We start from the raw sequence: 143,268 nt of genomic DNA on the forward strand, positions 1-143,268 counted from the left end.
ACTGATTTAGAATCAGCTTCCCTGTTTTGTTGCATCGAGCATAATGAAGGTAACTTCAACTGTTTGCCCTTTTGAACTGTAATGATTGCTCATTGGTTGCCACAGCTACTAACATTAGCATTGCTAATTTGCGCTCATCTGCGCTCTCTGAGATGAGTCTGTTGTGGCTCTTGTGGTTTTTTCACCTTATTTTCCAGCTGCACTTTGCCATAGTAATGTTACAATGTTGCAAATTAAAACACACACACATACACACACACACACACACACACACACACACACACACACACAGAGCACAGCATGATCAGCAATGTCTGATCACAGCCCGGTCTTCTCGGATCCATTCTGGTATTACACATAATGCCCAACCCGGACCTGACTGACCGTATACAACATACGGGTCCCAGGTTGGGTGCACTCGTAAAGGCCTGTATCTCACACGCTCTGGTTTTGGCAAGTTCGAGCACATTCTCCACCGGTTGGCGAAAGGAATTCTCGGAAATGCAGGAAATTACAAAGTGGTTCCCAGCCTTTTGTGAACGGTTCAACCGTAGAGTGATTTTTTTCTTAAATCTTTGAACAATTTTAGAGGCCTGCAGAGGTAAACCTGGTGCAGTAATTCCCAAGAAAAAAAAAGATCAGAGAACAGTCAGAGAAAATCAATAGAGAGTTTTGTCGCAAAAATAAGTTTTTTCATGCTTCCTGTCCCGTTAATCATCTCACAACCCCTAAGATTTATCTTTAAACCCCTTTATGGAGTCCTGACCAATGAAATGCCCTATCAAAATAAAACGCTGTCAACAGAAAACTATCCAAAGTTTGAGAGTGAATTTTCCTATTAACAAACTCATTGAACGCGCCTCTTTACACCGAGAATATCGGCTTTAATTTACGCTCAGCTGGTTTGATGGATAAATTGTTCCCCTAAATGTCAACGCTGCACTTACATCTTCTCATTTCCTGTAACAATGGTTTGGAATTTTGATTTACATCAATATGACACAAAGCAAATCTTTTTTTATTCTCTTACCCCCGACTCACAAAGGGAAAGCCTGTTTTCACAAAAGAATACAGAGGGGCAGAGGGAAGGAAGTGATTGCTAAGTGCTGGAACGGGTCCCATATCTCTCTTACAAGCCAATGAGCTCTGATAGAGAAATTCCAACAAACTGACTGATTGGCACCGCAAAGGATGCCATTCAATTAGAAATGAACATGTGAATGGAAAGCTTCTGAGAGGGATCTGGAGTGATGAAAAATACAGGTTTGGCATGATTGAGCTCAAACCTGTTTGGGGATTGCTCATGTGTGTCTTTGTGTATACGTGTGTGTGTGCACTCTCCCTGATAGGGTAGGGGCTTCGTTAGGGTAATTACAGCTTTGCTATGTAAATAAGCCTGTCATAGTGGAGAGAGACACACCCACCTCTTTTTCAGACCCAATTAACCTAACTCCCCTGGAATTTACATACCTAACAATCTACAGCACACACACACACATACACACAGATAAGTACACACACACACAAAATCCATTCCAGCACTATTGCATGCACACTTAAATACACTTTATTAAAGTGCAAATATACTTAATTGGTACATGCAGCAAACTTACTCTTTTCACACAGAGCCAGTCTTAGTCACCAGGCAGTGCTGTGTGTGTGTGTGTGTGTGTGTGTGTGTGTGTGTGTGTGTGTGTGTGTAAACTTGAGTCCCTTTGTGTGTATTGGAGCCTGGTTGAGGCGCTAGACTACAGCTAGCCAGGTGATATCTGAATGCATAAGGCATCACCTCGGGCTAACTGGCTGCTGGAGCTGTGGTGAGCAGCATCTATCATCTCAGCCACTGATGAATGTCTGTCCTGAGTGGCTGTGTGGCGTAGTGAGGGGAGCACGGAGTGTACAGAATGACTCATGGTGGAGGAAGGAGAAAGGAGGAAAAGGGAGGAGGAGGAGCGGAAGGGGCAGGGGGCAAGGTGGAAAGACGAGGAAGAAGGGCACAAGGGAGAGGAAAAGGGAAGGAGGTGGAGGATGAGAGAGAAAGGGGTAGGGGTGATGGAGAATAAGAATGCAGAAGATACAGATGGAGAAAGGTTGAGAGGAGAGAGGAGTGAAGGAATAAATGGAAGGGAGAGATGAGGAGTCAGAAGAAGGAACAGAAGGAGGACTATGAGGGTGGAGAAGCATGAACACAAGCAGAGGGAGAACGGAAATGGATGAAGAAGGGGAAGGGGGAGGAGGGAGGCAGAGAGAGGGAGAGAGAGAGAGAGAGACAGAGATAGAGATGAAGGATGTGGGTGCACGAGGAAGAACAGAGGGAGATAGTGGCGAGAAGGCAAGAAAGTGGGTCAGAGGAGAGGACGATGATGTGGAAGAGAAGGAAGGAGAGAGTGAGGAGGCAAAATGGAGAGAGAGATACCAGAGGGAGAAGCAAGAGAGGGATGGAGAGGGGGATCATAATGGAAGTTTGGAGGGCAGCATTGCCAAAAACCAAATCAGAAACCAAATAAGACTCCAGAGTTCTGGCGTTTCAGGTAAAAAAAAAACAAAAAACAAGACAAAAAACAAAAAACTATTGTAAATTCAGATACAGACTGCAGCGCAACATGAACTTAGTTTGCAAGAATATGAATCTGTGCCCAAGGTCTGTGCTGTGGTTCAGGACTCACTATGCACGTAAGCAAACTGGTTACAGGTACAGGGTTTTTTATTTATTTATTTTTTTACCATAAACCACATGTAACAAAACAACTTGACGCCTAAACCATACTCAAGTTTCAGTTCCACGTGATTTCACTGCGGCCAGGTTTCCATCCACATGAGGTACAAATTTTGAAGAAAATGTGAATTAACGCGTTTCCATCCGCTACCTTTAGACGAATGTTAGGAGTTGGTTCATTGAGATAAACAGCTGGTGCCGCTTCAGTCGAGTGCCATTAAACCACTGCAGAAGAGGAGGGCACGACGAGATGATGCAAGTGAAAGAGCACCAGTCAAACCTCAAGTGAATGAAAACCATGAAGAAAACATGGTGTGTTTGTTTCATGTGCTAATTTGAGGAAGGTTAAAGACTCATCGCTCCACACAGATCTGATGTTTTCATGCGATTTTTCGTGTCTTCAGTGGAGCTTCAGTGGATATTTAAGTCACAGTCTTCACGTACGTCACGCTGTGTTTGCTGAGTCTGTCTCCAGTGCACTTTGTCGCATTTTGCTTTCCGATGCACCAACTCAGCCAAGTGTAAAAACTTTTTTTTTTTTTTTTACAATATTTTATTGCAAAATTTTCAGCATTTCCTCTCAGGAAACTGAATGCGCATGCGGAAACTGAATGTTCTTGTGTGCATTTTCATGCGCAAACTGAAAATGCACACAAGAACAAGTGGATGGAAACACCTAATGGCATGTTGAACCTACTGTATTAATGCACATTGCAGTTTTTAGAATTATCTATTGTACAAAGGGCTCATTTAAAGACAGTTATTACGACACCACCAGCAACTGGAAAGTGGTGTTAGATGAGGAAAGGATGGATAGACGGATGGACAGGAATCAAGCATGTGGACAAACCACTAACGACCTTATCTGCTCATCTGCATTTGATAAAAGAGAGGAAACAGAGAGGACGTACGCAGTGATGCTGCTTGTGTTTGTTCTGTGCAAAGGAGGAAGAGCCAGTGTTCCCGGGGATCATTGGGTTCTTGGATCAATACTGGTGCTATGATGAGACAGTGATAGAGTTTGTGGTCTAGAGCTTAAAAGATACCTACGCCATCAGTTTCTCTCTTTGTCTCTTTCTCTTGCAGAGTACCTGCACACTAAGCCGGCTAAATTTAAAAAAGCATCTGAATCTCGCAGTTTTGGCCCGCTGTGTGCACTATTTTTTTTTTTTTTTTAAAGTGGTCTCCATCCGGCATTTTCGGATTTCTCACATTTCAGAGCGGATGGGGAAACAGGGCTTTTGGAAAATAACGGCATAACCCTCAAACTCCCTCTGTGATCACTCATTATGAATGCACATATTTTGTTAGAAATCACAAAATAGTCGTTTGATCGACAACACAGAGGCAAAAAAGTGACCGTTCTTCTGATTAACAGGTACATCTTATGAGCCGCATTCAATCATTGTTGTATGTTCATTCAGTTTTCTGACACAGAAAAAAGTAAGGATAAATAAATTGTACCATTTTCATGTATTGTTTCGGTATTTCAGTGGAGATAGTTACCTTTTCCAAAACAACCGGAAACAGTCTGACACACATGCAAATGTAAGGGCATTTCCTAAGTGTGTTTTTTTTTAAACTCTCATCTTGCTCTGCATTTGAGTGAGATTGTGAGTTTAAGCATGATTCAGTGTATATATATTGCAAACATATACAGGATATAACATGTGAAATCACATTATTCTATGTCCGCTGGATCCTTCAGTACATCTGTGTTGCTATATTTGACATGCACTAGTTCACCAAGGCAAATTCTTGCTGTTATAATGCTCCTCGCTTCTTTTCCTTCTCTGTCTTCTTTCTCTTTTACTCCTCTCTTCTTTTATATTATGTCTTCTCATCACGAGGTGTTTGTATTCTCATGTTTTAAAAAAAACAAGCCCGACCACACTCATACAGAAATGCATTTTCTCTCTCTCTCTCTCTCTCTCTCTCTCTCTCTCCTCCGCTGTCTTTCTCTTCCTCTCTCTCTCTCTCTGTCACGCACACACAAACACACATATCCACGCACTTGTCTCCACACATACACACACACCGGCGTGCGCACAAACACACATGCACACAGACAGTCAGCTGTGCCCTTCCCACAGCTAGTAGCACGAAAACAGAACACACTGCCTGTCCCAGCCTTACACACATATACACACACACATGTGCACACACAAACTCTGCAACTGCCCTCTACACACTCTTAAAGGGACATGACACAGACTTATACGCGGCTGCTGCGCGCTAACAGCATACCTGGACTCTATGTAGTCCTTTACAGTGGCTGTAGCATCCTGCGTTATAATGTCAAATGTAGTGCGACTGTTGCTTGGGAGTGGCTGACAGATTGAGAATTCAATTATTCTGGTTGTTTTTTAACACTGAGGTAATAAAAAAAGAAGCTATGATGTGCCGTATGAAGTGATGGCAACAAATTCTGCATGATGTTTTCCAGCTGTTACATGTTGTGTTATAACCTCATCATTCTGTTCATCACGGTCAACGTGTGTGTTTGCATTTGGATGAAATGAGTGCCCATGTGCCGCATTTTGAGAGCGGCATGCACGAGATCGGCAGCAAACAACGAAATGCTTACATTTAAATTAGGTAAATGGTGAGACCCCCTTGAAATGAAGCCACGAATGCCGCTTCAGCGAAAGGAGAAACATTGGGAGCCACATAGGAAACTGTAAAAACTGGATGTGGCGGCTTTAACAAAAATTTCAAATGATTACAAGTCAATAAGGTTGAACAGAAACTGAAGAATGTGGACAGAGAAATATTTTGTCCATATTGTTCAGTTTGTCTGACATGTTCCTCACCTCAGACCTCATTCAGATACAGGCAGAGCGAGATCTGTGCTTCAAACAGCTGCCCTCACAATTTCAGCAAGAATTAGACCAAATAAAATGTGTCCTCAATCAGCCGAGGATCCCTTGCACCTCTTTTCGAACCCTTGGTAGTCCCTGGTCTGCAGTCTGGGAAACAATGGCCAATATTGCTTGAAAAAAACAACAACAATAAAATCACTTACGGCCTCCTATTTACAGTTATATAATCAGGTAACTCAATAACCTCAATCAGTGGTGTGCACAGACTAACTGGGGGTCAGGGGTGAGAGTTAATGAGAGGCACCTCTCCTGTGTGTGGAGTAAAGGTTAACATTCATAGTTGTTCTAAGGTCCCGCTACAGGACAAGTACTTGAACTGAACACAGGGGCACACAGGACAACCCAGGTGGGCATTTGGGCCAATCTGGTGTGCCATTAGTACAGAAACGAACATTGAAACACGCTGTGAGGACACAAATCTCCAGCTATTCATGCAGTGGTTAAATAAAAGTTTGACTATACTGACAGCCATTAACATTAGCTATCTGTCAAAGTACATGAACACAAATATAATGTAAGGCCTGAACTTGAAGTCCAGGAAAGAACTTGAACTTGAGCGAAGTCGACAAAAACTGAGACACTGTGGCTTTAAGAAGCCCCCACCGTCTCACAACAGGGGGGGCGTGAGCTGAATCCAGGAACAGCGATTGAAAAAAAAAAAAAAAAAAAAAAAAAAAAAAAAAGCTCCACCAGTGGACTGTTTCAAGTTCCCCCCGGCTGAAACCCTGCCTGATTTGTGGGCAATGTTGGGGACGTAGAAAAAAAAGGAAACCGGAGCGAAGAGAGCGCAAGAGAGAAATAGGGAGACAACACTAACTGGGTAGCTATGGAGATAGTAGGTTTTCCTGGTAGCTTTCTTTGACAGGTGTCGAGTGGGATAAAATAAAGTATCAGAACAGCCTCCAAGATGTACGGCAAGGGTAAAGGAGCTGTGGTCCCCTCCGATAGCCAAGCAAGAGAAAAGTAAGTACATTATTGCACTGTCACAACAGAGATCCAGCCAAGAAGAGTGCGCTAGGTAGCTAAACTTGCTAACTGATGCGAGGCACCTCAGTCACTCCAGCAGGAGCACGCATGTTCGGCGAGCTCGTTTTGTGAACATGCAAACCGCAAAAGTGATGCTCCCACAGTTTATTCGCTGTGTTTGCCACTTCGCGTGTCGTGGTGCCTCCTCCATCCTCCAACTACACAGGCATGGCTGCTAAGTTAGCCCGAGCAGCTAGCTACACTGCCAGTTGCACTCTTGTCTCTCTTGTTTCTCTCCAATGCAAAACACAGAGTGGCACTTTTAGCGACTAGTTTTAGTGGCACTTCTGCACCGCTTTTAAGAGGAGGGAGTGTTGCCGCACGTGTTTCCAGCAGTGATGCAGAAATGTGCACTCACGGCTAAATTGTCTGCGAGGAGCAGCGATGGGGATCCCACTTTCAGCTCCATCTCGCCCCAGCGTGAGGAACAATGCATTTGGAGTGACGCCGTGCATTGTAGCTAGCTGGCTTTTGTGTCGCCCCACTGAAGCAGCAGGTAAAAATAGCATACAGCTGTTTGGGGTTTTGTCACAAAATAGCACGGGGACGTGTTCTAGAACCGTTCCACGTTCCACGGCGACACTGTGTCCGAACGCGCTGGCTTCATTGTATCCATGCGTGCGTTCGGTCAGCGGAGAGCCGCCTGCTTCGGTCTCCGCGCAGCAGCTGCGCCTCACAACTTTTGTGGCCCGTACAGATTTTCTCCAAGCGCCCGAGTTGTGCGAATGAGCGCCGGGGATGAAGTGCTCGTAATCGCCGCCGCCCGCTTGTCGTAAGGAGGCGCAGAAACGGGCTTTTCAGCGGCCGATTTGGCAGGAAGCTTAAGGTGGCGTTAGCTTGGGGAGCCGTAGCCCTCCGATCCCTTTGTCTGCATGCCACCGTCTCGGTGCCTGTTGTTCGCTCAGTCAGGAGATGCATGCCGCACATTTACCGGCGCTGAAATAGTCTGCAGAGGTTTCAGATGGTACTTAAATATGAATTCAACTAACTTCCCTGCATCACTCCTGAAATATAAGCCAGTATGTGCAGGGGACTTCCTTTGCTGATAGTCAACGGTAACAAAGCCAGCCAAGACCCGCTCATGCTTTCATTAAACTTTGTTAGATGTAATTGTTTTAAAGCCCTGTGCTCTGTTAGTGCTTAATGTCACACTACAGCTCGATCACCCAGAGGTAAATAAGAGGTAGGGGCACAGGTGGAATGCTTATGACTGTATTCCTCACAGTGGATGGCTTTGAACACCAGCAAACGCTCACCCTCTGACTGACCGGACCAGTCAGCAGATTGGGGCACTGAAGTGGGACAGAGTTGTCAGACTCCTGCATGTTTGCGTGAAGATCAGCGGGCGCCTCATTACCTGAAGCTCACGCCTCGCTTTGCTGTGTCGTGAACCCTCAGTCTTTATTCTCTCTCCGTGCATCGCTCTCCCCATGTCTTTCTTCATCTGCCTCCCAACTCTCGCTTTGCCATCTTTCGCTGCTCCTCAAAGTCCTCATCCCTCGCTTCGGTGTTGAATTATTGAGACAGACTGAAGCAGCTGCTCTCAGCTTTGAGTTGAGAGAGAAAGAAAGAGACAGAAGAGAGGGAAATGTGGTGGGCAGACTCATCCATGTTTAAAGAGGGGGTTTTGTTGGGGGCCTCAGGCGGGATGTCAGGTGTGCCGGCGGTGCACGTCAGGGACGTTCCTCACTCGATGGGAGTGAGCGTATGCACGCACTGATGTCCCATCTCGGGACGTCATGGGGAATGGCAGGGAGGGAGGTCAGGAGGTCACCTCACACGGCGCAACGGAGGAAGCAAATTTTGTTTCAGTGCGGGAGATGATGTGCATAAATCAGACACGAGTAGAGTATGATTCCAGTGATGCGGTGCAAAACTTTGGTGTCGCCAGGGCATAAAGCCTGAGAAACTGTGGAGGAAGGGGTGCTGGAGGTGTCTTCAGGACTTTTTTTGTCTTACCTTATTAAGAGAATTTCACAGTCTGGCGGTCAAAAACGACCACGACTGTCCCGTTTTCCTCTCCACCACGACTTCACTGCCCCTCTCATCCCCTGTACCACCTGCTGTTTCTTCCTCTACAAAAATGGGACATGCCCCCTCTTACATTCCAGTCAAAACAAATTTCTCTCCTCTCGCTTAACTCCGCCATCCTATAGCTGCTCCTCCTCCTCTTTCTCAAACTTCTCTTCCTTTTCTGCGAGCCAGCTTCTGAGCTTTAATAATGTAGTAGGCCAGGTGCACGCACACGCAGCCCCTTCTGCAACCCACACAATAACACACATACACACACTACACATAAAAATTTCATTGAAGGCCTCTTGGGGGGGGATCTGCAGTGTGATCCTCCTATCCCCAGACATAAGACCAAGTCTAACTATTCCCTTCTAGTCAAACTCCTATAGAAGGCTGCACATGTGTTAAGCAAGCCAGTAAACCCGCAGCATGGTGGAAGATGCAAACGGTATCAATGTTTGAGACACATGCTGTATTCTGAAGCTTCCTGTGAGCTTCCGCCAGGCATTTCAGGACTGTTAGAATCAGCGTAGATGCACCTATAGATGCACATCTATAGGTGTTTAAGTCTGATCAGTGAGTAGGAAAGTGCAGCGATCTGTGTGTGTGTGTGTGTGTGTGTGTGTGTGTGTGTGGCCTAATACAAGACTGACCTGCGTGTGGCAGTGACTTACACTCTACACCAGCGGTCACAGAGAGCTTTGTGACCTACAAATTGGTAGGAGCCTCAGAAAGTGGTCAGATTCCCTTAGCTAAAGTGGTCAAGTAAGTGTGTGTGTTTGTGTGAACTGCAGTCTTTATCCTCTTTAGAGCATCGGTCATTTGTACAACAATCAACCTGTCCCGCTGTCTGTGCTGAGCTAAGCGATGCAGTCAGGATGTGTTCTTGCTCTTCGATGTGTTGTTATCGCGCAGGATGCCGCATGTATGTAGAGCTGAATGATATTAACCAGTGTAAATCACTCCGGGAAGTTTAGAATTCAAGGCCGCCTCTGCTTTGTTTGTTTGTTCACCTGGATGTCTGAAAGTCTGCTTGGCCATGTATGTTTCCTTATTGTGGCGACTGTTTGCGAGGGGAGAACAGTCATAGCTATTTATTACCTTCTGAACAGGCTGCACGGACGGACTGTACTGCACGTTGAAACTATTATCACTTCATACGTGAGGTGTAGGTCTACTGAATGCATTTTCAACCCACGGCTAATCCTTTCACGGTATAGGACTTGTGTCGTGCTTTTATCTGTGGTCAGCATTGTTCAGCGAGACTCGTCTGCAACTGTGGTTCAATGCATGCTCCAGATAAACTACACAACTACGAAGAATTACACCACACATGTATCAAGCATGGTTTCTGTTCTCTCTGGATGCTCTATTTTCTTTCATGCAGAAACTTTGTCGCCTTTGAGAGAAGCGGAGGAGTCGCTTAAATGTCAGTAACTTTAAATGAAATTCCTACCCAAAGCATAAAAGCTGGTTCGTCAAGGCAGTGTCCACCCTGAGCTCAGGAGGGTGGTCATGATGACAGATCAGATGCTACGCTGTGCGGTCGGCTGAAGATCACTCATCAGAGTTTGTAGAAAGTCTTGAAAGTTTGGAAAATGCTAAACGTGATCTGTTTCCAAGGTTCGGAATATGCTTGGATTCGCATGTATTCTTGAGAGATGCTTGATTTGATCCGGTGTTTCATCTGCACAAGCACTCATGTGAACCAAACATCCTTTAATATAACGGATTAAACGATCCCTTCATCATATTTGTTTGTTGTCTCCCGGCATTGAAATTAGCGAGCATTAAACAATCACAATCAAAACGTGCAATCAAAGTCGATATGAAGAGCAGGTGAAACAACGTGACAATGTATGTTGATTGCTGTGAGTGTAAAGATGAATTTTGAATTTTGCTCTTAAAAAGCTGCATGAACCCTGACTCTTATCGACCAACAGGGTGTAGTTTAGATGCTGTGTCAGTGCAGCGTTGTATGGGACCTTGAGGTTTATCTACAGTTGTTTCTGAGTTATTAGCATCGTCCTACTTTTTCATTGTATGTACCAAATTCTGCTTAATATCAGCGTGTGCTCATTAGTGTGTGGAATGCTTTGACGTCCAAGCAGAACTAATCATGTGTCACACTCAAATAAGGACTTTTTTTGCTTTGGGATTTAGACCTTTTGCAATGTTAAAAACACATTTAATCATAAGATTGTTAAGGAGCATCCATTGATATCTGCCAGCTGCTGCCCCCGCCTGCTGTGATGATGTTTAGAAAATACCCCTGACTGCGTTGTCTGTGTGAAGGACAAGGTGTGATCATGTAGCAGCCATTGCCTCCAAACTGCAGTTATTGTCTATTTGCCTATTCATATCCTCTACAGACTACATTTGCATACTAACAATGCATATTTGAAACCTTTGCATAGTATTAGTAGTGAGAACGGGTCAGGCACAGACCGTTTCTCCATCATAACACTCAGCACCAGTTGTTTCTGCCGTTTCTGTTGCTCCCATGTGCTCACCTCATCTGTAGTTTGATTCAAGGCATTTAGCAGCGACTAAATGAATGGATTCTCGCTTTGACCCTCAAACAGAAGTGTGTAGTGGTGTAGTATCCCCCAGGTGGACGTGCACTTACTCGTGCTTATTTTCACAGGGACATACACCTAAGTAGAGACTATTAACTGAATAGACTGATGCCATATATCACAGCGTTTATAGCCTAAGCTCATTTGCAACACTTGTTCACAAATGGTTATTCAGAAAAAACGAATATATAAACTGCAATAAAGATACATACAAACAAACACAATAGAAGAACCATAAAAATAGAGATAATCCTCAGGAAGGATATCTGATCATGGCTGATTCTTTCACAACTTTTTAAATGTTTTAAAATGATCTTAGTTGTGTTGAGGGCTGATGCTAACGTTTATTTTTGTTATTGATTAACCTGCAAATTATTTTCCTGATAAATTATTCAGTCTAAAAAAACATTAGAAAACTGAGAAAACTAGATATCCTGCAGTACGAGAGGACACCATCCAATGTTTTGTCTGAGCTGTTAAAACCCCAAATTGTTGCAGTTTAGAAGCTGGAGTCCTCAAATTCTTTGGCTCTCGTGCCTGAAGAATGAATTAAACGAGTAAGTGATTGCCAAAATAGTTGCAGATAAATTTTCCTTTTGTTGATTAATCAGCCAGTTGTTGCGATCCAGAGTGTCGCTGAGGACCGCGGTGATGCAGAAACAGACAGAGAAATTCTGCATTGGCAAACTGAGTGCAGTTATTAAAACTTGGCCCATTTAATTTCTTTAGAAGACGGAGATAGTGAGCTTATCAGCTTCCTGTCCAATTTTTTTTTTTTTTTTTTTATTGTTGAACCACACATCATCTTAAGAGGCTTAAATGCACTAAATGCGCTTAAATAGACATCACCTTCGTCCCACCGTTCAGCAGCAGTTCAGTGGAAGGCAGCGCTGCGAAGGCAAATTGGCTGTTAGTGGTTAAAAACAAACTGCACAACAGCCTTATTATCTCAAACCCATGTTTCATTGATCAGCTCATTGACTAATGATGGGGACTTTGACACTGAGCTACTGTCCTTCTCATTAGGACCTTATTGGCCTGTCAGAGGACTGTCTGCTCTGGGCACACAGGGCACTGTCATATCCACGCGGCCGGTCGATTGATGGTCCATTAACAGCCTATTAAACATGACTAAGTGAAGGCGTTAGGAGTACAATGTTGGGCCAATGGGGGTTTCCCACTCCACAGCATGGTTCTTGTGTGTGTTAATAGACCCTGGTGGATTGCCGTTATCAAGTGTGTCTGGCCTGTTATAATAGCAGTGATTTAAAAAAGTCATTGGAGAGCTTTTGAAATATTGGTGGAATTAGTGTCGCACGCAGCTATTTCTGTCGGTATCTGGTGTGTGCAGACAGAACACAGTGTTTTTCAGACAGGTCGGCAGATGTTTTTCAGCTTCTGTTGTGGTTTCAGGACTTTGGATGCTTCGGTTTGGTAAGACGAGTGCCGTGCCCGTCCAAAGAGCGCTTGGCCTCCGGTATTGCTGCTTGCAGCTTTCTCAATATCATTGACCGGAGAGCCCCCACAGCTCTAGACCCAGCAGTTCCAGACCCACACTACTCATGCGCCACTGGTTTTTCCTTTTTAAGCTTTATTAACAGCACAGTAAAATTACAGTGCATTCTGACAGTTGATGGAGGTGTTTTCAAAGCATGAACCAAACCAAAATTATTAATAATCATCATCATTGTTGTCATTTCTGCTTCTTTAAGTGAAATTTAATTGGCTGAATGTAGGGCAAAGACTTCACAGAAGAAAAGACAAAAATATTAAAATACACAGTTAACAAAATTGACATAGACTAATGTTATCGGCATTTGTGGGAGAAGCTGAAAGAATAGCCCTGCCAGTGAAACCTAGGAAGTTTTTCATCCTGATCTAACAGTGAAAGAATGAAATTTTTACCACTGTGTTCATGCTAAAGCTGACCAGCTGCCCCAAATTACCATTGGTTACTAAGGATAGGCTGACATTATTCATTGGAGGCAGCTAGCCAACGTTAGCTTGATAACATTAAGTTAACCACTGCGAAGAGTTATCAAAAAGCGACGTTTTCACTGAGCCAAACTACTTCACACTTAACACTGCACTTCCATGGGTGCTCAGCAATACACTCGCCAACTGCCAAGTCAATCGGATGAATGGCTGTCAAGAAAATCAAGGGGCCGACAGAGATTCCTTCCATTTTAGTGCGATGCACATAAGCAGTAGTGGAAAAATATATAGGCCACAGAAGTGCAGCTGGGAAGCAAGGAAATGTCCAGGAACGTTTAGCGGTACTCCGAAGCCTCACCTACATTTCATCACAGGAACCTCGAGCCAATTTTAGTTCTGGGATCATGGTTTATACCCCCCAAACAGTCCCTGCTCCTGAGGTAGTACTTTACAGCCCACCAGGAACTATCAGAGTGAAGGTAACTGCACTGAAAGTTGCTGGCTGGTCAGACGCAAGATGCACGGCCGGTGTACAGCATTCATACTGCAAGTTAACACCAGTTGTTGGTAGTATTGATATCAGGGACTCAGTGTGAGAAGCTCTTTACTGACACTGACAGTTATGCAGATGATTTCTCTATTTGAGAATAAATGGGATAAAGTCAATAAGCAGGAAAACCCAGAGTAACCCTTCCCTCTCTTTGCTAATTGTTTCGATAGGCTATTTACTGAAGAACCAGGTTCTCTCGTCCTGCTTTGCTGGCTTTTCTTCTCTTTTCAGTCCCTCTTGCCACCTCAGCGCGCCTCTTTTCTAGCCTCCATTCACACATCATAGTCACACAACAGTACATTTTAAACCGTGTGACCTTGAAGCCATTTTTTATCCATTGGTGGTCTGTTGATACCTAACCTTTATGTTTTTTCATCAGTGGTAAAAACACAAAACTTTTAGACCCTGAAATAGATCTTGACTTATATTCAACAGGCCTGTAGTTTCTGCCATTGTTTGGGTAAAAATTATCTATAGTATGTCTGCTTTTGACACCAAATGACACCTCCAACCATTTTTTCCTTTGCATTTCAGGTTAGCGTTGTACGTGTACGAGTACCTGCTACATGTGGGAGCACAGAAGTCCGCACAGACCTTCCTGTCTGAGGTAAGATGGCAGCCATGTTTAGAGAGCGCAGTCATTCTTAGATAAAGAATTGAAGAAAAAGGAAATTGTAACACATTGCTGGAGCCTTGTTTTCTTCTCAATGTTGAACAGCTTTCTTCATTAGTAAAACTGTACATACTATAACCAGGCTATGGCAGATGTTTACAACAACTTGTATCATCAGTGCAAACACGCTAAACATGATTACAGAGCGTAAGGTGTTGCATCAATTTTTCAAAAGGAAATCCTCTAAAGTTACAGCAGATCATGCTCGCAGTCTGCTTTGGTGCAGAAACAACCGATGCACTTGTCTGTATGTGGGCACCTTGTTGTTTGTGTGCATTTCCAAGCCTCCTGAAAGCCCTTTTGGATGCAGACCGGCTAATAGTAAATGAATGAGTCTATGATTGAGCTATCCCCTCTATCCAAAACACAATTCACACGATAGAAGAGGGAAACAGGATGAAGACATAAGAGAAAGAGAGTCGGGAAGATGGAGATCGACAGAGCCAGAAAGATGCCCATCTTCACGTCCGAGGGCATTGACAGTTTGAGACTGACTGATTATATGTTCTTAACCCCTGGACCTGCAGACATAATCCTCTCTCTAGTGGCTGCAAGTGACTTTTCTCTCCTCGCCTCTCCTCTCCTCTCCTTTCCTCTCCTCCAGATTCGATGGGAGAAGAATATTACATTAGGGGAGCCCCCCGGATTCCTCCATTCGTGGTGGTGGTGAGTGTCACTGTTTTCCTGTATGAAAAGGCGACTTTTGTCTTGTTTGTTCTGATACAGTAAGCCTGTTCCTTTTATTTCCTTGGGTTTTTAACACCGCCCCTTCACACATACACACTCACTGATGGGGCTCTAGTGTCCATCCTAAGCCTGCATAATTCATTACCGTCATATGCACAAAAGGTAGCTTCATTTGAGCCTTGGTGCTCTGTGGGATCACTCAAATGTGAACATATTAAACTCATACTTTGTCTAAGCATTCAGATATTTATTTGCTTGCAAAATGCCTAATTTTCAAGTTAATTGACTTGTCGTCATTGCTCCTTAAGAGTGACTTCCGTAGGTGGGAGGTTTAGCGGAGTCTCAGCCTCGGGGTTGACCAGACTCACCAAGGGCGTGACCCCCCTCCCTCCCCGTCTTCTCCCCTCCTCCAGTTCTCCATCCCTTCACCCCCATTCCTGAAACAATAGATCCAGATGGTTAGGGAATGGACTCCCCCCTCTGTACTCCCCTCCCCCTCCTCACCCTCTCGTCACCCTTTGTGTGCCCCCCACCTCCCACTTTCCTCCTTTGTTCATGTGGGAGAGGGATTCTTAGCAGATTAACCCATTGCATTCCATCTCCCTTTGTGTCACCTCGCCTTCCGCTGTCTACCTCCTCTTCACCCCCCCTCCTGTCATTTCTGCCCCTGGCTAAGATTTGACCTTTAGGGTCAACACCTTAAGCACCGATCAGCGAATCCACTTGTTTTGTGTGTTGTTGTTTGGGAGAAATCAAGATGAGGCGGGAAATCACGCGACAGGTTTTCAGGTTGACGTACAGCTGGTCTGTAATCAGATTCTAAACAACCAATTTTAAACACAGATGGACCTTTTTGGAGTGTTTTAGTGATTTGTGAATGACCACGCTGAGGGACGTCTTGCAGTGTCAATGTAATGATACTCAGTCCTTTATACCTTTAGCAGAGGGTCCAGTCTGTGTATGACCTGAGGCTTCAGTCAAGCCCCCCAGGACTTCAAACATATCCACAGATAACGAGAGATTGAGCAAAATTAGCAGATAATCTGAAAAGGAAAGGCTACTGAAATGTATGTGTGACTCAGTCACACATAGTTCCTGGTAAATTACAGAGATTTTCAGTGTTCACACATGCAGCTTCATTCAGGAATATTTCCACCTCTCGCCATTTCACGCGTGACATGGCGATGCCGGAAGAGATGGGCCAAGTGACAGTCCAGCAGATGGCAGTAATGCAAAGCTTATGGATGCCAAGTGCCATAAAATAACAGAAGAAGAAGATGTGACGAGGCTGGATGTACGTGTGGTATTTTCAGGAACATGCCGGATGAGGAGCTGGTTTATATTCAACAAGTTTGCAAGATTCAAATACGTCATCAACGGAGTCTTGTGATTGGTTCGCTCATGACTCGCTCGGGTCTGGAGGTGAGACGCTGGTGGTACAGACTTCCCTGAACTGTGACCCCTGCTCTTATTCACACATGACCCCATGCAGGAAATGTTCCTGAACATTTCAGGGTCGGACCGCACGAGTGAACTGGGCTTTATTTAAGATAGCTGCTGTTGTACGCCTGATGTGTGTCAACCGATTTAACAGTCTGTGTTTTCCTTAATGTCAACACTGAAAAGACCCCAACCAACAATGTGTTACCCCTTCTGTCAGTACATCTCAGCTTCCCTGTGCTCTTAAAGTCTTCGCTCATGAGTGTGTACTTTTACTTTTAAAAAAAGGTTAAGTGATTTGACAGCTGGGTGCTGTAGTTCTCAGAAAATGTTACGTAAACAGTGGTTTTGTTGCAGACTATTTTCAGCGGCAGATACGCTGCACTGGTGTGTATTTACAGCAGCGGGACTGTGTATATGGGATCGCCTCAGAATAAACCTCAGCACCCATGTTCATCATAATGAAAAAACATGTCACCCAGTGCAACAGACAACAGTGAAGGTCTGTGGCACAGAGGTACACAGGCAGTATTTGTTAGCAGGATCAATTCATTATTAGTTTTTGGAAGATGTAGAATATCACCAGATGTTTACTTTGAAGTCACGTTAAAAAAATGAACCCACCGCACAAGACTGGAGAGCTGAAGACACCTTACATTAAGAACGTCTGGCAGAACTTGGATAAATAATGTTTTATTGCCTCCACGCTTCACATGGTCCTCACCACTCTTCTCTTAAGCTTTATCGTGGAAAATACCATCGGTGATTGTTTATGATGTTATAATTTATTGATTCTGTCCAAGGTTAAAACTTTTCCCTGGCTGCTTCTTCAGAGAGATCAGAGCACAGCTCCAAAAACTGTGCCACTGGATTCAGAGTATTTTCACTGTGTTGCTGAAGGACGCTGCTGAAATTAGCACTGCACATATTATAAAGTAACAAATATTTAAAAACCTGTGGATGTAGAATTACAGACTTGTAAATATACCCTTAAAGGTTCTTAAAAAGTGCAATCTCTAATGTAACTTTTCACCTCAGGGGGTGTCTCTGCTGAGTCAGAAGAATGAACGTCAGGACTTTAGAGCACCATCAGCAATATGAGACCAAGGACATGTTTTAATAAAAAGAAAATGAAGGAACAGAATAGTAATTTGAAAGCATAGAAGCCGGGGTAAATCTAAAGAATAAGTCAGCTCATTGTTCAGTTCAGGGCTTGAATCTGGATGTACGTTCCTGCTTTGCACGTGGAGGAGATATCAAATACATGCAAGTATAAGTGCCTTTTTTTTTTTCTTTTTGATACAGACTTCATCTTTTAACTGTGGGCAAACCAGTCAGGATTTTCTTCCTCTCTCCTTGTTTAGGCTTGTAGTGACTGGAGGTTTAAGTCCAGTAGCCTTTTTAGTATTTGTTGACGTGTCCTTGAGCAACACGCTGGCAGTCCTTATCGTGTGTGCTCCTCTATAGGTCGACCGTGCCCTCCGTCCTTCTCATGGAAGATATGCTTCAGATCAAAATAGTCCATAAACTTCACTTCATGTGCCCAAACAGCAGCTCAAGATGGGTTTGTGGTTCCATTGTGGGATTGCGCCTCCCAAACACGCCTGCGTGTTATGAAGTGCAGAGGTGTATGAAAAATTCCAGATGTTTGGGAATCAACATGTCTGTGTGCGCCGCAGATTGCCAGGACACGTGAAGTGGCTGCCTGATTAGTCCTCTCGTTAGCCATGTCGCTGTTTCACTCTGTTTATAGCACTTCCACTAAATCAATGCACAAAGGCTGATTCAATTAAGACCTCTCAGACAGGTAGCACACAAGCAGTTAGCGTTGTCCTTAGGTGTCGGAGCCTTTGTGATTTCCCACTCACGGCCTTCAAACAGAAACAGAAGCTTGTAAGGAAACAGTTTATGTATATGTGTGTCAGCTCATGTTCATATTATGAGCAGATTCACTCTGAATGAGTTCGCCTACCAGTCATCATTTGTACAGGAAGGTAGGGACCGAGTTCAGGCTTGAGTCATTGTAAAGCCCCTTTTACACATGCACTCATTACCTGAAATGTTCAAGAACATTTCGTGCATGGGATCATGTGTGCAGGGGTCGATATTTTGGGAATGCTGTACCACCAGTTTCCTGCCTCTACCAAGTAGCATTTCTGGTAAAAATGCAGATACGACTGTGGTGTGAAGCGCAGGACTCTGCTGATGACCTGTTTGAATCCACGGTGCATTAACGCTCTGTTAATGTTCCTTTTAAGGTATCGAACAGATGATGAAAAAAATTACTTGTCTAGCAAACTTGTTGAATATTAAATACATTTCAAGAACACTGGCTCCTCACCCACCACCTTCCTGGAAACGGTAAGAGACGCCTTCGTCCAGCCATTCCCACCCCATCTTCTTCTTCTGCGGAGTTTTATGGCGGTTGGCATCCGTAAGTGTGTCAATACCACCATCTGTTGGACATCTATTCCAGCATTAACATGTCATGTGTGAAAAGGCACAAAGCTGGAAATGTTCCTGAAGTCAGCTGCATGTGTGAACAGTGCAAACCTGCCAGTAATTCACCGGGAACTAACAGGTAAAGTTCAGGGTCAAGAAATGGATGCAGTCATTGAAAGCCCTGTGCAAGTCCTGAAAGTGTGTGTGTGTGTGTGTGTTCTGAGTGAGTGAGAGGTTGATTGAGGGGGTCGACTCTGGCATTGTGTCCCTCTTACAGTGATGCTCAAGTGTATAAGAGGCAGTTTGAGAGCGTCAGGGAGATAGCGAGAGTGCGTGAATGGGTTATGAATAGCTGTTATACATTTGCTTGTATTGCTCTGTTTGGTAACCTTTGACCTCTCCACCACCCCCAACCCCCTCTCCCCCCCCTTTTCAGTGTATTCTGGGATTTGTATTGTGCGGCTCCAGACCGAAGGGAGACGTGCGAACACTCCAGTGAGGCAAAGGCCTTCCATGACTATGTAAGTGACAGACGGGCCCTGCAGCCACTTCCTTTCTTCTTCTACAGAATATCTCCCTTTACTCACTGTGGAATCAGATATTCTCTATATGTCTGCTTGAGACGCACATGCAAACACTGTACATATTTTATTAGCAAGATGAAATGAGAACCTTGAAGAGCAGGTAGAGGATAATATGCACCTCCAGGGACAGGGAATGTACTCATAAGCTGTTTTCTTCATCTATAAATTATTGTTTCGATCAGTAGATTGTTTGATGTATACATTGCTAAGCAAAATATGGCTCAAGTTGAGGTCCTCAAATTTGTTTTTTTTTGTCTGACCAACGCTCAGAAAAACAGTTGAAAACAGCAAATCTGCTTAATTCTGTGGAACATTTGGCATTTTTGCTTGAATAATAACTGAAGAGCTGTAGCAGGGAGAGGTGATGCGTCGAACCAAGTGCTCCTAATTTCTGAAGTTGCATGAGTTAATGACGAGGCAGGGTTACGCCATGTGACAAACTTTGCAAGGAGTTCAGAAAAGAAAACAAATCTGACAGTGAGAGCGGCGGAAGTAAAGTGAAAGTAAAAAACAGAAGAGTCCTGAAGGAAGAGAAAAGTGTCCAACCCTGTCGTTGTTATCAAGGTCACATTTTGTTGTGTGGAAGCTTCGCCAATTCAAAGATCATGATGACACTGAAAAGGACATACTGTGGCTGCTTTGCAAGCAGTTTTTTTTTTCTTGCACTTAACAGTATCATGGCAACTTTATCCAACCGTCATCACATCATCGCAGTGAAATACGATGAAGGCTTAAAGCATCAGGAACCTGCAGAGATTTGCTGCACCTCGTACCATCTATAAGGGGAGCGTTTTGCAGTCCACCAGCATACCTGAGGAGCTCGTACAGATGCGAGGGGATTAATAGAAAGGCAATATTTTTATCTAAAATAGAAAAAGGTAGTCAATGAAGCCATTAACACTATGCTGTTACATTAGGGAGCAAAAAGCAGCATCATATCTACTGAATTCACGCAAAAAATGATCAGGTATATAAATTTAATCTGATTTTTGGCCATTAAAAGACTCATGAAACAGAATTTTGGGGTCCGCGATTGGATGTTTCGTACCAAAATGCATCATGGGAGTTGTAGTTACCTTCTCTCTTGATGTTTTTACGTGCACAGGCTTCTACCTCTTGACTTATTATCACAGAACCAAATATTTCCAAGACGGGTCTGAGATGGTGACTTTTTAGCTTTATAAATAAAATAAATTTGACTTGAGTGAGAAAATCGCAATTGTAATGATTTTTATTCAGAATTCTGCATCTTTACATTCAGTTTTTTATTTTTTTTTCCTCTATGCGTCCTTGAGGAGTTATCCGCTGCCTTTGAGCACTGGAAGGAGAAGTTAGTCTTTCCTCCCTGTCTCGCTCCTCTCTGAGGTCAGAGGTGAGGGTTAGCTATGAAACAGCCTTTCCGGAGTTTGTAGGGATTCTCTGTTTTGCTCAAGGACACTTCAGCGGGGTGGCTGCCCGCTGTCACCGGTCCAGGTCTCTCAGAGAAGGGAGTCCTACTAATAACAGCCCCACAACGCCGCCCGCTCGTACTGTAAATAACTGGCTTTTTTCCTCACTCCCACGACAAACTGTAACTGTATCCACTTGTGTGTAAATGTCATGTGTTGTGATTGACACTGAGCGTCCTCTCTGGCCAAGACACTGTGGCATTGTGTGTGTGTGCGTGCGTGTGTGTGTGCGCGCGTATGTGTGTGTGTGTGCGCCGTATAGTGTGGGGAGATAATGGAATAGAGTTCTAATCCGGTAATCCCAGCACTGGGCCGAGGCTAAGCCAGGGATTTGTGTGTGTGTGCGCGTGTGTGTGGGTGTGAGTGTGCGCGTGTGTTTGCGTATTTTTGGACGGGGGGCATCTTTGGCAACCAGCCCATAGAAGGAGGGTGGAGGGGCTCACACCCTCAGCGCCAGAGTGCCAGTTAACCCTGTGTGTGTTTGTGTGTGTATATATATCTGTGTGTGTGTGTGTGTGTGTGTGTGTTTGGATGTGTGTGTGAGACTATGTAGATGGGTGGTGCTACATGGTTTCTCGCTGTCTGCTCCTAACAGTGATAAAGCGAAGGAGACGGGACCGGTTTAATTTTGGCTCCAGCCCCCTGAGGCTAGTCTCTGAGCACAGGTCCTTTCTACTGGTTTCAAAAGAATGAGCCGGGTAGACGCATCGCAAGAAAAAACAATATTTCACCTTACCTCAAAAGAGTTTCTTAGTCTTTTGAGGATTGCTAGATTGCAAGGCAGCATTTAAGAGGCATTATCACAGCTCTCTCTGCTGGGTGCAGCAAAGGTTTATGGTTACAGCCAAGGCAACTTTTTCCACGAGTCCTGACACCGGTTATTAAAAGTAATGCAGGGGCTGTTAGACTGCTGTCTTGGAGTGACTCGGTAGTTAGTTTATGTCCAGTTTTTGGGTTTATCATCGCATCTGGTTCACCAAAGACGCAGGCTTAGAGGGTTTTAGTGTTTGGAAAGCAGATACAGGCTGTTTCCCCCTCATCTACAGATTACTATCATTATTTGTGATGTGTTAATTGATCTCATCATACAGGCTTTCAGTTCAGGCTTAAAAAGCTTTACATAAAGTATCTTTTTCTAGGCTTGTTTTTGAGGGTTTTATCATTTTGTTGTGATTGTTTGAAACTGATGTTTAGCTGAAGTGAAGGACGACAAAGGAAAAGGCATATTTTATGAATTCTTTAAGCAGAAATAAAGACAGAGAGTTAACTTTGTTTGAGTTGTGTTGCAGAGCTTGCGTGTCGTCTGGTTGGCTCCATTAATTTTAACTGGCATGCTCGCTGTCTCCTGCCGTAATAGACTTGTGTTACATTCTTCAAACATCGCGTCGTACGTCAGTTAATTATCTGCCTTGATCAGCAGCGTAAATCGTCGAATCTGTCTTAAATCACAAAGGGTCTGAAAGTCAAGTTGTGATTGAAAAGCAACACAACCTGCAGCTGAGGCTCCTTCGTTCCTTCATCGCACTCTTCCTCTGTCTTTTTACCTGCGCGCTTCTCTCACACTCCTCCCTCTCCTTTGTGTAACTCCAGCCTGTTCTTCTTCACCACCATCATCATGTTTTCACTGTGACGCCTCCACATCTGCATCTTTCCTCCCGTCCTCCTCCTCTTCCTCCCACCCTCTCGACTGTATCTCTTACTCCCTCCTTCACCCACGCCCCCTCTCATCTCGCTCGCCTTATCGCTCACTCCCTCTCCTCGGCTCTCCTCCCCTTTTCCTCTCCCCCTCTCTCTCTCTCCCTATCTGTTCGCTGACCCCTCCTCCCTCCTTCGCCACCGCCACTACCTCTGTTCCCGAGAGAAGATTGATTGGCTAATCTAGCTGTTTACCCACAATGCCTAGAAGTGCCGAGGAGGAGAGGGCAGCGTAGACAACATGAAGACACAGCCAAGAGACAGTTGAGGTATTTGAGAATGGAGCTGAGTGTGCAAATGTCAAAACGATGGAGGACGGGGAAATGGAAGAAAGGCTTGGTTTTCTTTTAATTTAAATAGAGTAACTGCAGGAGACCTCTGTGTGTGTGTGTGTGTGTGTGTGTGTGTGTGTGAATCCATAACACTAAAGACAGCTAATGTGAAATTAAATGTGGTATTGGGGATGGGCTATTTTAGGAAAATAAAAGAGCTATTATCATAGTTAAATAATAGTTCTTACATATATTCAAAGGTCACATTTCTCTTCTTTACAAGTTTTATTAGGTTTAGACAAATATGAAAATGCCTTATATTAGTTGTCTTGAGTATTTAAAGATCTCATCTGCTTTTCTGAATTCACCAAATGGTACTTAAAGCCCTGGAAGCATGTTTTTAATGTCCATTTTGGTGCTTTTCAGGACCTTCTGATGCGCTGCAGGGTGCCACTGGTGTAATTTCAGTTTTTCCTGTTGCCTTAAATGGTAATGAAATATTTAACCCAGCTGCGTTTGTTACAGTTAACAGCTTTGTGTTGTGCGCCAAGTTTGTTTTAGCCACCAGAAGTCGGTTTTTTTAAACTTATCTCCAAAAATCCATTAAATCGGGCTTGCGCTCACATATTGCTGCCTTCACGAACGTTATCCGTCATTTTTCCCGACATTACTTTAAGGCCAAAATAATCTTCATTGCAGCTGAATCCAAAGAAGCTCTATTTCCCTAAAAGATAGTTGCATGCTTTCTGGCTTCACCTCTCTTTTGTCTCTTCTCTCCCACCAGCAGTATCAGTGCTCGGTAATGGAAAAAGTGCAAAGAGCTCCATTAAGTTTGATAATTAGCTGTGTGATTAAGTTCGGAAAAACTACAATACGCATGTTGAAACAGCCTGATGTGTTGCAGGGGTGAAGGCAGCAGCTCGTGTGGAAGCTGTGACACTGCAGCAGAACAGAGGACAGCAACCGTAACGAATGTGGGAAATACTGTAGAGATGTAAAATAATAATAAAGAACTGCTCATTCAAAATAAATGACAGTGATATGAAAAGTTGGACGGTGCTGACAGATATTACTCTAAAAATCACGATTTTGCTGCTTGACAAACAACGCAGGGACCTAAAAACACAGTTCTGCTTCAGTGTGTTTGACTGGAGCTAACAAAGCTGTCCTGTTAAAACCATTCGTGGAAATATGGATATTTTGTAAAAAGGAAGGATTTAATTGCTCAATCAAGCATGTTGGACCAGCAGGTGGCGTTAAAGTCGACATCAACCTTACGTCAAATACCACAGAAGAACATTCTGAAGGTGCATACTGACCTTATTTTCCTCTCATGCCCTGGAAATACTAATCAAATTAAACTAACCAGTAGTCCGCCATTGTTTTGGTTTGCACGTACACATGGATACACACAAAAAAGCAGTATTCGTGTGGTCAAGGCCCAACATGCTGCAGCGGTAGTTTAAAGTAAAACAGAAGTTGTAGAAAGCGCTGGTCCTTTAAAGCTGAACCTGATGGACGCCGTGCTCTTTCACCCAGTAAATGCAGCATATTACATCCTGTCCTGTAAATGTGTAACGTCGCCAAAACAATCGACATGCGCTATAAAACAGATGGCACTCTTTTTTTTTGTTTATTTTTGCATATCTGGGTCCAAATCAAATCAATTAAGGTCAGGACAAAATGATGGTTTCTTATGTTTTGCTGCACATTTTTTTGGATTTAATTACCATGTTAAAAGACGGTGTCAGGAAACTGTGGCTGTGACCAAAATAAACTCAGATCTGTGCGATGTTTCCTCTTCTTTGGCGCTCATGCTTCCAGTTGGAGTAGTAGACCACCAGTGAGGGGGTTTTTTTGGCCACTTCCACTGCACACTAGGTCATGTGGACATCTTTTACGCTGACTAACCCCCGACATGAGCACAGACAGGAGGTGAGTGGACAGGGTTAGGGTTTAGGGTCCCGATTGACTCCAGGTCACCTGAAAGCTGTCGGGATAAAAGTTTCATATGTGCAAGTTTTCTTACATTAATGTATGAATAATAAGAAATGTAACCTCAGCATCTGCACCCAAGAGTTGATGCCAGAGTGTGGAGCAAACCTCTCATTGTGCTTGAAACTATATTCTGGTCCACAGTTGTTCTCGTTCCCCTCCATATTCTTGTCTTTCGCCCTCTCTGCCTTCCCTCTGGAGTGTTGGCTAAGTGGATGTTGTGTCTGCAGCATGTATTAGTGCTGTCATCCGGTGTGTGTGTGCGCACGTGTGTTTGCGTGTGCACGAGACCGCCTGTCTGGTTCGGCACTGCTACCTTGGCAGCAGCTTTTGGGGAAGTGTGTGTGTGTGTGTGTGTGTGTGTGTGTGTGTGTGTGTGTGTGTGTGTGTGTGTGTGTTGTGCCAGTTTAGAGGACCAGCTGGGCTTTCAGAGATTGTGCGTGTGTGTGCATTGACGGTGAGAGTAGCAGCCGTATCCTGTTGCTCCACGGCGAAACACACTGTTTTGACTGGGCTGATAAATTAGCTAGATCACCACAGTCAGCTATTTCTTTTTTTTTTTTTTTCTCCTCCCTCCCGTCTCCACACTCTCACTCTCTTCCATCCTCACTCCTTCGCCTCCTCCTCCTCCTCCTCCTCCTCCTCCTCCTCCTCCTCCCTCTTTCTCTGCCTCTCTCTGTGCGCTAAGGACAGCAGGTCAAGGAGACAGTGATGAGGTACATATCAGTGTGAACCAGAATGTAGATTAGTACCCTCTCCAGGCAGGGACACACATAAATACAGACACACGCACACACACAGATACATTCGCCGTCTCTTCCTACCTCTCCATCCAGTGTTTATGTCTCTGTCTTTATCCCTGTGAAAGGTATCAGGCGGAGGTCAATAATGTGTTGAGCACTATTGATCTGTCCGGTAGGTCCTATGGGTGAGAGAGAGGGAGAAGGAAATGGAGAGGGAGGGATCAATGCTGTTCTGTATAGGCCATCTACATACCGTATTGTACCAGCCAATCAGATCATTAGTCTTTTGTTCTGATAGATTAATCATCAGCATTGTACGAAATAGGAAGAGAAAGCACAACACGGTGTCCTCACAGGGAGCATCAACTGTGGATAAGATCGCCACAGTTTGGATGTTTTACCGCAAAGACGCCGCCGCCGCGGTGCCACAGAGGGGTGGACGTAGTTTATTACGCTGTCTCAGCTGAGTGAGTGTTTACTGTAGGAGTCAAAGGTTGTTGCTTTATGTCGCATGTCTGCAGCTTTTTTTTTTTTTTTGCCTGAAGCGACATCTAAACCTGCTTCCCACAGACCAAACCAGATAGCTGCGCTCTCAGCTCAGGGTGACGTCTTCAGGTGATGCTGCTCGACCGCCTGCCCCAAACCCAAAGATGTTCAGTTTTACAAGCAGATAAGACAAATGAAAACAGCCATTTTTTAAAATCTAGCAAATTTTGTCCCATTTTTTTTCTCTTAACTTTTCCCAAAATGGTCGCCAATTAATTTTCTTTCATTCCGCTAATGATTGATAAACCATTTTATTCGTGAATTAAAAGAGTCGTAAAGCACTATTTGAAATTAAACTGTAGGGTTAATGATCAGATTACGTCTCACCAAATGTTTTATGTCAGTGTGAAGAACATCATAATTAATGGATATAAAGCCAATTAAATCAGAGCTGTCTGAGCTTCGTATAGTGTTTCTTGGTATCGTGAACCAATCTTATATATAATTTCAACGAGCCTGACAATGTTATACCGTGTTGTAAAAAACGCTGAAGTTAGCAGTTCTCCATCCAAAACCACTGAAGCCACGGTGATAAGTTGCCAGTCGAGATGCTGTATATTGAGAGGCAGGTAGCATAAAAACTTACCTAATATTATTTTTGTGCAGCCGTGGCTCCGGCGCGCTTTGACATCGTGTTTGTGTAGTTCTGCCGAGGAAGGCCATTAAAATATCGTTCACAGTTTAAACAGTGTAAATATTCCCAGACATTTGAAAATGCGTCCCGTGGGTTTTGTTGAACTTTGAGCCAGCTTCAATGAAAGAAACTTATTCTTCTCCTTCCTGCTGCATGTCAGCCATTAAAGCCCTTTTAAGTCGTGCTTCCTTTACACACTGATTCATTTGCAGACTCTCTTTTCTATACATTCAGCCCGAAAATGAATAATTCAGCTCGACTACAAAAAGCCATGTTCATCATATCAACTAATTAGTGCAGCACTAATGTCTGCTGCGGATTGAATTGTCGTCTTGTTTCTTTGCGTGAAGGCGCGCTCTGCCGTACCTGCGAGCTCCCTCTGCATCAGCAGTCATTGTTTACCTGCACCAATGTCAACAAGACAAATTCCCGTAGATTTACGTTCGTGGTGAGTCGAGTTATCCTGATTCAAGGAGGCAGTCTTGAGTTTCCTGACAGTCTGCCACTTCTGAGCGTCGGAGTTGAAATGGAAAGGTAGATATAGGCGGTACTGTGGGCGCCACCACAAAAACTAAAAAAGCACTGTTGGATCCTTCCGTGTTTCCCCAGGCCAGTTGGTTTTAATAAAGACCGTCTGCATACTAAATCTACCTCTGCTGGTGGCAACTGTGCGCTCTCTCTGCCTGCTTTCACCTTACATTCAGTTCCAATCAGCAGATCGTGGCGTGCACAAGCAGATAATAGATCATTAATAGTGGATAACAGTAATGCAACCAGGTGATTGATTGCGAACACAACTCTCCTTTAAACATTTTCTTCTCCCCTTCATCTTTTTTTTTTTTTCCCTCTTCTGCCTCACTCTTGTATCTTCTCACTCTCATGCATCTTCTTATTCTCTCTCTCTCTGCGCTCCTGGAGCGGGGGATGCCAGGGGGACAGAGTGCAGATAGGACCTGTCTCCATAGCAACAGCTTCTGCAAGCTGCTGACACCCTACTGGGGGGGGGGCTGAGGGGGGGTGAGGGGAGGAGAGGTTGTGATGGGGAGGAATAGTACAGGGGTTGGGGCACAGGGAAGCTGTGTGTGTTTGTGTGTGTGTGTGTGTGTGTGTGTGTGTGCGCCGATGCTGGGGAAGTAAGTGAAGGGGGTCACGGAGAGGAGAAAAGATGGAGGGAAAAGTGTGCAGAAGAGGAGAAGTGAGGGAGATGGATGAGAGGGAGGGAGGATGGAGGAGGAGAGAAAGAGGCAGCCGACCCTGCTTCTTCCCCAGGGACTCAGTGGCCTGCTCATGTTCACTAGCAGAATTAGCATAAAGATGGGGGGAGGTGTGTGTGTGTGTGTGTGTGTGTGTGTGTGTGTGTGTGTGTGTGTGTGTGTGATTTATTTTTTTCCAGTTATTATGTGTGTTGGTTTCTGATAGGAGAAGAAGGGCAGCGAGTGTATTTGTGTACATGCGTATAATTGCTAGTATGCGTTGTTGTCCAAGCACACAGTATGTGTCACATGGACGTAGTGTGTTTGTTAGGTGTGCATGCTGGTGGAACGGTAGGTGTGTGTGCGTGCATGTGTGTGTGTGTGTGTGTGTGTGTGTGAGAGTGACTCCCTCCCCTGGGTCTTAAACCCCCTCCCTGTTCTGGTCCTGTAGCCTGCGGTTCCCTCCTGTCTGCCTCTCTGTACTGAAGGGCTGCACTTTATGAGCCTGTGATGCAACTCTGTGTGTGTCTGTTTGCGCGTTCATGTGTTTGCGTGCATGTGTGTGTTTGTTCCGGCGTGCTTATGTAAGCACCCTGAACACGCGTCTCCATCTATGTGTGTTGACAAGAATACAGTTATATCATATTTAACTCCCGGGCTGAATCATCCCCCCCCCTTCTCCTCCAGCCTGGATGCTGGTTTTATTTTTTCATATTGTTTCACTGACGTAAAGGAGACTGGAAACAGTGGTGTTAGCTGTTAGCTGTTGTGGTTAGTCGTAGTTAACCAGTTGCTCTCATTGGGTTGAAGAATTGCAGTTCAGACTTCAGACTTGGGATGTCCCGGTGAAGTTTGATGCTAACATTCACCTGAATGTTGATAAAATATAACAGAGAGCTGCTTCAACATTGTCCTGATTCAAAAGCGTTGATTAAATAAGAAGAGGATTGAAGATTGCGACAAATTTGTGGAAACTCGGCCCACTCGCGGTTGTTCAGTGCGTTGCTTCATTCACCTCATCAGTAATCTTTGGCTGAGTGTAGACACTGACTGCAGACAGAGCACCTAATCCCGTCAATGGCCAGGTTTTATTTTGGCCATCAAGTTACTCACAGATTAACAAAAACTAGCAACAGAGGATACGACCACCAGCAACGTTTGTCTTTTTAACTGCTGAAAGTGACAATCTGCTTTATGCCAGTCGATACAATAAAGTAAAAGATGCAACGGTTTGTCCAGATACAGATTCTTGGGATTGGCTCCCTGCTTCAAAAAGCATCTGCCACTCCTTAATTTTATTTTCTTCTCTTAGATGACGCTGTAATGGAGACAGTAACCGGTCAGCTGAAGTGAAGAAGCATCAGAGTCACTTTCACTTTTCTTTGACATTCCAGCTTTCTTTAAACAGCTTCATACATAAAAACACTACAAACTCTGCTTATTTGCTGATGACGTGTTGCTGTATTTTTAAGTGGTGTTAAATCAGTTGATTATATTTTAAATTATAGTACAAGAATTTAAGATATGAAATTTTTTTTCTGGACAGAAATATAATTTGTGATTGAGAAGAGGAAGATAGGCAAGCGCTTTAAGATTTACAGCGTTCTGTATTTATTAATATTTAATATACAAAATGCAATGATAACCTTTAAAAAGTGAACCTTAGAAACTGGTCAATGCAGTAGAAAAAACAACATTCATACTGAGCTCAGTATTTGTTAATAGCTAAATAATCCAAAGTGAAAATAAAACAGGTTAAATTTTGAAAAGACTGTAAAAAACGGGCTGTTAGTAAGCATGCTTTCGATATGTGAAAATTTTATCTGTATGAAAATGAGACACGGCGCTGTTTGTGAATTTTTTTTTCCTTTTTATAAAACACTGCAGTCACCTGTTTCTACGAGACACCTTTTATTCTTCAGCAGTACAATAGGACGCCACCTGCAGCCTCCAAAATGACCGTGAATTTGAATGTCACTCTGGCACTCCGAGGAACACATGCACTTCAGAAAACTAGGATTTCTGCGTGCCTGTTGTTTTGATTGCAATGGTGGCAGCTCCGGTGTGTGTGATGTGTCAGGATCTCCCAAACATTCAGGTGTACGTTACCACGTGTGTCCACAGTCCAAGCAGCGGTGCCAGCTGTGGTTTTCATATGAGGTGAACCATAATAGGTATTAAGCTTTGAGTCGTGAGCACTCAGCAGTGAGTGTATGATGGTGTAGATCAGGAGTGCTGCAGTCTGCTCTGTGTACAGCTGTGAATCCGCGTCTCTCCCAGAGACCTGACTCTGAGCATAAGTATAACATTTTGGTGGAATTTCTCCTTGAAACTTTTCTCTTCTGTCTTAGTTCAGAGAAAGAGATTAGGCGCCTTCTCTCTCTCTCTCCACCACGGAGACGAGGGAACAGTTTAAAGTTTGTAATAGAGGACACTTTTCTGAATTAACCATTAAACTGTAGATTTGGAGAGGGGGGGCAGGGGTTTGCTGTGATTGCAGGTGCAGACACTGCCCCCTGTAGTAATTTGGTGGGCAGTGCATCAGTGCATAAATACTCCTGTGGAGCAGTCGGAGGCTCACACTGACACTTAGACACAAAACAGCACGTTTAATCACCATGTTTGTGTGTTTCAGAGCGCGGCGGCAGCGCCCAGCCCGGTGATGGGCAACATGCCCCCGAACGACGCCATGCCAGGTGGTCCCATGCCCCCAGGCTTCTTCCAGGTACGACTTACCCCCCCGTCAGTGTCCCGTTCACTCCTCCATCTCTCCATCACCGACAGAAACACCCTGACCTCTGTCTCTCCACCGTTCATCCCTCTCTGACTCCTCAAAAACAAATCAAATACGTTTTAGGTAATATTTTCAAATCCTTTAAATCCCATCCCCAGCACTGAGACGGCCGCTTTCTTTAATTCAGTCATGTTTTACAAGAGTTTCAAAGAAGACCGAGGCATTTAGTTCGCATTTAATTCGCCTGCCCACCGATAACCACTTAACTCCTCCATCAAAACACCAAAATAAGAGTAAGCATTTCTCTTTGTGTTGTAAAAAAAACAGCTCTTTAATTGAAAAGCAGAACATTTTAGACTAATTAATAGAGCCGGACTGATACCAGCAGGCCGGTGTTATTGACCGATATTATTAAAGATGTATCAGTATTGGCCTTAATGTTTGCACGCTGAGCAGAAGCTCTAATAAAAGTTTTATTTGCGGCGTATTTCTGAATATTTGTCTTGAAATTCAATTCAGGTTAATAAGAGCTTTGATTTTTGATTCATATTTATTGTTACTGCTGTTATTACGACACCGGCTATAGTTAAATTTTACATCACATTTGTCCTTTTGCCACCGTCCTGTGAAAAACATGTATTTTCAGAACTTCTCATTAAAAACACAGCTTTGTTTTTACATGCATTTGTCAGCCAATCATCAGCTTAAACGGCTCATTTAGCTTAAGATCGTGCATTTTCTAAACCTTCAGTTTATCTGTAAACATTCAGAGGTTCTTACTAAAATTGGAGATGCCTGATTTTCACAGGACGGCGACCAAAAGTTAATCGTTTAACTGTAAAAGTGTTTTCTACAGTTAGTCAGACGTGTCCTTAGCACAAAGTATGACGTTATTTATGGAAAACAAAAAGACTGTAAATGCTAATGTGTCATTAAATTTTGATCATTGTCGACCTCAGAAGGCCAGAATCCGTCTGGATGCAGTAATTAAGTCCTTCACTCTCAAATCTCAATCAGGTTTGATCAAGTGACGCCACAATTTCAGCTCTCCCACTTATTTTGTCTTTCTTCCCACATTTTCCCCAACATCGTTTATCCCACTCTTGATATTTCCGCCCACCGGAGCCTCTGATGTTGATTCATCCGCGGCTCGCTCTCGCTGGGCTGCCGTTGGACCGATTTGTGATTCAGCCATCCCGTATTCATCCTCTCTCCACTCCTCCATCTCCGTCTCTGTCTCTGACCTGTCCCGGCTCTGTGAAGGGAAAGGTTTTAGTGTGGGAGACGGCTGTCTGAAGAGTGAATAGAACGAGACACACAAACGCACACGGATACATATACAAACACAGCGAAACGCGCACACGATCACAAACAAACGCACACATCCTCCGTGAGGCGGCGGTGTGATGGACAGCGCTGGCATTTGGCAGGAGGCACGATAAGGTGGTGGAGAAGAGTGGGAGAGAAAAGGCGAGTGACACGTTGGATGGAGGGAGGGAAGGATGGAGAGAGATGAAGAGGGGTGAGAGGAAGAAGAGAGGGAAATGTGAAAGATCAGTGCCACCAGGATTTGTGGCCCGGTGTTTGTTTCTGTGGCTACCTACCACTCCATTGTTTGCTTGCTGAGAACGAGGCAATGTGCTGAGAGGGTGGGGGGGTGGGGGGGTGGGGGATTAGTGAGAGTACGACTGTGAATAAGCAAGAGGAAGGGTGGGGGGAGAGAGGGTGAGGAGAGACGCATGGAAGTGCTATTTATAACATTGGTGGGGGAGTGAGATTGGGCGAGGGTTTGTGTGCGTGTGTGTGTGTGTGTGTGTGTGTGTTTGTGTGTGCACGATGCGTTCAAGGGGCCTCATTGTAACGGGAAAGGTTTGGTTGTTTGCTGAAATTGTGGTTGGTGCTCATAGTTGGCGAAGCTTTGAGTTAATCTTTCCAGCACTCGTCCTGTCATCATAATGAGTTTCAGACCTGGTCCCTAAGCAACACCTTTGGTTTCAGATGCATAAACATGTTGTTGGGCGAAACAAGGCCACGTGTTTCAGTGTCGCTGGAGCACAAGCAGCAGCACAACTTGAAATATAGTTGTCTAAAACTGGCTAAAATGAAATTTAAATTGGAGAAGATTAAGCCTGAAACTACAATGATTATTTTCATTATCAATAAATCTACCTGACTTTTGTCTGTAACATTTCAGATAATAATAAATCAGGGCCCACAGTGATGCCTTCAAATGTCTCGTTTTTTCCGACGAACTCCTCAAAAATCCAAAGATATTCAGTTTACTGTCCCCTAAAAAACAGCAGTCACAAATAACAGCAGGAACCAGCAAATAGTTTTCTGTCAATCAGCTAATCAATTAATTGTTTCAGCTCTAATCAAGGCCCCAAACAAATTTGGGACGCTCTGATTCACCAAGTCAGCATCAGGGCAGATGCTGACCTTCCTCTGACACGATTGATCGACACTGAAAACAGTTTCTTTGTTCTGTCATCATGAGGTTTTGCCGTAATCGTTAACAGTATTTAAAACGGCTCTGTTCCTCTCAGTTTGGTGTTCAGCTTTTAAATTTAGGGGAAAAGAGAGCGCTGATATCAGATCAGCGACCAGCAGCAGTGAAACCCCTGAGCTGGAGAGGAACGGTTGGTGCATCGGTGCGATCGGTTAATCTTTATTATGAATCAGACCAGATTAGAGCGGCAACGATTAGCTGATTAATCAGTGAGTCTATCCACCGGTCGCTATTTTGATAATCAATAAATCGTGCTTTTAAAGCAAAAATGGCAAATATGTGACGGTTTCAGCTTCTCAGATTGGAGTCTTTGCTGCTCTTTTAGTCGGCTGAATATCTTTGTGTTTTGATCTCGGGCTCTGGGAAGTTGTGATGGACGTTTTTTTACCTTTTCTAAGGTTTTATGGACCAAACCATCAGTAGGTTATTCAAGAGAATGATCGGCAGATTGATCAGTAATGAAAATAATCATTAGTTGCAGCCGGTTTGTGGTAATAAGCAGTTTTCAGTGCGCTGTGGACACACGTTACCAAACATTCAGTGTCCAGCCGCACTCACACTGCAGTGCCTGTTAGAGATGTGGGTGATTGGACTTTCACGCATTGGTTTGTTCCCCTTCTTGCTTATTTATTGAAGCCTTTTGAGACAAACTGATTCGTTTCTATGCAGCTTCAGATGTAGATGCGTGCTTGTTCTGGCTAACTGAAGGTAAATATACCCCCAAACTCACCCAACAGCCCGTGCCCCCCATCCTGAGGACGGATACATGGAGGAAGATTCTGTTGCATAATGAGTTATTTATTAGGGGTCGTTAACCCCCTTTTCTTGGGGTGAATTGTCAGCAGTAACACAGCAGTGTGTCGGGGAAGCTGGGGGGCTTCTTTGGTTGTGTTCAGGGATTCGCCGTCTTACAATGAGCAGGAAACGCTCCTGATTTTAACTTGTTTTTGTCTGTGTCATCTGTGTGGTTTGAAGTTGCCACTGGTGCCTGTCCTGCTGCTGCTGCCTGTCCTGTTGCAGTGAGCCTTTGGCAACACTGCCCCCATGTGGTAGAGAGGAGATCTACAGGTTGTCCTCTGACCTGAGGGGTCCTGAGGATCATCTGTCAGCGTAGCCACACATGTTGAGGCCGTTCAGCAGAATGATGATGCTTAATAGAGATTTCTGTTGGCTTGTTTTGGACTCGGAGGCAAACTGAAACTGTTTTCCTGGAAAATCTTTGGCTTTTGATTGTGTGTTTTTTTTTTTAAGCAGTACATCCTCTGACTGCAGACCTTAAAGAATCTGCCCAGCTTTATCCATCACCCCCTGCTCCTCTTCTTCCTCCTCAACCTAAAGACTCCCGGCTGACTCCCCCCTTTTCTCGTCCTCCCCTTTCTTATGATTTTGATCCGGGTAATTCCTCCAGGTGTAACCCCCCCTCCCCCTTTTTGGCCCCTCCCCTCTCTGATATCGCTCTTCTTTCTTAAAGGGACCACCCGGCTCTCAGCAGTCCCCCCACGCACAGCCCCCCCCACACAACCCCAGCAACCCCATGATGGGACCCCATGGCCAGGTAAGACGCAAACACTTTCTCTCAAACACCCCTCTCTCTTTCATTCCCTCTAAATCCCTCCCCCACCCCCCCCTCGCCCACACACACACCCTCTTTTTCTTTCCATTCACCACTTGCACACTTTTCTTCTCCTCCTCCTCCTCCTCCTCCTACCCTCGAGCCCCGTTAGCTCTACTTTTGCTCTGGCTAACTCCTCGTAGATGTCATCCCCCTCCAGCCTGCAACTCCTTTTATTAAAGCCGAGAATCCAGATGCAGCGGGGCCCGCTCCTCGCCGAGGCCCAGAGTCGGCTGTCCCCGTGTGGGATGAATAATTCACTCCTTGCCCCACCCCCGGAGCAGCTTGTGGGGGGTTGCACACTTATCTGCTCCTCCACTCTTAACACACACACACATGCACGAGCGCACACTCCCCTCCACTCTGCTAACATGTTCTTGCATCTTATAAATTAAACAGAGGACAGGCACCATGGACACGTCACATATACGTTCAAAACACATGGGTACACATATGTACAGCCGCTCAGCTCACATATAGGATGTTCAGAGTTTTAAGCTACTGGAGCTGCTAGCTAGATGAGAGCGTCCTCAATGTTTCGAGGCTTAAAAAACTTTCATTCTCGCTCAGCGTGTGTTTCAACACTTATCCAGAACAGTAGCTACAGATGACACTGTGGAGGTAAAGCTAGCCTTCGCCCATTAACTGCGGCAGCCCGGCTCTTCATTCTTGTGGTTTCTGGTTTCCGTCTTGTGTGCGAGAGAGTGTGGACAAGCTTCCTCTAAGGTTTTGGACGGTGTTGTTGGCCTGAGGTGTCTCTAACAGCGCCAGGCAGACCACAGGCCGAATCAGCTTACACCACAGCGAGAGCAGGCGGGGTGCGCAGGGAAGCTGTGTGAGCGCCGTCTCTACATGCACATACACACACATTAACCTGCACACACACACACCTGAATCCACGCTTCGAGTGTGCGTGTAAGCAGGTTTTGTTAAAATTCATTAAAGGCAGACTGTGGCTGCAGCGTGTTTTTTTTATGTTTCCAGGCGGATGTGTTGATGAATTCGCAGTCTTTCAGTGTCATCCTCCATCCTCCGACCACACCGTGTCCATCTGTGTGTCCTCGGTGCTTCCCCTCTTTGAGTGCTCTTGGATTTATCAATAATGGAAAATGTCGTTTTTTCCGTGTCCCTCTTTTCCCCACGTTTCCCTCTTTTTCCCCCCCTTCTTTCCTCCATTTCTACTTCACAGCCTTTCATGTCACCACGGTATCCAGGTGGACCGCGCCCCTCACTCCGAATGCCAAATCAGGTACTTGAGCAGCTTTTTGTCATTTCTTACTCACCTTTTTCTTTGTAGGGCTGCACCTGATGGGTCAAAGCTTTATTGCATGTATTTGCTCTGTTTAAAGCCGGGATTTCTGCACAGTTGCAGATAAAGATTAGTCCACGTTGATATTATTAATATTGTGCTGTTTGTAGCGTTAGATTCCAGCGGTGGCTGCGTGGGATTGTTTTCAACTCCTGTGATCCAATTTCCAATAACTCCAGGGCGTTGGAAAGTCCAAAAGTCAAAATTTAGTGGGGAAAAATAAATGTAGTCATTTCCAAAGTTCAGGTAATTAATGCTTCAGATCATGTTTGTCGCCGTTTAGCTTTTCAAAAACAGCATTTTCATCGAGGTCAAAAAACAGTTTGCTTTCCTGCTTACTGCACATGAAGGGAGGCGCGTGTTGGTGATGACAGGGCGGTCTAGCAGGGATCTAACAGCTGCATAAAATACATTAACACAACCACAGTAAGAAAAATCTCAGTATCAAAAGAAGCTAATTGCAAAAAGAAAACAATTGAATATTACGTACCTGCACTCGCTCTACAGTTTGGAAACATTTCAAATCAAACTCACTGAATCCGATTAGTCGCTTTATTCAAATTGATGATTTTATTTGAGGATTTTTTAAAACTTTTTTAGGGTGATGACATTCAAAGCTTCACTGAAAAACCTCAATAGAAGCTCAGAAAGTCCTTCAGTACAGTCTTAGTTTTGCTTCTGTGTTGCCGAGCGTGAGTTTTAATGCGTCTCCTTGTCTGCTCTCCTCTCAGCCTCCGGGAGGAATCCCTGGATCTCAGCCTCTCCTGCCAAACAGTTTGGACCCGACAAGACCGCAAGGTGAGACGGGGACAGCTCTCGACGTCTAGATTCTGAGGTTCCTCCTGATGAGAGTTCAGTTTGTAAAGCAGATGATGTGTCTGTGATAAATGATGACTCCGGGGCTTTAACCAATTACTATTTTCTTTATTGATTAAGTCATTTTTCTACTAAACAATTACTTTTTTAGTCTATAAGATGTCAGAAAATAGCAGGGTGTCAGCAGCACTGATGTCAGAACACATATCCAAGTCCAGGTTCTGTTTTAAGAGTAATTATCACTAATTATTGTTATATACACCTGAAAAGTACTGACAATAATGTGAAATAATAAAATAAGCCTCAATTGGTCCATGCACTTGGTAAATTACTCATGGTCTTATCATGATTTGATGCTTTTCATGCTTTATCCAGTTTGAATGTGAAACAGGAATTAAATTGTTTTCTATGTGGAATTAAAAAATAATTAATTATAATTATTATTAATTGAATCCTGCCGCAACCTTGAATAAGCAAAGAGGCCCGTCACAGGTTCTCAGAGCACAAGAGGTGGCCTTCCAAAGTCTGTGTGAACAAAAAAAATACAAGAGGTTCAACTCATAATGACGAGAGATGAAGAAAAGCTGCAAATCCTCATTTTGGAGAAGCGAGAAAATAGGAATTTGTGAGTTTTGTTTGACGCATTACGTACAATGAATCATTATTTATTCCAAGTCTTTGATGAATTTTCTCTCAGTTGACAAATCAATTAATGACAAAGCATTTTCAGGGAGAAAAATCTGCCCAAAAAACTGGACCGAATCCTCATATGTGTGTGTGTCTGGCTGAGGAAGGGGGTCTGTGGTGATTTTAGCTGCAGATTACAGCTTCAGGGGCCCAGAGGGCCACAGCTAATGAGATTAGGATGAAGGGTCGTCTGTGGCAGGTCTTAACTCCTGACTTTAAGAGACGAGCCATATGTGGATTTACATGAGTCTGACTCTGTGCTCTTACAGGACATCCTAACATGGGTGGACCAATGAGGATGAACCCTCCTCGAGGAATGGCCATGGGCCCACAGGTATGGCGCAGGAACACACACACACACACACACACACACACACACACACACTATAGTCTGCAGCTGTAATGATTGTAGTCGATATGTTTCATTAATGTAACTAAACTTTAATCACACTGAGCACTTTGATATGTTCTTATGAAGTATAAATGACTCTCCATCGAGCTGTTTCTTCGGTAGCCTCACCAGTACTTCAACTTATTCTCATGTTGGCTCGTGCGTGTGCGTGCGTGCGTGTGTGTGTGTTGGCCAGCCTCAGCAAATCATTAAACATTACATTCTGAGTTTCTACGATGACTAAAAGATAAAAGGAAATATTGCTGATGTTCACGACACACATTTATTTAACCATGGAGACAGCCATTTCATTTGCTGGAGTAAACCATAATTGACTGTGTCCACCAGCTTTAGCGCGTGGTGCAATGAAAGCTCCGTCGGGTCGTCGTCCGCCTCGTTTCTCTTAGTGCGCCTCTGGAGCAGAGCCAGCTTTGTTGTAAGGTTCATATAATGTAACTTAAAAGTCGCCGCCAACAGAGAAAAGCAGACAGGTGAGCATCACAAAGTGCCCCGTGGGTAGTGCAGTTTCGGTGGGGAGAGAAGAGTACGGGCAGCCTGTGAGACAAGAAGTAGTCACAGTACACCAAAGAGTTTAGAAGTACTAGTGAATACCAGCCAGCTCACAGCACTGTTTGTTTTTAATGTTTTTGACGCTTTGTCTTCCAGAATTATGGAGGTATGAGACCTCCTCCCAACTCCATGGGCGGCCCCATGCCAGGGATGAACATGTAAGTTCAAATATCTCATCCATCAGAATTTAGTAATGTCCTTTATCCAGTCATGTGTTCACAAAGTGGTGAACCTCTCTCCATCCTCGCTCGTGAACGACTGAGCCTTTCCAGGATGCTCCTTTCATACCCAATCATGACACTGTCACCTGTTACCAATGAACCTGTTTACCTGTGGAATGTTCCAAACAGGTGTTTTTGGAGCATTCCACAGCGATCAAATTCAGAATAAGCAGATATTTACAATGAATTTGATGAGGTAAAACATTAAATACGTTGTCTTTGTGCTGGCTTCATATGTCAGAAAGGATTAGCAAATGATCATGTTCTTGTACAACGATTCTTCATCAGTGTCTCTGTGCAGGTTGAACTCTGCCTTTGCTTTATCTTCTATGAGTTATTTATGTTTCCTTTCTCTTCCCACCATTTTCACCTGTCCCTGCATTTTTTTTTTTTCTCTTCCCTTTATTCTTCTCTTCCTTCTTTCTCTCTTTGCCTCAGGGGTCCCGGAGGAAGAGGGCCTTGGCCAGGACCCAATGCTAACTCTGTGAGTCATAAACCCTTGAACTTTACACATGTGACCAACACGTAGGCGGTGAGCAAGGAAAGAGGAAACAGTGTTCACGCTTTGTGCTAAACACGCACGTCATGATGTTCGGCTTCGTTCGGCGGCTCAGAGGTGCTGATGTAGCTCTGTTGAAACGCTGGGAACTTCGTCGTGTTGTTCCACAGATATCAGCCGCGGTGTCAGTTTTATGGAGGGAAACTTGAGACCCCTGATCAGTTTCCCTGAAGGGATTTTCACATGACAAGAAAACGTACTTGCCCTCGCTGCAGTCTGAACAGTTAGAAGCTGTTTATGGATTTTATTGCATCGTAAAGCGTTCCTCTTATTTTGTCCACCCTGTATAGACTCCATGCAACATCCTCTGACCCTCACATCTGATAATCTGCTTCCTCTCTCCCCCTGCAGATAGCCTACTCCTCCTCATCTCCAGGGAACTACGTGGTGAGTTAAAACCAGCCGTTCTGCTTTTTCATTGTTCTTCTTCATGAGCGGAATGTTAACGTCTCTGTCGTCGATTGTTCTCCAGGGTCCTCCAGGCGGAGGAGGTCCACCTGGAACTCCCATCATGCCCAGCCCAGGTGGTGCGTCACCTAACTATGTCCCCGGCACTAACGCTCGCTTCAGAAATAGATGTGTCTCCCATCTTTCCTCACTAAACAAGCATGAATGTGTCCCCTCGCCAGTCAGACACTATTAGTTTGACTCTTCTCATTGTCATGTTTCAGTATTTAAGTCATTATTTATTCAAATCTTCATTATTAGCGATCCTCTCTAACATTATGTAACTCATGTTCTTCCTCAGACTCGACTAACTCCAGTGAAAACATCTATACAATGATGAATCCGATCGGACCGGGAGGCAACAGACCCAACGTGAGTGTCTCACATGATTTCAGTCCACATCGTTATTCCACTAAAAGCCCCGCGATGTTATTTTAAAGGTTTAACTTTCCGGGCTTGTAGCTGTTTCAGATACTGCAGATTGACTCTGGGTTTAAATTATGGATGTTGTTGTAATGATTAAAATTACACAACCTTTCCCCACAAAGATGAATCCAGCTCAAACAGGGTTTATAACCACATCACTGGGCACCAGTACAACTCAGCATTAGAGAAACATAATGCCGCCACACTGAGCTCAATAAGAAACGACTGGAAATGAACCAGGAAGAACGAATTAAATAACCTCTGCTGCTTCACCCCGAGCTGAAAAGGCCACAGTTGTATCGAGGAGGTCAAACGTGAGAAATAACGTTGTGCAGTCCTGTTAAAGGCTCGCTCTGTATCATTTTTCCAGTTCCCTATGGGACCTGGGCCTGACGGGCCGATGGGAGCGATGGGAGCGATGGAGCCACACCACATGAACGGATCACTAGGTGGGTGTAAACACAGCCAATCAGAATCCGGTTTCTGCCTTGTATGTGGGTGCACAGCAATAAAGATGGTAAACGGTAGAATATGAGGATTATTTAAGTGACGAGGCTGCATAGTTTTGTGCAGGAATGTGCAGAAGTTTGCAGTGTTTAAGAGTCCGAGAGGTGGCTTAAAAATCACTGAGAGACCTCTTGTATTAGAACAGTGCTTTTTTTTTTGGATTAAGCTCACCTTAAAAAGTAATTGAGCTACTTCTCTCCTCTCCCGTCCTCAGGGTCTGGGGATATGGATGGGTTGCCAAAGGTGAGTAAAATCCGATTCTCAATAAACTCCTCTTGTTTTCTGAGTTTTCTTGTAAATAAAACATTTATTTAGAATCTTTATCCTTTTAATGCCAGTCTCACCAGGTGTTGTTGAGGTTGTTTTTTTTTTTTTTTTGCCCTCTCCTCCCGCAGAGCTCCCCGAATAACATGGGGGGCATGAACAACCCTCCAGGAACGCCGAGAGACGACGGCGAAATGGGCGGAAACTTCTTGAACCCATTCCAAAGCGAAAGTGTAAGTAGAGTGAGTGAATCACATCTCACGTCCCTTAACAGTTACCCTTGACGTCCTGACATAAACCAGTGGAAGAATGCAAGCAGAGAGTTGGCCTGACTTTCAGTAGTGATCTTTGTGTCCCTGTTTTAGATTCTTCTATTTTTTTAGCTGTATTGGTTTCTATGACACATCGTTTGAGCTCTTTTAAACCGACACTTACTTCTTCGAGGCCCTGTTTTGTTTATCATGTATCAAATAGACGCTCAGAGACGTGCAGTAGTTTAAAAGGTCTTCACAGATCCAAAATCTTGTGCCCGGTTTGTCACAAACTGGTGGAAAACCAGCAAGGTGAATTTTACCCCGTCTGAGTAGAGTGGTGCAGGAATGAGTCCTAAAACCCTGAAATGAGTTAGCATTGCTCTGGTTCCCTTGTTTAAAAGTCTGATTTTACACAGACAAGCTCAAGAGTTTTCCAGGTTTTGTTCTGGGATAAAATAAGTCAGTAAAAACCCCATTTGTGAATTTTTAAGCTTTTACTTGTCTTAAAGAAGGCGGTCGCCGCTAACAAATGGCTAATGAGACTACAGAGGTCATCAGGGACGGTAAACGTCCTCACGTGGGTTCATCCGTGAACATTATCCTGCTGAACGAACCCACATAGCTTCTTTCCTGCAGTGATCTAAAATCCAATGGAAAAAGTCTGTGAGCTTTTTGTTGAGGGAGTCGGGGCGATGCTGACTTTCGGTTTGGCCTTCAAAAACTCGTCATCCCTGCAGCCCTCTATAGCTCTGTGAATGATCAGGCCCAGTCCAAAATACAGTTCAGACACATAGAGAGACCCACCTGCATCAGCAATTAACCAGCACCCACAAACAAGAAGAGCAGCCATTTTCCCTGCACCTCAATACTCCGACTTATTGCTGTGAAGATTATGGCTGATTGCAGTATTATGCAAACTGGCACCACAGTCAGACCCAAATAGCCCAATTCAACAGCATTTCCAGACCAGGTCTCTGTTAGCAGACGCCGAGCCGAACTGTGAAGACCTCCAGTTTGAAGCGCAGCACTCTTACTTCCAAACATAAAGTCTGTCTACTCTCATTATTTGGGACACAGCGCTATGAATTTGAAATGCCAAACATGCCACGTTGTTCCTGAAGAGCACAACAGCGTGTTCATTATACAAAATCACCATCAGTCATAGAAACAGGGCTGTGGAGAATATCTGATGTTCTGCTTGCATTGAAGCCGCTCACTAATCACTGAGAAATTCATTGTATACCCTCTGTATCAGTGACTGGGAGATAGACGCAAATCCCTCATCTTGTTTATGTGTTGCATTTAAGGGCAGATACGAGAGAAATTGGGGAATTTGAATTTTTCAGCCACGATATCAGTCGAGTTTTCTGTCGCACAACAGGTGGGGGTGGGGGGGTTGTTCCTTGCATTGTGTAACAACTGTGACAGTCTCTCACCCTCGGCCTGGAGAGCCACGGGGGGCACAGGAATTACAGTCAAGCCCTAATACCCCGATTCAGCCAATCAGCAGCAGGGCTAGAAATACGTCAAATATGTTGATGCCAAAACCGAAACACAAGCAGCTGTACAGTCTTTGCCTAATTGGTCTAAATTTAGGATTTAAATGCAAAAAAAAAAAAAAAAAAGCCGGCTTCTTGTGCTTCTCTCAGTTTCTGTGTTGAAGGTGTTGAGCTCGAGCTCGCAGCCTCAGTGATGGCTGCGTTGAGTGCTCGAGTCAGGTGTCGGAGCCGGCCTGGACCCTAAAGTCTGTGCCTCCTCTGGCTTTGCAGGGCTGGGTTTGAGCGCCCTCTGGTGTTTGAATGTTGTCAGTGACATATCCACTCATCTGTGCCCTCCTCCCCCCTTCCCCCTCTCTCTCTTTTCAGTATTCACCCAACATGACGATGAGTGTGTGATTTTATTTTTTTTCCCCCTTTTTTTGTATTTTGTTTATTTTTCCCTCCTATTTTTGTACCCCTGCACCTGATTTTTCTTTTTTTTTTCTTTTTTTTTGTCTTCAATTCGATCCTTACTTCACCTCGGATTGGACCACCTCCCCTCCTCACACACACACACACACCCTCTGCTCCCACCCCCCCCACCACCTCCCCCCCAAATGGGATCCGCTGTCTCCCCCACCCCTTCTATGGCCACACAGCCTTCTGGGACAGCCCTTGAGCATGCTGGGACTCTAATTAAGACGGGCCCTCCTGGAGCATGCAAGATGGCCGCCGGTCTGAATAGGAAGCAGTCACAGAGCAACAGGAAGAGCCTCCTCTCTGACTCCGGCCCCGGCCTCCCTGGCTTCCTGTCAGGTTCTAGACAATGAGCGAGGGAAGGAGGACAAACAGAGAGGAAGCGGGAGAGGACACTGGGTACCACAGCCCTCCCCTGAGGACACACTGTTGGGTCTTTCAGCAGCTGCCTGCAAGCTTCTCAAGCACGACTCCGGACTTTTTTAGTTGTCGTTCCTCCCGACGGATTCAGTTGAGGGTCCCCCCCCCCCCCACCTCCTCCACATTGTTCCCTCTGTGTGTACATTTTTAACAGAGGTGTTGTGATGATCAGTGAATTTTTTTTTTTTTTTTTTTTTTTTTTGTGTGTGTATGTATTGTATCATTGCTATTTTTTATTATTGTATTATTGTTATTAATGCTATTGTTATGATCATTTTAAGATTTAGGTTCTAATTTCTGTTGTTTCTAAGGGCACATTATTATGATGAAGACAGCGTATGTGCACACAGATCACTAAGTATTTGCTGTGTAGCATGTGGCTCCGTGTGAGCGCACTGCCCCCTGCAGGTAAGACTTTATCCATCACGGTACTGATTGGCCCTTTTTTTTTTTTTTTTTTTTTGTTAAATCTTTCTCAAATTTTTAACTTCTCGCTCAATAATCCAACCCGGAAGAAGACGTGGCTCCTGTTGTTAGTCGCTCCCATGCAGTGGAATGCACGGCTCTATTTATTTATGTACTTTAAATTTGTCTTTTGAATCATTGTTACTTTCTTTAAGTGTTATCCCTGTTTTTTTTTTTGTTTTGTTTTGTTTTGTTTTTTTGCTAACTGCAGAACTAGTAGCAACTGTGTAAATATGAAGATCCAGTCAGCAGCGTCTCCTCCTCTCCGTCTGACACCGTCAGACCCTCCACCCGAGCCCCAAAGGTGCTTTAAGGTGTCCGCCGTTTTGACCCCGCTCCTCCTGCTTCCGCTGCTGCTGCCGCCGCCGCTGCCACCCGCCTCGGTCACGGCTCGCTCTCCACATGTTCGCAGGCTGCGTCGCCGTCTCTGCTGACCTGTCGTCAGCGGGGATCGTCCTTGTTTGCTGATGAGTCGTCAACACACTGTGATGTATGTTTGCGCTTTATGGAAATTTGCTTTTGCCCACCGGTCGTTTTAGCTGGCAGACGTTTTTCTGTGTTGTCCCTCTGCGCGCTCGCTTCTGGTCAAAGGACTCCCGTCTCTCTGCCGATCGGATCCCTGGTGTTTTAATGTCGGAGCAAAGCAGCGTTGCTCTGTTGACTGTAGCGAGTGGCCTCCCTCCCTTTGCTCACCCCGAAGAAGAAAACCTCCGTCCTTCTCCCCCTTTTCTCCCCCTTCCAACGGGCCAGCATCGACACACAGTCACTCGCACCGCCCTCCTCCTCCTCCTCCTCCTCCCTAATTTTTTTTGTACAACTCTCCATCTCCTTGATTTTTTTTTTTTTTTTTTTGTAAATACTGTAAAATGCATTTTGATATCATTGACATGTTTTGATATTTTCAGATCACAACAGCAGTTGATCAGAAACATGCTGATTCGGGGCAACTGTGTGTTTGTTCAGAAGGTGTGTCTTTTACTCAGAAATGATTTGAATGATGAGAAACAGAAACTGGAGCTGCTATAGACTATTACGCTGTTTCTTCTCATCACGGACGGACGTGGGGCTTCCCTGTGCATCAGAGCTGCGGCGTCAGGGGGTCTGACAGGACGAGGGAGGGGGGTTTTTAAAGCGTGTTTGAACGCCTTTTAGCTAACTCACTGTCACACACATTTCCTTCAGAAATCTCAAACGTGATTCTCGTCCTCTGCAGCCGTTCTTGGAAAAAATGCAAGCGAGGTGGCCAAAAAGCCGCTTTTGACGGGCAAGAACAGAACAGAGCAGAAACGCGGCCAGTTTTTCAAAATAAAAGTCGCCTCCGACGCGCTGCATCTCAGCTCCCACCCTCTCGACACAGGCCGAAAGCAGGGCACACAGGACACTGTCTCTCAATCCAGCACACCAGGGACCAGAGAACAGACTTTGCTATGAAGGATTTTTTTTTTTTTTTTTTTAATCTATTTAAAATGGGGCGGGAGAAAATGTTTTTGGGAAAGTAAAGAGAAAAAAACCTAGTGGACAGATTTGTTCTTATTGCTGAGAGGAGGTAGAGAGAGTGCGGGAACAGGCGTTTCCTCCCCTGTACTTTGAAATACTGTTGTATAAAATGCAGTCGAACTTCTCTCTATCTTTCTGTCCTGTAAGTAAAGCCGTCACAACGTTGATCATTTCTGTATTTCTATTGTGCTGATGTATAATACTGTAACATTCAGGGGTTAGGGAGGGTTAAGAGGAATTTTTTTTTTTTTGTTGAGGGGAGTAAAGATTTTTCTGTTCAGTTCCTCATTTTTCCTCTTGATGACAAAGCAGTATTGAATATGAGGCAGTCTGTCCTTGGGGAGTTGCTTTGTATCTCATCTTAGGGTAGTTTCAGATCCTAAATGTCTCGTGTAGTAAAATAAGAGGTTCCTTCTTCGTATGTTTCTTTATATTGTAAAGTTTCTTTAGACGAAAAAAATGTTGCTTATTGGAAAAAAAGGTGGGAAAACTGCATTGATAATAAATGTAATTCTTTTTTTCTTTTTTTTTTTTTTTGGTTTTGTTTTAATTTTCATCAAGTTGTCAGTCGTTTTTGCCTGTGTCCCCCTTGTTGTAGATACATATTAAAAACAAATAAAATGACTTCACTCCTTTTGCCATGAACATGCACTTCTTTCACTGATTCCTCATTACGTTACCACATCCTAACTGCTGTCTGTAGCTTTTTGGATGGTAGTTCCTGGAAATGATCCCTTCATTCATGACTGTGTATCCTGAGAATACGAGTGACAGCAGTGTGTCTCAGCCTGGAGGCCACAAGACTAATGTAAGTGATTGAGAAATGGTTAACAAGGAAGAAAAAGCCTTTTTTGTTACTGACAAAAAAAAACCAATTTGTTCTAAAACAACCCTCAAACATTTGACTGACAGCTGAAGAGGCTTCTGCAGGCGTAGTTTGGCCATAAAGGGTCATGATTCAAAAAGGCTGGAACAGCTGGATTAAACGCTGTGATGTTATTTATTGATTTGTTTAAAGCTTTTTTTTTCATGATAAACCTTTATTGTTCTGCTTTTTTTTTCGTTTAGGCTGTTACAAGAAATGTTTTGCTGATTTGTAGAGGAAAAAGTGAGCATAAACTATCTGCTGTGCAAAGTAGTGATTATTTTCCTGACTGGTCCAATATATAAAATCACTTGATGAATTTCAGAATGTCAGAAAAAAAGCAAAATAAATCGCAAGTTTATACAGAATATATTCAACTTGCTATCAAAGATAATGAAGAAAACAACAAATATTCACATTTTAGAGCTCAGAAATTGTAATTTTTTTCCTTTTTTTCCCTGTTTGACCTTCAAAAAGTTACCAATTAGTTCTCTGTTGATCAACTTACCGATTCATCGACTAATCAGTTCAGCTCTTCATGATCTTGATCTCTTGTGTAAAGGAACTCTTGACTATCATAACGTCAGAATACTAGAAGACATCTGCATGTTTTTTCTCGTTTTTTAATTTCAGTTTTAATACTTCACAGGTTTGTTTTGCACTTGTGTTGCAGAACAGGAAACTGTAGTTATGTTGCGATCCTAAAAATAGTTTCCACAGTTGGTTTGTGAGACTTTGTGCTTTCGAACAATGTGCAGTTTGTAAAGGTGAGAGAGGATTCAACTGGATGTTTTCCCTCATTAGTTAACGAATCCAAATTCAGGCTGTTTGCTTGAGGGATGAAGGTGCTCACAGCCCTAAATGGTTCCTCCTCCTCCGATCTGTTCGAGCTGCACTGAGTGGCGACGCCGTGACCTCCTGCTCCTCTCACTGCAGCAGGAGGCAGGAGGAGCAACCAGGGAGGTGACAGAGGAGGCGAGCGGCAGTGGAGGCAGTAATGCCAGTCTCACAGACGCTCTGGATGAGGAGGAGGGTGGAGAGGAGCTGGGCGGGTGTGGCAGAAACACCATGCTCCTGCTTTTGAAAGGTGGAACCTGGAGGTGGGAGTCTGATTGGTTGACTAAGGGAGGGAGGTGAAGCAGAGGAGGAACCACCGTGACAGAGGGGAGGGTGTTCCTGCGGAGGTGGGAGTGAGGAGACAGGCAGGCAGGAAGCTTGTCACTTTTTGGGGTCACTTTGTCCGACGTTGACCCTCCGGGAGTCAAACACCTCCTGGGGACCGGCCGTCTTGGCGTTGCCTGCGACGAGCTCGTCTCAGTGAGGGAGAGGACTGACTGAGACGCCCTCTGAAGAACCTCCCCATGGCAGCTGCTGTAATTCTCTCCTCCATATCTGTTATCCCTCCTTTGAACCCTGCTCTCTGTCCTCTCCTCCATCCGGGACTGATGGAAACAAAGCACCTCGTCCTCTCCCTCCTCATCTTCCGTCCCTCCTCCCTCCTGCCTTGAATCCTCCCTGTCTTCCGCCTCCTGCTGGCTCCTCTCCCTCATGCCCTCCTCGTAAGCCCGGTTCAGACAGGCCAGGTTGTGGATGGCCAGCCACGGCTCAGATAACAGTCTGTGTCTGGGCGGTGGACTGCTGCACTGGCTCAACGGACTCACCTCAAAGGAGGGAAGTCTCCTGCTGCTGCTGCCGCTGCTGCTTCCTCTTTTGCCTGATGGAGGTGAACAAGACAAACAATGAGTGAAACACACACATATGGAAGTGGTGGACAACAACTGTGTGTCTCCTGTTGCATTGAGCATGTCTGGGATTCCTTCTCTATTGGTCCTCCTGAGGTTTCTTCCTCTTTCTTAACCAGTTAGAGGCCTTTTCCTTATCTAGATCAAGGCTCCGATAGAGGCTGTGCAAATAGTAGAGCTCCATGAGGCTAATTTGAGACTCTATAAATACATACTAGTTCAAAGCATGCATCACTCTCCATCAGTTTTGTGGCAATCCATCCATTAGTTTTTTAGATACTTCAGCCTGAATCAAGATATTGGACCATCCAACCTACCGTGGCTGATAACACATTCATATGTTTGTTGTGCTCAGTGTTTAAGTTGATTCATCCTCTTGATTCACACTTGTTAGGGTGTCATAAATACACCCTAATCTAACCTCATTTAACGACACTCATCGTCATTTCTGCTATATGAATTAAGTGGCAGTTCCTGAGCAGCAGAAGAAACGTTGCTTCTTTCATTGCAGTGCACCACGAGAGTTAGCTTCTCCTCGCTCTGGTAACACATTTTCATCTCGTCTCCTCAGGAATGAGCGCTCAGCTAATGATTTCAACCACCAGGAATTTGTTCTCATCTGTCTAGACTTGCCTTTGTTAAACACAGCTCTGCTCTATCCAGGAGGAGCAGAGCTGATCTCAGCATGGAGGTGGCCCAGCCGGGCAGCCTGCATAGTATCATACAGACCTATTGTGAAGACCCAGTATATCACCGCGATGTAAAAATGATGAGATCAATGTTTCTCAAAGTCCAAGAAGACGTCCTCAAATGTCTTGTTTTGTCCACAACCCAAAGATATTCAATTTATCGTGTTAAAGGAGTGAAGAAACCAGAAAATATCCACATTTAAGAAACTGGAATCAGAGAATTTTGAGGGTTTCTTTCTTAATAAAAATCAACCAAACCACTAACAACACTACAGTCCTTAACCTGCAGTTGAAACCTGTCAACATTCGCTCACTCGTTCCTCTGAAGTTGAAGATGTTTTCTCCCTCGGGGGAGTTGGGTGAGCCCGTCTTGAGGACGATGTCAGATGGGGACATGCAGGACACCGGTGAGGTGTCAGGGGATGGAGGAACATTCAGGTAACGTCTGGTCACCGGGCCTCCATTCACACCCATCTCGGTGGCGATGATGATGATGTCACGACCCCCGGCCTGGCAGGCATCCATCAGCACCTGAGGTACAGGGTGCAGGTGAGGTATTGATTGAATTTGATCAGTCTGGGGTTTCTTAGGTGATATTCAGTGTCTGCACTGTAAACTCTTCATTCATGAGGATCATTTAAAGAGATTCAGCGTTTCCTCCACATCTGAAGGAAGGAAAAGCTTTTAAAACGCTGTGAGGAACTAAAACTTTGACACGAAAAGGTTGAAAAATTGGATAATTTTATGCTGCTTTATATTTTATGCTTTTACTCTACAACATTTCTAAGTGAAATATTGCACTTTTTACTCCACTTTTCATTTATTTGACAGTAAAGTTAAGATTTTACATAAAAATCCTAAAATCATATTATAAATTATGTCGCGTTGTGGTAGATTAAAATGCCCAAATGTATATAAATGTGTTAAAATTAGCTTCAGCTTGACGTGCCTCAACATTAAAACACTCCTAACACATCAACAAATGAATCATGATAATTCTTGTATTTGTCAGGAGTTTGACTTGTATTTTTACTCTGTGATGTTTGTTCTTTAACTGAAGAAAAGGATCTGAATACCTCCTCCACCACTGCTAGACGAACACATCTCTACACATCATTATGAAGAGAAATCAAATGTATTGATTGAGACGGCCTTGGATCATTCTTTTCCACTCCGAGCTGACCTTCAGTGTCGGCTGGTGCTGTGCATTGATGGCGTACACCAGCGCCGAGGCTCCGGAGTAGTCCTCCATGCTGGGGTCGGCTCCTGCCGCCAGCAGGGTGGACGCCACCTGGGCTCCTGCTCGCTCCATGCAGGCGTACATCAGAGCAGTGCGTCCCGCCCGGTCCTGAGCGTTTGGATCTGCCTGATCGTACAGAGGAGGACCAATGGAAGACGACCATTCGAGAAATCTGTCATCCCATGAGGCCTTCATGGCCCAGTGAGGTGCCAGTCAGAGAGCTCAGCTCAGTGTTCAGACACAATTTTCCTTCATAATATTACATGTAATTAGTTTATGATCACACTTTCATCTCACATCCCGATGAAATCTTATCTGATCATTTGTGTTCTGGCTCTCGAGCGAGAATACATTTAATGAGACAGTTAGTCTACTGCACATCCCTCCATGTAATCAATATTTTATCTCGCCTCAGAGCACACTGTGTTGTGTTCTACAGCTACAAAACATTCCCAAACACTTTGGTAAGAGGATGGGGAACACAAGCCGAGGCGGAAGCATCAGGAACCTGTTTGCTATGCATTAAAAGTACCGTATACCTCTCTTACTGCAGGTAGCCATTTATTATGCATTAGCAATACATCAAAATCAATACGCTGTTGAACTTTAGTCTGTGAAAACTTGCTGTAGATTACATTTAAGTGCATGAATTTTGAGTTTAAATGGGAAATATTACTCACTACAGTCTGACCTTGTTCTGGAGCAGGTATGTGAGGAGTTTCACGGTCTCGGGCCCAGCAGGCTCCCCTTTCAGGGCCTTACAGGCAGCCAGGAGAGCGGTCTCTCCTCTCGGGTTGCGCCCGTTGATCTGAGCCCCACCTTCCACCAGCAGGCGGACCAGACGAAGCTTATACGAGGACGCTGCACTGATGAGGGGGCTGCAGTCTGACAGGGGGTCCCCCATGACCTGGAAGGTAAAGGAGACTCTGGTTATATTCAATTCAACATGTTAAAATACTCTAATTTCATATATAAAAACACCTTTGTTGCCTGCCCCGGATGTCTTTTGTCTGCTATCTTTGTGGAAGATCTACTCCAATGATAATGATGATGAAGATGATGATGATGCTGATGTTCTCTTTTGACTGTTTGTGGTCATATCCACTTTATTGCTCACAAAGGGGACTTTTTCCTCAAGAGAAGAAAATTCTACCAAATAAAATACATCATATGAAAGCATGACACGCTCAAATGGATGAAAAAATCAATAAAAATAACAAGACACTTAATATATATATCTTTTAAAAAGTGAATAAGACGGAGAATAAAACTCACTTGATGAATAGTAAAATAAGGATGAACATGTGAGAATATATAGAGTTAAAAAAATATAGAAACTAAGTTTAAGTGGTTTTAAAAACTTAAAAAAAAAAAGCTGGTAACATTATTATAGCTACTTTCAAAGAATGGATACGGTCACATCCGCAGCACACACAGCAAACAGTAAACTCACCTTGATGCTCCCTCTTCAGCCCTTATGTACCTTTAACTATCCTACAAACAAAGACAAAGCTTGATCTCATTCAGATGAGATGCAAATAAAAAATCCCGTCCCGTTATTTCACCTCATCTTTTAAAAGGTTTAGCTGGGCTTTTGGATGAAGCGTCCTCATGTTGCTGGCCTGCAGCAAACTGTAGAACATGAAGCAAGAGGACGCTGACTTTCATCTGCTCCCTCCGTGTCCCTCAGTAACTCCTCTGTCGCCTCCGTACCTGCTGGGTTGATGGGAGGTTCGGCCCACAGCGGATGTTAAAAGTTATAAATGGTTTTCTGAGTCCGAAATGTCACCTGTTGCAGACACCGGGCTACAAAGACCCAAAGGCCCTTTGATATGAGTCAGCTTTGAACAGTTCTCATCTGCTTTGTGACCACCATCTGCGTTCAAACACTGGCTGAGACACACACACACACACACACACACACACACACACACACACACACACTATGTTTCAAATGCACAGAAACACACATAAGCACACAGCAGCTCATTTGTTTCATATTCGGGATGCACTTGTTTTGTCTTTTTTGTTTTTGTCTTTTGTTCTCTGTGAAGCGCTGAGCACCTGTTCTGTTAAACAATAAAATCTGACTTGAATTATTTCAAAATGGCCGAGAGGGAGAGAGCCTGGCTCCGAGCCCGTCTGGGACCAGCACTTCAGCAACCCTCAGATGCCAGGTTTAAGGCAAACACCAATAAGTTGGTGCTAATACAATTAGCAGCGAGCACAAGCAGCAGGAAAGCATATTAATCCAAATTTTCCTGCATCATTAACATGCAAACACGCGGTGAATGGACATGAAGGGATGACAATGCCTCCTTATGAAGTCTGTAACTCTGCAGCTTTTTGGAGCACTTGTGCTTTTCAAAGTGTTTTTCAATAGTTGAGTGTGTGTTTACTGATGTGGTGAACTTCACTGCATCTATCTGTGTCCACACTCCTCAGGTAGAGCATCAGAGACTGAGTCATTTGCAAAATATACTCTCACTTGTTGTGTGTGTGTGTGTGTGTGTGTGTATGCGTTATTATGTAATTCTTTCAAATTATAAGTGTTCTTGCATAGAAAAGGAGATAACCAACAATCTGTTCAATAATAGCCTAAATCAGTAACTTCAACTCTAACTACATAATCTACTTTTCCACCACGTTGAATTTTAAAAAACTGATTTTATATCAATGTGGACAAACTCTCGGTGAAGTAGTGCTCTTTTTTCCTCCTCTGTAAGTTATTACTACTGACTTTTCAACAATATTTAACCCAGAGATCACACTTTGAAGAGCTTTTATGGCATCAGTATGTGGATTGCAGACAGAGGTTGAGGGTCAACTCATCATAGCAACGCTGGATAAGATAAACACCCGACTGAGCCTCTCAAGCCAAATTCTGTTTCAATATCAGCCAAATAACAGCACCTACAAATATTCATAATTCATAGATAATGAACATCCACGAGCAGGTGCTGATTTTTTAGAGGCCCATTAGATTTAGTTCCAAACCAAGAACCAAAACAGAGTCAGATCTTTAAGTGCAAAGGCCAATACACCTGACCACAGAGACCGGGCTCAGAGGTGAAGTCAAACTGATTAAATTAGAAAAGCAATGCACAGCAATATGTTTATTTAACAAGGGGATTCAAAGTGCTATACCTAAGACATCATAAGGCAAGATGAGACGCAAGAGAAACACAGTATAAGAGGACTGATGCAGGATGAAAAGGAAAGGCAGAGGCAAACAGACCAGTTTTAAACCTCTGTTTGAAAGAACTGAGAGTTGGAGCAGACTTCAAGTTTTTTGGGGTGAGTTTGTTTAAGCTGCATAAAAACTGAACTCCTCACCACGCTAACTTTTGACCCTGTGGACAGCGAGCATCAAATCTGGTCCAGACACTGTAAGAGGTATCGAGGATCCATTCATACCAGAATGTATTGTATTGTGTATTCGGCCCTTAGTCCATCCATTGATCCATAAACCAACAGGAAGCTGGTGCAGAGATCTGAAAGCTGGAGGGATGCTCCACCGTCTTGGTCTTGGACTCTGAATAAGCTGCAGCTGTCTGATTGACTTTCCTTGAGAGACCTGCACCACTGCAATAGTCAGGCTGACTGCACAGACAGCTTTTCTTCAGCTTAAATAGGACTTTGAGTTCACTTGAATAATTCCATTTTATGCTACTTCATATGCCAAACACTATTTTTCAATTCAAGGCAAGTATTGTACTTTTTACTCCACCAACTTCATTTTAAAGCTGCAGCTACTTGTTACTTTGCAGGTTCAGATTAATAATTTCCATTTAATGTTACTTTATGCTTCTACCCCCCCGTTAACATTTTGGAAGTCAAAGTTGTACTTCTACATCTACATTTGGCGACATTAGTTACTGGTTACTTTGCAGATTCAGATTATCAATACAAAATCAGTACAAAGAGATTAAAATTAGGTCCACCTTCACCGACTGCAATACGTATGCTAATCAATAACCAATCAATATATAATACTAATACTACTTCTAATAATAATGAGAAGAAGAAGAAGAAGAAGAAGAAGAAGAAGAAGAAGAAAAACAAATTCGTACGTTTACTTTTGGTACTTGATATTTTGATGCTTAAACGTTCCCACTTTTACTCATGTAAAATTTTAATGCGAAAAATCTAAATCATTTTTGAAAATGAAAAAGTTTTATTAAAGTCATTAAAGTCTGAAAACAGTGAAACCTAAAGAACCACCAATGACCTGCTCACTCACCGGAGAAATTCCCTTCGTGCGAAACACAGAAAATTAGCATACGGAGAGGGGGGCAGAAAAAGTAGAAGTGGTTACGTAAGCCCTACGTAATGGTTTATTTATGTCTCTGGGCCAATAAAATCTGCTCTGAGTTCTGCCGTCATGACGTAATGCGATCTACTCCAGAATAGCGCGCGGCGGCGGAGCAGCCACACGGAACCGTCGTGAATCTTCTCGCCAGTGTTTGTGTGTTTATGTGGGATTTGTTGGGTCCGGACTAAGCCTGGCAGGGGGGGACTTACGGCGGGATGTCGGCGCTGAAGGAGAGCCAGTGTTACGGACTGTCCAGCGGGAAACTGAGCCGCGGCGGTAACGTCTCTGTTTTCCATGTCAAACTCACTGACAGCGCGGCAAGAGCCATTGGCTCCTTTCAAAACCGCAAGGTGGGTTCTTTTTTAACGTTCACCCCTCGACTAATGAGCTAAACCGGTCGGTAACTGTTGGTTTTGTTGTACCGCTCGGTCAAAGGAACCTCTACTTTAAAACGAAGCGGTAAGAAAAGGCGAGGAAGGCGGGTTCGTGATTTGTATTTCAGCCGAACTTCATCAGTATCTTCCCCGGGTTGTTGTCTCCTACAAGCCTCCTTTCTGCCGTGAAATGGGAATATACGTTGCATAATGCAATGCGGAAACGCTTCCCTGTGTGATGATGCCTGCAACAAGCTGCTGGCCAAGTCGTTACAAGCTGCTGGCAAGTATGATGAATGTTAATGGAGGAGAGGAGAGAGGAAGCAGAGAGGCTGGTGGCAGGAGGGTGTTTTGGTCTGCATGTTGGAGGGAAGGGGAGCTTACATTTTTGGGTAAAGGTGAATAGAGTTGCAGCTAGTTTTTCCATCTACAGAATGGCTTCAGGGAGACAGATGGGCAGGTTCAAAACCAAACATTTGACCCAGTTAATCAGAGATGAATCAGACCCAGCAGGAAGTCTGAGCAGAGAGCAGTCATGTACACTTCCTCAATTCTGTAATTCCTAGTAACACAGCTTGGAAACTCCTCTGTGAAGAAAATGACAGCCACACGTTTTCTGACGAAAGGCGCAAACCACACCGTCATACCTGTAGTTTCACTGTAACGCGCTTATGATGAGCTAGACAGCCAGGAACAAGGGGGAAAACACCTAAAGCAGAGTCTAACATGCACACAATACTGTGCACATATCTGGTTTCTTTATTTAGCCTTTAAGTGCGGCTATTCATAACCCACTTGGCCCGAACGCAGAGACGGGAAAGAAAAACACCTCTGCATGCAGCCGGGAACAAACTGTGTGCAGGCAGCCACCTCACTCCTCGCTCATCAACAGGTGGACTCCCAAATCCTCTCCATGAAAAGGTCAATTAGATTCTAGTCATCACATACTTTCCGTCTGTGCTGCAAACGTGTCACTTTGGACCGTCATTTCTGCACTTTCCGACAGGCTAATTCACCCCTGTGAGAGATGACAGGCTGTTATTTCACTGTATTCTGGTGTGACAGGCTGCTGTATTCAAGCAGCAGGTCACAATGACCCGAGCCGGCTCTCTTTGAAGTCATATTGGGTTTATTTAAAGGGCCCCTCATGCACAGGTGTCAAGATTCACCACGGGTACAAGTGTCCCAGGAGGTGCATGTGCGGTCGTCAGGAGGTACAAGGAGGGAAAGAGGAGTACTCAATTTAAAAACACAAAACAAGACAAGGGGTTTGGTTAAACACCTTTATCAACATGTCTGTGTTTAGGGGAGAAACACATTGGTGTGAGGCTGGTCTTTCATCTTTGTCTTCATTTAGGATGCACTGATCTGATACTGGATCAATATCTGCGTCAATACAGTTATTAAGGATGTCGAGCATCCGTCCGTTGTGACCTGAGCAGTCAACAGCAGATGCGGTTGTCATTTTAAAAGGGTTCTCCACTAATTTAGCGTTGCACAACACTGTCAGACTCTCGTAGAGCAGTTTAAAAAAAAAGATGGCTCAAAAATCTAATTATTCTACGCAGTCTACTTCCCCAAAATCTGGTGCCTACATTACCCACAATGCAACTCGATCACAGACAGTTTGGTCAGAGATTTGGGTGTGTTATGCTAGTAGCTGCTAATGTAGCCTGGAGCTGCTAGCCTGGAGCTGAGGAGCGACCTGCAGAGGAGACTTGTAGTCTTCGACCCCAACCAGCGCTGACTCAAGTGACATCATTTGAGGCAATTTACAGATCTGTATCTTTTTAAACTTTATACTTGCCTTTTGGCTAATCTGGGTGTGTTTTGCTTCTGTTTTACTCACTTTTCTCAGTATATAAATCCTGCACCTCTGTGGAAATGGAACAATCATGGCAGAAGTATGGAGAACTCATAAATGTCTTTTGTGTCGTATAACACAGTTACGATGCCATAAATCACAAAGGAAGAAAAATTTTTATTTGCTCCATAAAGCTCCACATGCCACATATATTGAAATCTGTACATTTTTTACAGTCTCTGAGTGTCTCTGTGGTCCTCTCCTCGTGGCTGCTGGCTCCTGAATTCTGGTCTGTCTTGTCAGTCTTGACTGTTGGCTTCAGTGTAGTCATTGGAGGCTTTCCAGTTGCACTAAGGTGCACAGAATTGAGTATTTTTTACAAGATCTGGTTAGTGCAAATGATTCATTTAAATGAGACACGTAGAATAAAATGAGCTTGATGAAATGTCACTATTTTAAGGTTAGATTTACTTATTTTTCCCAATGGAAGCGTTTGAAGCACATGCTTCGTTCAAGGACCCACGGATATTTGAATATCTGACCATAACTTCTGTTTTTTTTAAAGTGTGTGGCTATGATATGTTGCAATTTTGGCTTTTTGTTTTTCGTTGTTGTTGTTGTTTTTAAGAATACATGCCTTGCAAGGCCGCTGACGGGCTGTGGGGTTCAGGGGGTTAACATAACTCACTCTGACTGTATTTCTTCATAAGGCCGACCTCTGCAGGGGGCTACCTACGTACTACTCAGCTCTAATTCTTGAACAACAGTCAGTCCAAACATCAGCCGTAAATTTGGTTTAAATGATTTTTAAAAGGTCTGAAGAACTTGAGCTGCACAAACTGAAACACTGGGATCCACTGTGAGACTGTGTACACGATGCATGAAGAGCAGCGGCTCGCACACAGAAAAGTAGACATGTTTAGGAATAGCAGTAATGAAACCACAATGGAAGAAGATGTAGCACTCTTACAAACGGTGCAAACCGCAAAACATCCTCTGTGTGTGCTCTACATGCGCATGTGCTGGTGAGTTATCAGCTCTCTGCATGTGTGTGTGTTTATGGCTCTCTGCATGGCACACTCAAACCCAATGATTTGTCTTTTTCTCCAGGGTTGCTCTTCCCATCCCACCATCTGTTTTAATGGGAACCAAGGGGTAAGAGGAACTGGGCGACCTGTTGATGCACACTCATTCAGCAATTTCATCTCACGCATTAACATTTGAAAGACGCTAAATCTGATCTGTTTCTCTGCATCTCTCTCCTTCACGTCACAGAGAATCACCATCCCTTGCTCGGAGAATAGAGATGAAATGAGGATATTCACCTTTGGTGTGACCAACGTCGCCCGTGACAATCCGCATGGGAGCTTTGACTGCGTCCAACAGCTCAGCACTGGGTAAAACACAAGAACGATCACACAAAACGCACAACTGATTTACAGCTTTTGAACATAATAGCAGTTATTAGGTTAAAACTGTAAAATTTAAAGGGGCAATATAGAAGTTGATCAGATGGAAAATCAGATTCATTTGAATCTGAAAGCAGACGGCAAAGCAGTGATGCCTAAAAATAGGGGAGATCACTCAGTTTTTTGTTGCATGCAAGGCTGCAATCACAGTGATTGCATGACTATATGTTTTGCTTTGTATTCTGTGCAGAGCTTCTAAATAAGGTTCAATATTTTAAAATGTCTCCGCTCCCCTCCTGCTGTGTGAAAGTGGCCCTGCTGGTAACATCTCACTGTCAGCCTCTTGTTAAATGCCAGAGGAAGCCCAGGGCTCCTGACTGCACAGGCCTAGGAAGCCTGGAACAGAAGTGAATTTGATCAATGCAAAAAGTTTATTCATCAAATCTGAGTCATTTCCAATCTTCGGAGACACTTTGGGGAAAATAATGTGAAGGTGTGCAGGGATTGGTAGCGAAGTAGTCGAGCTGATGCACACATCCAAGACATGAGCGCCAGTCAAGCAGCTACGCACTCAGTCTTTGAGCTGGAATCGATAATGTGTAGAAGGAGACTCTGTCAGATCGCTGTCTGTACTCGCTGTGCTTCCTCCTCCTCCTCCTCCCAGTGCTGCAGAGGAGCTGTCATGTCTCGGGGTGATTCAGAAGAAGATGACGGTCAACGCCACGGATGACTCGTACGATAAGGCTCGTCAGAGCATGGCCCAAGCTGAGGAGGAGACGCGCAGCCGAGGGGCCATTGTCATCAAACACGGGGGGCGCTACCAGGGTGAGCGGCGCAGCACGCAGCCATGTGCACGCAGTCTGCCTGGTTATACAAGAGACAACTCCAGCTAAAGAGAAAAACTGGCCTGGAGACAAATTTGTACTGTGCTCATGATATCTCATCAAAAAAAACAAAAAAAAAAAACACAGTCAGCCATATTGCATTGGTTGCTATAGCAACATGTGTGGTAAGCAGTGACATAGTAACAGCCTGTCTTGTTTTTGCCTGCAGGTTTTTGCCCTTTTGTTTCACTACAAGTGAACTTTCCATAGAGCACGTACAGTATTGTATATATTACTGCATATACTACCGTGCATACTGCGTATAGTGACAACATACTCACTGAAATATACATACACATGATGAAACCAGTGATTTAGCTCATTTTTTTTGTCACCGCTGTCTTTCTACTTCCAACCACCAAACCACTTCCTTCTAAACACATATTTTAGCCACCGTCATCTTGTTTCAGTGAACGCACACACAGGCTGACACACACACACACACACACACTAGTACTGACAATTTTTGTCAGCTCAGAGGAAGGCAGTACAAAAAAACACTTCCCCACTGCAGGCTTGTGCAAGTGCAACTGTGTGGTTATTTCCTAAATTAGATAGCAGCTTTTGCTCACTGGGACATGTTTGCATCTTTGTAACCCGACTGCGGGTTTGTGAAGAGGTGAAATTAGGCCTTTTCTCTTTTTCAGCCACAGGGCAGGATCCTCTTCCTCTGGTGTCAGCACTCTTTTTAAACAGCGGTTTCGCACTTGGGATGTTCCCAGTAAAACCTAGTCACTTTCTTCAAAGTGCAACATTTTGAGAATCAAAAAGAAAGTACCTCCCTTTTGATGATGAAGCCTCTGCCAGAGTTCTTTGAATTTATGTTTGTCTTTACATGGCAGGCAAGAAGGTGACGGTGCGAGCCCCGGCCCCTGCGCTGGCCAGCCTGACCAAGCCCAGAAACTCGTCCCACGCGCTCCTCAGCAACATAAAGAAGGGGGTCGGCGCCACCAAGCCGAAGAAGGGCGCCTGTGCCTCAAACAGGAAGAGCGTGAACGACGTGCAGGAGAGGCCGCTCCGGGAGAGAGTCACGCACCTGCTGGCTCTGCGGCCCTACAAGAGGCCTGAGCTCATCCTGAGGCTGCAGAAGGATGGACTGACAGCAGGAGACAAAGACATGCTGCACTCTGTACTGATGGAGGTAACGCGGATCTCATTAAAAGTACACACAAAGAAAACGAGAGAGAAAAACACGAGGGCTGCAAAAACAAGTTTAGTCATTTTTCCCTTTAGATACCTCCCACATCTGAAGCATAAAATAAGGTAAATTTGAACTCTGAGCGCTGAAGGTGCATCTTTTCTCACCTGCTTTGTTTTTCTGTGTGTGTGTGTGTATGTAGGTTGGCCAGCTCAACAGCAGAGACAACACATTCGTTCTAAAGGACAGTCTGTATAAGGAGCTGCAGAAGGACTGGCCAGGCTACACCTCAGGAGACCAGCAGCTCCTCAAACGAATCCTTGTCAGGTAACACGAATGAGATCCCTGCCGCCAGGCTCACCCGAGAAAGTGTCAGCAGAAAGAGCTTCTAGTGAAATCAATCCATCTTTCTCTGTGTTCTTTTGATGGCAGCTGGCCTCTAACTCACTTTCAAACTGACTCATTTCACATTTATCAGGCTGTTAAGTCTTCATAAAGAGGAGCTGTTCAGTCAGTCAGCGTGTTTACGTGCGCTTACAGTAAGTCACAGAGTTACAGCTGAGGTTGTGCAGCAGTCTGATTTCTCAAACATCACATAAACAAGAACCTGGGGTAAAAAAATTGATTCCCCTGTGAGATTTCTAGAATGCCTGATTTCATCCTTTAGAAAGTCGACTCTTTGGCTTCGACTAAGTGGACTGTTGGTTGGACAAAGGGAGCCATTTGAAGACGTCACCAGATCAGTTGTGGCACTATTGTGAGCCTGGCTTACACAAGCCAACCTGCATGACCTATAGGAAGTAAAGTACCAACTGCAGCAGTTCAGGCTCGCTGATATAGATAAGAAAGAAACGGCAGGGCAATTTCAACACTTGCCAGCTGCAGGAAACCAGTGACTCAGCTCTTTTCTTCTTTACTGCTGCTGTTCACTTTGTGGGTTCTTTTGAGGTTTTACATTTAACACTTAAAACACCTGTTAACTGCAGCTGTGACACAGATGCAGGTCACCACCCCCTGCACGTCACTGTGGTCAGCATCTCACAGACCAGCATTATCAGCATTTTGTGGGAGATACTGAAGGAGAAGCCGTGCCATTGAGATCGAGCTCTCAGTTTTTCATCCAGACAGAACAGTGAATGAATGAACTCTTTACCACTGTGTCACTACTGACAATAGAATTCATGAATTCATGCTAACGCTAGCCAGCTACCCCAAGGTATAGCTGAATGCGGCTAGCTAACATTAGCTTGATAACATTCAAGTTAAGCACTGCTCAAAACTGGCATTCTTGAGAATCCAAACTGCTTCACACTCAACACTGTGTCGATTTTGTAGAATTGCCAGTTTATTTATCACCTTCTCATTACTGTGCAGGAGACTGTTTCAGCCACAGCAGACCCTCCTCACCGTCCCAGAGGCCCAGGTCAGCCCACTGCGGGACACCCCCAACTCCTCCCCAGCACACCGTCCAAAACCTTCCCTACCGGAGGAATATACCGACCCTCTGGCGAGTAAGAAGCCCAGGATATCCCACCTGTCGAGCAAAGCAGCAGCTGACAAGTCAAGAGTGAGGCCGTCCAAACAAGCGGCTCGTAAAGACACCACAGAGGCGACGGGGAATGATGGGCAGAAGAACTCGATTGATCCTCGGAAGCTTTTCGACTCCTTGTCTGCAGTCTGTCAGCAGGAAGCCGAAGTGGCCAAGAGGCTTGAACCGGCACCCTGTGTGCAGGAGGAGCCCAAGGCCACGGCAGACCTCTCTCAACCCAACGCTGGTCGTTCTCCATCCCCTCTGATGGTGCCTGATCTGAACAGACACACGATCAAAAGGAAGAAGAGCAAACACAAACACGGAGATCAGGTGAGAAAAGCACTTTATTTAGTTTGGGTGGGTTTTTTTTTTCCTATTTCGTGTGAAGCGTCGGTAACCGGGGTTTGTTTTTGCTTGTCCAGGAGGAGAGGTGGAGAGACAGGAAAGAAAGGAGGAAAGACCACAGTTCAGAGGTTCCAAACAAAGTCTCCCTGGACTGCACAGGTGAGTGCTGTTTGCTCGGGCTTGTGTCAGTTCTTCTGTAGTGTTGAATTGTTTGACATCATTTCTTTACTTTTCTTTCAGATTCAAGTGAAATTTTGTTTGAAACTGATGTGCCTCAAGTGGAGAGTGACACAGCAGACTATCTTTTGTAAGTATAGTAAGCTTTTTATTGACACTTTGACACAAAATGCATCCAAGTGTCTGTGCAGAAGGTGCAGACGTTTTCTTGCCTCCGCAGGTTGCTGACACAGTATTCTTTAACTGGTACTTCACTGATCTGATCATAGTGTCCCTTTGTGGTCTCTGCACAGGACGTATACAGGGATTCGCAGTCACGACCAGAGACAGAGCTACAAGCAGGACTTCAACAGGGAGTACAGCGAGTACAGAGACTTACACGCTCGTATCGACAATGTGACGCGGCAGTTCATGGAGCTGGACACGCAGCTCAAACAGCTACACCACGAATCGCATAAGTACAAGGTAAAACAAAGACGTCCAGCACAGAGCAACACTCATCAGCTGCAAGCTTGCAAGTTTTTATTCAGCTTTATTCAGCAAACTTTAAGCAGCTTCCTCAATGTCATCTCTCTGCTGAACACGTTCCAGTCTTCATTTCACAAAAATGTGGATAAATTCACTGATTTCTGTCCATACTGCGTTCCTACTTGACGCTCTGATGTTGAGTCAGAAGAAGCACACAAAGCCATTAATAAACACTGACTAGAACTTACTGAGTAGAGGTGTAAATATACACAACAGCCGCAGTTCAGTGGCCCAGTTCTGAGGTCATGGTTCACCACATTTTGAGGGAAACATATGTATGGACCAATGGACCATGACTGCAATATGTCAGTCGGTGTCGTTTTTACAAGTATTTTGAACCCCGCCTTGTTTACATCTATGATAACTCCCTCGCAGTCTTCGTCCCTGCCTCTGCTGCTGCATTGCTGCGTATCTTGACGAGTCACAGTGTGAGACACACGGCTGCGTGTGCATCCTCACACCCCCAAAAAACAAAAAAAAAACACGGACTCAGTCATAGTCAGCAGCTCCACAGCCAGAAACCCCGCAGGAAACCTTTAATATCTAATTTGCATATCCTCAAATATTAAATAAAAATCATCCACTGTTAATCTTAATTGGCTGTAGGAGGCAGCAGCACACACACAGTCACACACTGAGTTAACGTGGTTGAAATATTTCTATGGATGATATATATATTTTCCATCACTTTAATGCCTTTTATGAATGTTGCTGAAGAATTTCTTTTATACAGATGTCTGTTTTATTTCATTCTTATTTCTGTTTCTCCTTTGCAGACGGTTCATAATCAAATCCTTCAAGAGTATCGCAAAATTAAAAAGGTAAGAACTTTCTTAAACTCAGTATGAATCACAGGATTGCTGCATGGACAGCAACTGTAACTGCTGATAGATAATTAAGTGAATAATCTTTGTTTTTTGGCCCCTTCAGTCCAACCCCAACTACAACCAGGAAAAGAGTCGCTGTGAATATCTACACAACAAACTGGCCCACATAAAGCAGCTCATATCACAGTACGACCAACAACAGCTCAGTGTGGACCAGTGAGCTTAGAGAGTACAGTTACCACCCTGAGGCAGAGGAGGTCCACGCCGCTGAGCTGGAATCTATGGTCTTCGTGGCTGAACGTCGTCTCACGAGACCTGCTGGAAATGTCATTGAGGTTGGGAGTCATGTGAGAGCAGCAGTGGTACGCTGGGAAACGCAGCCCTATAATATGAGATCTTTTCTTGGAAGATGGGAAGTTTTCTTTGAAGAAATGGTTCGAGCAGTGGGCTGCCGCTTCGGTGACGTGATACTGCCAAGGACACGAGGAGCACCGGTTTTTACAGAAGCTCTTCAAGTAAAAACTCTCACTCTGAAAACATGCAAACAGATGATACAGACGAGGTGCTAAGACTGAAAAACAAGTGTAGATTCCCACCCAGTCACACATCTTAGTTTTTTTTGTGATTTCAATCCGTTTGGGTATTTGCGTATGTGTTAAGATCCATGTCAGTGTTCAAGCCGGAAGCATGAGATAACGGCACGCTGTACATACCCAGACAGGTGATGAATGACAGGTCAGTGTCCTGGTGGCAGCTGGGATGCAGATGTGCACAACCAGAGAAGACATCTGTTCTGTGGGTCTCCTGAAAGTGTTGCCAGTGCCTGAAATGGTTCCTCATTCTGGACTGGACTCATAGTATTCCACTGGTGTTGTCCTTCATGTGGCTTTCCTGTTGCACAGACGACTGTTACATGAACGTAAAGCTCAAAGTTGTAATCAGGGAATTTACAGTATGAGCTGCAGTAAAAGTGCTGAAACGTAAAACTGATTTTGATTTTCAGGGTACAGAGAGCTGTTGTTACTGTGGGCTGAGCCTGTGAGGAGAAGTCAGATTTGTTGCATGCTGTGTGATACAGAGTGCATGAGGAGTAAAATCAGAAGTTTTGTCAGTTTTAAATAAATTCATTTGTATTCATTTTGTTTTCCTGATTCAAAATCCTTTTTTCATTCATGAGGCCAGTCAAAAGTCTCATGCAGTGCACTTAGAATAGGCATAAATGAACTGAAACATGTATGTTTTAATTTAGATGCCTTTTTGGTTTTTAAAGTACTTGAAGTTGTGGCTTTTATTTACTCTTTGGTGAGCTGAGCTTTACCTCAAATAACCACCGCAGCAGTATTTTACTTCACAGGCCAAAGATGTTGGAGCACACAAGGAATTTGGCACCATGAGCTCTCAGTGTACACAGTGCCAACAAATGGAGAGGACCATAGATATAAACATTCAGTTAAATTAAGGACAACGAAGCTAAATATAGTTCAAGCTGTTGTACAACCTGTAGAGTGTAACAGCAAAGACCTAAAGCCCTCTGCCAGCGATAGCCCTGTCAGCATGGTTATTATACAGTAGGTCTGTCAGACATATGTTGAACGCTTTCATTAATACAATGATTATTGCAGTACAAGTACAATAATAAAATGTGCAATCTCAAATCTATTATACTCACTCCAAACAAAGTGCCTGTGGAAGCATGAAAACAAACAAGAAATGAGTTCATTTCCAGTCCAGACACCACGTGGGAGGGACAGACGATCCCCTGTGATGAAGAATAAAGTGAGTGTTTTACTGTTTTGTCTCTGAAGGCCTTTAATCTGTTGATTCTACATTGCTTTATTTTCCGCTGCTATCATTGGCTGCACAGTCATGATACAAACCTCCCGCCTATTGGCTCATTCCAAAAAAAGGGCCTCTGATTGGTCTATTCTCATTCTGTGACCTTTCACCCTGTGCGTCACCTTAGCTAGCTAGCTAGTTAGTTAGTTGTAAACACTGAATGTGTGACATGTTTAAGTAACTTCGCTGCCCTTGAACTTTGTGACAGATTTCACAGTGAGATATGACACGAATAAAGACTCACGGACGGAGAGATGCGGGCTGTTAGGTGAACGTATACGGTGAGTAAATTCAGATATCGCTCGCTAACGTTTGTCAAACATTGTGCTAAATTGTGCTAATTGAGCTAAGCTAACTGAAGTGACAGTCTCAATAGGTTAAAGGCATTTATCTCGCAAGAAATTTACAGACGTAGCTTTAGATATACGAGAGGTAATGTTAATGCGAGTTTGCTAGTAATTTGTTAGCATGAATGTTTCGAAAAAGCGGCTTGCTTTTGTCCCTTAACTGCAGTAACAATACAGTGGTGCATTCACAGGACACACAAGTGTGCTGAGACATTTCTGCATGAATCATTTAGAAGCTAATTCACAGTATAACATTGAGGAGTGAAGAGAAGTGGCAGAAGAGGATTGAAATCCCATGTGATAAAGATATACATCTCAAACATTTGGTAGCTTTTCTTTTTTACATTTTCTCAGTGTATTTACTTAGATACAGGTGCAATGTTTGTTTCCACGTCTCTAAGAAAACCTTCAAGGTTGACCTTCATTTTCTGCGTTCCAGCAGCACGCTACTTTGAAACCACAGTACGGCAAACATTAGCCACATAGCTGATAGTAGAGACATGCAGTTAAGTTGTGATTTGCTGAGCTGTTCACAGACTTCATTCCAGCTCCAAACCAGCTAAATAACAATCAGAGCATGTGTTGAACTGAGAGGTTTACCAGCTTCTGTCTTGTGATCTTGTTTCTGCAGCTTGTTTTGTCAACACTACATACCACCTCTCCAGTCATGGCGAGGATTTTCCAAAGAATGCTTAAACTTAGGGCAGCTCTCAGACGTCTGAGCCCCCATAGCACCTTCTCACCTACAGCCACAGCCAGACTTTCACCTGTGGGACTCCGCAGTCCGTTTCTTCCTGCCACGTCAGGGCAGATTGGAGTCTGCTGTCAAAACCTGCACACAGGGGCAGACGGGCCCAGGCCGTCCCCCGCTGCAGCCCCGGACAGGCTGCCTTTCTCCACAATAACTCCGGAGGATTTGGCCTTCTTCAGGAAGATCCTACCAGACAGAGCCATCACTGACCCGGACCTGCTGGAGTCGAGTAATGTGGATTGGCTCAACACAGTGAAAGGTGATGATGACTAGAAATGAATTTAGCTCATTCTACTTGAAGATGTACTTTCTTACATCAGTTCACTGATGGTAATGTTTTCTGTTCACACCTCTGCAGGTTCCAGTGAGGTGCTGCTGAGGCCTCAAACAACAGAGGAAGTTTCTCAAATTCTCAAGTAAAGAACAAATAGTGGGTGGAAGGACAAATACACAGGTGAGGGATGTATAAGGTCAGTAAAGTCATTGCATTTCCCCTCCTGAAGGTATTGTAACAGTCGTAATCTGGCGGTGAACCCTCAAGGAGGAAACACGGGGCTGGTTGGGGGCAGCGTGCCCGTTTATGATGAAGTCATCCTCTCCACCTCTCTCATGAACAACATCCTGACCTTTGATAGTATCTCTGGTAAGTCTTTAAATAATGAGTTTTTTTAAAAAGCCAAGTATTTCCAGTTAATTTGACTGATGTTTAGAGATGACTTTCTCCATCTGTCAGGCATTCTGACCTGTCAGGCAGGTTGTGTCTTAGAGAACTTGTCCCATTACCTGGAGGAGAGAGACTACATCATGCCACTTGATCTGGGGGCAAAAGGCAGTTGCCAGATTGGGGGAAACGTGGCAACTAATGCAGGCGGACTCCGGCTGCTGCGTTACGGCTCCTTGCACGGGACTGTGCTGGGTCTGGAAGTGGTGAGTGCAGTAAATAAATGAGGAACTTTGATATCCTTCAAGTATTTTATTAAAATAACGGAGGAAAAATGAACTTACCTAATGTTTGTGGCATGTACAGGTGCTGGCAGATGGGCGAGTGCTGGACTGCTTGGCAACACTGCGGAAAGATAATACAGGATACGACCTCAAACAGCTCTTCATCGGGTCAGAGGGCACCCTGGGGGTCATCACCGCAGTGTCCATCCTCTGTCCACGCAAACCCAAATCTGTCAATGTGGTTTTTCTGGGTAGGATTTTCTCACTGCTTCTCCTTCAACCTCTCAAACTGTCTTACTGTAATTCTGAAGTCACAGTTCAGCTGAATGTCAAGATGAGTTTGTGTTCAGAGGTTAGCAGATAAATGATTTTATGCTCTTGAATTCTCATTAGGCTGCGAGACCTTTGAGCAGCTGCTGAAGACGTTTCAGCTCTGCAGAGGCATGCTGGGAGAAATTCTGTCAGCCTACGAATTTCTGGACAGTGAATGTATGAGGCTGCTGAATACGCACCTCAAACTGTCCAATCCCATCTCTGGTAAACACACACACACGCACACACTTTGTTTATACCATAATTAAACACACACACACACACACACACACACACACACACACACTCACACATGCCAAAGCCTTCCCTCTGTCTTGCAGATTGTCCATTCTACGTCGTCATTGAAACCTCTGGATCCGACCCACAACACGATGGAGAGAAACTCCACAATTTCTTAGAGGAGGCGATGACGTCCTCGTTGGTCGCTGATGGGACTGTGGCTACTGAAGACTCAAAAATAAAGGTGTTGTTTGTAATCTTTTACACAGGAAGTCTGGTGATGTTTTGTATTTTTAGAACAAACAAATTCCACAAACAATACCAGAAGCAAATTGACTCAAAGTATTTCTCTGCAGCCAAATCGTGACACACGTTTGCATTGGGTGACACGTTCCTTCATTACAATGAACATTAGTTTATTTGTACAGTAATGAAAATACAGATACAAGATAAGAATTGGTGCAGGAGAGGAGAGAAGGCTGAAAGTCTTATTCAGAGTCATTTGAGGAAAATGAAAACAAACCTAGAATAAGCAGACAACAGACTTATCATAAGGTTCAACATGAAATACATATATTTAACTGGGTCCTAAAGGCTGGCTATTTAATGAATTCCATAACTGTAGACCTCTTAATTTGATAAACAATTGATGCCTTGATGTACCATAGTGGGCGGCACGGTGGCGCAGCAGGTAGTGCGCGTGCCTCACAGCAAGGAGGTCGCTGGTTTGATCCCCGGGTTGGGCAAGGCCTTTCTGTGTGAAGTTTGCATGTTCTTCCCGTGCATGCGTGGGTTCTCTCCGGGCACTCCGGCTTCCTCCCACAGACCAAAAACATGCTCATTAGGTTAATTGGTGACTCTAAATTGTCCATAGGTGTGAGTGTGGGTGTGAATGGTTGTATGTCTGTCTATGTTGCCCTGCAATCGGCTGGCGACCGGTTCAGGGTGTACCCCGCCTCTTGCCCATTGCTAGCTGGGATAGGCTCCAGCCCCCCGCAACCCCGAAAGAGATACGCGGGTACAGAAGATGAATGAATGAATGTACCATAGTAAAGCAAATGCAATATGAATGAGTGTCTGATGACTAAATACAAAACTTATGAAAAGTATCTGCATGATCTTTCTTACTGTTCTTGTGTTCAAACATAAACAAACATTAAACTCATGTATAGACAGCAGGAATGTTTTCTAAAAACGGGGAATGAGACTGCTGTTAAAAACATACAACAGCACCAAATCCGCAGCTGAAAATAGTCCCCAACAAACACACTGTGTTCTTTATTAATACTTCTCAAGCTGCACCCACTTGAGCCTCAGCTATGTTTAAAACCCCAGTTCAGATGCAGACGGTGAGGCCGCACTCAACCTTTCCATTTCCACCTTTCCAGGCTCTGTGGTCGATGCGTGAACGTGTCACAGAGGCGCTGACTCACGATGGCTTCACTTACAAGTATGACATCTCACTTCCGGTGGAGCAGATCTACCAGCTGGTGACAGACATGAGGGAGCACCTGGGCGACCGGGCCAAGAGTGTGGTGGGCTACGGACACGTGGGTAAGACGGGAAGAAATCTTGCATGAGTTCTGATATCATTGGTGTGTGTGTGTGTATACCAGACGTCTCCATCTGTACTTTCAGGAGATGGAAACCTCCACCTGAACATCACCTCTCCTGCCAGAGACCCCGCCCTCCTCGCTGCCATCGAGCCCTTCGTCTACGAGTGGACGGCCAGCTGTCACGGCAGCATCAGCGCAGAGCACGGGCTGGGCCTGAAGAAGAGGAACTACATCTACTACAGTAAACCCAGCCAGGCCGTGGCTCTGATGGGTGACATCAAGGCCATGCTGGACCCAAAGGGCATCCTCAACCCGTACAAGACTTTACCAGATAACCTGAAGTGAGCCGAACGACCTCCCTGCTGTGGGCTGCAGGCGGTAAGGTATACGGAGCTCAAGCAGCTCCATTTTAGCTACAACCTGACTGCCATGTGGTTTTTAAGGCAGCGTGTGCCCTTTCCTGTCATACCTTTTTCACACATTCAGTGCAGAGCTGCAGGTTTTGCAGCCCTTTGCCAGGCAAGCATCTCCAAAACTGTAAAGAGTAGCTTCACTGTCATCTGCAGGAAGCTTTACTTTCAGAATGACGTCCCCTTCAACGAGCGGCTGACTTGGTACTGTGGCTGTCTCTTATTAACTACCTCTGCTGCTCGCTGACAGAGCAACCCCAGTCTGACCCGGACCTGATTCCACACAGTATTCAACAAGACATTCTATAGATGAAGAACACAGAATAGATTTTTCTGTATTGCTGAGAGGAAGCGAGTGAATGATCATGATTGACACCTGTAGGCATTAGTGTGCCTACGAGTCGCCACTAGGGGGCAGACAGGAAACAAGAGTGAGTACTGTAGTGTCTGGTTACACCATATACGGTCTTGTGCCTATTTAAAATTGTGAAAATGGCTGTACTCAGTCCTCCTGTCCATACATTTCTCTGTTGAGCTGCAGTGGAGGAAGGGAAGCTAAAAAAAAAACAAAAACCTTGCCTCATACTGACTTCAGCTTAAAGTTGGGAAACCTCATTACTCAGAAAGAGGACTTTTGTCACATCAGACACAGATAATGGCGAGCATGAACAGGAGGAATGATTGCAGCAAGAAAAACCTGCTTCTCTGTTCATTTGGGCGTCTCACTGTTGTTTGACTTAAGGCCAAAAAATGTCAATCTATGATTTAAAAACACTTTGTATCAAGGTGCACATATTCACCATGAATTTGTTGCTTATTAGCGTAAACCTTAGTAGCACATTGACTCTTTATTAGTCATCACAAAGGTTTTATTAATGCCTTATTGTGTATGACCAGATTCTGTAACTATTTGGTCATTAACTATGACTTCTCCCTAATTGCTGCTCATTGATAGTAAGGAAGGAAGTTAATAACCTAACACCCAGAATAAGGCATTAATAAGTACTTTAATAACTAATAAAGAGCCAATATGCTACTAGCATGTGTGATAATAAGCAGCTACTTCATGGTGAATGTGTGCCTTTATATTGCCTTCAAAATTGTATTTGTAGAAAGTCTCAGTTGCCAGTTTATTAGGTACACCTAGCTAAAACTAATGCAGAATAATGTAAATCTGTCAGTATGATGCAACACAATCCAACAGCACCACAAACTGCATCCTCCAAAATGACCATAAAGTTGAGTCAACACTGTAACAGAAAAACAGAACATCGTGATCTTTTACTTCAGGACTGCTGTATTGGATTAGTTTTAATTAGATGGACACGATAAACTGGCAGTGCACATCTTGTCTAACGTAATGATAACAGGCTGATTGATCACAAAGTAAGAGTGCAGTAAATGTTTTATTACATATAAAAGAGACAAAGCAACATTTTTTTTCCCAAAACAAACAGTTGTGACAAATTCATGTGTAACCGCACAACAAGGCAACTTCGTCTGTTCAAAACGAATCTCCAATAAAACGGCTTCTAAATGCAGATGGAGTGTTTTTCTTGTTTTTCAGGCAGCTTGTACAGTGAGGCATGGTGGCAGACGAGAGGAGTCAATGGAGGCCCGCTACCCAAAACCACTTCAGAGCTAATATCTTAAAAAAAAAAAAAAAAAGCTCAGCTCTACCACAAAAAGTCTTCCTCGATTCCTCTCTGCCTGCACAGAAGACATTTTTTAAATCAGCCACAGTGAGTTTACGATCAGGCAGAGAGGATCAGCTTATTTCATTTTCTTATTATAAGATACGGACTAATGCCTATTGGCAGGTACTTCCTGTGTGTCTACTCCAGGATAAACAAGTGTAGTATTTTATCCTGTTTGTCCTCACAAGCTCAGCGGGAACGATTTCCTAGTGTTTTCCTCTATTTCTCAACAGCTCGTTTCTTACTAGCTCCAATAACAACAACAACAATGGTACAGAAAGTCCAGTAGAGTAAATGCCTATATATGTATACAGTCAGTCTCACACGCCGGCGTACATGTCCTCAGTAGTGTGGTAACAGTGGAGATTTAATACATAAATACTTTTAAAAAGTTTAAAAACAATTTGGATTCTATTGGCTCTTTTCCTTTGTAAGTGTGTGCATGTGTGTGTGTGTGCGTGTTTGTTTATGGCGATAGTTGGCATGTTCTGGTAAAGCTAAATGAGTGGAACACGTGTGATTGTCTCTGAGCAGAATGCCACGACCGCATGCCACAAACACTGGCTGGGGATCAGAAACGCGTAAGAGACACTCAGTATGTGGTGTGTGTGTGTGTGTGTGTGTGTATGAGAGAGCAGTCTTAAATGGGCGTTAAAGCATTGGGGGTGGGAGTCCTACAATATGCCATCCATTGTTCTTCACACTCGGTAACAGTCTACAGTTCGGGTCAGTGCGAACACGTTGGCGACAGGCTTGCGTCCTGCAGCAGAGGCTGGCTTCTTCAGACAGGACAGCTCCAAACGTCTGCGTGGGCTTCAAGTCAGAGAGAGAGGGGATGTCGGTGGAAGGCAACCACAGTGAAAGTGAGAGAAGGATGAGGCTGGATGACGCTTGAACTCTTTCCTCTGGTCCTCTGTCCCCCTTGTCGTCCGTTCGCCGTTAACGAACACCGGGCCCTTCTCTCAGCCGTGACATCAGGCAGCTGCCTCTGGGGCTCCTCTCCCGCTCACGACTCCTTGCCCTTCTCCAGAGAGCTGTGGATCTTGTCCAGGGTCTTCTTGATGCGCAGCGCGGTCAGCCTGGCAGACGGGTTCTGGTACCAGCACTCCTTCATCAGTTTCACCAGAGCGGAGAGAGTCTGGGAGAGGAAGAGGACGGGACATAACCGTCAGCGTGACTGCAAGAGCTTTTAGATGTGAGAGGGAATTCTGGGTACTTTGCAGTTTACAGTTGTAAATATCAACAACATCATAAACAGATCCCAAAAGCATAAAACAGATGTTTCTGTATCCAGACAATTGAGTGACTGAGGTTTGCCTGCCGGGATCAAATCAGTCATTTCTCTTAAAGGAGCAGTTTTTTGGCCTCGAAAAAGAAGGAAGTGACCATTTAAAGGGGTTTACATGTCTCAGTCGAAATGTTTTGTCCTGAAATGATAAAATTATGTAGTCTTTCATGAGAAAAGAACAATTCTTAAACAGGGTTCATGCAGCTTTGTATAAGTGTATAATTCAAGCACTTTCAAGGTCCCTAAGCCAAAGATTTCCAGGCTCTCATGGCCTTTATCACCATGTTACCATCAATGTGACTGTGAAGAATTAAGTAGACATAATTCCTTTATGTCAGTCAATGTACATGCTGTATGTATGCACATACATATTTGGCTAATTTTGACGGCAGGAGACAAACAAACAAGCAGATTATTTCACTTCAAACATTGAAAGATTGTTGGTTCACATGAGTGATTATGTAGACGAAACCAGATTATGTTGAAAAATTGAGTATATTTGATTAGTGAAACATTTAAAATTAGGCATTTTCTACATTTTCAAGACTTTGTACAAACCCTGTATTAGAGTAAAAATGAAGATTCTTGCCTGTTTCCTTTGTGACCCTCAGATTTATCACAGCCCCCTGGTTGGGAACCACTGTTTTACCATCACAGGTACCCACATTTTCTGTGGCCAACCAAACATTTCGACATCCCAGATGAATGTAAACGATAATGTCTGTAACAGGATTAAAGGGTAAAAGACTCACGGGATCAGAGAACCAGCGGTTAGGAATGAAAGGCCTCTGCTGCTCCACGCACACCACCTTCCTCATGTCCTCAAAGCTCGGGTCGTTTGGCACCTGATCGTAGAACGGAGGCTTGTACTCCTCAACAATGCCTGCAAAGTCAATTAGTCAAATTAGGTCTCCCTCCTCACAGAAGAGATACAATAACCGTGCTGACTGTCTTAGAGTAAGAAATTAGAGGTGGTTGTTAATTATGTCCTGCTGTAAATGAACAACGCTCACCGTTGCTGTACGTGCGTCTTGCTATCTCCCACAGCACCAGCCCAAAGGCCCAGATGTCCACTCTCTTATAGGCGTCAAAGCAGTCCGTCTGAATGGTCTCGTCCAGCACTTCTGGTGCCATGTAACGCTTGGTGCCGACCTTTGGGTTGTTGCCCACGTCCAGCAGGTTGTCTGCCTGGGAGTGGGTCACGGCCAGCCCTGTAAACACGCATTAACACACAGAATTACACAAGGACGTACACACACGAACCACATAAAACCAGTCAGGTCACAGTTCACATCCACATCTGTCCAGACTCCTGTAATATATGCAGTGAAGACTTTGTCCTGTTCGTGCTTTCACAACATGTTGAAGTAATGGACTAAATGTACGAAGGGTCTGAAAGCCCAAAGACGAGCAGATTAACAGCAGCTGATCAAAGTAAAACGCTGGACTTCTGACTGACCGAGGTCTGCGATGCAGCAGCGCAGCTCCTTCGTGACCAGGATGTTTTTGCTCTTCAGGTCTCGGTGCGCAATGGCCGGTTTCCCCTCAGTGCCGAAGATCTCCGTGTGCAGGTGCACCAGGCCGCACGCGATCGATGCCGCCATCGCCAGGCCCTCCGATGTCTCCACCGCAACCCGCTGCAAGTAGTCATAAAGAGAGCCGTTCTCGTGGTAATGGGTGATGAGCCACAGCTGCGTGCTGGAGTTGCGAGACGTCATGTCAGACGCCATGAAGCCTGGAGGAGAGACGGAGCAATAAAGATCATCAATCTGAGAGCGGAGCTCGTCAAGCTTCGCTCACATGCATCGCTGTGTTATTGTGCTGGACTGTAGACTGCATTCACCTCAATGTGTCACTGCTTTAAAACATTAATGTGTTGAGATACAAGAACTTTTAAATTTGCATTTAACATGCAAAGAAACATTCAAGAGCAATTGAAACTGCTTTTATAAAAAACTCTGTCACCGGTACACAAAGCAGAAATGCTCATCCATGGCACTGAATGCTTACTTAGCTCATGATATGTCTTACAGCATGTAAGAAACGCCCCATGGACGTGTTAGCAAGGTTAAAAACTTGCTTTTCCTTCTAAGTACAAACTGCTCTGAAAGCTCTGCGTGTCACAGACTCACCCAGTATGTTGTCATGTCTCAGCAGCACAGTGTTGTAGATCTCCGTCTCTCTGAACCAGGACTTCTCATCTCTTGAGGAGAAGATCTTCACAGCCACGTTCTCCCCCTGCCACTGGCCTCGCCACACCTCCCCATACCTTCCCTTGCCTGGAAAAGAGAGAAGAGGAGGCACACAGGAAGACAGAAAGGAGAGCAGACACATGAGTTTTAAGAAGCCAGTCACTGCCTGCACTTTGACATTTGGAAAGTGCTTTTCTTTCCATCTTATCTCACGGCTGGATTCACACTGCAGCTGGAGAAGCTTGAACTTTGATTTGTCTGACACAGACCTGAAGTTTCCACAGCACAAAGCCACATTTTTCCAATTCCAAACTTGTACAAACCGTACTGTGGTACAAAACAGGATCTCAAGGCATGCGACCTACATTCTTTCAATCAAACGCTCAAATTGAAATTTGTCAGCGTTGCCCTGACAACGAGTAAACCTTACATCAACAACCTGGGACAAGTGTTGTAAAATCAAACGTGGTCAACAACACAAAGAGTGGAAAGACAAAGAAACACAAGACTTTTGTTTTGACAGTTGTGAGTAAGAAGCGATGCGAGCGCCTGTTGGCGTTGCCCTCACATCATCTGCTGGGCATCACTGTCAGATCTGTATCTTAATGCGGGTTACACCCTACCATAGAAAGGTGCAGGCATCCAAAAAAAGCTGATATCAACAGCAAACTGAAACTGAGCCAAAGCAACAGTTGCGTAAGGAGACGGACGTCCGAACAGGCTTTCCATTCTCCTGATTATTATGAAACTAACGACGGCAATAAATAACCTCAGTCGGCCACTTGTGCATGTCTACTTGAATCATTTTGTTTAGTGTGTCATGGAAATATTTTGCTGGTTGTGACATGAACTTCTTCTGTAAAGCTAATTAAATTAGGCAGTTGATGAAATCAGTTTCGCAACCAGAGACCTGAAGTCAACCTGCGAACGGCCTGTGCACTGCGGTGTGTTACACTTACCAACACACTCCATCAGACTGATCTGCCTGGCCACAGTTCTCTGGACAAGGAAGGGAAGACCTGAACCACTGCCTGATGTGCACGAGTGGTCCAACAGGTCCTAAAGATTGAGACAGATATCAGATTAGCTGCATATGCCAGAATCTTTAGAAGGAGCACACACACACATCACGAGTAGGTGAAAGGCTTATGGAATTCAGCGCTGAAAAAAGATGCAACTGGGATCGAGATTTTGTCAAAGCAAAGCTGAAATAACTGCTTTTTAAAATAAAATCTGAGAGGGGAAAAAGCTTGCTAATACAAGTGTACACACCGTTTGGGCTGGGAGTGAACACAATACGTGAGATTGAATCTCTTTTCATTATTTCAGCAAGAGCCTCTCTTATTACCGCTAAAGTGCTGTCTCCCACATTGGAGGTGATGAGGCCGTCTATGGCTCCCTGCTCGGTGTCAAACTCCTGCAGCCTCTGCAGACGACCGTGGTGGAGCCTCCTGCAGGCCAGAACTGACACGACAGACAGCAGAACCAGAACCACCACCGGACCAAGTACGAAGAGAGCTAACGTCTCCACACGATACCGAACTGGCTCTCCCTCCGGGGCTGTGAGCAAGCGTAGAGTTCAAACAGGTAGAGAGGTGAAAAGAGAAACATTTAAAGAGTGACATGCAGAACGCAATTATTCTAGCAGACAATCTTTCTGCTCCAATATCCACCTGTTGGAAGCAGAGACATCAGTGAACTCGTGGTGGTGTTGCCGTTGCACATGTCCTCAGAGCAGCAGAAAATGGCCTGGTGGAAGGACGGTGCCGTTGAGCAATGCAAGTGGATTTTCTCCAGCCCGATCAGACAGCCGCGTTCAAACACCACCCCGCTGCTGCTGACTTTGACAGAGGAGAAGCATCGCTTGCCGTGGCACTGGGTGGCCTGGAGGCATTTAGGGCTATCACACAGACACGCCAACTGTCCATCTGTGGGCGACATGATGGGAGTTTACCACACACTCACGCTGTTTTGCAGAGCAGAGAAAGACATACATGCTGTTGATTTATTTAAGGCAGCAAACCAACAGAAACACTTCCGTCTCATCAACTTTCTCACTCAGACTAGCAGGCTGTCCATCCGGTAAAACATTAAGGGAAAAACAGAGGCAGCAACGGCCACTCTGGTCACCCTCTAACAGGTGGCACCAGGAGGGTGGGAATAAACTGAATCCATAATTAAAGTCTGGAATAGTCATATATGATGGCAAGCATAATCAAATAACCGATCCTCCACTTCCCCTCCATTTTCAGTTTTATTCATTGACCCAAATGAACCTCGGGTGTGATTCATACACAGCTCATTGTTAAACAGCAGCAGAGATTCATCAATGTTAGACAATTCATCATAAAGCTTTTTTATCCTCCCACTGCAAATAAGGAACAAATCGCAAAATAGAGCTTGCAGCGAGACACTAAAGCCAGACTGTTCGATTTCAAAATCTTAAAACGGAAAACAAAACGTCCTCTGAAAAGCCAGAATGATGTGAGAAGGATGTTTTCAATATGCCAAAAACGAAATCAGTTTTAGATGCTGCTTAAACCTCCGCTTAGCTCCAAGTCATCACTCTGAGCTCTGTGAATTTCTACAACAGAGATCTTGCCACTAATAATAAATGACAGCCACGCATACATGTTGCTCAGGATCGTAAGTGTACAGTAAGAGAGAGTAACAGATGGCAGATAAAAGGCATCACAGTCTGAAAACAGAAAAACACAAAGAGCAAAGACCACTGAGCGCGGTACCTGAGTCCTCAGCCGATGTCTGCAGGGTCTGCAGCAAGAGCAGCAGAAGGACGTGGACGCTGCAACGATCCATGTCTCAGTGCACTGACAGAGGGAGGGAAGAGGAGCCAGAGAGAGTTCAAATGAGTACACCCCTGCAAAGAGGATAATTGCATTTACCTCCTCTATGTATTCTGATGAGCCCGGCCAAGGCTTCAGACAGAAAGGAAGCAACAACTTATAATGGCTGAATGCAAAGAGCACTCTGTTTGTCTTTGTCAAAGCAATAATTAATACTCATTACTGATTATGGAGCAACTGCAGCCATTTCAAAGACAATCAGCTGGAATTTAATTACAGTCTTAGCTTATAAATGTCTTTACCTTGACGTAATGTAACCATGCAGTTAGTTCTTAAGTTGTTTATTAAAAAGCTAATTACAACTAATGTCTTCAAAGGTAACATTTGCTCTGCTGGAGCTGCTCCTCTGCAGGCTAACAGTTGATGTAGCATTAACAAAAACTAATAATACAAATTCCGCTAGCAAGCTAGCACCTTCAACTTCAATGTCACAGCCTCTGATTGCGAGTACACGAGCAAGCAAAGCAATCAGTGACTTCTTCTTTATAAAGCTCACAGACTGCAGGCCTGTTTGTTTGCTGTAGCTAACAGGCCATTAACAAGCGGTTTTATTGGCCGTTCACAGGCGCCTCGGAGGCGCCAGTCAGACAGACGGCTACCCGATGCTGTTAGCTGCAAGCTAAGCTAGCTGTACGGCACAAAGCGCAGCCTGGCAGCCCGGGCGAACACTGTCAAAACAGGGCGATGTAAAACTTCCACCTACCTGGCACACACGACACACAGCCTCTAACTCATTCTGGGATGTTTGTGTATCCCCGCGTTAACTTAAAATAATCGTATTCGCGTGATTTGCGATGTAAGAAGCCGAAAGCAGGACCACAGCCCAGCCCACCTACTGGCTATCTTCCTTTCCAGCCACGCGTGACGTCACCAAAACATTATCATCAAGATGCATTGTGGGGCAGAAGAGTCCTCCAACAGGTTGTGGGGACGAAACAGTTTTATGTACTGCCACCTGAAGTTTTTCTTTTTTTTAAAAAAAAAAATCTTGTCCTATTTTTTTTTTTTTTTTAATTTAACTATATATGTCCAGTTTTGTAAGTATTCAGATAAGGACAGGTGCCAATAACACAACGCAAAAACACAGTTAAAAGTACAATTGCTGCATTTTAAATCTTATTCTAGTATAAGTATAGCAGTAACAGAAATATATACCCAAAGTATCAAAAGTAACTGTAATCCTGATGCAGATGCCCCCTCTCAGAGTGTTTTATACAGTATATACCTATTAATATGACTATTAATGTGCATGGAAGAAAGGCAACGCAGTGCATATTTATCACTCATACCTTGACTATGTAAAACAATACGGACACCGTCACAGACATATGTGACTATGCCAATATTCAATACTTTTTAGAGATTCATGCATCCATAATTTAACACCCTAAAAGAGATCATTCTCCATATGAATAAAACTTTGATACTGAGGATTTTATACTTGCTTATAAGTGTCTAGGTTTTGTATATTACATACAGTATATTGTCTATTTATATACAGATATATTTTTACAACACTACAACCCTGATTCCAAAAAAGTTAAATAAACATAAATAAAACAGAGCGTGATATTTGCTATTTCTTTTTGACACTGAAAACAGTACAGTAGTCGTTCATAAGCGAGGATGGAGTGAAGTTCACCACTTTGTGAACACGATTGGATAAAGGATATTACTACATGGGCTCAGAACACTTTGTAAAAGGATTGTAGGTAAACAGTTTGTGTCTTGATGACTGCATTCTGTTTCTATTTAGGTCTTAAATAGTGTCCCAACTGGTTTGGAGTCAGGCTGGGCTTTGAAAACCACTATGAGGGATAAGATATCATTCGCTTTATATGTCTTGGTCTATATAAATATAGACCTAGAGGAGGAGTGGTGTATGAGCATGTCCCCTCCAAATACAAACTGTGTGACTCAGACACCTTCAGGGAACATCAAGGAGAAGCCATTGAATATCCTGTAATTTTAACTGAATCATACAGTTATGTTACAGTCTAGTTTGTGTGGGTGAGCGTTCATTTCAATCTAATGTCACATATACAGCTCCACTGAGATTTAGAGCCAAACAGACAGTGATTACCGCACCCAGGAACAATTTCTGGAAAAAATAAATAAAAAAAATAACTACTAATCTAGATCCTTGTTTTGCTTTCTGCTTGCATACTTACTTAAATGTGAAAACTAATTTTGATGACTACATTTCTATCTAATTCATTTCACTTGGTACAGCTACATAGAAAACTAGCATGGTGGCATTTTGGCTAAATTTAGCTCAGTGTTTGATTCTCTATGAATCATCAATCAGAGTACTTTGTCAAATGAGCCACTGCCTGAGTGACAGACATTAAGGTCAGCTTTCATTTTTTACTGTCCATCACTGTTTGCATGACAGATACGAATACTTATGCACCGTTTAAGAACAGATGATTAACCCCATAACACTGATTAATTAGACATACATGATACATGAGCTGCTTTGTGTTGTCTGCATGTCTCTCCATGATGTCTATGTCCCTCATCTTCTTTGTCACTCATTCTATTTTTGTCTGTTGTCACCAATAAAAAAACATATTTTATCGTGAATGTAAGTAATGTGGACCATATGAAATTATTCTGTGGCATGTTTTCTACTTTATGAGGCTGTTTTTTAGATGGTCATCTGAACTAAACTGATTACGAGACATAACGTATCAAGATCTGGCTTACTGCCTGAGCAAACATTATCCTTTGGGAAAACCCTGTTTGCTCTCACTGGAAATATCGTAAAACTGCATCTTTCATTCCCAATCCTGTGTGACTGCATGAAACAGGGTTCTCCACACATCTTCCAGCAGGAAACTCACAGATTGATTTGCAGCCTTGAATTGTGCTGAGTGTTTCAACACTACTGCGCCTTCATCAGAGTCAATGTGACGCTCTGTGCTTCCATGTGCCTTCACTCCTCCATGCTGAGGATCAGATACCCTCCTCTTGCTGCATGAAAACTAAGATGACCCCTCGTCATGCAGATCTGACATTAGATAACACTGCAGCTAAACGCTGGATTAGAAGATGAATCCGTTCGCTTGTTTGTGCAGATTTATTCTAACTCTTGGTTGGCTCAGAAGAATCAGAGTGTGTGCGCTTTTGTGTGTGTGCAAAGCGAGAGAAAAGGGAGAAACGTATCAAGTGGCCGATATGTTTTCCCTCCACTGGGTCCCGTGGCTGCGAACAATAGCCAGCGCTGTTTGTTCCTGCTTACCCGGAGCTTTGGTCTCCAGTGAGTCGGAGCAAGACCCAGCCAGTATCTATTCTCCCTGAACACAGCTCCAGCACAGAGACGCATTGTCCGCTGCTTTTTTAATTAAAGACCCCGGGTCGACACTGTGTGCCAGGTGACCTGAACTGCTCCCAGCCTACGTGTGTCCACTACTATCCTCTCCACCGGGGATAAGTCTCAGTGGATAATTGGAGGTGGAAATGTTATACTGCTATCATGAGATGGATGGAGGATTATCTACGGAGCACTTTGACTTAAGAGGCGGGCATAGAGGAAGAATGTAATGTGTTCTTCTTTCTCCATCCATGCCTCACTCTCCCAGCTTTCACCCCCTCTTTCTCAGGAGCAGGTTATACGAGAGGGACGTTTTTTTCCCGATGAAATCCACCTGCTCCTCATCTCTGCTGTATTAGAGTGATTGTCCCGAGCAGGTGTCCTACCAGTGCCGACATGGAGCGTCCAGAGAGAAGACTGCCCGTAGCTTTCCTCCTCCTTCTGCCTCTTCTGTCCGTCAGCTGTGTCTCCAATCCAAAATCTACAGGTACAGCCACAAGAACATCCCTTTAAGACTCTCTTACTTGGTTGCATGTTGAAACGTTTAAAAGTGACACCTTTGCAGGTACAGTGTATGTGCTCTTCTGCAGGAAATGCTGCATTTAATTTTTCCTCTACTCTGCCACTTTGTTCAGTCTGCTGGTGCGTACTGTCCGACGCTGAGGAGCAGAAGTGTCTGGATTTGGCCGGGAACGCCACAGCTCGGAATATCAGAGGAACTTTGCAATGCGTCCGTGGCCTGAACACCAGAGACTGCATGGACAAGATCAAGGTACCTGCAGAAACAGGGATGGGAAAGTGGACACCGTCTCAATGTGTCCACATCTTCATTAAATAGTCACATTTTGTTTATTCTGAAATTCGAAATTTGTAAGTTGTCTGTGCTATCAGGTCAATATCAATTAAATATTTTCAGCTGCATGAAACAGACAAAACAGACTTTGTGTTGTGCATCTGCGGCATTTGTGCAGACAATCTGGAAAAAGCATGCCCCCTTTAGTCACCTGACATGGACAAAATAACTGTGTTTTTTGTCAGAATGGGACAGCGGACGCAGCCTCCATGTCTGCAGATGACATCTATGCTGCTGGCCTTTGCCACGGCCTAGAGGTGGCTGCAGGAGAGTCCCACAACAGAGTAGGTAAGTCACAGGCTTGAGCCTTGTTGCAGTCACTACTACTACGTTCAGCTTGCTAGAGCCACGTATGCAGTGTGTGGACACGTTACTCTTTGTGCTGTGCATCTTTACTAATCATTTTCAGATCAATGCTCCCCTGATCTGAAAAGTGATTCCCATTTGCTTTCTTCCTCCAGATGGTATCAGCTACTACGTGGTGGCGCTGGCACGTCGGTCCTCCTCTGACCTGTCCCTGCTGGAGATGCACGAACGCAGCTCCTGTCACCCCGGCATCCGCACCACGGTGGGGTGGACAGTTCCTATTGGATACCTGGTCAACACATCTCAGATCAGCGTGGGGGAGCAGTGCAACTTACCCAGAGGTGAGACAGGGGGAGATGGGGGGGCGGAGGTGGGTGGTTGAGGGAGGAAAGCTGTGTGGATGTGTGTGTGGATGTGTGGAAGCTATATGAGAGGTTCAGAGAGGGGAAGCAGTGATGTGGAATGAAGAGTGAAGGGATGGAGAGGACTGGAGGTAAGAGGAGGAGAGTATGAGAACAGTGCATCTGTCTGTAAATGTGAGACGGGTTCAGAGTGTGTGTGTGTGTGTGTGTGTGTGTGTGTATAATGAAGAAGGACAAATGGGAAGGTTGTAGTTTCTTCAAGAGAGGGAAGATAAATATCTTTAGAGGGTAAGGCTATTAAAAAACATATAAATGAACCACAGTGGGTGACATGTTCCTTTAATAGGATAAACACGAGCACTGCAGCCCATCTCACATACACTACTGTAAACACTCACCAGAGCACCAAGTCTGAAACTAGTCGCTCATTAATGCAGTCATATGTTCTCCAGCTGTAATAGCGTTGAGTGCCACAGACAGGTACACTGCAGCACTGAGAGTATTCAGAGATGGATTACCTCTCTTTTCATGGGATTTGTTCACAGTAAGAAAAGAAGAACACTGTCCGGCTTTCCTAAATTTTCTGCTACCTGCACTGCTTTTAGTTCTATACGCCTGTAATTTCATTTAAAAATAACATCATATCGACAACAACACAAATGTCACATGTATGAACGACTAAATGTCAACGAAAGTCCTTTAGGTAGCAGCACTGACATGTCAGCTGACAGTATAGACAGTATAATACCATAAAATGGGAAGATAAACACCTTATGAGACAATTAATGCTTTATCATCATCATCATCATCATCATCATCATGTAACTTTACACTGAGGATACAAATCTACATCCTTTGCTGACACACAGAGCCTGACTATTGCAACTAATGATTATTTTCATGATCAGTTAATGTGCCCATCATTTCTCTAGTTCATCAATGAATCATTTGGTCTGTGGAACGGTGGGAAAAGGTGAAAAATGGCTGTTAGGGTTTCCTAAAGCCAAGGTGCTGTCTTCACGCTGCTTTTCTTACGTCAAACTAATCCCAAAGATATTCAGTTTAATATCACATAAAACAAGGAAAAGCAGCAAATCACACAAGTTAAAGAATATTTGTCACTTTTAATCAATCATCAAAATATTTTACTGTTAATTTTATATCAATTGATTAATCAAAGTGTTTTAGCTTGGAGGGTTAACTATAGTTTGACCCTTTTTGACGCTGCACCTGACTTGAATAGACTTACTATCAGTTAGTATAACAGGAGACTGCAGGACAAGTTGGAAGTGGCTTTTTAATTAACAATCAATTATCCTCCTGTAGCCATTCCCATTCTCACTCTAACTCATTCCTTGTCTTTTTCACCAGCCGTTGGCAACTTCTTTGGTTACAGCTGCGTGCCGGGCGTTAAGGACCCCCAGCACGACCCCAGAGGCAACAACCCCAAGAACCTGTGCGAGGCCTGCATAGGAGACGAGAACGACCGGCACATCTGCGCCAGCAACCACAGAGAGAGGCACTACGGAGAGGCCGGGGCGCTGAGGTATTAACATGGGAAATAACACGCTAATGGCACCCAGAGGGGGAGCAGTTATTAAGACCTCTGCCTCAGTGTCTCTACTCCTTTGAATCTATTTCAGCCTACTGTCTCCATAAAGGAAACGTAGTGAGTAATTAGAGCTGCCTGCCCTGAAAAAAAAGCTAAAATGATGATAGCAGTAATTCAGGGATAAACGCGTAATGACCCGAGTGAGTGTTTTTTTAGCTGCTGCGGAAGCCAAAAAAATATGACATCACATGGTAGTAACAGACAAAAAACTCCATTCATTAAAACCGGCTGCAAATAACAGAGAACAAACAGCTTGGATGAATTCCTGAGTGCCGCAGTTTCTTTTTAATGTCATTTTCATTCACTGCCTGCGTGTGATAATTATAGACCAGGACACGATTTCATTCACAGATGTTTGACTGTGTGTTACAGTGCGGTCGTGCTCAGTAAAAATGGCCGCTGGCATGTTGATAAGTGCGTTTGAGAGGGGAATAAAAGGGCCACAGGAGCCGATTTTAATTCTTGAAGTGCAACAATAGGCGGCAGAGGGAGTTTAATTGTGGTCTCCAGAGTCACGCTGCTACAAGTGTGCTGATTTCCACTTTATTCACGTTTTAATCTGAAATGCGTCTGATTATTCACCCGTTCTGTGTTTTTCTTTCAGGTGTGTGGCAGAGAACCTCGGCGACGTGGCTTTCGTCAAACACACAACGGTCTTCGACAATTTGGACGGTCGGTGTCACTGTGCATTTTAAAGACAACGCCGCTGGTTATTTAATGATATGTTTTAATAATTCACATGATTTTTGAGGAGGTTACTTGGGGACAGCAGGGAGTGCTAGTCCCCGTCAAGACACAGGATGTCAGTGTTTCACAATGTTTCTCACATGAGCATTTTACAGTGTGTGAAATCCAGAATGCAAAGAACAGATTACACAGAAACGATAGGGCAGAACATATGTGTGCATGTTCATGAGGCAGAGACGGACAGAGAGCGACAGATAACAGTCGGATTAAAAGAGAAAATAAGTGAGAAACAGATATCACACAGAGAGGAAAGGACAGACATTTTTGTCCAGCAAGGAAATGCCCTAATTCTCTGTTTGCTGCATCTGCTCCTCCGCTTTGGGCAACATCCAAAATTAATGGTGATCATTATCACAGTCACGCTACACAGACTCTGCTGGTGCAGCCGAGAAGGAGCAGTTTGACACCAGCTCCACAAACACTGGAGCTGTTTAACGAAGCATGCCTTCTCATATGGTTCAGAAATGTCCGGAGTCACACCAATTAACAGAGGTCAGAAAAACACAGAGGGCCTGTGATGTCGTCCAGGGAGGGAGAAAGTAGCTTCAAGGTGGCCTATCTTCCTCCTCTAATTATTTGTTTGGCTAAATGGGGTTTCATTTGCTTTTGAAGTAAGTGGCTGACCACTTCTCGCAAAATTAAAAACGTGCGATGTTCAGATTAGCCTGTGTGTTATGAAGTCATCGTTCAGATTGAGCCCTGAGTGAGATTTGAAAGATGTGTCTTCAAAGCAAAACAAATGAGAGCTATTCCTAAGTTTCCATTTTAGCGAAGCTTATGTGCGGTTTACTGTGATGATCGAGGCAGAAATTTGCTGTAATCTTTAAAATAATGGGTCTTCAGTCTCAGACGAGGGTAAACAAAAGCAGCCTTCTCATTTCTTGCCAATGACAGCCACAAGCAGCTTTCATAAGCTGTAGCTAGCTGGTGTAAGCTAAATGCTAAAACCCTGCAAAAGGCTCCTCAATATGCTTTTGATGGACATTAACATTAATGCTAAAGGACTGAAAGAGGCTGCATGTCCGAGGCGAGGAGTCAACATCCTCACCAGATGATGAAGACTTACAATCTTGCTAATGCTTCTTTATGGGAGTTCTAATTGGGCCAAAAATGTAAGCTCTGACACACCTTCACTCCTCTCCTGCCCAGGTAAGAACCAGGAATCCTGGGCCCTGGATCTGGAGCTGGAGGACCTGAAGCTGCTCTGCCCAGATGGAACCGATGCGGGTCTGGACGAGTATGAGCGATGCCACCTGGCAGCCGTCCCCACTAAGGCTGTGGTGGTGCGCATGGAGGACAAGTGTCGTGTCTGGAAGTACCTTGAACGTTTACAGGTGGGTACGGGCTGCTGAAATTGCATCGGCAGTGTGCGTGTGTGTGCGTGTGTGTGTGTGTGCGTGTGTGTGTGTGCGTGCGTGTGTGTGTGTGTGTGTTTCTGTCCGTCTCATACCTCTGTGGAGTCTGTGTTATCGATCAGCATGTCTCAGAATGCAGGTTTCTGCTAAACTGTCATCCCTCTTCCTTACTGAGAGAGAGAGAGAGAGTGTGTGTGTGTGTGTGTGGGAGATGCCAAGATGACTGATACATCGTGCTGATCCCATGGCTACACACACACACACACACAAACCTAAACAAACACACATATGCACACAGAGCACGCCAACGCACATCCATGCATGCCCTCACGCATTAAGTCCTGTCACACACTCTCTCTCTCCTGCAGAATGTGTTTGGCAACGCCACCGAGGGCTTCAGCCTGTTCAGCTCGGCAGGCTATGGAGCATCCGATCTGCTCTTCAGCGATGCCACCCACCACCTGCAGAGGGTTCTGGGTAGCTACACCTCTTGGCTGGGCCCCACTTACACCACCGTGCTGCAAGCGTTCGAGTGCGAGGGTAAGAGTGTGTTTTTGCCTGCGTGTGTGTGGATCCGCTGATGAAGAGCGGTTGGCTAAGTGGCTGGAGGAGTGTTTTCTCACTTGTGTGTGTGTGTGTGTGTGTGTGTATGTGTGTGTATCCACTGCAGCTGTTCTCATTATTGCGCTTTCCCTCCAACAGGCTTCTGCTGATGGAACATGAGGAAGACATCCAGCACATCAACTTCCACCCCATCCCTCTGTCTCCGTCCTCCTGTTCTGCCTTCCCTTCCTACCATCTGTGTCCCTCTGCCACTCCGTCTCGCCATTTCTCATGCTTTTTGCTTTGCTTTTCGTGTCATGTGTTCTCCCCGCATTTCGCCGCCCGTTCTCTATTGTCGCGTCCTCGTCCTCCTGCAACCTCGTATTTCCCCTGTATGCCGGCTGGCAGGGTAGGACATCGCTAAGAGGGGCTGATCAGCTCAGAAAATGTCCCTGAAATTAGTTTTTAAAAGGACGCTGGGAAATAGGAAAGAATAGGATAGAAATAAAAAACAATGAAATAGAAAAGAAGCGCAGGTTAATGAGCGTTGTAGTTGTTGTTTTACTGGCTTTTTAAAGGTGCTTAAAATGAGGATTTTGATTTTAACATGAAACGTTTCCCCATTACTGATTTATACACAGAAAAAAAGTCACGTCAAATGTTCCTACCATGTATGTTTGTTGGGAAATCGTGCCCCCCCCCCCCTCCTCCCACAGGGTCTGTCTCTGGCACTGAACAACTGGGTGCTATTAACTTTGAGCTGAGAAAGTCTCAGTTACTGTATGTGTGTGTGTGTGTGTGTGTGTGAGTGAGTATACGCTGTTTCCCACAGCCATTATTGCCCTAATTGGAAGTCTGGCATATTATACTGTTTGTGTGCGAGTGAGAGAATGTCTGTGTGTGTGTGTGTAAGTTTGTGCAGGAGTGTGTATGTTTATGTGCCTATGTGTTAGTGTGTTGACAGGGTTCTTGCTTTCCCATGGCTTGTATAGCTTACGACTTTGGATCACTGCTTTCTCACGTCTGGTATGGTGGACCGGACTGTGCCAGCTCACGGTGTTTTGTTACACTATACAGTTAGGAGAAACTGGATTAGGGCTGTGGGGTTGTCTCCAGTGACCCCTGAGTGAGCTGTGCTTTAAAAGCTTTGATAATTTTCTCATCTCTGACAACATTCGCATCACCGAAAACTCCCACAATCCTCCCTCCGAAACCCACTCTGTTTGTCCTGCTGCATTTATTATTCACACTTTAAGATTGTACCAATAGTGAGATGCTGATAATGAGAGAAGGTAAGCGTTACTAACAGGAGGGTGTTCAGGATGGTGTTACAAGCAGAAATTAGTAAGTGCAGAGTGTAATATTATCAAAGGACAAAGAAAAGTTCTATGTGCTATGAGGAAATGGTCAAAAAATCCTTAATATCATTTGTTTTTCTGACATGTTTAAATCCCCAGCCTTACCTGACCTACAGAATCATGTACTGTAAGATGTATAACAGACTGTAATCCTGGGCTTTGCTCATCGTCTCCACCTTCATTACTCCTTTCACATTCTGCAACACAGAGCTCGGCAATAAACTGATAAACCGGATGAAGTTCTCCTCGTCAAACTTTTTGACCTCATCGTGCAGGAAGAAATCTGACGAGACAAAACTACAAATACAGGAATGCATTTCCAGCCGTTTGCTGAGGCGACGGCAGGTTTCTGCAGGACCTCTTAAAATAAAACTGTCATATTTCAGCAAAATAACTCCCCAAAGTGTGATTGTGCGAGATGAAAGACGGCACAATTCTTGAGAGGAGGCAATGTTTTGCACCTCGTTTGTGAAGGCGAAGGTGTATCTGCTGTACTAATTCAACTCTGGTTTGTACCACTGGTGCTGTTCTTTCTAATGTTGTCCAACAGCCTTCAAAGAGGCTTGATGTAAATACTCTTCCTGAATGTGTTCTGCTGCAAAGCTTCTTTTTTTTCAACCAATTAAATGAACGATGATAAAGAAATTAATCCTGCCCAGTCCTTTCCAGCTGACTTCTAATTATCCTGAAACAGCTATATGATATCTGCGTGGAAATGAATTACACTCGATAGCATCTCTCGCGCTCCATCTCACGCTCCCATCTCTCGCTCTCAGCACACACTTTCACTCAGAAATAGGCTGTTTGCTTCCCTTTGGTCGTTTGGGAGGGGAAGGAAAGCACAGGGGGAGGAATTAGGATGTAAAGAAAAAAAAAAGGGGGGGAGCTCGCAGACATACAAAGACCTGCATACAGAGACTCAGGTGCTCACTCAGGTGGAGAGAAGCACCTCTCAGGTAGACAGGTGAATCAGGGACACACCATCATCACAGGTGGTCCCCACATAGAGACAGATCTGTCCTCAGCGTGGATCCAGAAGCCCCCGCTGGCACTGCCTTTTCAACATTAATCCTTTAGAGAAAATCTGTGTCTGTGATGGAGGAGTACCATTTAGCAGCTAACAGATACTGTAGACTGAACTGCATTGCAGCAGAGTGCTGCAATCGCTCTCAATCCTCAGCTCTCTCTCTCTCGCTCTCGCTGGCCATTTTGCTGTAATGCACGAATGAAAACAACTGAGGAGGCCCTAATACAGCCCACTCAACCTTGAGGTGTGGGTGTAAAAGAGAGGAAAGTGTGTCAATGCCAGAGGGTGAAAGTAAGTAGTACTTTAATAATTTGATTTTTGCACTTAAACAAACAGCATAAAAACAGATAACGGAGGTGAAAAGAGATCAGAAAGAGAGATCAAGAAATCCTGTGGGCTGATACAGTCGAGCTCCCCCAAACTGATATAACAAACAGGAAGTGGTAAAATGAAAATACATATAAATACAAACGAAATATAGGGAAATAAATGAAGAAAGTTAAGTAACATAATATCATTAATAACAGCTGAATCCATTGAACTATTACTGCTTCACATGTTACTGAAGCATTACTGTGTAAGCAGCATTTTAACATTTTAATTCAGCTGCTGCTTGAAGTGGAGGTAATTTTAGCTGCTTTATATACTTTTAGGAGGTTCAAACTATTACATGCAACATTTTCAGCACTGCTTTCTGCGTAAAATCCAAATCTATAGTCACTTGTGAACATGGCTGCCACATAAATGTAGTGAAATGTGACATTTCCTTTAGAAATGCAGAGAAGAAGAAGCAGAAGATTCAAATACTGAGTCAAAACCGTGCAGTACTTCAGTAAATGTACTTAGATACTTTCCACCACTGAAAATAGGAGCCTAACGCCCAGAGTAAGCAGAGCAATGCTGCATCAATCAGCTGATCAATCATTTAAAAAAAGGAACTAAAAATGAAAGAAAAAAGACAAAAACTATGCGCCAAGTAATTAAACATTTTTGTGATTAAACATTCAAACTATTCTGACCTCAAACTGCGCTTTGGTTTATTTCCATTTTGCACCACTCTTCATGTCTGCACTGCATTTTAAAGGGGAACGCTTCACTTGTTCCATATGATGCGTAAAGGACTAAACTACCCAGCAGTGCAAATTGGCATCTTTTGACCAGCTTCAGCATGAAAGTCTATGGTGGAAAACAGTAACTCAAGTACTGTACCTGAGTACAGTTTGACGTACTTTATGCCACTTAACATCTACCACTTCTACTCCACATTTCAAAGGGAAATATTCTACTTTTTTAATGTATCTGACATTTAGGCTACTTTGAGCATCTGGCACAATGACTCATGGCTGTAGAATTAAGTACCCAGTGGTATATTACCTGGTTAATTGGTTGGCTCAACATTGACTAGATACACATTCAAACTCTCCTTACAGTTTAGTATTGCTGCTTTTAATCCGAGTAATGCATCTGAATACTCTTGCTTACATCTTAATGCATCAGTAGCAGTCCAGTAATCGAATATATTCTAATTTAACAGCCATTTTTGCACCGTTGCACATTGTGCTGCTAATATAGGAGTTTTAACTCCAACTTAAATAAGGATCTGAATACTTCCTGTATTCCCTCTGAATGCCGATATGCTCACTGAAGTGTGTGTGCGTGCGTGAATCCGTACAGGCAGGCGTGTCATCTTGCGTGTTTGTGGGTGTCTTTATCTCGGCTAGCACGGGTGACGGCACGGACGGGAGACAATTTGACCGGAGGTTGCGAGGCGAGAGCGGCGGAGAAGAGCGGGATGACAGTGATGGAGGGAGAGGAGAGGGAAGAGTGACAGGTAATCCATCAGGGGCGTTACTGTCATTATTCAATTACCACCCATCCTTAGCACTCCTGATAACCCCAACACACACGCACACACACTCAGACACACCCGCACGCGCATAGGCGGCATACTCACACGCGCGCGCACGCAGCGGGCATTGAGGTGGCGGGTCCTCTTACACTAGGTGGGTTTGTGCTATGTGGGAGGTGAGGTGAGTCGGGACACGGTGCTTGGCACTGGTTTTTATATGCTTTTAGTGCAGCAGACCCTTAAATCTCCACTCCTTCCTCTCTCATGCCCTCTACTCCCCCCCTCCCTCACCTCTATCATCCTCCAATTTTTCTCCCCCTCATCTCTCTCAAACCCAGCCCTCTTGCTCTCCCCGTCTCCCTCCATCTCTAGTTCCCACCGTAGCCTCCTCCTCCTCCTCCTTCTCCATCTCTTCTCCCTCTCCACAGTTCATTCCGTCTCCTGAGGCCGGAGCCGATAAGGAACACGGAGTATGATTAGACGCCAGTGACACCGGACTTATCGCTCTGCTCCCGTAACGCTCCCCGGATCACTTACACAATAATAACCAAGCAGCACAAACACACACACACACACACACACACACACACACACACACACACACACACACACACACACAGAAAAAGAGGAAGGCTCACGAGACTGGCTATCAATTCAAAATATGTTTTTGCGCTCAGCTCGTGCGACGGCGCATGCTGCCTCCATAATGACGCGCGAGCCGGGTGAGAAATGACCGCGTGCAGCAGCCTGTTTGAGTGTGAAGCGGAGGGGTGGAGGGTGTTTATGGAGCTGGTTTGTGGAGGTGAGGGTGGGTGTGACATGAGGGTGCGGGGCTCGGTGTGTTTCACTGTAGGGCAGAGTTTCGGATGCCAACCACTGGATGGCACTGTCTCCTCGGCAGTGCGCAGCCCATCGATCATGAGGCCAGAGGGGGATCCAAACAGCGCTCTCACCGAGGCTCCTCATCACAAGTCAAGCTGTTTCTGCATCCTCCTCCTATTTTCTCATTTTGTTCTCCTCACACCCCCCTCCCTCCTCTTCCTCTCTTGATCTCTCTTCTTTTCTCTACTCCCCTCAATCCACCTTTCTTCCTTTCCACCCCTCTTCCTGCTCTGCCTGTATTTATTTAGTCTTTTTTCTTTTCTTCTCCTCTACCTAATTTCTCCTCACTCCACCTGTCTTGTCCTTTCTTTGTCTCCATTTCCCACTTTTCGCTCCTCTTCTTGTCTTCTCCTCCCTACTCGTGTCCTTTCTTCTTTTTCTCCTCTCCTCTCTTCTAGTTCTCTTCTTCTGTCACTTTTCATAATCTAATCAGTTCTCCTTTCATCCCCACCTCCCTTTTGCACTCTCCTTTTTTCTTCTCTCCTTACTTCCTCTCCTCTCCTCCCTGTCTCATTCTCCTCTATGTACTCTCCTCCTCTTTTTTCTCATCTTCTTTCCTCTCACCTCTCTTGTTTCCACCTCTTATTTTCTCATTTCTCTCCTATTCTCCCATTTCACCTCTACTTACTCTCTCTCTTCTCCCTGTCCTCTTTTCCTCCTCCTCTTCTCTTTTTTCCTTGTCTCCACCTCCTCTCTCTCCTCTTCTTACCTGTCACTTCTCTCCTCCCATTATCTCTTTTTCTCCTCTCCTGTCCTCTCATTGTCTCCACCTCCTGCTGTGTTTTCTCATTTCTTTTTTTCCCCTCCCCTCTCATTTATTCTAACTCCTTTTCCTCCTCCCCTTTCCTCCTCTTCTCTCCTCTACTTCTATCTCTTTTCTATTTCTCTTTCTCTAATTTCCCCCCTCCTTCTTTCCCCCCTTTTCTTTTCCTCTCTCCTCTCTCTCCTCTCTCCTCCATGGGGCAGTAGCTCTGTAATGTTGTTAGGACATGCTCTCATTAATAACCTACACTCTGAGAGTCTTTGCCAGTGGAGCGTGAATCTCGCGTTCGTTGGGGACGAATAGAGGGTGTTTCAGAGTGTGTGTGTGTGTGTGTGTGTGTGTGTGTGTGTGTGCGCACAGAAGAGAGAGAGATAAGACGGACTGAATGAGGGAAAACACAACGGGTGGGTGTGATGTACAAAAAGCATGTGTTTCCTCATATTGTTTAATGCTGCTGGATCCGCTTACTGTCTGCTGCTCCAATATGTTTCGTGTGTGTGTGTGTGTGTGTGTGTGTGTGTGTGTGTGCGTGCTGTAGGTGGGCGCGTGGATCGGTGCCAGACGTCCTTGAGTGTGACCCTGTTAGGGAACCTTGCCTTTGGGCATCCCATGGCCCAGCGCTCATTACTGCTGCAGGCACGCACACACACCTGCATGTGCACCTATTCACACGCAAACTCGCATCACACACGCCACAAAGCGATCGCCTCACATGCCAACATGCACCTCCAGTTACAGGTAAACTGCAGGTCCAGTCTTCAAGGTGTGTGTGTGTGTGTGTGTGTGTGTGTGTGTGTGTGTCCACTTCCTTATAAGGTCTGGGTAAAAGACTAATTTGTGAGCAGCCCTTTCTGAACCTCATTATGAAAAAGGTTATTTTAAGTGTCACGGTTAAACGTGAAAGTAAAGGTAATGGCAGCAGTTAGGCAATTAGCGGTGACGGGAGGGAAGTTAAGGCAAGTTAGTGAGTGAGCGAAAAGTCGACGCAAGTCTAACAAGGTTGTGCGCGAGTGTGTTTGTGCGCAGCATTTGTGTGTGTTAGATTTATGCTACGCGCCACCTCTATCTGTTCCCGTGCTCCATAACGAGGCGACAGGTGTACGAGCCAGCAGGCTGGACACTGACTGATGCAGCGCTAATGCTCACACACTCTCTTTCTCCCACACACACACAAACACGGGGGTAATGTATTGTACAATAAGTGTTGCCTAACCTCAGCAGTACACTCAGTTTTGGCAGAGAAGCAGAAACAGAGAGGAGGAGGAGGAGGAGGAGGAGGCGGGGGATGAGAGAGGGTGATTAAATAGTCTAGTTAGTCCACAGAGTGGTTGAGAACATTAAGAGCTGGGCCATTCATCAGTATAACACACACATACGCACACACACACGCACACTACGTATACACGCGCCCACTCATATTGATTGCTGAAGTTAAAAATGTCTCAGCTTAGTGAGTCAGTGAATTCTCCGAGGAAAACAACACACAAACACACAGAAATTCAAAAAAACTCCCATATGCACATGCACATGCGCACACACACACACACATACACACACACAAGTTCCCTCATCTCCTCTCTCAAATACATTAATTTTCCATCACTTGCTCGTCCTGTCATAGGTGTGAGCACTGGCTCATTAAAACCCCTCAGACTCCCTCCCCACCCGTCTCGCTCCCTCTCTTTCTCATAAACGGACAGGACTCCTCGCTGCTACGGAGGTGGTGATATAGATTGAGGGGAAAAAAAGGGAGAGTCAGGGAGGATAAGGAGGTAAAGAGGTTGGGCTGTCAAACGAAATATGAGGAAACGGGGCAGGGGGGAGAGGTGTATTGCCAGTGAATAAGCAGACAAAATGAGGAAGGAGCAAGGAGGATTTCTACAAATAGGATGAAGAATGAGCAGACGGGGAAAGGACAAACAGTTGGGAGAAGGGAGGATAAGCAGGGGGGATGTTAAATAAGAAGGAAACAGGACTAGAGGGAACGTCGGGGAGGAATTAGGAGGGTTAAGGAGGACAAATAAATGACAAGGACAAAACAGGGAGAAAAAGAGGCTGGATGTCTCCAGAAATGGGAAAAAACTAATTATATGGAGGAAAAGGGGGGAATGGGCTAAAAAGGAAGCAGGAGAAGATGAGGATGGTGAATAAGTACTGGTGGGAAGGAAGAAGAGATAAAGAAATGATGTATAGGAAGCCAAATGAGGCGTTTAGCTGGCGATTAGTGAATGGGATGAACTGGGAGGTAAAGGAGAAGAGGCAAGGACACCATCAGAGGAAACAGTGAGGGACGAGCAAAGCAGCGATTTCGCCTTTTGCTTTCAGTAATTCCCAAATATGAAGTCCCTTGTTATCACTGTTTAGTTTTAATCTTCAGCCTAACAGTCTTTTTCATTATCAGGATAATGCCGGTTATTACCTCTTCATTGCCAGGAATATTATGATGGATGTGTTCCAATCAACCCCGGCATTAATACGATCAGCGCGGACATTAGCACAATCAGTCAGCACGCCGCTGATAATAACTCATGATTGTTGTGATTTAGTCCCAACACCACGACAGCTGGAGCTGCGTTTAAGGACCATTAGTTACAAAGCGATGGAGTGAGGGAGGGGAATAGAGGGAGGGAAGGAAAGAGCTCGGGAACTAAGCAGAGAGGGATGGAAACGGCGGAGGAGGAGGTGAGAGGAGAAAGGAAGGAAGAGGAACATGGAGAAAAATGAGGGTGAAAGCGAGAATGAGAGGGTGGTGTTTACTGCTTTAATGTGGTTCTTTTCGAGCAGGTGAGAATAATGAGATCCAGACTCAGGTGGCGGCAATTAATTGCAACAAGACACCTGAAAAAGCAGGTGTTGCTTGGCTGTGCAGGTGCAAGGTGCTTCGGGTGAGAGAAATCATCAAAAGTGGACATAAGAGGATACAGATGGACAAACAAACAAATGAAAGGAAACACCAAGAAAGTGACAAAGCTTCAGTGCTCCTTAGATTAGATTCCTCAAGTCTCTGTAAGGAGAATAAATACAACTCCGTTAAAACAGGTGTGGGGCACATCTGGCCTCCGGGCCTCACTGGACTCTGTCTGATTGGCCCACGAGGACATTCATAAATACAAAAACAGAAATGTCCGTCCAGGTGGTCCCTGAAAGCAACACCCACGTTAATGTTTAAGTCGACATGCATCATGCCGACTGTCATGAAAACACGTCAAGTGTCGTTATTATTTTTTTGTTGAAGTAAAAGGCAAGCTAGAGTGCTGCAGTCATGAAAAAGGGAAATTATAATGCAACCCAAAACATGCTTAACTGGATGAGCTGCAAGGCCAAATGTGCTTGGATAAAGTTAAAGCAATGACAAGCTCAAAGCTACATACAACAACCTCCCTCTGCTTGACGTCTGTGAACTGTACGTCCTGAGGACTTTCCCTTTCTGAGGAGACGTGCACTAGCATTTGCACCTCAGTTTGGGATATCTTACTACAGTGAGACTCAGTACTGTAACCCGAACCTTAAAAACCAGCTGCGAGTCTCATCATCACGACTACCATCTGACATCAAATGCCTCGCCAAGGAGAAGCAGTTCCAGCCATCGCATTAGAGGTTAGTGCAATACATGTGTTCAATAATTTATCATGGCTCTCGAAGGATGTTATAAAAGTTGTAATGGCCCTTAATAGGAAAAAGGTTCCCTAACCCCTGCTCTAAAAGATATTCCCTTATTTGGTGTTTTGATGACGGTGGAAGGAAAGAAATCTGGCCTTTGGACCATGTGTCCCAACTGCTAGTTAGCTTTAAGCTAGCACCCCTGGGTCACAAACACACCTCAAGAATATCAAAGGATATCCACTCACAAGTGAAGGAGGTGCACCTGCGTCTCGGCTCACCTCCTTCCACTGCCTCGGCCTCTAAGCACAGCGTCTGCCAAGTTTGCTTCCTTTTAAGAGTGAACAGTCTTTATAATGAGGATCTGCTGTCATTGAACAAATCACCTTCACGACTTCTCACTCATGGCTGTGGGCACGTCAAGGAAGCAGGGAGATTGTTCATTTGCAACACCGTGTAAATGAAAATGTTCTCCAATGATTTATGTGAGGCTGTGCCAAGCGGCGTTTTGTTTTTGTCTGCAACATTGGAGACAAGATTCCTACAAAACAGCGAGCTGAGAAACTACAACATTGATCTTCTTCTCTACAAACATTTAAAGACTACACTTCCTGACCCCCACTGCATCAGTCTTCAGTCAGCTTTTCAGCAAACCACTGCAGGGCATCCATGGGAATTTCACCCTCTTTTGCATTAAGTTAAATTGTTTCAGCTTGAAATCCCACAATGTCTTATGAAGCAATTTGCTCGCGTCTCACAGAAAATGAATAGGGGCTTCATGGTTAACAGAGTGCCACAAAATCTCCCATAGGTGTTCAGCTGGGTTGAGATCTGGTGACAGTCAAGTCTACAGCAAATGATTCATTTTTATGCTCATTAAGCCATTCAGTGACCCCTTGTGCCCTGTATGGAACCATTGATCTGTTTCTACACTCATTTATTCATGTTTTTCCTTTAATTCGTCATCCATCTGTACATCTGATAGTCAGCATTTACTCATGCTTCCAAGGTCTAGTGAAACGAAAGGAATCAAGGACATACTAATGTGCATATTCAGCTTTTTCTTCATGTGTTCTTCATTGACACGAGCAGCAGAAAAGGTAGCAAAAAGTCATTCACGCTTTGCTTAAGTTACGAGAAGCTGGACTTGTTTCGACTCCCCTGTAATGCCCAAATTCCCAACCTTGCAGGACGGCAGATTAGCAAAACTGCTCAATAAAGCTGAACCATTTGTCACTAATGCTTACAAGCCCTGGTTCACTTAATTGGGCAGCGTGAACACAAAGGGACCATTTGCAAAAATGCAACAAAGTGAACTTTTAAACTGTGGTTTAAAACAAAGAAAACAAACCTTTAGTGTTCCTGTGCCCTCAGATAATTACTGCCAAATTAGTTAGCAAGAACGATAGAGGACTTTGTTTTCCTTGCCAAGCCAATCTACCACTGCCCCACATCTACACAGTCAAAAACGTGTGTGCAAGTGGTTCAGCGGGAACAAAGCCCAAAAGAAGCACACCCAAAACTTTTGCACTTGCCTATAGCATGGCAGCACCCTGCTGTGGGATACGGGGACAGGGATGCTGAACAAGCTCCTGACGAACGTCTAGGCTGTAACGTGGGAGCTCGTTGCCTGTGAGAAATGGGGCAGAACGAACAACAGGGTAGGAGCTATCTCACACAACTGGCATTAATATTATATTAGACCGCATCACCAAAGGACCAGATCAGTGTTGCTCACACTCACACTTACACAGTAAGTGGAGCACTCCTTATGAATATTACACACCTCTCTGTGTTAAAAGCTTCTATCTGCGTGACATCGCTGGCAAGCTGCTCCACAGCTGTCAGACCGGTGTTGGAGAGTGGGAGAAAGGGTAAGGAGGTACAGGGTGTAACCGTGAATGAGTGTGTGTTCGTATGAGATGATGGAGGGGTGGGCTGGATGTAACTTGTCATCATCACACAGCTGTGAGGGACCACTATGACCGGAGCGAGTGTGTGTGTGTGCGTAACAGAAAACAGGGAAGACATCTCAACATGTTCATGAATATCTCACATGCTTCCCATTCAAAAAACATGTGTGATTATTAAGTCATTGGTCTGTCCCATATAGACGATGCTTACAGATGTGTGCAAAAAGCATGTCAGCGGTGTGTGTTGGGTAAAATTATAAATGGGACAAGCAGTCATGCAGCTATGTGCTTAAACTCCATTAACTGTTTAAACACATTCACAGTGCATACCACTACTTTACTTTTCCTGTCAGGTTTTGAGGAAACTCGATTATGTTCCTTGACTGTGCTGTTTGTAGTGTAGGAAGCGCCATATTTACGCTGAGCAAGTCATAGCAAAGTGGATAAAGTGGATGGTGGGTGTACGAAGCACAAAACCTTAAGAAATAGTTCAACATATTAGGAAATATGCTAATTTGTTTGCTTATTAAATCTTAGACGAGAGGGTTATATACTGTTTTCAGTCCTTTGGTTAACATGGAGCTACTGTAGCAGCTGGCTAACTTGGGTTAGCACAAAGACTGGAAGCAGGGGAAATAGCTAGCCCGGCTTTGTCCACAGGTGGCAAATCCACCTGCCAGCACTTCCTAGGTCATTAATTAACACATTGATATGCACTAGTTGCCAGGCAACCAGTGGAGCCTCCAGGAAGACATTGCCCCCAGTTAAGACAGCCTGACACACAACCTGCATCACTGCAAACTGCCTTTTAAAACTTTGGCTTTTTGAACAGATCAAACAAACAAGGTGCTAATTAGTGAGCTTTAAAAGTGCCGATAGGTAGACTTTGTTAAGTTTGTCTACTCCTGTTTCCTGTCTTTATGCTAAGCTAGGTTAGCCGGCTGCTCATGGTAGCTTGGGGACTGTACATTGTTCTGACAGCCCTTTATTTTGAAACCCCAACAGTCTCTGCAAGAAAGCTAATAAGCATATTCTCAAAATGCCAAACTTTCCCTTTAAGGCTAAGAAAAGAGAAAGTCTTATGATTAAATGTTGATGAAGTAACCACGTCGCATGTTTTGCTGTCACATCTTTCTCTACATTGATGGAAAACTTCAATGAAAATGACATTTCCTTCAAAATGAATTAGCAGTACATGAATGTAATTTCAATGAGATATTTGCATAAATACGCAGCTCTGGCTTTAACCCCAACCGCTTACCTTTTAAAATCAGCTTTTCTCTAATGAGGTCTTGAACACAGTCCTCACAGGTGACTATTCATCCAAGTTTTCTGTTCTTGCAAAGTCCAAATGTCCCCACATGCCTGTAAAAAAACACTGTCATTATTCACACACACACACACACACACACCCTCTCTCTGCTCCTCACCTCTCCTTGGCACCTCTCCTCTGAGGCCTCTGAAGGCAGCTGGCTGTGAGAGCAGGTCTCTGCTCTATTAAAACCAGACCTCATCTCATCTGCCATCTATTCCACTGTAAATACACTCGGTATGTTCACACTGTGCTCTGCTCTCCTTGAGTGCTTCGACCCGCCGTCCTCTCAGCACTGGCAGCAAGGCATATATTAGGTTCTTCAAGGCTGAGTATCCTTGAACCATTATAAAGTGCCTTTTTAGTGCTTCCTGTACATATATCCAGCTGCTCAGCTCACTGAATAAAAATGTGAACATAAAGGACGTTTGGCTCTTTATTAACCCATAGGCATTCTTAAAAGACGCACCAAAAAAAAAAAAAAAAGTAATTTACTGTTGAATTGACCCTGACGACAAAATGAAGGCTAATTTGAATTGTAAAATTCGCACCACGAATCTTCCAGTGCTTTTAAACAACAGACAAAAAATAGCCTTCAGAATAATATTCCCCATCTTCAACAGGCGGCTCATTTGCCTTTTCATCGATCCTTAAACTCCATTAGCCTTTCTAGTGTTAAAATCATATTTCATTACAAGATTGCTGTACAGTACAATTTCACAATAATGCTTGCAAATCTATTTGATGTTACAGCTCATAAATCCGTTTAGGAGAACATATACGCCACTGAAAAGATGAGTCATTTCCACTGTGGAAGTAATATACAGTATAAAGAAGTCACACTGTACATTAAAAGGAATTCAATAGTATATTGGTCCTATTATACTGCACATTGTCTGCAGTAGTGAAGAGGATTAAAGTCATCTTCAAAGCAAGTAAAATTCACATCACATGCTCCATGCTTTTCATCACAGCATGTGTTTTTGGGAGCACGCATTCATGCAACAAGTGCTGCTGTGAGGACATGCAGTGTGAAATGGTTAAATTTGAATGTAAGTACAAGGATTAATAAATCAAAAAGGAAAAATAAAACTAGAAAGCATTTAAAGAGGACAAAGCTGCACAATCCCTGCACATTTTAACAACTGACACATTTTCCAAACAGGTCTGGATCTGCATCCAAATACACGTTGGTATGTTTCAATCAATGACAAAATAGCAAAATTATTTAAAAAATTACCATTCCTGCAATATTAAGACAACATTCAGAGACAAATCCAGGACTCGTAAACAATTACACACTTGTGGATTAGACACCAATTATTTGGATTTTTTATGTTGTTTGTTTAATCAGTTAATTGTTCAGTTTTATTTTCTGTAACTACAAAATTGAATTCCACGCTGCAGGAATAAAATTAGTATTCAGGAAACACAGAATTTTTATTTATTGTTAATTATTAATTCCAAAAGTACTGGAAGCAGTCAGTAAAATACCTACCATGTGTACTATTTCCAGCCATGCTAGCGGTGTTGCTCTGGGGATGCCAACGTTGTTCCACCACTTTTGTTCAGACTGAAATATTTCAACAACTACAGGACTGATTGCTAAGAAATTCTGTGCAGATGTACATGTTCCCCTCAGGAAGAACCGCAATAACTTCGGTGACCTCCTTTGCATATACAGTACACATGCATGCACACACGCACAGCTGCTCTGGATGTAACCCCAACCACTTAGTTTTTTACTAATGAGGTCTTGAACACAGTCCCCACAGGCTACTGAACCTTTTTTTTTTAATTCATGCAATTACTCACACCTGTAAAGTAACTTTGGTGATCCCCTGACTCTTCATCTCGTGCCATCACTTGGTCAAAATATTAAAATACCTGCGAAACCAGTGACATTCCCATCATCTTAAGCTATACTTTGTGATTTGTGTGTATTAGTAATTGTTAGCATGCTAACAGGGTAAACTGACATGGTGAACACTGTACATAATGCCTGCAAAACATCAGCAGGTTAGCATTGTCGTTGTGAGCATGTTAACAGCTGACACTAGCATTTAGCTCTAAGTATCACTGTGCCAGCCTCACAGAGCCTCTAACATGGCTGCAGATGTTTAGTTAATTGTAGAATGTAAACCCAACCTCCATAGGTTGCTGAAAGCTCAGATTCTCACCAAAAGATTAAAAAGAAGACCTTACTGGTGACTAGTTTTTGAGATACTAATAATCCAACCTACAAGCAGACGAGCAAACAGGAATGAAAACCACTCGGGGAGGTTAAAAGGCTAACAGATCAATTATTGCACACACTTTTCATTGATTGGAAAGAGCAGGAGTACTGACAACAATAGAAGTTATAGTTCATTATGTAATAAGGTTTTTCCAACATATTTCAATTTGGGAAAACATCACCCACACACATCACATTTAGGTTGTTAGTAGTGATAAAGCAACAGCCCCAAGCATCTTTCCCAAACATCTGTTAAGTGCTACTCGCTAATGAGAGGTTCCCAGTGGTTGGAAGGACTCATTTTATGAACAGGTGTTCACAGGAGGGAGAGGGGCTGGATATGTATTTAAGGACGTTATGTTAGCTTTGCCAAATGAAAAGAAAAGAACAACCTCCCTTTCAAAATTAACAAAAGTGGAACCTCACAAGTCCAGGTGCACAGTGTGATTAACTTTTGAAAAGGGTACATATAAAAGAAATGGCAGACTGTGAGAACAGGCTACTGTGTGCTTGAACAACAGTAAAACAGGTAGAACACACATACCTGTCAGATTTTTAATGAAGTCTGCATTGAAATGGAACACACATTTTGTGCACGGCAGGATGATCAGTATAAATTTTCATCTAAACGGTGTATCAGACATTGGTTTCTCCTTAATCTTCTCCATCAGCTGAACAAATTACACCATCGTATTGAATTAAAGGGGAAAGTGCCTCGGAGAGGTTGAGACTAATCTTATTTTACTAGGAGACATAAATCCCAGAGGTCTGCGGCCATCCTGGACTCGTTCCCTGCAGTTTTAAAGGTTAAGAGCGCCCTATAAATAAGCAGGACAGCACATTAAGTTTCTGATCAAGATGAGGATACATCTGACCCTTGAGCGCTGTTGGAATGTGTCATGTTGCATAAATTCTCAGACTTAATTGACAGCGATTACTCCCTAATTAGTCTGCAGAGGCGAAGGAGGCGTGATGAGGGTGAACCATTTCTGTCAGTTTCAACAGCGGCGCCGTCGTGATGCGCCGAGGTGCATCCTACTTGTGTCAGAGAGTGAACCGTTTGTTTTGCCGCGAATGCATGGAAACAATGCAAAACAGGTAACAATTACACATTGTTGCTTCACCAGGTCACAATGTGTAAGAACTCTGTACTTCATTGCATCTTTCAAATGATTCTGAAAGCAAAGGTTTTTCTTTGTCGAAAAGTGAAACGGTTGCAGAGAAAATTGGTGGTACGGTATGTAGCTGTGGCACTTGGAGCTCATCCATCTCAGTGCGATCAGGTAAGATCAGGGGATGAGGCAACATTGCTACTGCGGAGTCTTAACAGGGCGAGGAACACAAGTGGATGATAAACAAACCATCTGTTTTATTTGGGAGAGAAAATGAAGACAAATGCAAGAAAGGTTACCTGAGATGACGACATCATTTGTCAGTGCCTTGCAAAGCCTTCACAAGTCAATGTAAGCAACATAAAACCTGCAATAACAGATTCTTTGTCTACTTTGTCTACAGTTGATAATGGTGAATGTGTTTAACAATTGCTTTTTTATGTAATTGGATGACACAGGGCAACATTAGCATTCATTTGTGTTTCTAGCAACCTGGTGAACAGAAGCTGAATATTCACTCTCTTTTAGCTCTGTTTTTGGCCCAGATTCATGTACTTACACTTAACGGGGTGAAATTACTGTATTGTGTGCTTCTAATGTGAATTGAGTGCATGACTGTCTACTGTATTCAAGAGAAAAAAGCTCAAACCGCGTAGACTCACTATGGGCAACATTAAATTCACTGAACACCTTTGAACGCACTAGGAGCACTTGTATAACCTGAAGGAGTAGCTTTAACCAAGAAACATGGTTTCAGTTTCAAAATGTAAAGACTTATTTAACCCAAAATAGGTCGAAAGAAATGCAAAATTAAAATAATGACTTAACTTACTATGAAAATCCCAAATAGACCAGTTGTTTTTGTTTCCACTTCTGCATTGCATGAAGCTACCACAATATGCTCCTAAACTGCTTTACATACTTAAAATATCAACCACCTTCATATTTCTCAATGATGAAAATGTGCATGAAAGGCACTTTAAGCCACAATTAAACCCAAATTATTCTTATGTGTAGCAAATGTGCATTAAAAGCACCTCAAACATCACCATACCTAATATTCAGCCATAACAATACACTAGCAATAAACAAAATAAAATAAACAAAATAGTAATGCCAGCAAAAATACTTTTAATCAACCTAAAGTCCAAAGGCACTTACTTGGAAGGGTGGTGGTGGCGGTTAGCCTCCAGGCTAATGACGTCCAAGGTTTCCTCGTGCTAGCTCGATGTTAGCTGGGCTGTTAGCTTCACGTTAGCTAAATGCTCACACTAACTCTCACAGTCTTAGTACACTTCATTTAACTCACAAAAGCAGCGGCAGTGACTTTCTGTACCTAACCACTTCACCGTAACTCTTATTAAAGTTCAGAGACCATATACTGACGAGCTGAATATCAGAGCGTTGTCTCCGTCCTCACTTCGGGATACAGCCAGTCCGTCACAGACCAAAACACCGCCCGTTCTCACACACCCTTGTCCTCACTCTGATGCTGTTATCCCGCCCCCAACCAATCAGAAACCAAGAACCTTGACGTTGCCTCTTGCCTGACTAATTAGAAGTAGACTCAAACAAATATCAGCATAGACGCAAACTAGCAGGTTAGGTTTTAACACCGCTCCAAGTTGCAAACGTTAAAGAAACGCATTATGTTGCATTCATTGTCAGTAGTAAATCATAAAACTGTTAAAGTAATAGAGAGTTAACCACATTTTATCCATTATATGGCTATACAGATAAACAGAGGAAATAGCCTAAGTTTTTGTGAACAAAATAAGCCCGAGGGTTACATGTTATTATCTGGGTCATATGACTCCTTCCAATTGGCTATTGCTGCAACAGACATGAGGCCAGACACTGTTGTTTGGAGCAACAACGGCAGCTGATGAATACTTGGTCATTGAAACATGTTGGCTTTTAAATGATTTGCCTTTTTTTTTTTTTTTTAATGATTTAGCCACTGTAATAAAGACTTATTAATATTTTCTTCTTCATTTAAGACTTTTTTTTTTTTTTTTTTTTTTGTATTTGGAGGGCCTGGATTGCCTTCTGGTTTTTCTAGTCTCCCAAATGTTGCTTAGAGCACAGTGTCTTGGTTTCGATTTAACCTCTGAAATCACACAGTGTATCACAGATTAATTGAGTTCTAATTTGCATGTCCATTTTCTTATTAAAATTAATTTTCAGGCACTCACACAGACGGACGATGGCGAAAACACCCAGACACACACACAAACTCACTCTTTATCTCCATAACACACACACACACACACACTTTTGTTTCCACTCTCCTACATTTCCTCTGTCTCCCTGGTGGCCTTATCAGAGGGGTGAATCTGTATCTGTTCCCTGCAGCGCTACATGAGCTGCGTCTCCTTGCCTGCATTGACTGGCCTGCAACATGCTACACACTGAAGCCTTTACACTCACTCCGTTAGACAGTTAGCCTCAAACAGACGGAAAATCTATACGCAGAAGAAGAGAAAAAAGAGAACACCCTCAAACGCACTGTAGGCCATTCGCTTTGCTCACATCTTCACCGGTCAGGAATCCACAACACACACACACACACACACACACACACACACACACACACACACACACACACACACACAGATAAACTCAAAGGGGATGATGATTATTATTACCCCTCTCCTTGTGGAGGTTTGGGATGACCTTCTTTGTCTGTCCCCTAGTGTGCTGCCGCTGCTGGGGCTGCTGGTTCGAACTAGCCAGAGGGCACGAAGGGTCCGTTGAGGCCCGTGATGGATGGACCACGCTTATTTATGGGGGAAAAACTCCACTCTGTGGTGTGTTTGGTTTGTCCAATGTGTGTGTGTGTGTGTGTGTGTGTGTGTGTGTGTGTGTGTGTGTGAGAGAGAGAGAGAGAGAGAGAGAGAGAGAGAGAGAGAAAGAGAAACTAAGGTACAGGTAAAAAGAGAGTGTGTGAGGTGATGTGTGAGGTGAGTCTGGTGGTGATTTTGAAGTGCGTTCTAACCTTGACCTCGCTTCTGGGCAGGATAAGGCCAAAGTGTGTGTGTGTGTGTGTGTGTGTGTGTGTGTGTGTGTGTGTGTGTGTGTGTGTCTGTCTGTGTGCGTGTGTGTGTGTGAGGGAGCACAGCTGACACGGTTTAAAGACCAGAGGATAGTCTAACCTTGGCACAGAATAGGTTGGACTCAAGCCAGCCTCATCTTCACCTTAATCCCCGAGCCTCATATATCCTTCACCAGACTCTGTAGAGACGATGGCATATTTCACTTTATGACCTGATCATATTTCTGATAAATCTTCACCATTACACCCCAAAAGACCTCACTGAATATCGCCCCGATGAGTGTTCAGAGCTGGTTAGTGAGCGGCACTGCGCCCCTGCACCTGTTGATGGCACTATTGAGCTTCTTTATCCTGCTCTGTTATCTCCAGTCATCAACAGTCACATAAAGGCAATAACAACCACCAAACCACTGTGTAGCCCCCTCATGCCAGTTTCCAGCATCCCCTCCCGCTTCCACCCACCCTCCCTTAAAGCTCTGATGGATGTGCTTGCCTGCAAAACTACTTATGAAACACTTAACAATAATAATGTTGTTATTTCTCATTCACTTTTCCGCAGAGCTTCCATTTAGTCTCTCCAGCTGAAGCAGAAGGTAAATGACAAAAACCCACACTTGTCACAAAATGTCATATAACCAATATAAATGGTACAAACACGCAAAACAATGACTGCGTCTATATTCTAATAGCAGCTGTGTGTGCCACTGGTGCAATGTAAACACTGGCATTGGTGAATGATTAGATATGGAGAGTAAAACTGAAGAATGGGTAAAATGGAGAAACATAAACACAGAAAAGAACGGGCGGCAGCCGAAGGGCAAAATATACAATGTGATGTGTAATATGTCTTTTTTTTCCCCTTTGATCCATCACAATGGGCTGAATCCATGCATCTACTTTGTGTTTTTATCCGCTTTAATGCATTCATCAGCATGCATAGTATTAAAAATGTATCATTTTTTGGGTTAACATAAAGAGTTAGCTTCACCTCACCGATACTCAGGGTCTGTATTCCCATCGAAGCCATCTGGGTGTTTTGATCCCAACTACTGTACACAAAATGGGTGTATTTTATTATTCAAAATTATGCTGTGTTAGTGAGTATCAGACGAATGTTTTGTCTGGTGCAATTATATAGATCCGCCCTGGCAGTGGGCGCATATGCATTATTAATATCTCCATATTACAGTGTTCTGTTGGAGTAACCAGCAAAGTTCTGCTGCAGAGAGGAAATCAAATCTGACAAATATCTTGTTTGTCACTGAGGCGAGCTCTCAACACTGACTAATAAAAGATAGAGGCAGAGCCAGAGAGGCAGGCTTTCTTCCCAAACAGGCAATTTTCCTCTCGCCTTAACCCTTACCCTGACCTTACCGCTAACCTCCACCCTGTCCAATACCACGGACAAAGAGCACATATTTCATGTGTTCAATCATTGTCGCTGACGTTATGGCCATTGGCTGGGCTGTCAGGCGTGACTACAGTATATACTGGCTAACCCTCGGGTCCCTGCAAACACAGCAACTGCAGCTCCTCAGCCTCCCACAGTGATGGCTGCCTGGGAAATAGAAGTACAGCCTCCCTGTGATCATTCCTGGAGCCATCCTGCCTAACAGCTCTGTGCTTTATGGCTCCACTGCTTCTGATGATTCACACTCTGTCGTATAGTGCAAGCGCAGCTACACGGACAGACAGATTCATGGGTGTACACACACACACACACACACACACACACACACACACACACACACATGCAGCGAGGCTCATACACAGATACACTGACAAACAAGGCATATTCCTGCACACAGGGAAAAACACACCTACATATGAGAGGCAAGCACACACACTCAAGGAAAATACACCAGTAAGCGGCTCATACCCGACACAGGTAAATCAAAACACACATTCCTGCACCTGTATTTATACACTTATGGAGACGCTGCTTTCCCTAACTCTAACCTTAAAGCATAATACCTGTTTATTATGACCTGGGTCTTATTTTTGAAGTTTTGGACGTCATTCCGATCGGTAATAATAATACTAATAATGTATTTACCAATATAAAAATGTGAGAAAGTCCAACAGCGGATAAGACTCATGCAATTAGAGTATTATACAGGTACTCTGGGGTACAAACAAACCTCCGGGTCAGATTAACTTATCACATCTGGAAAATGTAAACAGTTAAATTATTACCCAAACTGTCCACTGTAAACATCCATTACTGTTTACACACACTTTTTTCCTTTGCAGTGAGACATCATTACAGACATTTTGTGCAAACTCAGTTTCGGTTTTACCACCAAATTAAGTTATTAATGTGGCTAAACTGCTGGTTTGTTTACTGCATGTTTAATTGCCTGAGTGCCTCTGTTTCTTGCCCAGTTGCCCTTTGATATTATTTTGGCGAGTTTAATGTTATCAGAACCAAGCAGCTTTGACAACAACACCCAAGATGTAATAAACCAGAATGATCCTTTAAGATATCGGAGTTTAACCTTTAACCTAAATGTGTGTTCAGACAGAACGTGAAGCGGATTTCAGAGGCAACTGCACACAAAGCCAACGTGAAGACACGATTAGACGTGAACTTTCTGCAAATTGCCAAATTGAGTGAAAAATCTGTGGTCATCCCGGGCTTTATAAATCTGCTTCACAAAGAGAGGAAAGAGGAGAGAAACAGGAGGGAAACAAAGAGGAAGAACCAGAGTCTCTGCTAAGTTCTGAGTTCAGTCAAAGGCTGAGCTGAGCACAAACACGCAGACACTCCCAGAGCCAGAGTTGGTGCGTCCGTTGCTAATTAGCTTACAGCTAACATACAGCCGATACATTAGTCTGAACACATCTCAAAAGCAATAACTCTCAAAAAGTCCTTTCACAATGCCAAAACTGCCCGAAATGTCCATACTTTCCCAGAGACTTCTCAAACGGGTCCTCACAAAGATAGCAGTACAAAATCACACACGGGCACACACCTGCACACTTAACATATCTGCACATCTCACACATATGCAGTCAGGTTCATTATTGCATATTGTAGTGCTCACCTGCCATTACACACTCGTTCCACCCACCTCCCACACACACACACACACACACACACACACACACACACACTGTATACATAGTCAGATTGAATGACAGACACACAAACAAGCTGCACACCTGCATGCATCTGCAAACACACACCGGAGTGTAAATGTACAGGCCCGCACACACACACAGAGTCAGAGCTGGATAATTCCTCTGTCCCTTCTTCTGCACAGATAACAATGTCCCACCACCACTTCAACACTGTGTTTTAGTTGCCTAGGTAACCTCACGGCGACTTTAAGACCCCATTAAAATCAGTCAGGATGGAATAAAAAAACAGATCTAACAAAATCCCTCTTAACCTTTACCAATCCGCCCCCCTCTCCCTCTCTCCCCCTTCCTCTCATCCTCTGTCTCCCCGGACTGCTATTCAAATCCACCTGTACCTCTTCACCTTCATCAACCTGCATATTTTTCTATTTCCTCTCTACCAGCAGACCATTTTAACTTCTCCCCTCGTTTCTTTGCCTCCCTAATCCCTCGGCTTTGCCCCCTTTTCTCCCTGTCCGGCCCTGTTACTCCCTCCACTCGCGCTCTGTCTAGTACAGTCCTCTCCGACCTCGCGGCTATCTCTTTGCTCCCTTTTCATCCCCTCGCTTCCCCTTCATCTCTATCCCTCAATACACTGAGAGATGGAGTGGATGGACCTTCCCCGTCTATCAACCCCAGCTATGACATTTTATCCCTCTCATCCTCTTCTCCATCCCTCTGTATCACCATGCCTCTCTCACTCTCTCTCTCTGTGCAGCCCCCCGCCCATGGCCATTTCCCTTTGAATGCAGATGTGAGCCACTGCATAAATAGCACGCTGTATATTTTCAGTGAAGCTCCCCTGATTGAAGTCCAGCCATGACCAGTGCATCACTTATCCTTCGCATCCCTTATCAAATCCTTGCGGCTGTAAATGAACAGTATCCCTCACTTCTGTGTCTCACTGTGGACGTGAATGAATGATGCATCGTGATCTGCAACATCAAAGTTGTGTTGTTTTATTCATACATCTACATTATCCGCCTGCCCTTGGCGTGTGTCAGTAGAGAGTGCAGTGGTGTCTGGGAGCGGGCCGACACCGTCCTGCCCCGGCCACTGTCACCCTGATGTATGGCTGCAAATTACAGCGATAAAAGCCTGACGCTGCTACTGTTAGCGGCCACTCGAATGCACTTAATGCAGAGTGGGAGGGAGGAAGAGGAAGAGAGTGTGTGATGCATTGAACGCTCGCTTGTGTTTGTTATTTTGAGTTACGAACTGTTCAGTTGTCGCTGTCCCTTCGGGAGGCCACTACAAGGTAAATTGGATGTATCTACAACTGTCAAAGTGTAGGTACAGTTTGTGTGTGCGTCTGGTGGGATAATAGGATGGCTGCTTGAGTGAACTTTCTCTATCACTCCGTGTTGCTACCGACAATGTCAGTGAACAGCGTTTTGTCAGATGTTACCGCTTTGAGCGATGTGTAATTCTCAGCGCAGTGACAGCAAAGACTGAGATGACTTTGAAGAGATGGAGGAGTGGGGAGCGAAGACGGAAGGGGAAAACGGAGTTATGAAGTTATGAGGAGGGAAGGGGAGAGATGACTGGGAGGGAGGAGGATGGGGAAAAGGGAGGACAGGATAGAGAGGAGAGGCAGAGGGGGATTCAGGGAGGAAAAGAAAGGGGGCGGGTGAGGTGAGGGGAGGAGGGGGAACCGGATTAAAAAAAGGAAAGCAAAGTGAAGAAAAACAAGGATGTGAGGAGGTGGTGAGAAAGAAAGGAATGAAAACTTATCGATGTGTTCGAAGGGGAGAGGGAAGGTCATATCGAGCAAGAGACCAGTCCCCTCAATGAGGTGATTTCACCCTGGAGGGGCCCCAGCTTGATAGAGCTCAACACAAATGCCATTTCAGGTGCTATTATTGTGGGAAAACTTTGTGATCAGGGCAGAGAGGTGAGATCTTGAATGATGTCGCACAACGTTCATGATTGTTGCAATAATTGTTAATATCCTTATGTTTTAAAGGAAAAGTTCAACAGTTTGGGCAATATTTTTCGTCATCTTCCTAAGTCAGATGAGAAGCTTAAAGTCTGTGCACGAAGTACAGAGCTTGAGGAGGCCTTTAGTTTAGCTTAGCTTAGCATAAAGACTGGAAGCAGGGGGAAACAGCTAGCCTGGCTCCGTTCAAAGTTCAGAAAAGATTTACCAACACCCCTATAGTTCACTTATGCATATATATGTAGTACACAGAACTGTAAAAACAACACTTTGTGCTTCCAGAGGGAGTTATGTGTTGCAATAACTTCTTGGTGGACTTCAGGTCCAGTGACTTCCTGGAATCTTGTGGAGACAGTGCTGTTGCCAGGCAACCAGTGCTATAGCCACCAGAGACACTGTGTGCAAAAGTCCTGGGTGAACGGATAAACAGTTCATGGAGAAACAGGTACAGAAAATAACTCCCCTTCAACCACAGACTGTGTTGATTGCTGAGCTTTGGAGGTTCTGGTCAGCGTGTTGCAGCAGATTCTCGCTGCCTCCAAGTCTTTATGCAAAGCTAATCACCAGCCAGCTCCAGCAGGGACGTCTGTTTAACGCACACACACGAGAGCAGTATTGATTTAACTCTTGAAAAGAGTATTTTTCACAATGTTTAATTACGCCTGAAATTTTTGACTAAATGACTGCTGCTGCCATGTTTCTGGTGAGGTCATTCAAGCCACGGACATGTTTCATTTTTCTTTCAGTCATCACATGAATGGAGGCATTTTCCCCAAAAACAGTAGCAGTGTGTTTTTTTTTTTTTTTTTTTTTTTTTTTGTTGTTTTTGTAAACCTGGGTGTTTTTATGCTTGCAAAGTATGTGCATGGGTGGTGTCTGTGCATGTGTTTGTGTGTGTGTGTGTGTGTGTGTGTGTGTGTGTGTGTGTGTGTGTGTGTGTATTTTCTGTCTTACCACAGCCCTCAACTGTTCAATTGATTTTTCCTGACAGGCTGTTGGGATCTCATTTGAGTTTCCATCGCTTAATTTCTCTGAAATTATAGCCAGATTCCCAAGACAACAGCCTGAGAGAAACCCAACCAGGGTTTTTCTCCAGAAACACATCTTAAAAACAAACATCAGACTCCAGTTTCCAGTTATGTCCACACATTTACCTTACAGACCACTTACAGTGTCTATAGATGGTGCTCACTGCCACTGTTGACATTGCATCTCAGACCAAAAACCACCAAAACAGCTGTTATGTTGTTTGCCTCAAAGCCTCCAGACTCCATTGAAAAAAGCAATAATTTTACCTCACAGATTATCCTAAAACACACTTCATTTAAACTGGACAGAAACAAAGTAAAACTTATCAAAAACGTCTGATGGGGGCAATCCAACTTGTCTGACAGGTGATGTTAGCCAGCTAACATTAGCAGTTGTGTAATTCACTCAGATAACAATAGCGATAGCGAAGCACCAGCCTAGAGAATTGTGACCTGCTCTCACTGGATCAGTTGCGTTGACCCAAAAATACATTATGAGATTAGCTAACATACAGTCATTGCTAAGCGGAGAGCTAGCTTGCTAGCCAAGTTTGACGTTACCTAAACATAATTTATCTGTCATTGCCGTTGGTGTTGAAAACACTCTTGGACAAAACGTCTAAGTAGGCCAAACCACTGCTTCTCACACTGAGTACTGTGGGAGCAGAGCTGGGGCCACATGCATAAAACATGTGACTAAAACATTATTTTCGTCAGATTTATAAAGCTGTGTATCCACCTGATTCTGTGTATATAAATCTGTCATTGTGGAAACAGCTGCACAAACTTCAATTCCACTCGCATAATTATCCATCAATGGATGTGGAAACACTTGAACATGTGTTTGCATGTCAGTACTTGCACTCGTTCATTCATTAAACCTGTCTATAAGGAGAACGGCAAACATGAAGGGTAATTTAACCAATTGTGTTGTATCAGCGAGGTTCTCCAGCAGCTACAGAACAGCTTTCATTACGCACCTTTAAACACAACGATGGCTATTTATAGAGCCCATACCATTAATTCATCACATGTACCTGTAACCCATCATCACAGTCATACCTCAGCTGTCATCATGAAGTGTCAGAAGGATGATCAATGAGTAATATATGGAGCTCATATTGAAACAGAAACATCAAATGAAAAGATCATTAACAGGGAGATGATGGTTCCAGTGTTAATTAAAAGTATGATAAAATTCATCATTCATAAATGATTTAAAAGTAAGTGTAGAAATGGCTTACTAGATATTTAACCAAATGGGGTAGCAGCTAATTGGCTAACTGTATGTCGTGGTGTTTCATGTGTGGAATGTTAAAGACAGTGTGTATGTGAGTGTATGCGGCTTTGCTCTACAGCAGTGGAGTCACTGGTTCTTAATGGTCCTTTTTTTTTTTTTGTACTTGTTGGATCTACGATGGGTCTGTGGGGCCGACAGGTGCAGAATACCAATGAGGAGAGCAGTTCCTGTATCAGTCCAGCATGCTGCAAGCTCACGAATCAACCTCTATCTCGATGCAATTTCAGCTTAATGAGCTCAACTGGAATGAAAGTTCAGAAACAATATTGCCAAAGCAATTAGTACAAATGGTTAAGGTATCATTTAGATAATAATGAGACATGGTAACAGGGTAGGTTTGTGTTTGGATTTTCTCTCCCTCTCTCTCTGTGTGTGTGTGTGTGAGTCAAGAGCATTTTCTAGGTGCATATTACAGGGTAAAATCTGGGGAATCTTAACAAGTTATTTCACATTTTAGATGTTCAGGATACGCTCTGGTTTGAAATTGAATGATACATAACATAGCCAACATAAATGCCAACCAAATTACAAAGCAAGTTCATTCAAATAGTGTTTTGTACAAGACAAAGAAATGCATGAGAATAAGCACAATGAAGAAAAAATCAAATCAATTACAATTGCACTAAATAGAAAATGACAAAACAACAATAGAAAAGAAATATGCTATCAGTTCAATAACAATTTGTCCCAAATTTAATAAAGGGAATAAAAAAGTCGAGAAAATTAATTAACAGGAAATTAAATGCACACGAAAATAAGGGAGCTTTTAATTTAGATTTGAAAGTGGCTCTGTTAGATAAGACCATAACTGGAAACACTTTTTAGAATAAGGCTGGAGCAATATAAAGATGGAAGGTGCAAATGTAGTGGTGATGTAAAGTGTTATCACACACAATGAGTCTGGTCTGGGGTCATGCTGCATCTCTGCGAAAAGGTTTGGTGTGTTTTAACTGATGCAGCATTGACACTTTTCATTTATTTGAATGAATTTCTGTTTTTGTTTTGCATAAACTCATTTGCATTGAATATTTACATTTGAAATATGGTGATTATCTACCTCTGATGCAGTATATTTAAGTGTTTGTGTGTGTGTAGATAATGTATTCACTCATCATTATCTCTCTCTGATCCATAGTCTTCGCTCTTAACACGTTTACTCTTTTCCTCCAGAGAATTCAACCACATCAAATTGCCTCCATCAGCAACTCCACTGATTGATGAGCTCTGGAAAAAGCTACTGGGTGGACCTCAAGTAAGGATTATTTTGTCAAACTACTACTTCCAAGTAGAGCATCACAACTTTTTTTAATAAACTTGACCTGCAACAGGACCGAAAAGAACAATGAACTGATAGTCAGGTGATTTCCTCTCTCTCCCTTTTGTCCTGTGCTGCACGTGGACTGAAAACCCAGCACTGACTCACAAACACACACTTAAAAGCCATTTACATACACATGGGACGTATACTCGCAGAGCGCGTTTTACTTTTGCTGCTCGGGTGTTGGACAGCTCATGTAGAGAGTTGCGGTGCAATCTGGGAGCAAACAGAACCCCCAGCATGGAGACTTTAAAGACCCGACAGGTGACAGGGGTCCGCCAGAGATGGACTGAGACACGCGAATAAAGCACACACACAGGCAAACCATTGTCCATCTTCCAGTCACTTCACACTCATTGATTGCTTTCATCCCGTAATAACCTCTCAGTCCCACAGCTCCATCCTTTGACTCTCTCTCCTCACTCTCCTATTCTCCACTAAATTTCCTTTTCTCTGTATCGTTCACATCTCCTCCATCTGCCTGTCTATTCTCCATTCCTTCACTGTTCTTTGCTCCACCACCTTCCCCTCCTCTTATAACTCTCCTTCCTCCTCCTTATCATTCTTATCCCCTCAGCTCTGCCTTTAAACCCTCTCACCTTCCACCCACCCTCCTTTTTCTCTCTTTTCCCTGGCCTTTTCTACTATTCTCCCATGGTTTCCATCTCTCTCCCAGCCTCTCCTTCTGTTCTCCGTGTTGCTGTAAAGGTCAGGTTAGCTCCATGAATAAGCTGTAGATTTATGATGCTGCCATCTCCCAGGAATCACTGTGACCAGGGCCAAACAAAAACAACACCGCAATAGACCGCAATAGATCGCCGGAGCCCCATTCAGCAAACGCAGGGGTTATTAATGAGGCTATGGGCCAGTGCACTAGAGTTTGAGAGAGTGGTTAAAGCCGGAGGTAGATGCACACACCTATACACACACACACCTATACACACACACAGGTGTGCACATAGACCTTTATGATCAAACGCAGTATATGGCAGTGATTTCCAACTAGGGTACAAGTCTGCAGTTGTCTGGGGAGATGTGGAAAGCTCCCTTGGAAAAAATAGAAAACAGGATTTTAATAAATAAAATGTACTAATATATTTGCGTTAAAGGGGAAAATAAACATCCAAACAGGATTACAAATTTATGTGATGCTGATATTTAGTATATTGCAACAGAAAGCTGAAGTGAGACCAGACTGCATTCAAAATCTCACAGAATTTTGTGACAGAGCCAATAATTAAAACGTGTCGTAAACGTAAAAGTAAAAAGCTCACCTCATATGTTTCGATAAGATAAAAAAAATTAAAATCTAATGTCACCTATTCAATATTTCAGTTTTTTAGCAACCTTCCACAAACACTATTTCTCCTGAGCTTAAAATCTTTGCAGGTTCACGGTTCAGCAAAAGAGGCGAGTCCATGGACGAGTCAAGGGCCTCGGGTTAGTTCACACGTCTGAAATAACAGCAAGACGGAGAGAACCAAGCGGCGTAGAAGTTTTTAGACGGCAGAGATTACAGCCAAAAACAGGAAAATGACTTCACAAGAAAGTGTTCAGAAAAGGACAGAACAAGTTAGGATGATGCAAGGAGTTGTTTTCGTATGCTTACAATGTAAATTGTCGCTTGACTTTGTAAAAATCACAAAGGTTAGTGACTGAAATTCACAGGCAGCGATAACTCGTGCATATTGTCACAGCCGCGAAGCTGTCTTGTCCCACAGAGATAGCAAGTTAAGCGCGGAAGGTGCTTCCCTGCTGAATATTGAACCATTGTTGACTGACATTAGAATAACTGCAATGCTGACGTCATAAGCTGAACAGCGAGAACGATGCTAACACCGCTCACCGGGTTAGCTGCGCGAAATCGGCGCTATTGACTGCTCCTTCAGAACGAGCGTGGCAATGGTTTGTTGTTGCATGCTTTTTGTTCAACCAGATGATCGTTGTGTTCGTGGACAGTCCATGAAAAGTGCTGCCTTACGCCATGTTATATACAGTCTGTGATAGAGATAGGTGATGTGCTTTAACCATGTTACATTCTGCCACCTCATCCCATCTGAACTTGAAAAAAAAAAAAAAACTACACTGGAGAAAGCGAAGATGAAAAATTTGCATGAGAAAAGGAACGCGTGGGATCTGTGTCAGTTCTGTAAGTCTCAGTGCGTGGGCGTTCGTAGCCATGGAAGCAATGAATTAACAGTTGAAACAGCTAACGGTAATGAACAAAGACCTGAAATGGTTGGATTAATGAAAAATTGAAGTTAGCTAAAATGAATGGATTAACAGTTGAGACTTATCTAGAAGTCCAGCTTCTGCCACTTGTATGTACAATTCATCTGTATGAAAAAATGATGAAAAATTATCAACTTTTCTCGTAATTTTAAGGACCTTGGGAGTACATCAGACAATAAAGGTTGGGTGCCACTGATCTGCATTGTGTGCAAGCACACTGCTTTTTATGCCTGCAAACACATACAGTATATTTGCAGAAACACAAACAACCTGATAAACGGTGATAATGAATATCAAGGGAAATAAGGACGTGAGTTCAAGCGTCAGCGGCAACTTACTGAATAAAAACATTAAAGGCAAATACGAACTAAAAACAGAATTTACATAAGTTAGCCTTATCATCCTGTGCAGTTCAATCAGTGTCTGCAAATATGAACATCTTTTTTCCCAAAGCCAGACACTGTGACAGGCTGATTTCCTGGGGATATGGTCAAATGTTATGCTTACTATATGCACAAAGGGATAAAGCTCGGTGTGCATAAAAGCTTTTTTCATAATAACACAACAGATTAAAGTCTTAGTCCTGTTTTCAAGCTTTGGGGAGAGAATTGTTCATGTTCCCTTTGAACTATTCTGAGAGAAAAATACATGTGATTTTCTTTGACATTTTGTTCCAGCATCTCACTTTAAACAAAGCAAAGTCTCCTCTGAGTACACACTCCGGCACATTTCTGGAGTTATATGTTGTTTAGGTGCATTTTTCAAGGGATTGTTGAGAGCTGTAGCACATCCTCTGTTTGCATACGCTGTATAAAAATGCGAGGGATTTCTTCTTAAAAATTAATAGAAGCTCTCGCAGATTTCTCTGCTTCATATGTAGTTAGGGGATGCTCAGACACTCAGGCACTCAGACAGATAAAATTACCCGTCTACACCTCCAGCCAGCCTCATTACTCCCATCTTCCTCACAATTTCCTCACCCTGCTCCTGCACCCTCCGCCACCCTCGCGCCTCCCTCGGCAGATATTTTCACTCCCGCAAGTGTTGGGTCACAACAGGGTCAATCTCCAGTCAACAGTCTGGATTAAAATTTAACGAGAGCCCTGATGCATATTTCATTGTTCTATGCCCTCTATCCATCACGTTATAGCTCTCTGGCTGCATGTCTCTCCTCAACCCTCCTCTCCACCGATGATCTGTTCTCCATATTTGTCCATCTCCTCACAGCAGCTAATTGTACTTATAACGTGGCATTGAGTGACACGCAGGTGGCCATTAAGAAACCATTACTGTCACAGTAAAATGTTAAAAAAACAGCCTGCAAGTTTGCCTATTCTCATTTTTCAGCAAATAAAATGACGGCGCTCATTGCAAACAGGATTTATCTGAATGTCTCTCGCCTTTGTGTGCAGGTAGTAGACTTCAAAACTGAAAAGGTTATGGAACTCAAAAAAAAGAAAAAAAAAAAAAAAATACACAAACAGCTTTTAAAAGTCATGCAGCTGAGATCAAAATATTTTTCCATGCAGGTTTATTGCATTGTGCGCAAAAAGAAAGATTGAAATCAATAACAAGTGTCTCAGTCCCTCAGTTTTTCATCAGCCTTTATAGATTCACTTAATATATCAGGCACAGGTGCAATGAATGAGTTATGAATAAGAAGAATATACTACAACAGCACAGATGTATAGAGTCCTATTATTATGCAGTGTAATATAGGTGTGTATGTAAATATTAAATAAAGTTAATATGCATGCAGCAAAAAAAACAAGAAAACGAAATGATAGAAGAACTTTCAAAGACAGTGAAGAACCAAACATCGACCCATTACTCATAAACCACAGACATACAGTAAGTAATCATAAGCCTAAGAAAACAGAAAACTTTTCTGTTTGCTTTCCGGCTTTGTGCGTTCGCCGCGAGAGATTTCTGGCTGCTGCGTCTCGAATGAGTTGGAGCCTTTTTCTTTTGATGTGAAATGAATTTACATCAAAACAAATTGTGGATGGTGACGAGGCATTTCCAGAAGAGAATTTGGAAAACAAAAGTTTTAAATGGGAAAAACATTTTGCTTTGTGGTTTTGGGAAGTTTAATTGGCTGCAGCTTTCCAAAGTTAGCAGCAGCTTGGTGGATGTCTGTCTGCACACATACGGCATTATTTCCTGTTAATAAGAAACAGTAAAGCATATTAACTTCTGACGGCAAACAGTATATTATGACAATTAGCTTAGCTTACAAACTCTTTGCTGTTATTTGATAGTCAGGAATAAAGACACAACTTTGTGACTTTGACATTTTGGGAGTCAGCTTGTCGTCACACTGGAGGTTAGATGGAAGATATAAATGACTTTTGTGTCTGGGCATTCAGTGAAGAAAGATGGTGAGGGATGTCTTAGCGTGGTGCAGGAACTGGGCAGCTAGCTTCCACCAAAATAAGTCAAATGTACGGGGCGACAAACTGGACAAAAGCCGAGCAAATCTGTGATACACGTGAGAAAGGACGAGTTACTCCACAAGAGAGGTCGTCTCTCTTGAGGTTCAACCTCTTTTGCACCTCATCTCGTCCTCTGTTACGCATCATGACAGTCCTCTAACGTCTCTTACATGCATTCATTTCCTCGGCTTTTGTCCAGTTTGGCGCCTCATCAGATGTATCCTCTGTTAACTGCCAAGTGTTAATATGTGATATCTTCTGAGCTGGCTAACACTTGCAATCAGCAAGCCTGTGCTAATATTTGTTCACAGTTGAGGCACGTATGATCCCTGCAGCTTCACTGTGAGGACAGGACCTCTGGAAGGCAGGATGCAGCTACCAGAGCTAGGCTGTTAATGGATCAGTAAACCCCTTAAACGGTCCTTTAATTGCAATATTTGGAGTTGACTGGAGCCCACTCATTGCCAACAATGACACATTTTAACCTTCACATCTTTACTAGCACGACGTCACATTTCACTTCAGTGGAAATCCTGCTGGACTCCTTTAATACCTTGAAAAACATCATGTTTTTTCTAAAACTGGGAAAGTTCAGGTATGAGGTGATCGGCCTCTCATAATTTTTATAACTTTCTGTGCGTGTGGTGGTTTTCGAGGTTACAAGCAATGTAACTAATTATTTTTGCTGCTGAGTAATTAATAAAGTACCATAATGTAATTATTTATTGAATGCCTAACCAATGATGGTTGCTATCACAAATTAGCCGTTCCTACTGTCTAATTAATAATTCAGTTCCTGGCCCTGAGTACTCCGCATGCATTGCTATGCAGGCTGCTGCCTTGGAGTACTAGCACATTTTCTATTTCACTTAAAGCACTGACTGTCTCTGTACAAAAATAAAGTACTACAGCTAGCAGTTTATCTATTCTCAATTTCAAAAACTAAAACGAAGAAGTGAGGAGGAGGAGGGAGCTGTGACAGGAAAAAAATGGAGGGCTGAGCAGTTTTTCTCATTAAGGCAGAGTTGTAGCTGGTGTCTGACTTCACTTCTTCCCATGGTAAAGAGAGAACAATGTCACACTGGTAAAGTACAAGATTTCACTTTGTTTTCCCATTCCTGAAGGGAGCTCTTATCGTCGGCTTTCATTTCCAAAGGATTAGCTTTCCCATGGATTTAATTGCAATCCCCTAAACCCCAGTATCCTCTCGTCTAGCTCTCGGTCTCTGTGGGGGAATTCCACCTCAGCGGTCTTGTCGGGCTAAACCACAGCGATGGTCCCGTCTACCTGAGCTCTGCTTCTGTCTGCTTTCTAGCCTCTGTGCCGCTGAACTCTGGCTGACCTGACAGTAGACTGGTTTAACCCAGTGGTAACCCGACATCCACTTGTCTCATCACCCCCGCCAGCTCACCCAACCGCACACACTCACACCCCACCACGCACACACACACACACACACACACACACACACACACACACACACACAGCAAACTCATTCAAGCACCACGGTTGACTGGCGGAGTGAATTGCCTCGCACTAAATAAAGTTCCCATCCATTTTTAATCAGGTGTGGAAGCGATGAACGAAAAAAAAAAAAAGTAGGCAGGATACATGTAAGCTTCAGAATACAGTACGCACACAAACAAACAAACATGAAAGAGTATGTATGCGAGCGACGGCCTCAAAGCCCTGTGAAGCTACTGTAGGTGGCTTCAGTCAACAACACACAGTCTGCTGCAGGGGAGCTCATGGCAAACGGAGCATATGGCTCTTTAGAAACCGTGCTGCTTATGAATGGAAATCAGTCCGCAGATGTTTGTTTGTGCCCAAGTCTTCCTTTGGAGTGTATTCACTGGACATGTAATAGGGTTTCTTCACTGAAGAGTGGTTATTATGGTGTTGTCAGGGACGATAAGAAACTCTAAAATTCACAGATTTAATCCTCGCCTCCTTGACAAACACTTCCAGCTACGTGTCAAAACATGCAAAAGCTTCAAACACCCGCCAATTACAGCTTTGCGAGGTCACGCGTCGGCCAGCCGTCACACGCTGATCATTTTCTGTGTTGAAAGCACACGCTGAAAGGTTGAAATCTGAAAATACAATCATTCGATCCATCAATCAGTGGTACTTTATTTTAGAGAGCATGCTCCATTCAACAGCCAGTCCCCCATTTGCCTTTGTAGGAAACTCACCTTTTCAAGATGTACCTCAAGTCATCCTCTGTGCACTGAATCTGAATTCCACTCTCCCACGTCTTTTTCTACTCGCTCTAACATGTCATCAAAAACAGGAAGAAAGCATTGTCTGTCTCTAAGAAAGACGTGGTCAGGGCACTCCAGCTCAACTTGTCTCAGCTTTTAAAAAAAAAATCTGATCTGCAAGCTGAAGCTTTTTGCACTCGATAGAAAAACAACTGCCTAAAATTTTTTAAACGGGGGGGAAAAAAAGGCAGAGACAATGCATTACAAACAACACAAAAGGCAGTATAATGGCAACAGAGGCACGTATTAAATAAACATTACAGTAAGATGGTTTCTGCATTTAGGACAAACATTAATGTTACACATGGCAGAAAATCTGAATGAGTCACCCATTAGCTGAGTGCCGAATTTGCTTCCTCTTTGTCAAAGAAGAGGCCCGACAGAAGGGAGGGAGGACAAATGATTGCTGCTGTAATGGGACGCAAATAATATGCTGTGAAAGCACTGTAGTAATGGTGTCTGAGTGTGTGCCCGGACTCTGTGTGTGTGTGTGTGTGTGTGTGAGTGTGTGTGTGTGTGTGTGCGTGGGTGTGTGTGAAGAAGGTTTGTCAAGTGTAAAAATGTGAACTGATATCCAGAGGCCTGCGTTGTATGTTGCATGTAGAGAAGGTATGCATGTGTGCGCACACACTGGGCACGATGTTGAAAGTGGTACTAAGAGCATTACATGGCTGAGCGCTCCACTGATTCCCAGCAGGGCTTTCAGACAACTTAGTGTCCATCGTTTTGTCCTGTAACACACCAACACGCACAATAACACCTTCGCCGGGTCACCGCAAGGTTGCCGTCGCGAGTGTTTTCGTGCGTGAGTGCGGGCACGCTCACGTTTGAATTAGTGTCTGCGTGAGTGACAGGTTGCCCTTTACTGCAACACACACTCCTCGAACGGAGCTGTCAATCAAGATCAAGTCAAAAAAGAGGCAAGCACTGCGACACGCCGCTTTGTTGTTTTAACACACTCAGCAGAATAAAATGAGCTCATTTCCAAAATAGCCGAAGAGTCCCGCTGTGATCAGTATATTAGCAAAAACATGAAGTGGTTCATTTCATCAACGTGGCTTTGTAAGCTTCAAGGGCAAAACTGAAGAGAAACCTGCTCAGGAAAAAAAAAAATGCATAAAATTAGCACAAATAAAACGACTTTTCAAAATAATAGAAAGTAATGACTTTGGGTTGTCACATATTTCACAAATATTAAATGAACAGCAACAGCAACATTAACAGATCAGAGACTTTTAGTGCTTTTCCCTTTTCCCCATCTTTAAAGGAGTAGAGGGAAGGATGGCAGCTACTTCAGACAAATAATAAATAAAAAAACAATAGCAATTTGGCAAAATCTACCCCATCTCAAAGTCCACCTGCTAGCTTTTTTTATAACAATATCACATGGTCTTTGTCAGCAAACGGTGCTGTTCAGTTGCCTTGCTGCTGCTCTGTAGCTTTTATTGTTTCATCCATAGCACTTTTACTACCTCTTGTCATGTTGGCTTAAAAGTTAAAGCAGCTCTAATCAATATTTTCATAACAGCAAAGGATTAAAGGACTGAGTGTAATCATGAAACCCGCTGAGGATTATTACCTGACTCTGCAGATCGCTCACCTGACGCACCAGATGGTTTGACACAGAACCTCTCAGGAGTCGTACTGTTTGGAAAAGCTGCTTTCAAAATGCACTTGGTAGGTGATTGGATGAACCGTCTGTCTGTCACCGTCTATTTCTTCAACCTATCGGCTCACTGAACCGTACCACGTAGACAAAGCGTGCCTCAGACATAATACAACGTAATGAGAAGTCTGGAAAGATGGATTCTTGTGTGATCTCGCGAGTACTTACCCTCAAACTTATGGAGTCTTTGAGCTCAGCGTTTTACTGTTTTTGGTTCACTCTAACCACAGCAGGCAGCTGTTTTCAGTCCTGTCCACCACCAAACACCAGACGGACATAGTGGAGCATTTAGCAGCTAAAGAGCCTCATAATTCCCTCAGGAGCTGGTGGAGACCTAAACAGAGCTAAAAGAAGAGTCGACATAAGACTCATCAGGAAAGAAATACGACTGTGTCTGCTGAATGTGTAAATATGAAACTGTTTGCTAACATATTCATGAATAATTTGTCAGTGCTGTGTTTACATGTTGTTACACTGCCCCCAAGTGGCCAGAAAAGTCAATCAATACAGGTCAAACGATCAAAGTTCTTGAACGTGAAAATAATAATGGAGAAAAACCATCCACCCGTGAAGACCATGGTGGATTCGAAGCTTTGTAATAGTGTTGCATCTTCCCACTCCCTCTCTTTCATGTCTTGCTGCCACCTCAACTCCTCCATCCTGCTAAGATTTCAATATTTCATCACCTCAAATGTTTGTTCCAATAAGCACTGTATACTAAAACGTATAGCGGCTTCTGGAAAGCTGTCAATAATTGATACCTTCATCTTGTTTTTGATGAAAAACAGTACATCCCTGGTGGACATGCTGATCCCCCCCCCCCTTGTAAACAACTGACAACTGGGCTGAATTTCAAAAAGCCGAGCTGGTGAACTTTTTCATCTCCTGTGTCTCTTCGACTGCTCTCACCAACTGGACGCCACAAATCAAACTGACAGGGTCAGAAAAGCCAGTTTCATGAATGAAACAGCAACATTTTCTCAGGGCACCTGTGATTGATATTAATCCCGCTCTTTGCTCCTGCACTTTTTTTTTTCTTTTAACACAACCTGACACACACACAAAAAAAAAAACAGGCAACCTATTGTGATTATTTGCATGAGCATCTGTGTTTTGGGATTTTGTTTGTGATGTGCATCCATTTACAGGCCGGCTTCAGAGGAGCATCAGTCATAAACTTTCTCATCTCTGTGTGTATCCCATTGTTAATTGATCTGAGATGAAACAGATACTCCGTCACCCAAAGCAGACGCTCTGCTCTGTCAAACTCACGATTAAATACGTTCCCCACCCTCAAAAGCACCAACCGACGCCTGATAAAATGGAATACTCAAGCAACGCCACTGTCACACGATGCAGGCGGTCCCCGACGGAAAAACACCAATTACAGATGGCAACAAACGCAGTCTATAACCCTGGGAGATTCCTCCACAGCACAGAATCCAGTGCAGACCCTAAGAATGGTCCTTATTAAAATGCTCAAGACAGATTAGAATGAATAGAGAATGCTCGCCCTTTGAATGCTGATTAAAATGAATACGGAATTGCTTCTCTGAATGCCGTACGAGCGAAACTGCTCAGACTGTAGCTGTTAAAATTTAAAGCCAGCTGCATGAAACCCAGAAAAAGGGTGAGGGTGAAGTGGGGGAGGAAGATGGGTTTCTGGTGGAGGGGAGGGGGGGTGAGGCAGAGCAAATGGAAGGAAATGCTTGATCATGACTGCAACAAGCGAGATCTGGAGAAAGAGCCAGAGAGAAGAAGAGCAATACGTCCGGCCGCTGTTATTCGTTTTCATTTGAACCCCTGAACCCTGAATGACTTCCCGTGGGTAGAAACAGCTTGTCAGCGCTGTGTGTGCGATAGTGTGTGTGTGTGTGTGTGTGTGTGTGCTCAAGAGAAAGAAAAAGAGAGTGTGTCCACGCTTACATCAGCAGTTCAAACCCCTCATTTCACCGCCTCAGCACCCCTCAGTATTGCACCCTGTTCTCTTTACGCCCCATCTCTTTCCCTCTATTTCGCCTCCACCCGGCCGCCACCCGACTGTGTCACCAGGACGCCTATTTACTCCTCCTGGGCGACGCTTATTTCTCTCTGTCCGCCTGCAGCTTTTTTACTGGCCCACAGTCAGTCCGACAGCCTGCTTTGACTTATCTGACTGGTTTCTTGACTGGCTGTCAATCCGTCTGCCAGTCGGTCACTCAGCCAGTCTGTATCTCTGACTGGCCGTCCTGTCAGCCCATTTGTCAGTCTGTCTCTTACATTCCTCTGAGTAACTTATAAAATAATCACACACAAGAAGATATCTCTGGTTTTCCAATTTCATGAAAATCTCAAAAGGGTCTTCTTTCATATATATTCTCTAATATGATGAATTGTGAAGTCATAGCCACATCATTACTATTACGATGGCCATTAGTGGGTTCATGTGCAGTATATGTACAGTCCAGGCCGAGCTGAAGTGTCCTCCATCTGCGCCCTTGATGGACAACAAAGATATGTTAAACTGAGATATGAGCCATATTCCACTTGTTAACAGCTTCAGATTCCTCGTGTCACTGGCCCATAATTGCCTTCACCTCCACACCCCAGAAAGATAACAGTTATATTATGGTACATTAGATTATGAGGCAATATTAATCAATTAATTTTGAGGCTGATTTAAGGCTGATCTGAAGTTATTACTGCATGCAATGGCGCATGCAGCCATTCTGGCAGCGCTGTGAGGCCCAGGAGCATTGTTTGCGAATGTTTAGTTGAATATTAGGGCGATGCAATCATTGCTCCGCTGTGCGTTTGGTGACAGAGGCCTGCATATCAGCACCAGTGAAACGTTTAATACATTGACTCAAGTTTTCTTTACTACAGCACTGTACATGAGTATTTCATTTTTTTTCCAACTTTTCTGGAATCGGGGTTGTATGATGCAGTGCTATATGACTAATCTACCTAATACCTATTATAAGATAATACTCTTCACTAATACAGCACACTAATACAGGTATTTCTACGCCTTTCACCACTGCACATCAGTGCACTTCAAGCAAAGAGCTTGTTGGAAAGTCGAGCAGCGGTCTGGTGAAGGGGGGCTTTCTGAAACCGTCTTGCCCTCTCCATGCAGCGGTTGGGCAGGTGTGCAGTGGTGAGAAAGTAACACCGGGTTTAAATTTCTCTCCCAAGCTACTTCTTCATTCTTTACATTTTTTCTTTATTCACTTTCCGTGTGCAGAACCAAGTGCAACTCTATCAATGCCTTCAAGGAGAAGCTGTCCAAATATAAAACTTTTAAAGGCAGGCTGCCTTTAAAAGATGCCAAACAGAGCAGTTATTAACTTTCTTGCCTCTAGACGAAGTACAAGCTAGTTTGTCTCCAGCATACCCCAGCCAGCCTTGATGGGCCTGTTTTTTAAAATAAAAATAACTCGACCACAGCACTGCATCTGAAAAGCTGATCCACTTACAGTATTGTAAGAACAGCATTTCAAGGTTGGACTGAAGTGTTTAGCTATGACTATTGCATTTTTGCACAAATGAGGTTTTGAGACGGCTTCTTTGTTTCAGTGTAATAGTCTTCAGTATGCACAAACACACACAAACACACACAAACACACACCAAAAATCCAGTGTTTGCAGTGTTTTTGAAGTGAGTTTCAACCACTATCCCCTCTTCTTACAGCACAAAGTGCTCTTTGTGTTAATCAGTTAACTAATCCCAGTACAGTTTGAGACCCATTAATTACGTAATACGGCATGAGTCATAGAGCACATAGCTCCCATACATCTTTATTCAGCTCCTAACGGCACTCTATCCGTAGGTGTGTGTGTGTGTGTGTGTGTGTCTGCATCTGGTCGATGATGTGCGACCAAGTGTGTTTGTGCGTGTGCATGCTTGCATAATGGAATTCCTAATTCAAACGTTTGCGAGGTGCGAGCTCGTGCCTCAGCTGCGCGTGGATCTGCCTTTGTACCTCATATGTCTTTATTTTAGTCTCATAATTAACAAACCAGCTTCATAGATGCTCATCCTCTGTGACAAATGAGGTCTGTGTTGGCCATGACCTAACCAAGGTCTGTTGTCTGTTTTAATGCTCCGGGGAGAGAAGTTGAGAAATGGGTCGGGAGAAAGAAAGGGATAGAGGAGTGTGTGTGCTTGTGCTGACCTGTGTGGGTTATTAAGGCCAGGATTCATGTTATTGTAAACCCCACAGAGAAAAGGCTTGGCTTTGATTCAGAGGACACTCAGTAGAAATAAGGAGGCTGAGATACCGCTGGCACCATCGCCTCCCTGTTTAATCTTTTCTTGTTATAATGTAGGTGCGCCGTAGACGATATGATAAAAACAACATCCAGCTTTCAAAATGGGCGCTCTCAGCTCCTGTGAGATTTCATTTAATTATATCTTTTCATCTCTCTCAGTCTTCTAAAGCGAACACCAATTTACACAAGCTGTGGTTTGCAAACAGATCGGGAGTTGAGGTTTTTCTGAAGTTTTGCCAAGATGCCTTTACAGCCCTACAGCAACTCCCACTCTTACCTACTGAAGAGTTAAATTTTGCTGCTTTTCCTCACTTTTGATAGCTTCTTGATGCACGGCAGTGATAGCAAATAGATGAGTTTGTCTGTATTTGAAGCCACAATGCACCACCTTACAAGTTAGACAGGTCTCTGTGTTGTACTTAGCGATGCTTGACTGACTTCTGTGAGTCGCTGCCCCGGCACTAATGAAACCCAGACGATGGAATTGACGGTGAAAACGAAATGTACGACTGACAACTGTTGAGACGCAGGGATGTGGAGATAACAGGAAGCGATTCTCTCCCCTGTCGAGAAACATGTCAGGGCCTGTAATGAGTCTTCCTGTCTCATATGAAATGAAAGCGTGCCATTATCACGACTCCATCATTCTCAAATTACAAGTGAAATTACAGGGTCCACCGAAAGCAGAGCGGGAGAGAGGGAGGCGTGAGGCAGAGGACATGAAATCATCATAAGAATACCCTCCAATTTCCAGAAATATTGTCACCTTTATGTATATGTATTCCACAGGATCTCAGAGTCAGAAGTGGATATGATAAATTCTATTTCCATTCATAATAAGGGAGAATCATTTCAAGACGATCACGGTGCCACAGAAAAATCCATTATTATCAGCGAAACTTTTGCATCGGCTCCCCCGAGAAAGATCAAGGAGGAGGATGAAACGTTGCCACATGTAATTACCAGAAAATTCTAACTGTGCTTAACTAAAAATAGACACGATAACAGTAACAGATATGGATAATTTTTTTGACAGTGCCAACTATCAGGGTAAGAAATACGGAGGAAAAATTGTTGGGTTGGACATTGTTTAGCTCTTAGCCCTGGCTGACTCTCCACGGTCACTATATCATGGACGTCAATATGGATTATATTAAAGCAGCGTCAGGCTCGGTGGCTTTGATCTGAGCCGCGCTTTATTTAGCTTATGATGATGAACCTACAAGAAACTCATCAGTGCGACCAGAATGAGCAGCTATAATTGTCTTTACAAGGTCACAGAGTGATCTTTTTTAATTTGACGCCATTGTTAATTTCTTTCGGCTAATATCATTGGACAAACTAATATCGTTGGACAAAGGCGGAAGATGGGCTCACCCTCAGGGGGGCCCCGTTCCTTTCATGGTCTTCAGTCCAAATAAAAAAGGACAGTGGAAAGTGGAGGGAAAAGAGAGAAGTGAGTGAAAAACTGGGATTAGGACTATTCTAAAGAGAACAAACATGCAATCAATCTAGATTTTCTAATGAGAGATTTAGGAAATAATAGAAAACAGAAATCGCAGTTCAGACGGGGAAAAAGGTAAGACAGTCGCATCAGGAACCCACTGACTTAAGGTGACATTCAACCCCGGGTCATCCACTTCTGTCTCCCTCCATGTATTTCTGCTGTCTCAGTGAAAAAAAAACAAGAGGTGCAGACCTCCCTGCTGACCCTAAAAAAGCAGGAAAAAGGAAAGGGATTAGCCCAGTGTGTTTTGGGACATTGGGGAATGTAGCCAGAAACCAGCGACTGAGTTCACACTCTAGCGAATGAGCCCAACTACTGTGCAGTGCATGAGAAGCTATCAATCACTGCACTTAGTCAGAGTCTTGTGTGTATCTGTGTGGGCGTGTAAGTACGACACTTCACTCTATCGACCGGTTACGAACCAATCAAAGATCTCTGTCATGCAACCAGGAGACAGGTTTAAACTCTGAATCACTTATCAAGTTGACATCTACCTTGATACGCAGCAGGGTGGTGATGCATCACTCGTCCTGCTTTCAGCCGCTCAGTGTGCAGAACTGTACATTTGGGGTATTGGTGCGTCTGTGTTTGTGTCATCGAGCACGCAGACGTTCACGGCATGAGCGTGTGAGAAATAAAGTCATGCATGCGCTGAATTCCTGCTTGTGACAGGGTTCGTGCCTACACGAGTTTGCAGGCGACGGCGTTGGGGTTCACTTTGCCGCATCTCACAGCAGACTGAAATGGAAGATGAAAAGAGCTCAGGCTGAGGGCTCCTGGAGCAGAGATGGCGGTTTAATCAGGTCCTTCGTTCTTCTTCTTCCCCTGCTGTGATGAGCGCTGGGCTTTAATTCTGCTGCTCCCGTCTGCTCTGGCATTCGTCTGTTGCCATGGCAAAGCCACACTTATTCTCATTCCAGTGGCGTTCTGCTGATTCTGTGCCCAGCAAACACCCGATGACGCTCACACATGCACAGTCGAAGGCACACATGAATTCTTGAATGCATGCATGAGGAACCGCTGGATGCACAGTTACACATTAACACACACATTATGCACATTAACACACACTCAGACGGAGCCAGCACACTCATCTACTGTTTATCATGTGCAAGCATGAGGAACCTGAGCCGTGAGCTTCCACTGACTTGAATGCAGATTTATGCTTCAACCATCTGTCAGCTAACAGCTCTCCATGTTGGCTGCGTGTGTAATTTGGAGACCGATGTGGCACCACGTGGTGCAGGGTATAGATAACTGTATGTCTCACACTAAGAGGCCCCATCCAGGGACAGAGCCTTGGGCATCTGCCCTTGGCTTCTGGAGCACTGTCTGACAACAGCAGGGATGGGGGGAGGTTAAGGAGGGATTGAGGACAATCTGGCAGAAAAAGAAAAGGGTGGGGAAGGGAAACGGCGGCTGTGATTAAAACAGGAGAGGTGGAGATGAGGTCATCTGTATCAACTTGTGGCTGGAGAGAACACAGAATGGGTTGTTTGCAGAGTAAGGTATCAGAAAGGAAGTGTACGGAGGAAAGAGGTGAAAGAAGAAAGACTATGGAAAGTGGATCAAAATGCAACTACAACCTTCTAGATGCTGATCAACAATATGCATCAGACCTGCACACAGCATATCGGATGCAGAATTGACAAAATAACAGAAACACTTAAAGCTCGGGTCAGTAAACGTTGGAAAAACCACCAAGAGTAAGCGAGATTTTGAAACTATCCAACCAAAAAATCCCATCTCCTCCCCTCAGGCCTCCCTCCAAAGCATCTCCCCCCAAAAAACAGGAACACACACAGCCTGAGTGCTGCTGGAGGACAAGCCTACAAGGAATCTGAGGAGTGCAGCGCATCATTAACTGTATCCAACTACCTCATGTCTCATTCACGCGTAAGAAAACACATGTCGCAATGAACATAAACAATGAACATGGTAAATTTCCCCCAAAACAAAACAAACCAGATAATTATCTGTCCAACAGAAATACAGCAACCATGGTGTCACTGTCGGACCCTTGGGCTCCCTCAGTTCTCGTCAACACTGACCTCTTGCTTTAGCCAACCTCTTCCTGGTTGTGGCCTCGCCTACCTGTGTCTTTCTTTTCCTGCTGTGTGCCAGCTGTTGTAGGCAAACACGGAACTGGTCACACTTTCTCTGCCATTCTTGCATTCGCTTTTGTTGTAATGGGGTCACGGAAAACAAGAAGCAAACCCAAAATGCAGACCAAAAGGAGGAACTGGTGCAGTTCAATAGTTTTAATTTAAAAAAAAGTAAACCAAACAAAGGCTTACAGGTGGGTGAGGCTGGTGTGGGTCAAAACCAAAAACATTCCAAAAGGCAAACAAAATCCACAAAAAGGGTCCAAATGTTGCAAAAGACAAAAGCAAGGTCCAGGGGGAAAACAAGTCCAACAAACAGGTAATCCAGGAATAACACTCACAAACTGACAGGAAACTTGACACGTCAAGGGATGAACCGACAAAGAGAAAGGGGAACATGCTGACTTAGACAGGGAACTGATAAGATCCAGGTGAACTGAATCAATCACAAAGGCGGGAAAACACAGGAAGTAAAATACACTATGACACATGAGGTCGAACTTCAAAGTAAAACAGGAAATAACACAACGAAACAGCCCGGACCATGACAGCTTTAGCATCTGCCTCACCCTGAGGAAGACTCCAGCTAAATGCAATGAGTGCACAGGCTGAGTGTGTGCAGGTAGACGGGCAGGTAGGCCATCAAATCACTTCATTCGGGTCAAATGAAATGATTGAACAGGCTTATTGCAGGTCTGCGACAGATTTTATTGATTGCTGTCAGGGTGTAAAGAGCATTTCAGCAAATTTTAAAAACAATTACCGTCTCTAGTCTGAGTTAGGAGCAGACACAAGGAGCACTGAAACGGCTTCCTTAAGGCTGAAAAGTGCTCGCACAGAAAGGGTTTGCTGCAGTTAAAATGTTGTTAGTTGCATTCTCATAATCACATTTTAATACGTTGATTAACGGTACTCCTGCATCGATTAGACCGGAGTGGAATCTGAGTGTCTTTTTCAGATTAAGTTCAAAGGAAGGATTACAACCAATAACTCTTCCATCGTACATATGGCTTGTAAGTATCAGAGATAGACAGGCTTGAAAAAAGTTCTCGATTCAGGTCTGAAGTTCTGATCACTTGATTGAAAAGGTGATTTAAAAACACAACCGACAGCTTCAAACAGCCAAGTTTTATCACTGTCTTTGTCAAGTTACCAACAAAGAAGTACCCACAACAAAGCATTTAAATGAAAAGATCCTCGGTTGTGTGGGTCTTTGTCAGCCGTCCCTATCTTCCTGATGAGCAGATTGGAAGCCAACTGCTCGTGTTTGCATTGAAAATTTACCAACCGGCCATTAAAGCTTTTGTGGATGGCATCCCAGTGCTGTATGATGTTGTTTTTGGCGACTGCGTTTTCATCCTAAATATTCTGACAACAAACATGCACAGTTGCTCCTAAAAATAAACAGTGATGTATAGTGTTGTGCTGCATGAGTCCAGATAGGAGATGATGTCTTGCTGTACCATAATTCCTCATATTTAAGAAAAATAGGTTTACCGCCTCCACCAACCAGTCAAGTTGTAGTTTACATCCATTAAAGGTAATAAATGTGTTTTTTGGAATATGAATAATTTCCAGTGAGAAACATGCTGTCTTCACTTAGAGACTATATTGTACAGAGGAGCACGGATGACTGACAGGAAGCTTCATCACATGATGCAACAACAATCACCTGAAGCTCAATATCAGCTAAACCATTGAACTTGTGGTGGAGGATGCTGAAATGTTTGTCTGTTCTGTACATGTGACATCTCTTACACATCTTTCTGTCTGGTATAGTTGCTCTTCCTGACGTTTCCTCCCTTTAGCCCATTAAAGGGAGTTGTTCCTCATCCGCGTCAAGGGTCTGAGGATATAGGATGCAATTTGCTGTACAGATCGTGAAGCCCCTTGAGGCAAAATTTTGTTTAATGTTAAAGGGATATATAAAGAAAATTGATTTGACTTGACTTTGTTAAGCTTTGATGCTCTTGTTCTGCTCTGTGTCTATTAGTGTGTAAGCTGATTGAGAGAAGTAAAAAGCAAGTCAAATTCCATATATGTGTTCATGTGGCCACTAAAACTGACTCTGATGGAACAAAATGTCCGAGCCATGACAGTAGGCAGTGCGTCAAATATGGATGTGGCTGCAAAGAAGCTAAAAATTTGAAAGTATGGATGCTTCAAACACATCGGTGGCTCAGAAGATCTGCACAATTGGCACAGTTTCAAGGTGGATACCAAAGATTAGTGTCACCAAGTCAGTATCTGGCCAGTGATGAAATGTTCCTGAGTTATAGTTGAATGATTGCCACAGTGAAGCTGACATTTGACCTTTTGCATGTAAAACGTCATCACCTCATCAGTTCATCCTATGGGATATTTGTGTGAAGTTTTGTCATAATAAGCACATGAATTCTTGAGTTATGGCTAAAAACATGAACCTTTGACCACCAAAATCTAATCAGTTCATCCTTGAGTCCAGGTGGACATTTGCGCCAAGTTAGAAGAAGTTCCCTCGAGGCGTTGCTGAAAGTAGACGTGAGTTCAACGTGTGGACGGACTACCAGGAACCATAATGAAAAAAAAATCTGTTGTTAACATGTTGTTTACCTTTAGAGTGTAAACAGTAGAGTAACTTTCATTTCACCGCAGATGATTTTCTCACGGCTGGTGGGTGATGACATCGCGTTGATTTGATTTTGTTCGTCTGCCTGTCGGGTTCACCGAGAAAATTGGCCCCGCAAATTAGCACTGATGGATGACCGACCATTGTTAACAAGCACCACGGTGGCAATCAAGTGGTTATCATTTATCTATATTTTCAAATGTAGGTGCTCATACAAAAGCCAGAGGACGACAAAACAAACTTTATGTACTTCTGATGTGAAGAGAGTAAGTGGGCGAGTCTGAAATGAGAGTGAAAAATGCAGTCGCTGAAAGGATACAGGACACAAAGGTGAAGCAGCAAGATACAAGGACAGCAAGGAGGAAGATGTAGGAAGATGAATCACGGACAAGGAAGAGAATCACAGGAGGAGACAGAATGATGGGAGTTAAGACACATTATAGAAAACATTTGGGGAGAAAAGGTCACGATAAACAGAAAGCAAAACACGTGTGAATAACTCAGCAAATAACTTCATTTCCAGATCTGCCTGATTGACCCCAAACCCACTCCTCCTATAGTAAACTCTGTTGAGCAGTGTGCTATAACTGCTTACACGGTGGAAGTTCTTTATCAAATTCTCCACAAAGTAAAACAAAACTCTGTGGACGGAGGAAGCTGAGAACACGCCGCACTTTTTCCTCCAGCACTTACAAGCGCACACGCTCGATAGACGCATATGTTTTGATTCTGTGTCTAATATAAATCCATAGTGTGATGTACAGCTTTCCATAAGCGTGGGCCATTTGTGTCCAGCGGGCACAGCCATACTCATGTGGGGTTATAAATAGCTAATGTACACACGCTCTGTTTGCCTGCTGAAATGGATATTCTTTAAACAAACAAATAGGCCGGACCTGCACTGTTGATGGATAGATGTACGCCACAGGGTGCAGTTAGCGGGGAATAGGCGTCCCTGTAAATGAAGACTCCTACAGCAGCTTAACATCGCTTAACAAATATAAGCTAACACAACAGCTACATCACATAAATTATTCCCGTTGACCTCCGGACGCTGACAGTTTCTGTGTGACTGAGTGTTTTTGACGCAGAAACATGTGTGAATTCTCATTATCGACTGGTCAATACATTGATTTGCTAAAAAAAAAAAAAAACACACACACACACACACACACACAATTTGTGCCTGTAACTGCCAGCAACACAGCCGGTGAGCTGATATTCGTCTGCAGCAGGTCTGTCAGCTCATGAATACAATGATAATTTGTACCACTAGAGGCCTGGACTATTGAGCAGAGACTCATTTACCTCGCTGCATTGACAGGAAGGCCGCTCAATGTGCTTGTGCAGATGCTTATGTGTGTGCTCTTGTGTTTGACTGTGTGTAATCATGCATGTGTGGGCAACAGGGACTCACTCATCTCTGCCAAGGTCAGAGGAGGCAGCTGTATTCATTAGCCAGAGCCACTGATTGTGCATTCAGAGGGAATCTAGATTGTTTGACTACAATGAAGACGTTACAATGGACAAAATGCCACAGATGCAACGATATTTCCCAAGCTCATCAGCGAAAACGCCGGAGAGCAGAAGAGAAGGCGTGTTCTTACTGTATGACTTAATTGTTCTCTGTGAAGTCCAACACAAAAGAAACCGAGGGATTGCCGCGTTCTCGATTTCACAGGAAACCAAACCAAAAGCGGTGACCTGACTCTAGTTGTGTGCCAATATGGCATTGGGAGACTTCACAGGGCACATGTTCAGTTCTCTTGTCAGAAAGAAAATTGGCCAATCTAGAAAACAGTGATGTGAAAACCACTTTTGTAGAACAGACTGTGCCACAATGCCATAGAGAGTGATGGAAAGAGAAAGAAAGCACTATTACAGCCTATGAGGCCCATTGTGGGCAGAGGAACGGGATGAGAGAGACACGCTATCGGTTTATCACTCTGAAGCTGGACGCGCACACACATACGTCCGTGCGCACTCAGAGCGCGGAGACACAAAAATACAACAAAGTTGAACCGAGCCGAACGAGGGGATTGTTGGGTCCAGTAGATTAGAGATGAGATGAGAATCAGGGCAAGGCGATAAAGAATCGGCTGCTCTTTTCATCAGTCTTGTTCAGAGGTGAGTGGGACAAGGATGAAGGGGGAAACAGATGACAGAAGGAGGCAGGGAGGTAACGGGAGAGGGAGCGGAGGGGTGGAGGGGAAGGTGGCCGAAGTAGACAGATGGAGAGGTGGGCGGAGGAGGGAAGGAGAGAAAGATGGAGAGAGATAGAGGGATGGTGCTGACTGCTTGATCTCCACAAGTCAAGGTGAGTCAAGGTCAGATGACCTGAAAAGAAGACAAGTGAATTAAAATCTTCCAATTCAAAAGTAATCCCATCAAGAGTCCATTTTTAATTAAGCCTCTTTTATACACTCCCCTGTTTCTCAGTGCCACAGACATTTTTTCCCATCACATATCTTTTTTCCCATGGCATAACTCTTTCCCACACTTATATAGGAATGAAAAACTTCTCTTTCAAGCAGACTCAATGGCTTGTTTCACTCTTATCAGCCTCCTGCGTCTCTGTGGTTTCTCCGCTGTGAAAGCTCGCCACTGTTCTGCTCCGGTGAGAGCGAGGAGAGGGCGGGGGGGAGTTCCCAGGTCCTCCGTGCCTGCCTCCCTTCGCTGCCCTGGGGGTAAACACCAGCCACTCGACCAGCGGACCTCTGAGGCTTTTTACCACCCAGGCCCCTAAACAACGGCTGCAAACATCCAAGGCAAGAATTGGCCCTTTTTATGAGGCTGCTTTGGCCCTCCATCAAAGAAAAACTATATCAATAAATCTATTTTCGAATGGGAGAATGAACAGCGTTTTTTCTGTTTTTAGTCTGTGTGGTGATGGACTGATCTTCAGAGGGCTGAATGGGGGTAGAATGCCCTCTAATGATAAGGCTGGGGTGAGTGGAGGCTGCGCGGTGGTGGGGGATGTTGAAGCTGATTAGTTGATTACATGATGAGGGCCTCTTCTGAGCTGTCTTTAATTTGCTCGACCGGAAAGGAAAAGTAATTAATCTCAAACTTCTAAGACCTCTTGGGGCCTTCAAAAGCACACCAAGAGCAGGAGGCAACAAAAACGGCGAGCCTTATTGTGAAAATTCATTTATCAACTAAATTGGTTGATTGTCTGAGACGCTCAAATCTGGGATATCTTGAGCAAAACAATCTCGGGGTTTTTTTTCCTTCTTCTTCAGAAGCCTGGCTTCAGCTGCTGCACAACCAAAGACGGAGCTGTGTTGTAATTTAGCAAAAAATGTGTTTGACATTTCCACAGAGGTTGATAATAGTTGACGAAAGTAGGTCTTTTGAGATGCTGAAAGGAGTTTCCATGCTGGTTATTAAACAGCCAGTGTCTCTGAAAATGAACATGGGAAAGAAACAGAAGAGGAGGGAAGGGTGGGAAAAAGGATGCAGGAAAAATGGCGTGATGAATGGGGGGGATAAGATGAAGAACACGGAAATGAAAAACAAGAGATGACGACAGCAGAAGGTTAGGGGGAGGATGAGAGAGATAACGACGAGGAGACCGGAGGATGGAGAAAGGTTACGAGAGGGAGGGATGCAGGGATGGAAGGAGACGAGGACAAAAAGGATGAGAGGAAAAGAGAGAGAGGCGATGTCCCCCCGTTGTTTCTGACCAGTAAAGGTTTCATTACAACCCGTGCGATAACAGCAGCTGGAGATCGTCTGTGAAATCTAGACCGCTCCGTTATCCTTCTGCTTCCCGTATAACAATGCAGTTTACCGCTGTATCGCTTTACCCTAACAGTAACCCACCTCTTCAGATTACACTCCGAGCGCCCGAGCGCAACAGCAGCACCACAATGGAAGTCACAGCTGATAAGGGAGCGGTACACACCAATAAGCACACACACACACACACACGCACAGACACAAGCACTCTGAAGAAATGTGTGTGTGTGTGTGGAGTCAAGTCACGGAATCCCTCGAGTTATTTCGGGCGTCCCGGATTCCAGAGGCACCAGAAATGTCAGAACTACTTTTCTGCCAAGACGATTAGACCTGAATTCACTCACAGACTCACTATGCAACGCGCAGCTCGGGCTCAGATCATTGTCAATATAAATAATTGTCGCTTGGCCCCTCTGTGTATTTGTGGCCCCTTTATGGGCCCTGATTTAGAGAAATCCTAATCGTGCTCACATGTCAATGAAAAGGTCTGTTACTGTTACAGACATTTAGAATAACAGTCTGAGCCTGTCACTGAACACGCTGTGACGGCACACAGACATCCAGAGGGATCATCTGTTCCGGCTGCAGCTCATTGTTGGACCAGTTCCAACAATCTTGCCCGATAAGTCACTTAGACACAGAAGGAAAAAACGCCGTCCATAAACAGATAATGTTTGACCGGAATTTCTCCCATTTGTTGGGGACATTGAAATGTTCCAGGACATGCGGACCAGAAACTCTGCATCCGTTTCAGCTTGATGGAATGACTTTAAAAACGCCAAATTACTTCCTTTAAGGAGTTCTGTCTCTTTATGCAATGACGAATTGTCAAATACCACTTTTCAGCTACAGTACAGTACATGTTATCCCATCTTTAAGCTCTGCTGTGTCTGTGTATATTTTCTAAAAATTTCAACAGGTCAAATTGAGTTTGAACATGTCAGAAATGTAAAACATCATTTTGTAATTTTAGAAGAAGTTACATGCTTTTTTTGTTGTGAGTGAGTGCATCGCTCCCCAGGGTTAACTGTCACTTGGTTCGGTCCCAAAAGACTTCGTGTCTGGAAACGTGCTGTGGTTTGCACCAGCAATCTGTAAATTCAAACAAAGCCTAGTTTGAATGTAGGGAAACAAAAGCTTCTAGTTTATCAAAATTGATAAAATTACAAAAGGCAGAGAGGGAGAAACGTAGCTACATGGAAGTAAAAAAAGGCTAGCTGTCGCTATCGTACAGCTAGCTACATATTTGACATCTTGCTTTAGCTGTCTGGGATTGTTGCCTTGGTTTTTAGCTCTGCTCGGCCTTTTTTTACCGACTGTTTTTGCAGATATTATAAAGATAGTCTGGTTCTGATCCTGGTCTTAACTGAGTTTGTCACGTGTGTTGCTGCATTTTGCATTTTTTGGGCATATCATTAAATTAGACTGCTGTGTTTCTAGGAGAAGATTGAGGCTATCATTAAAATAATGATATCCCCCTTTGCAGCTGTATTACTGTGTGCTGGCTGATTTCTCCAAGTGTGGGTCTGAGATACTGATCCTGAGCTCAGGAGCTTTGCCTTTCACGGTCTAAACACCATCACCTCAGGGCCCATTCACAGCAATGATGATCTCTGCTTAAGACTTCAATAGACATTCATCTCCTCCTCATTCACCACACACACATGCACCTGACGCCTGGAAGATTTGTTTGTGTGGGTGAGAATATCTTCACATACTCTGGCTGGGATGCATGCCTGTTAGGACTTTCATGCTTGTGCGTGCATACTGTGTGTGTGTGTGTGTGTGTGTGTGTGTGTGTGTGTGAGACGGGATGAAATGGCTTTGACTGCATTTTCCACACAGCAGATAAGGATCAGAGGCGCCCTGATAGTAGGAATTAGGAGCAGGGATCCCATTGATCTCTAATGGACCGCTACAAGCAGTCTGAGAGCCCATCAGTGTATCCAAGGAAACACGACCCCACGCACCAACACACACACACATACGCAAGTATACACACACTCACGCAAAACAAATAAGACAGACACACTCACTTGTGTTATAAATGCAAGAAATGTTACTGCTAGTATTAGGTTACACGGCCAAAACGCCCACAGAATCAATGATGAAGGCTTAATTACGGAGGGTGAGAGATGAGACTTGCACGTGTGTGTGTGTGTGTGTTTCAGTGTATACGCACTAACATTTTTGCTGCAGAAAAAGAGGAACGGAGAGAGAGAGCTAGTGTTTCAAGGCTGAAAGTTTAAGTGAAACCAGAAGCTCAGTGGACAAGATTGCCCGGTCGTCCCGATCCTTCACCAGAAAACAAGGGACATAAAAATCAAATTACTCTTTTCTCTCACACACACAGTCACGCACAAGACCAGGGTAAAGAGACGGTGAAAGATGGCCTTCCAAATGTCTTGATATTGTGTCTCTTGTCTTTCATTGCAGATGAAATGAATGTATCCCTCCTGCCGCTCTCCTTCTCGCTACTCCTCGCTTTCTCTTGTTTTCTGGCCTACTGGGCACATCTATTACCCTCTGATGAATGACACAGAGAATCGTATCTGTGCTTACTACTCTCACTGTACAGTGTCAGCAATTCATCCTGCATCTGAAGCCTCAGGGCTGTGTGATCAGCTTCAATAGGAGCCTGTTAATCTCTGCAGGACCAATTAAAAATAACATTATTGAAGAGGCTTTTCACAGGAATGTCACAGTGTCCATGTGACGGTAGCTTTCAATGGCCAGAGCATGTGCAGTTTAGAAAGGATATGTACTTTTTACTCTTCAGGGCAATGTCATGAAATGTCTGCCAGGAGAAAATCTACACTGGTCTCAAGGATAATAACCTTTCATCTGTAGATTTAATTTGATTTTCAGGTTTATTTGGTCTCCTTGGGCTCGAGAAGATAGATCTGAGAACAAAATTAATCTGAAAGACAGCATTTTGGGAAACACACTGATTGTGTTTTTTGACGATAGTTAGGTAAGAGGATTGATATCACCGCCAGCAGCCAGCTAACCTAGCTTAGCATAAAGACTGGAAACAGCTCGCCGGCGTCATGCGTTTCATCTGCGAACAGTTTCCAGGTTGTTTTTTTGGTCACTGTGAATTGAAAATCTTGGGACTTTAGGCTGTTGGTCAGACAAAACAAGCAATTTGAAACTGTGGTGGCCATCTTTTTCACAGTTTTCTCACATGTTTTTCGAAGAGATGATAAATCGATATATAAAAACGATGGTGAAATGCAGCGCCAAACGACTAAACACACCGTTTTAAGAGCAAGTCATTATTCTTTTTCCTTTGTGACTCACTTGGTTTGAGACCCAAGTTGGTCTAACTTCAACAAAAGGAATTTACAGGCCGACAAATCAATCCGCTGGTTTCTCCTTTGAAATTATAACATCCATGTGTATTACGTCAGCACAGAATAATGGATGTTAAAACCACTGGTGGGGACCAAATGCCTCTGAATGCTTCGAGTGGATTCCCAGCTGAGCTTCTGAGTGCTACTTTTCAGCTCTAACTCCACTTTTCTTTCCACTTCTCCTCCACTTCCCTCTAAAATTACATTGACATGACATTGTGATAACCTGATACTACAATAGAAAAGGCTAATTATGAATGTTTAAGCTCCTTTTGTAATTAACTAACTTGCAGTTACATTTCATCCTCAGAAGTTTCTTTCTTACTCCCCTGACACAAGTGGCAGCAGCTGAACCGAGATGAACTTGAGATGGTATTCACATGCTACTTTCATGCTTGGATCTCACAGTCTTTCTTTGACGGAGACAAGGGATAGTTAAACTGGGAATGCAGCTACATCTCACAAAAGAGGTCTTATCGGGCAAAACTCATGAAAAGATTCATTTTAAAAGAGAAAACACAGTCAGGTCAGTTGCAAACATACATTCGACCTTGCGCACTTGCTCGCTGTGCACAGTTTTCCAGGTCAGTCTCCGTTGGAACTGCAGTGATACTGGTTGATTCTCCACCTCATGATTTATGTCCAATGCCAACATGTAGGAAGTCATGAGGAATTTGGGTGGAGAGGATTCCAGGGATGGCCACATCGGTCTCTAGGTAACTCCATCACTTAGTCCTCATCGAAATATCTTGATTATTGGATGAACTTTGTACACACATTCATGTTTCCCAGAAGATGAATCCTACTGACTTCGGTGAGCCCCTTACTTTTCATCTTGTGCCGCCATTTGATTCAAGTTTGTCGTTTTGAGAGAAACTTCTTCAGAACTACCTGAAAGATGACCATTAAAGTAGTACAGACACTCATGTTGTTCTCAGGATGAGCTGAATACCTTCAGTTATCCCTTCACCTTTCATCTAACGCCATCATCAGCTCAGAAGTTCATTTTTTCCAATACACTGTCAAAACTAGTGGCATATCAGCCTCCGCTGTACTCAAACACACCACATTTAATTTTTTTTTGTTTTTTACCATTCTGCTTTATTAACAGAGACAGTAATAAGAGACAGACAGAGGAGACAGGCGAGATAGAGGGGATGTCACACAGCGAGGGGATGGAAGTGAACCCAGGCTGCTGTCTCGAGGACTCAGCCTTGATACCTGGCTCTCGCACTGCTAGGTGAGCCACCAGGGCGCCTAGCTGTGCTGTTTAGTGCTGATTAGCAAATGCTAGCATGTTAACACACTAAATTAAGTTGGTGAACCTGGGAATTTTCACCTGCCAAACATCAGCGTTTTTCACATTGTCGCTGTGAGCATGTTAGCATGCTGATGTTAGCAGTTTAGCTCAAACACTGCAGCCTCACAGAGCCTCTAGCATGGCTGTAGGCTCTTAGTTTTGTGTAAACCATAATCACAAAAGTCTATTGGTTGTCTGAACCTAACCGTACCTTAACCATACCTGCCTGCACCGGCCTCCAGTGGTGGAGGCTAAACTGACAGAAGAAAACTTAACTTACCTGTCTGATCATCCCATGTGTCGCTGTAACAATGTCACCGTGTTAGCGACTCTGCTATCCCTTTGAAAAGCTGGCCAGAACATCATTATTACACTGGGATTCTCATAGCAAAGTTATTCTAATTAATCTCAGTCACATCCTTCGCTTATTACATGTCACTTCACCTCAAGATGACTTACAGCCAGCATTGAGCAACTCTCTGACACCTCTGTCCTTTGATCACTTTCCATCCATCTAGTTCTTGATCTACGCCTCACTCAGTCTTTCATTTTCACTCTTTTCCCACCACTTTTTCTCTGTCAGCGCCGGCTTAATTGAACGCGGCAGTTGTCTCCTTTTAATTTCGGAGCTTGCTAATGTCATTAATAATGTATGGATATTCTAATTAGAATCTGCCCCAGTCGCTTTACAGTATAAACACTATTGATCATCTGTTAATTAAGTTTTAAATATCATTGACGGGACGTGGAATCTGAGGCTAATATGAACATTCTTATCAAGCCTTCCCCATGCAAACCCCATGCTCAAAATCTTACACTAATTAAAAAATACTGCTGATCCACTGTCAGTTCATCTTAGTCTTGGAGCGGTGCTCGCACTGCATGTCAC

At 43.9% G+C, this 143,268-nt stretch overlaps 6 protein-coding genes across 11 annotated transcripts; 4 read left to right on the plus strand and 2 right to left on the minus strand.

The window, feature by feature from the left end:
- Positions 1–6,325: 6,325 nt before the first annotated feature.
- On the plus strand, positions 6,326–46,339 carry LOC143331432 (single-stranded DNA-binding protein 3). Of its 5 annotated transcripts, none has more exons than XM_076748296.1 (18): positions 6,353–6,561; positions 14,236–14,308; positions 14,979–15,040; positions 19,380–19,464; positions 30,689–30,778; positions 34,768–34,851; positions 36,098–36,157; positions 36,949–37,015; positions 37,990–38,054; positions 38,778–38,839; positions 39,341–39,386; positions 39,813–39,848; positions 39,934–39,988; positions 40,210–40,280; positions 40,705–40,783; positions 41,056–41,084; positions 41,237–41,338; positions 43,225–46,339. In XM_076748296.1, exons 1-18 carry the CDS (start codon positions 6,506–6,508, stop codon positions 43,252–43,254), a joined length of 1,152 nt encoding a protein of 383 aa, XP_076604411.1. In that variant the 5' UTR covers positions 6,353–6,505; the 3' UTR covers positions 43,255–46,339. The 5 variants fall into 5 exon arrangements, with proteins under 5 accessions (XP_076604412.1, XP_076604411.1, XP_076604408.1 ...); XM_076748293.1 differs by having other exon boundaries at positions 43,497–43,809; XM_076748294.1 differs by having other exon boundaries at positions 6,364–6,561; positions 39,934–39,985; positions 43,497–43,809.
- A 945-nt stretch (positions 46,340–47,284) lies between these two features.
- LOC143331903 (uncharacterized) lies at positions 47,285–51,136 on the minus strand. The gene is made up of 4 exons (XM_076749066.1): positions 50,924–51,136; positions 50,176–50,358; positions 49,307–49,523; positions 47,285–48,275 (listed from the first exon to the last, which is right to left on the minus strand). Exons 1-4 carry the CDS (start codon positions 51,134–51,136, stop codon positions 47,419–47,421), a joined length of 1,470 nt encoding a protein of 489 aa, XP_076605181.1. The 3' UTR covers positions 47,285–47,418.
- A 3,467-nt stretch (positions 51,137–54,603) lies between these two features.
- LOC143332115 (RNA polymerase II elongation factor ELL-like) lies at positions 54,604–64,699 on the plus strand. 2 transcript variants are annotated; one of them, XM_076749379.1, is made up of 12 exons: positions 54,604–54,897; positions 57,836–57,880; positions 58,001–58,122; positions 58,799–58,959; positions 59,861–60,159; positions 60,359–60,483; positions 61,531–62,017; positions 62,110–62,191; positions 62,273–62,339; positions 62,503–62,674; positions 63,514–63,558; positions 63,668–64,699. In XM_076749379.1, exons 1-12 carry the CDS (start codon positions 54,763–54,765, stop codon positions 63,782–63,784), a joined length of 1,857 nt encoding a protein of 618 aa, XP_076605494.1. In that variant the 5' UTR covers positions 54,604–54,762; the 3' UTR covers positions 63,785–64,699. The 2 variants fall into 2 exon arrangements, with proteins under 2 accessions (XP_076605494.1, XP_076605495.1); XM_076749380.1 differs by having other exon boundaries at positions 54,617–55,204.
- A 799-nt stretch (positions 64,700–65,498) lies between these two features.
- d2hgdh (D-2-hydroxyglutarate dehydrogenase) lies at positions 65,499–71,502 on the plus strand. The gene is made up of 10 exons (XM_076748715.1): positions 65,499–65,681; positions 66,379–66,757; positions 66,857–66,914; positions 67,002–67,141; positions 67,232–67,425; positions 67,526–67,694; positions 67,837–67,980; positions 68,097–68,239; positions 69,384–69,549; positions 69,634–71,502. Exons 2-10 carry the CDS (start codon positions 66,415–66,417, stop codon positions 69,894–69,896), a joined length of 1,620 nt encoding a protein of 539 aa, XP_076604830.1. The 5' UTR covers positions 65,499–65,681; positions 66,379–66,414; the 3' UTR covers positions 69,897–71,502.
- Positions 71,349–78,898, minus strand: acvr1l (activin A receptor, type 1 like). Its single transcript, XM_076748716.1, has 10 exons — positions 78,706–78,898; positions 77,883–77,966; positions 76,812–77,066; positions 76,487–76,698; positions 76,098–76,197; positions 75,079–75,225; positions 74,406–74,681; positions 73,960–74,157; positions 73,699–73,829; positions 71,349–72,796 (listed from the first exon to the last, which is right to left on the minus strand). Exons 2-10 carry the CDS (start codon positions 77,953–77,955, stop codon positions 72,665–72,667), a joined length of 1,524 nt encoding a protein of 507 aa, XP_076604831.1. The 5' UTR covers positions 77,956–77,966; positions 78,706–78,898; the 3' UTR covers positions 71,349–72,664.
- A 2,368-nt stretch (positions 78,899–81,266) lies between these two features.
- Positions 81,267–89,103, plus strand: otomp (otolith matrix protein). The gene is made up of 9 exons (XM_076748718.1): positions 81,267–81,805; positions 81,954–82,090; positions 82,357–82,459; positions 82,633–82,818; positions 84,211–84,385; positions 85,056–85,123; positions 86,348–86,532; positions 86,922–87,093; positions 87,256–89,103. Exons 1-9 carry the CDS (start codon positions 81,715–81,717, stop codon positions 87,264–87,266), a joined length of 1,128 nt encoding a protein of 375 aa, XP_076604833.1. The 5' UTR covers positions 81,267–81,714; the 3' UTR covers positions 87,267–89,103.
- The last annotated feature ends 54,165 nt before the right edge of the window (positions 89,104–143,268 follow it).

Source organism: Chaetodon auriga, chromosome 14 (genome assembly GCF_051107435.1).
Source record: "Chaetodon auriga isolate fChaAug3 chromosome 14, fChaAug3.hap1, whole genome shotgun sequence".
Lineage (NCBI taxonomy): Eukaryota > Metazoa > Chordata > Actinopteri > Chaetodontiformes > Chaetodontidae > Chaetodon > Chaetodon auriga.

Coding starts and splice junctions, on each gene's coding strand:
- LOC143331432 (XM_076748293.1), top strand. CDS start 6,506: ATGTACGGCAAGGGTAAAGGAGCTGTGGTCCCCTCCGATAGCCAAGCA. Junction 38,055..38,777: donor GAATGGCCATGGGCCCACAG/GTATGGCGCAGG, acceptor TTTGTCTTCCAG/AATTATGGAGGTATGAGACC. Junction 41,085..41,236: donor ATATGGATGGGTTGCCAAAG/GTGAGTAAAATC, acceptor CTCCTCCCGCAG/AGCTCCCCGAATAACATGGG.
- LOC143331903 (XM_076749066.1), bottom strand. CDS start 51,136: ATGGGGGACCCCCTGTCAGACTGCAGCCCCCTCATCAGTGCAGCGTCC. Junction 50,359..50,923: donor CATACCTGCTCCAGAACAAG/GTCAGACTGTAG, acceptor CTGTACGATCAG/GCAGATCCAAACGCTCAGGA. Junction 48,276..49,306: donor CTTCAACTTCAGAGGAACGA/GTGAGCGAATGT, acceptor CACCTCCATCAG/GCAAAAGAGGAAGCAGCAGC.
- LOC143332115 (XM_076749379.1), top strand. CDS start 54,763: ATGTCGGCGCTGAAGGAGAGCCAGTGTTACGGACTGTCCAGCGGGAAA. Junction 57,881..58,000: donor GTTTTAATGGGAACCAAGGG/GTAAGAGGAACT, acceptor TTCACGTCACAG/AGAATCACCATCCCTTGCTC. Junction 60,160..60,358: donor TGCACTCTGTACTGATGGAG/GTAACGCGGATC, acceptor GTGTGTATGTAG/GTTGGCCAGCTCAACAGCAG.
- d2hgdh (XM_076748715.1), top strand. CDS start 66,415: ATGGCGAGGATTTTCCAAAGAATGCTTAAACTTAGGGCAGCTCTCAGA. Junction 67,695..67,836: donor TGTCAATGTGGTTTTTCTGG/GTAGGATTTTCT, acceptor AATTCTCATTAG/GCTGCGAGACCTTTGAGCAG. Junction 67,981..68,096: donor ACTGTCCAATCCCATCTCTG/GTAAACACACAC, acceptor TCTGTCTTGCAG/ATTGTCCATTCTACGTCGTC.
- acvr1l (XM_076748716.1), bottom strand. CDS start 77,955: ATGGATCGTTGCAGCGTCCACGTCCTTCTGCTGCTCTTGCTGCAGACC. Junction 76,198..76,486: donor TGGGAGACAGCACTTTAGCG/GTAATAAGAGAG, acceptor CTCAATCTTTAG/GACCTGTTGGACCACTCGTG. Junction 74,158..74,405: donor CTGCTGCATCGCAGACCTCG/GTCAGTCAGAAG, acceptor GCGTGTTTACAG/GGCTGGCCGTGACCCACTCC.
- otomp (XM_076748718.1), top strand. CDS start 81,715: ATGGAGCGTCCAGAGAGAAGACTGCCCGTAGCTTTCCTCCTCCTTCTG. Junction 81,806..81,953: donor CTCCAATCCAAAATCTACAG/GTACAGCCACAA, acceptor CACTTTGTTCAG/TCTGCTGGTGCGTACTGTCC. Junction 82,091..82,356: donor ACTGCATGGACAAGATCAAG/GTACCTGCAGAA, acceptor GTTTTTTGTCAG/AATGGGACAGCGGACGCAGC.